This window comes from Balaenoptera borealis (genome assembly GCF_965194805.1).
Source record: "Balaenoptera borealis genome assembly, chromosome: 10".
Classification (NCBI taxonomy): Eukaryota; Metazoa; Chordata; class Mammalia; order Artiodactyla; family Balaenopteridae; genus Balaenoptera; species Balaenoptera borealis.
This window is the reverse complement of record NC_138874.1, coordinates 106007111-106151289: the sequence shown is the minus strand read 5'-3', so window position 1 is coordinate 106151289 and position 144179 is coordinate 106007111. Positions and strand designations below refer to the sequence as shown.

The 144179-nt window shown below is 38.4% G+C and overlaps 1 protein-coding gene and 1 long non-coding RNA gene across 6 annotated transcripts; one reads left to right on the top strand and one right to left on the bottom strand.

Moving 5' to 3' along the window:
• Window positions 1–83095: 83095 nt before the first annotated feature.
• Window positions 83096–91311, bottom strand: LOC309635705. Its single transcript, XR_014248976.1, has 2 exons — window positions 90456–91311; window positions 83096–83408 (listed from the first exon to the last, which is right to left on the bottom strand). It is a non-coding gene; the product is annotated as an uncharacterized lncRNA (long non-coding RNA).
• A 10878-nt stretch (window positions 91312–102189) lies between these two features.
• RAB11FIP2 (RAB11 family interacting protein 2) lies at window positions 102190–143852 on the top strand. Of its 5 annotated transcripts, XR_014248970.1 has the most exons (6): window positions 102190–103339; window positions 108725–109185; window positions 109896–110364; window positions 113722–113792; window positions 133673–133718; window positions 139497–139585. XR_014248970.1 is itself a non-coding variant. In XM_082407253.1 (5 exons), exons 1-5 carry the CDS (start codon window positions 102987–102989, stop codon window positions 139722–139724), a joined length of 1557 nt encoding a protein of 518 aa, XP_082263379.1. In that variant the 5' UTR covers window positions 102190–102986; the 3' UTR covers window positions 139725–143852. The 5 variants fall into 5 exon arrangements, 4 of the variants coding, with proteins under 4 accessions (XP_082263379.1, XP_082263382.1, XP_082263381.1 ...); XM_082407253.1 differs by lacking the exon at window positions 113722–113792 and having other exon boundaries at window positions 139497–143852; XM_082407256.1 differs by lacking the exons at window positions 133673–133718; window positions 139497–139585 and adding an exon at window positions 114778–117165.
• Window positions 143853–144179: the final 327 nt, after the last annotated feature.

Genomic DNA, 144179 nt, shown 5'->3' with positions numbered 1-144179 from the left:
AACACATACATACACAAATATGTATACACACATATGTTCACACTCATGTGTATACACACATATATACATGTATATGTTCACATCCACATATATACACACACATATACATATATATAGGAAGATGGATATATAGAGGTATAGATAGAAATACAGACAGATTTATTATTAAATATATATTTCTTTACATTGGTAAGTAGGAAAAATTATTTAAAGTCATAGAGACAAACTGTAGATGAATTTGTACTAATATGTTGATAGCCATATGCAATATTGAGATAGTCTCTTACTATGTCTTTGCCCCACAGATATTTATTACAAGTATAATTGAAGTTGTCCTCTGCTAGGACAAAAATGCATGTTGGGCTTCTTAGTAAACATAACAAAAATCAATCTTGCTGTCTAATCCCAACTTGGCAGCCACAAGACATAAATTTCTTTCCAATCAGCATAGAGCTCTTTTCAATCACCTCTCACCAGACAGCTCATTTTTGAATCGACTGCTCTGTATTGCCCATCAAGGCATGATTGAGACTGCAGATGCTTGATGGAGATGTCTAAGGTTTTTCTTTTCAGTCCCTATGCTCCAATCTGATGTCATGTCGAAGAACCAGACCATAATGTAATGTAGACACAACCTCTGCTAAAAATTACTCCAATTAAACATTGTGTCTACCTTTCTATCATAGGTTGGAATTAGAAGCATCAATAAAAATAATGTCTGCATCTTGTATAACCTACTTTTTAATGAGATTCATTACCCTATTAAATGTTATTTGATGAGGATATATATAGTAAACTCTAAGATTTAGTACCAAGAAGTTTGCCCCTCCTGAAGAAGTGGTAAACTACTTTTTACCAGACAACCAAAGATATGTTTCTTGCTGGATTTTCCTTTTCACCTTGGCTATCAGGAAGATCAGGACTAGATTTAGTGTCCAACTAAAATACGTATTTCATTTTGGTATAATTATTTCACTTTTTTATGTAATTTCTGATCTTGCTTGACTTTATTTTAGCTATCCTGATTACAGATTGTTGTCATTCAAAAACACTGAGATAAAGAAATGTAATAGGCGTGCTCAGGCAGAGACTTCCCAAGATAGCTCTGTGATAGAAACTCAAACCAAGCCTGGTCCTCAGCCTTGTTGCTCTAGAAACTGGATGCTTTCTAGAACAATAAACCAGAGATGATTATTCTCTTAAGGACTATGTTAAGCTAACCAAACTCATAAGAAACCAGTAGTACTAATAATCATGATATTAATGGCTAACATTTTTTGAATGCCTATTTTGTTAAATATACTTGCAAGCAACCAAATACAGCAAATAGTTTATTGTAGAACAATAAACTAGAGTTCATTTGTCTCTTGGAGACTGGCCCAAGTCAACCAGATTCACAAGAGACCAACGGTGATTGCTAATAATCATGGTGACAGTTGTTCCCATTGTGAAATATTCTTACAAGCAGCCAAGACAATCAGTACAAATTGAATAGTGGTTAAGAGCAAAGTATTTGGGGGCATATACGCAGAGAAAACCATAATTCAAAAAGACACATGCACCCCAATGTTCAGTGCAGCACTATTTACAATAGCCAGTTCATGGAAGCAACTTAAATGCCCACTGACAGACGAATGGATAAAGAAGATGTGGTACATATATACAATGGAATATTACTCAGCCATAAAAAGGAATGAAATTGGGTCATTAGTAGAGAGGTGGATGGATCTAGAGACTGCTATACAGAGTGAAGTAAGTCAGAAAGAGAAAAACATATATCGTATATTAACGCATATATGTGGAATCTAGAAAAATGGTACAGATGAACTGGTTTGCAAGGCAGAAATAGAGACACAGATGTAGAGCACAAACGTATGGACACCTAAGGGGGAGAAAGTGGTGGGGCGGTGGTGGTGGTGGTGGTGTGATGAATTGGGAGGTTGGGATTGACATGTATACACTGATGTGTACAAAATGGATAACTATTGAGAACCTGCTGTATAAAAAATAAATAAATAAAATAAAATAAAAATAAATTAAAAAACAAACAAACAAAAAGGCACTGAAAAGCCAGAACCTAAAAAAAAAAGACCAATGTATTTGGACTTGTGTCTGGGTTCAGGACCCAGCTCTGCTACTTAGTCAATGTGAGTTGGGGCAAATTACTTCACTTTTCTGTGCCAGTTTTCTCATCTATAAAATCGAGATGATTATAGTAGCTCTCTCTAAGGACTGTGGGGGGGATGATACACGTAGATACTCAGCACAGGGAATAGAAAATAAACAAATGGAAGTCTTGATGATGAAGGGTGTGGAGGTGATGATAAGGAGAATTCCCACGGGAAGCCAAGTCATAATCAAAAAGAGAATCCGGGAGTGAGGATGGATTCAGGAACCAAGGGAAGTAAAATATCTTAACGAAGTGTCTCCCAGCTCACCTGGCTTGACCAATCTCCCCATTCCTGGGCCTGAACCTTCAGGTCAGAGCATGAGGCCCATGGAGGCCCCCGCAGCACACAAATTACATCTGCGTTGGTTGTGTCTGCATCTCGTTTTGGCTGGAAGTTAAGCACAGCTGTAGACAACATAGCCTCCAGTGGAGGCTCACTCGTCCCACCCCTTGCATTCAGTTTCCTTTCACTGTACAGACTTCCTTTTTCTTGGGAAAGAGATTCAGGCACGTTGGCACCATAAGTTTTTCCTGGTCATGTTCATGGACAAGATTGTTGTCATGTCGCCTCAAGCAAGCATGCCATTTTTAAAAGGGATATCATTTTTAAAATTGTGTTGATTTTACCCATTTTGTGTTAATGGATAAACTTTTTTTGTCCACTTATTGTGATCATTTTAGCCCTTCATGCTGTCTGCCCAGGTGTCTATGTGATTTGGGGGTTTTTTTGTTTTGTGTTGTTTTTGTTTCACTGGAGTTTGCTTCATATTCTTTCTTTTCAGCTTTGAAAATAAGCAGGTAGAGTGTTAATATTTTTAAAATATAATGATATTTGTAATAACATACTTCAAAAACTTTTAAATAACTAATGCATTGGCCAAAGGAAAAATAATTTTATTAATTTTAAAACCTACACACCTGCTTGATGGTGGGAAAAAGCAGAGGAAACAGCAGCTGGTTTAAAAGCAATAACGATGGTGACACCATCATAGCAACACCATGTGGTTTTTCTTTGCAAATCCAAGAGGAAGAGCCAGACTCCAAGAAACCAGAGCTATTTGCCTTGGTACAGAAGTCATAGATTATTTTCTTCTTCCAGTGAAACACTATTCAATTATTTATATTCTTCCTTTCACTAAAGTGCAATTAAAAATGAATATGAATCTTGTGGGGATTTAAACACTGCATATTGTCTAGTTGACAGAGTCATTTATAAAAGTCGGGATATTTTATACCCCATCAGAGCTTAATTATGGTTTATAAAGATCGCTAGCGGTTGCAATAGAAATATTGTATTCTTCCTACCCCTGATGACTTTCCTTAGTTATTTTATGGGGGCCTTTAAAACTCATTTAAGTTTTGCTGAAGTTCTTCATAAAGATAGAGACCAAGCATTCTACAGGGGAATTTAATCCTCTGCACTTTCCCTCTTCCCCCCAGAATTTCTTGGAAAACGATAAGTAGGTCAGTTCCAAATTCTGTCCCTTCTCCTAATAGACTTTTGAAAGGAAATGCCCTCAAACAAGGAGGTGATTGAAAATACACATGAAACGCAAGGCATCTGCACTCACAGAATTTCAGCTGATTTAGGCCAAAGAATAAAAAATGAACTGCTTGGTAACTCCAAGCGATGGAAAATGCTGACAAAAGGTATCTTTGCACAGGAGATCTTAACACTCTGACTGTGAGGGTGAAAAACTGAACAGATGGCACCTCTAAATGCAAGGCTCATATAACCTATTTCCACTCGTGTTTTTCGTAAACTTTTATTTTAAATTTGGTGCTAAGAACAACAACAAAAAAAGTGTGTTAATGGCACCATCCAGGGACAAACTTGCACAAGCTTCTCTTTAAGAGCTTGATTAATGCAGTTCGAATTCAGCCTGTAGCTCTCATCTTTTTCCTGTTTTTAGTTTTTCTGGGAAGCAATTAAGGTGAGATTTCAGGGGAACCAGGCTATTCAGTCAGATAATGACTATACTAGGGTCTGTACTAGAGCGAGACCTCTGATGCACTTGACATCAAAATGGAAACCCCAAATGGTTCTCCCGCTGGCCTGTCTGCCTTGCCCCTTTGTAGATTTCATCAATGACAAGTTTATTGAGCTGCAAGTATGAAAAAGGGGCAAGACAAAAATCTTACTATATAATCGTTTATGTGTGAAAGACAATGGGTTGACGATGAACTATAACTTAATTGACAAAGCAAATTGTCAAAACATGTCCATCTTAAGTTTAGCTGTTAAGTTTTGAGCTGGAGTCTAATATAAGGATATTTTAGAATGTTGGGAATCTACAAATTCCGTCCCTCTGGTAATGTAATACAATGAGTTGGTTTTGTTGCGTTGCTCACAGGACAGGTATTCAGGGAACTGGGTTTTTATCTTGACACGTGTATATGTCTTATCTTCACAACCAAATCTTAAGGGTCCTCAGAGTAGGGACGTTTATTTACTTTTAGTAAAAGTATCTTTTACTTCTGTACTTGTATCCCCACTGCCCCAATTGTGTGGATCAGGTGAAGCACTCACTAAATGCGTGTCAACTGAACTCTAGTCAAGTTTCATGCGAGAGTGGAAAGATCACAGCAGATAATTTACAAATACAAAAATCTAGAGACCAGATGTTCAGGAAAGTGAGGGCTGAGCAAAATAACTTTATGCAAAAGTGAACAAGCCACGTTCTAAGTAAACTTCAGTTCTCTTCCTGTTGATATATGTTGGGTGTCAGCTACTAGAAACATCATTATTTCTACGGAATAACTAGGTAACCCCGTGGGAGTTCAAATGCATCCATCAAAATCACCGCTCTGCTCTGTGCTGGCCCCAGAAAATCACTGCATCGGTCAGGTGTTTAGGTGCAAGCAAGGCACAGAAACTGACACTGGATAATTTAAACTGCAAAAGGTACTGGGCAAATTATAGTATTTCTGAAGGGCTCAGAAAGCATGACTGGGGGCAGGAAGCCAAGAACAAGACCCAGGTGATGCTGCAGAACCAGGCTGGTGGATACCACTGTGGCAGTCACTGGGCACAGATGCCAAGGTTTGTCCCACCGTGCCCTCCACCACAAATGCTGGACGTTAGATGCTGCCCCTTGGACAGCTGCGATGGCCACCTGTGGAGATTCGATGCAACTTTTGCTGCTGATGCCAAATCCTAGCCCCTGGGTAGCACCTGCTTTGTTGCTGCACCAGCTTCTGATTCGAGATGGAGGGCTCCCCACCATGTGATGGGTAGAGATTAAGCTACGTGCTGTGCCCTAAAAGCAAGGGAAGGTGGCAAACAAGAACCAAGCACTTTGAGCTTCAATAGAAGGAAGAGGGCTGTGTGTCATATGAAATAGGCCTGTTCTAGGGGAGTAGTGTTTTCCAACCATAGGAGGGGTTTCAAATAGCAGGCAAACAAAACTAATGACAAATATCCACCATATTCACCATTTGATCAAATCTGGAGTTCTCTGCAGGACTGGCTCTCCCCTTGCTCTCCCCAGTCTGTCCTGCTACACCTCCATTTATCTCCTACTAAACTGATGTCTTGTAACACTCTGCTTACCTATTTTTCTCCTCATTAACCCATTGCTCCCTGAGGATAACAGTCCTGCCCCTTCTCTCTTTTATTCTCAATGCCCAGCCCAGTCCCAAGCACAGTCAATAAAGAGTTGACTGATGGATACACATTTGTCTCCTTCGAAGCTGGTCTCTAGGACAGCTACAAAGAAGCAGAGTTGGGGCAGCGAGAAAAACTCTTGTCTTTAAACTTCCTAACCACAGGTTTCAGAGCATCTGTGAGTCTGGAAAGTCTACGCAAATGTTTGTGTGCAGGTCTGTGTGTGTGCATTTCTCTGGGGAGAGAATCCATTGTTTACACCATTTTCTCAGAGACATTGAAGATGCCAGAAAGAACCCTTAATATGTCTGTTTATGTTTGATGCCTGCGTAAAGGTAGACAACGCTCGCTAAGAATACTTTGAAAACACATCAAAATCCCATGATAGGGTGTTTTTGTGGAACAGAGCATCATGTTCCTTTCTGTCTTTTAATATATATTTTTAGAAAGATAAAATGTCAGTACATGTGCATTTACTGAACTATTAAAAATGTGAAATCAGTAGCAGGAAACGAGGCTGAGACACAAGTTTGAAGTCAGGGTCTACCGTTAGTTGCCCATCTTGGATAATTAGCCAACTTATCTGAACCTTGCCTTCTTCATGGAGAAAGTACATGTAACTCCTACTTCAGAAGGTTACTGGAAAGATTAAATGAGACGGCTTGAGTAAGCATTTGGCAAGGACTTAGAGCTCAACCAACAGCATTTCCTTTCTGCCTGTTCAAAATATCTAACAATCATGCAGGCAAGAATTCTGAGTTAAATTTGCTCCAGTATTAGAAGGAAGTCCAGTCTTAGAAGATTGCATTGTTCTTAGCCTCTGATGTCAGTGTTTGGGTATCTGGTGTTGGGATTTGTCTCTCCACTTTCAATGAGCACTAAGGAACAGAGTGGCACGTCAGTTGAGAGAAGAAGGGGTTTGATTTTCCCTAAGAGGTCACTGAGATATTGGCAAGTGAAGGTCCTTAGAAAGTGAGTGGCCCTGGGGCCGTCTCTCATGAAAGGAATGACCTGGGTAGTTTTGAAACGCCAACTAGAAAGGCCAGCGGGCTAGGCAAGTTTCCTCCCCCTTCAGAGCAGATTCCTCCCATCTTTTCTTGGCCCCGACCCCCGACCCCCAGCTTTCTTTCCCTTGGGCCGAATGTCCAATGGGTCTGAGAACCAGTCAGGGATTCATGAGAAAAAAAAGATGAAGAATTATCTCTATATTGGGTGGGCCAAAAAGTGCGTTTGGGTTTTTCTGTAAGAGGTAACAGAAAAACCTGAATGAACTTTTTGCCCGACCCAATATTTTGCCACCTTTAAGTCCTGACATATTCGATACTTTTGAAAAGCATTTTCATCAGAAGAGAGAAATAGTAATCAAACCACTAAAGGAGGATTCAAGTGAATGGTTCTGGTGTCAGTGCGATGAGTCAGGCATCCTCTGGCAAACTGAGTTCCCTAAGCCAACATGAGGAGAAATAGAATTCACCCTGGCTTCCTCAGGCTTGTGAGACGGACACCCACTGCCTTAGAAAATAGAAGTAATTTATTCATGGGAACACAAGTAAGAAGTGATGGAACCAGGTGTCAACCCCAGGGTTTGGCTCCCATGTCCTGTTTTTAACCACTAAACCACGTGCCTTTGAAGCTCTGGAGTGAGTTTAGAATTCCCCGGAGGAAGCCTCCGTTTGCTGAATGGCACCTGTTGGAAGATCCAGTCCTATCTGTTGGTTCTCTCTTGATGGATTCTGATGATCGAGAAGAGGGGACTGACTACAACCAGGGAACCTGAGTCTTCCTCTTGGGTGGGTCAGATCTCCCAAGTATAGAAAGAGTCCAAGACTCTCATCTATGAGAAGGATACACCAGCATCCAGACTCTCTCTTGAAGACCAGTGTCTCCTCCCAGCCAAAAAGTTCTGGAAGCAAAGTAGAAATGAGAGTTTTGTGCTATGTGTAAGCCACCAGAAGAAAAACCTATGTTAAGAAATTTTGTCATTTGTTTAAAAAAATGAGGACAGAATGATTTGTATTAACTAAACAGGTTAAGTTTTGAGTTATTTGATTTGTGATCCAAAACACAGCACATATATTGTGATATAAATGGGATGGGTTTTAGATTATATTTTTCATCTTCAAAGAGTTACATTTCAAAACATCTTGGAAGAAGACTTCTTTTGTGGTTAAAAAAAAAATCTGAGACACTTTAGAGTCGGGTAGGCCTCTAATACTTATGAAGTGCCCCATCCCTCCCCAGCTGTACACGTGCTCTCCTCACCTCTCATGAGGCCCGAGTCTCTCCTACACACTAGTTTCTCAAACTGGCCCCTAAACCAGTAGCATTGCCATCATCACTTGGTAGATTTTTAAACCTGTGGCTCTCACACCTACTGATTGAGAGTCTGCATTCAGTCAGATCTCCAGGTAATTTGTACACATATTACAGTTTGAGAAACATCATCCTTAGCAAAAGTTCTCAGCCTTAATCGTATACTGCAATCACCTGAGGAGTTTTTAAAACAATTGACGTCTGAGCCTATCTCCAGTAATTCTGGTTTAATTGTTCCTGAGCAAGGGGAGTTTTAAATGCTTCCTGGATGATTCTAATGGGAGCACAATTTTTTAAAAAAATTAATTAATTAATTAATTTATTTTTGGCTGTGTTGGGTCTTCGTTTCTGTGCGAGGGCTTTCTCTAGCTGTGGCAAGCGGGGGCCACTCTTCATCGCGGTGCACAGGCCTCTCACTGTCGTGGCCTCTCTTGTTGCGGAGCACAGGCTCCAGACGCGCAGGCTCAGTAATTGTGGCTCACGGGCCCAGTTGCTCCGCGGCATGTGGGATCTTCCCAGACCAGGGCTCGAACCTGTGTCCCCTGCATGGGCAGCCACTGTGCCACCAGGGAAGCCCTGGGAGCACGATTTGAGAATCACTGCTCTCTTGCACATTGAACATGTGGTCGCCCTACCTTTTCTTGAATATATTCAGAGGCGGCAACCCGGTCCATTCCATGATAGTGCAATGTGCCACTTGATGTTAAATTGGAGAAATATGCCTTTTGGTAACTTTTATTCTCTTGGCCCAGCTCTGTCCTTGGAGGATTTACAGAAAGTGTCACATTCCCTCTAGGGTGACCAACTCATCCTGGTTTGCCCAGAACTTTCCAAACATTAGCACTGATAGTCCCTTTTCCTGGAAAACCCTCAGTCCCTGACAAACCAAGATGGTTGGGATAATGTCCTCCTTCAAGGTCTGTTCTTCCTCAGGCTAAAGATGAATGTTTTCTTTTTTTTTTTTTAATTTTTATTTATTTATTTGTGGCTGTGTTGGGTCTTCGTTTCTGTGCGAGGGCTTTCTCTAGTTGCGGCAAGCGGGGGCCACTCTTCATCGCGGCGCGCGGGCCTCTCACTATCGCGGCCTCTCTTGTTGCGGAGCACAGGCTCCAGACGCGCAGGCTCAGCAATTGTGGCTCACGGGCCCAGCCGCTCCGCGGCATGTGGGATCCTCCCAGACCAGGGCCTGAACCCGTGTCCCCTGCATTGGCAGGCAGACCCTCAACCACTGCGCCACCAGGGAAGCCCCATGAATGTTTTCTTAATTGCGTTTATCAGTCCTTACCTTGCTAGGGAAACATCTACATCTGTTGTCCTGTGGTACCGGATCCATCAACACAACTCAGAATGGCATGGAAAGCTTAGGCTGCAAGCTCCAAAAGGAATTGTGATCCATGCAAAATAAACTGGCTTTTGAGGAACTTCTGTTTTTTTAAAAAGAAGATTGAGTTTAAGAGATGCTGCTTTGAAAATAAACAATGATCAATTACCTCCTTCCAAAAGCATCTCTTGTGTTATTTTCACAAATTTTAGGTGCAGAATACAACACATAGCTATTATTTTGTTTCTCTATCATCTTCCAATGTAATCACTGGTCATAATTAAAGAACAATGAAAGCACTATAAATTGTAGAATCAAAATTTTAAACCAAAAATAATCAACCACAGGTAATTATTTTGTTTTAAATTATTGGGGTGGCCAAAAAGTTCGTTCTGGTTTGTTCATTCGGGTAACATCTTACAGAAAAAACTCGAACGAAATTTTTGGTCAACCCAATAATTAAAAAAATAATACTACTAAAAATAAAATGCCACATGAATAAATGTGTTTATTGCAGTGTAACTTATAACTGTGAAGAGAATTGGAAACATTGTTAATATATAATAATAAGGGTAAGTAAATTACAAATTAATCACTTGATAAAATGTTATTCCACAATTTTAAAATATGGTTGTGATGACTAGGTAGCAGTATAGAAATGCTTATGATATAATATTAATTGAAAAAATCAAAACACAAAATTAAATCCATGCTGTGATTACAACATGTACTCAAATTACAGTTTTAGATGAACAGAGATGGAAAGGAAATAGACATTTTAAGTCATGACAGAAAGGGTGGTACGAGTGCTCATGACCTTATCCTTTATTTTAATTAGGCTTCTGTTCCTGTTATTAGGGTAAAAAATTATAATAAAACATGTATTCTCTCAAACTGTAGTGATTATTTTAATTTATTTGCACTTATTTAGAACATTTCTATCCACAAGAGATGGCGGAGGAGAGTGGGTGAGTCCATGTGCTTACAGCTGACACGCAGCACCTCTGCACCTCTGCTTCCTCTTCCAGGAAATGGGCATAACAAAAGCTGCCTCACAGCGCTGTGGTGAGGGTTAAATCAATGAATCAAATAATACTTATAGAACAGTGCCTGGCACATAATAGTATTACAGTAGATACATATATAACAGTAAATTATTATATATAATTATTATATATTATATATATTACACATTATATATCTCTATATCTATCTATCTGTATTTTTTAGAAGACTAAGAAGAAAAACAATCCAAAATACAGCTTCCTGGGGTTGGCTCTCCTCAAGGGGTGTGTGTGTGCTTCACTTCCAGTGTGTCTATGGTCCACGCAGGTGGATGCGGACGTACACCTGTCTGTAAAGTTACCTACGTACCTGTGGGTGGGACTTTAGGATCATCTACTCAAATCCTTTCATTTTATCAAGGAGGATGCCGCAGCCCAGAGCTGGGGTGCGACCCTCAGCAGATCACAGAGTGAGAGCAGAGCAGGTGGGAATCTGGGCAGCCCCGCTGGTGTCCCTGAGCACCAAGCAGGGCCCTTGCTGGACAGCATCGCCTGGGGGCGAACAGGGTGGGCTCCGTGGTGAGAGGGCTCAGGCTTGAGTCTTGGCTTTTCTATTCCAGGCAAGTGGCTGAACCTCACTACACCTTGGTTTCTTCACTTGAAGACCAAGGATAATAATACCCATCTCATGCTTGTCGTGAATATCAAAAAAATAAGATGCACAGCGCCTCACACCTAGTGAGAACCAATAAATGTCTGTTATGATTTGATTAGGCAGAGTTTCCAAGGGGCTGCAATTCAACACTGTTTCATTAAATAGAGAAAAATTTAAAAATTGTAAGTTGTCCTTATGTTTAATCCCAAGGAAATAAAGAATAGTCACACTTCTTATGTGTGTAGAAATTTATATAAGCGAACTCAATTAATTCCTAAAACTACCCTCCTAGCGGGAGCAGTATTATTATACCCATTTTACAGATAAGGAAGATGAGTCTAAGAAAGATTCACTTATTCAATAAAAAATTTATATTAGAAGAAATAAAATTGTTCATGAACATGAAAACATAATCAAATTCACTAATAATCAAAGAGATGTATACAAAATACCAATGAGATATCACTTTTAATATGTCAATTTTTTTCCTTATTGTTTTTGAATAAGATTACTCAAAACTTAGGCAGTTGGAGTGAAATGAGAATTCTTATATACTATTTACTAGTAGGAATGTAATTTGGTACAACCCTTCTGGAGAGCAATTTGGTGATGTGATTCATGAGATTTAAATTCATGTTCATACCTTTTGGTACAATATTTTTATCTCTTAAAAATCTATGCCAAAGAAATAACCCAAAATGTCAGTAAAGATTGACACACAAAGATGTTTATCAAGTGTTATTTATAACAGCAAAAAAAGAGAAAGAAACCATATAAATGGTCAGCAGTAGGCCAATGATTAAGTACATTTCATGTAATATTATACAACTGTTAAATGTGATGTTTATTAAAGCATGGGGAAAGGCTGGTACGATGACACTGAGTGAAAAACAAGGTAAAAAATTATAGATACAGTATTATTACTGTATCTATATTAAGAAATCATAGAAAAATTAAGGATAATATACCTACATATTATAGTTATTAAACTAGATGATTCCTTTTATGCACTTTATACGCTTCTTTACCTTCAGTCACTCTAAAATGATCATGCATTGATTTAGAATTAGAAAAAGTAAAATGAATCTTGTCCAGCACATAATCCAGGGCAGAGCCAAGATTTAAATCAGGCCCATGAGACACCGAAGCTGCATTTTTTCTACCACATCAGGGATCTCAAAGTCAGAAGCTACAGGAATTATCAGGTATGCTCAATGAGCTAAGGGGGATAGTGTGTGAGCCCTAGGAAATGGTGGGGCTTTTGGGGCCCTGGAGGCCACGTGCTCCCCCTAAATGGGGTGGCCACTCCTCTCTTCCAGCCGATCTCTGCCATGAGGAGAAGCCAGGCCCAGTGATGACAGATCTTTGGATTTTTTAAGAAAAGCCAGAAACTCAACTTTGAATGTTAAATGTTGATAACTAATTCAAAATATTTGAAAGCACCATGCAGGCTACAAGAAGCTGATTTGGAATATCTGCTCTATATCACACTCCCCTCCCTACAGCCAGGTTTCTGTCACCTGAGTGAATCAATCACCTATCCTTGTCCTGTTCCCTTAGGTCCAAGCCATGCCAAGTAACCCCCATATCCAAATCTCTGGCAAGGTGCAATGAGCTTTGATCAGATCACTTACATGTGACACACCATAAAAGTGAAACTGACTTCAAACCGTTTTTCATAATAATATTTCCCTGAGACATGGTTTAATCTCAACTTTAAATTTAATCAGAAGTAAAAAGTGATGACACGGCCCAGGCAATCATTTAATCACAATGTAGAAGTGGACATTTTTCTGGGTAGAAAGTTCGGGTATCAATATCTTTTCCCTGAATGATACTTTACAGGTTATATCATGTCATAGATGAACAAAGACAGAATCAGGTGGAATCTTGTATATACAAAAAAGATGCCTGGTAAAATTCTGGGAGAAAAAAATAAGCATTCTTGCAAAAATGTTTACAAGGCTGCAATTCAAACGCCTAGCCAAGCATAAAAATGTTATGCTTCTGGGAAAATCTCACCCTCTATTTACGCACCTGCTTTCTCAATTTTTGTTTTGAGTTTTAATTAAGAAGTTAGAATCTGTCCCTTTCCCCCAACCTGTAACAACAAGGACCTGATGGAATCAGTAGAAGTTTCTATAATGTAGGAGAGGGTCTTTGCCTACTTTTACCCAGTAAATCTCAATTCACTGGCAGAGAACTTTGCAAATATTTTGTAGACTGAAATGTTTAGGCGTTTTCCAAGATTAATTATTTGCTAATATTCCAAATTACCCTCTGTAGGTACAGGCTGCTGTTTTTCTTCCTTTGGCATAGTGCTTTTATTTTGACAAGATTGTGACAAAGGATTAATTGGACCCATTTTATTCTGCAAATGTTGAACTCTCAGGAAATTCACTAGTTCCACTTCTAATCATAGAGCTAAACTGGCAAGTGGGCAGTTAGCAAAGTCGACCGCACATCTGCAAATATCAAATGTCTGCGAACAAGACGAAGAATGCTCTCTCTCCTTTCTGGTCAGATGGTTTCATTTAAGATCCAAAGGGTCAAGGGTCACAGCATGACCTCATCAAATTAGACCCAACTGAGAGAGGTGTTTAGCACAACAGAAAGGAAATAATCTGAAGGACATTAAATGCAAATGAAATTGCCATCTGCAAACTTCAAAAAACACCTGACCTAAAAAAATAAATCTCCCACTTAGAGCTGAAACCTTGCCTCCTTCCCTCGTCCAGAGTGGACACAGAAGTTTGTTCTTGTAGCCTCCTGACAATCCCTCAACCTGCCAAAGTCCATTTGCATTTAATATTCCCTTCTCATTTTTTTCTAGTTGAAAAATTTGACAGTGATCTCCGAGGAACAAGAAGAGGGAAGTTCAAGCATGAATAGTACTCCTTTGCCTCTTGTGTCTGGATGATCAAATTGGTCACAGGAACTTTTGATTTCTAAAACTAGAAGCCTGTCACTTTGGGGCAAATTTGTGTGACCATTAATGGGAGACTGTGTAAATTCATGGAATGAAGCTATGAGACAGAGGTTCTGAGGGAGATGGGAACTATAGTTTATTTAATTAATTAATTAATTTATTTATTTTTTTATTTATGACTGTGTTGGGTCTTCGTTGCTGCCCGCGGGCTTCCTCTAGTTGCGGCGAGCGGGGGCGGCTCTTCATTGCGGTGCGCGGGGTTCTCATTGCGGTGGCTTCTCTTGTTGCGGAGAACGGGCTCTAGAGCGCAGGCTCAGTAGTTGTGGGGCACAGGCTTAGTTGCCCCGCGGCATGTGGGATCTTCCCGGACCAGGGCTCGAACCCGTGTCCCCTGCATTGGCAGGCAGATTCTTAACCACTGTGCCACCAGGGAAGTCCCTATTTTTTATTTATTCAGAATATGCCAGGAACAGCGCAGGTCCTAGGGATGTACACTGCTAAGCCAGGCAGAAATGGTCCCTGTCTTCACAGAGCTCACAGACAAATAATGACTAGAAATTGTGCCAAATACTGGTTCATCACTGTGGTCACTCAGAAATACCCAAACACCACCCAGGCGGTCTTGTCCTGCCCAGATCCAATCCAGACAGGGAGGAGAACAAGGCACAGTATGTGAGCCCTTGCTCTTGCCTAGGGCACAGGAGTCAGAAAGGCCCTTGGGTGATACTGCTGCTGGCCCTGTCAGCCCTGCCAGGAGCATGACCCGTGCAGGACCCCTCGCCTGTGCCTGTCTGGCCCTGCTTTCTTCATCAGGCTGATAAGATCGGAGTAGGGCTGTTCTATTTGTACAGAACTTTCTAACAACATAGACTTCTGGCAAAATCCAGCCAACAGCTCCATGAGGTGAGCTTCTCCTTACTGGCTCTGTTCCAGAAAGGGATGGAAAACCAGTAGCTAGGAACGCTGGGGCACATGGGTGCGGGTAGATGACAGCTAAGGCCAGGTCCAGTTTCAGCATCACAGAAGACTGAGAGAGGGTTTGGTTTTGTTTTTCAGTTGTAAAACTATGATCCTATTCATTTTAATAAAAATCATTGTGAACATTTCACCCACATAATATTAGGGAAAGACTCTCATTTTCTCAAAGACATCAGGTGGATGGTGCTTCCTGGAGTCATTCATGGCTATGAACCTGAGTAACTTAAAACCAGCATCCCCTTTGACAAAATGTAAAGTTCCTTGAGAGACTATGCCTAATAAGTTCTTCAGACATCCTCCGATGCCTCTCGTGGGACCGACATGATCAATAAACACCTGTGATTTTGATCAAGGTCTGTGAGATTTCTCCTGGGGATGTGTAGGGCTTGTCCTTGTGGCACTGCTGTCACACACAACAGTGGGAACTGGGAGCCTGTAGGGTCAATGGCTCTGTCACTTGCAGGCTGTTTTATCTTAGGCAAATTCCCTAAGGTTTCTGAAACTCAGTTTTATTATTTATAAATGGGACTGTAAAAAAAATTGGCCTGCAAGGATTTTATAACTGTAAAGAACTGTAGAAATGAGAGGGTCTACCATTGTTCCTTATCAATGTTGGGCACCACATTTCCCTTGAATTACGAGGAAGAAATACTGGAAATGGGAGGAGCGATTTTCTGGCATCAAGACTCTTAGGTGTCTTTTTGTTGCCAAAGTGATCCGAGGGTTGAACAATGATCAAATGTGCTTCAGAGATAATAATAACCTCACAGTTCTGCCTCATTTTTTTTTTCAGAACTGTATAGAAGGCAAGTAGAGATCAAGGTTCATCAGAAAAAGTGAAAAAAAAAGAAAAAAAGATTACTGTCCTGAGCAGTGTCTTGTTTGTCCACTGACCAGGGTCCACATCCATTACATCACAGTAACTTATTCCTTAGAACTTGCTAATTTATCCTGCGAAAGAATCTGAGGGTCAGAAAGAGAGAAGTCTATAGATGTCATGGAGCTAAATGTGAGAGACAGGGGAGGTTCCCTCGACGATTTCACCGCCACAGCATTTGGGGTACGTAGGACCTTGGGCTTCGCATAGCAGTTTTTGCTAAGAGCCGTGCCAGGAGCACAGGCGGCCGTGCACACTGTGCGGGTACACAGAACAGGGAAGGGGACAGCAGGGCAGTGCCAGGAGCAGAGGGGAGGAGAAGAAGGTGTGGTCAGAGAGCAAGAAGGACCGCCCCCCCCAGCTCTACTTGGGGGCTCAGTTCACTCATCAAAACAAGAAAAGGACTGAACCAGATGCCCTCCAAAGACTTGGTAATGATACAGTGGAAAATTCACAGGCTTAGGCAGTGGAGGGTCTGGGTCTGGAGAAGCAGCCCTATCATGCATGAGTTATGTGATATTCTACAAGTCACTTTCACCTCTCAGAGCCTTGTTTTTCTCATCTGTAAAATATATCACTAATACCTATCTCACAGGGCTGTAGAGAGGGTTAAGTGAGAAAATCAAGATGGCAATCCTTCATTAAGTGCTATACAAATGTCAACTTGTTTGTGGCCCCAGAAGTGAAGGGAAAAGAATGAGGGAGCAGAAACTGTGCCCTGAAGTATATCAGTGGTTTCTCTCTAGTAAGATGGATATGAAATATTCGTAGCTAAAACTGGCTTTCCTGGAGCTAATGCGCTATATTCCAGTATTTTTCATCACTAAGCATTTTTAATGCATCAATAGATAAGAGAAGCCAGATGGAAAAATCTAGACCCGGCTGACGAATAAAGGGACTGAATATCCACGACGGTGTTTTGGCCCTTGTGGATGAGACACAAAAATACATCCCATGTTGCTGGGGATCAAATATTGCAATACATTTTTGGAGCCAGTGGTGATATAGGGTAACTTCTTCATCCTGGTGCTTGCTAGGAAAGGAGAAGGAGGATCTGGGCATGAGGCCTGACTGTCATCTTCTTGGATTTGGAGATGATGACACCTCATTCATCTTAAGTCATTTCAGAAAATGGCCAATCGCCTCCCTACCTTGGAACTGGGTCAGGGAGCCGTGGTCCAAAGAGGCATTTGTTAGTGGCAAGAAAGCAGTCAGTGCGTGGAGCAGGGGATTTATGAATTTGAGGCCAGGAACGCTGGGCGTGGGGCGCACATCTGGCCACAAGATGCTTTCTGGCCGCCTCGTGAATGAAGAGGTTTGGTCAAAGGAGGTCATGGCGGGTTCAGTGGGATTGCGAAGGGTGGTGGGTGCAGTGAAAGTAAACAAGTTGCCCTCATGGCTTCAGGCTTCTCCGGAGGCAAGCGGAGAAGAGGGCTGTGCTCATATTTATCTCCAACATCGCTGCACTATTTCTAAGCTCTTGGAAATCCAAAGCTGACAAATCACTCTCATCAATCGAGATACTGAAAGTTTCGTATGAGGACAACGACAGCTGAGACGCTGCCTAAATAAAAGAATACTGCTCTAAAGTAGTTACTAAAAGAGTTAAAGGAAAAATCTATCCCTATGCTATCAATCCTACAAAGTAAGTCGACAATCAATTCCACGTAATTTCTGCATAATAACTATCGCTGTTTTCCTAGATTAATTAAAAACATTATACTGGTAAAATTTTAAGTGAATTTCATAGGAGTTTTTTGGTGGTTTTTTTTGGGGGGGGGCAGCAGAAGACAGCTCTGTTATATACAGAAGATAGACCTACTGTCTATAGAAAACAGAAGACAGATCAACTCATTTTTGAGAACTATAAAAATAAGAGTCTTTCAATGAGATAGAAAGGACTTTTTATTAAGGCAGAAAAAAAGTCATATTCTCCTGGTATTTCTTGTACAGGAGCATTGAGTGTGGTTATCTATGCCTACCGTGGTCTGGCACAGTACGTGTCTCTTATACCGATTTCTGTGGATTGCATCACCAAATGGAAGCCTAGCTCTAGTTCCACCTGGACCGACATGCCTGACTACATATGCAACTTCAGCCTAATGCTGAGTTTTCCCATCAAGTATTCCCTCTTGAGCATCCTCTTTCATCAGGCTAGATAAATGTCTTTACTGGAGCATTGGCGCTCCCCATATGTAAGGGGAAAACATTTAGTATCAGAGTATAAAGTACATTTTTTAAAAAGACAAAGTGTAATTCATCAAAAATCTGGGGCCTGGAGTCACCCAGAAAGAGGCACTCTCATCCACTTCCCCACACATAGAAGAGGAAGTGGGAAACGTTTTCATACCATCACTGCGTTCTCTTTTCTTGGGTGACACCTAAGAGAAAATGCCTTGGTTATCATATATTTTGGTCCAGATGTAAAATGTCTTCAGATTCCTTCTTAGGAATTTTTCCATTTAGAAGAAGAGATGAGCATGAGAAGGATTATCTTTCTAAGAAATGACTACTGGTTGGGTCACTCCAGGCAGAACAATGGACCCAGGGAAAGAAGGGGTCAGGTTGCTCTAAATGCTTCATGCAAATGCATGCTCTTCAGAAAATACACTTAGGAGCAGCAAACAAGTAGGTAAAATTTCAAATACTCTCAAGGATTTCTGATTCAGATATAACTACCCAATACTAATCTCCCCAAATTAGAATAGTTATCCCTGAAGTTTCAGGCTGGTGGCATTCTTCAAGACCTTTCTCAATTCTCATCACATAATTTGTTTTCTCATTTTACACTCGTGAAAGAAAACCATCACTCCTTCAAAATGAAACTGGTCAAAGTTTTGAAAATCTACTTCATAGTTAACTATTAAGTTTAAAACAGCAATTGATATTTCCCAGAAGAGTAATACTAACACTCTATAGGACAGCTTAAAAACTTATGAAATATACACCCAGAAGAGTTGCTTGGCCCTTGTTTAGGATAACATGAATTTGGGACGTAGATGACATTTCAAGGAGAAAATTTTTTTAAAATGTTATCCTTGGACTTTTTAAGTTGATGTGAATTCTTTATAATAAGCATGTATCCCTTTTACAAAAAGTGGTAATTTTTCTTAACAAGTGAGGAGCAAATATATTAATAATGTTTAATTCTAGGTACTGGAAATATACAGGATTGTTATTTTCTCCTATACACTGTTCGATATCTTCTAAATTTCCCAAAGTTAAGCACGTTTTAAGAGTAACACTGAAGAGGAGATAATGTAATAACAACATAATCATCGTTGTCTATAATTTTAGGCAGCTTTTTAAAGAGACACTTTATTGAATGTCATCAATTAACTAAACGTACAAATATGTAAGCTTTCAAAATCTATCTTGTTAAGTCTTGAGTGATAGATTTTCATCACAAAGATATATGAAATTTTTAAGCTCAAATAATTTATGTGTTTTAATTTAAGACATCTGTTTTTCATCTGACTAGTTAAAATACCTTCTGTACAATATTTAGATTTTTTTTTTACTCAGCATCATTTAGTTAGACCATCTTTTGAGTTTGAGAAACTTTAAAAGTCCCAATACACTGAAAGTATAAATCATTAAAAAAATGCAAATTGACAACTCTGTCCTGTCACACCACATCATTCCCCGAGCTGCAGGGCTGAGTTCTCAAGAGAGATCATTCATTAGGTCCATAAAACTGTTCTCTTCCTCAACAACAGGAGAATAGAAAACTAGTTCAGATTTTCACAAAGTTATCTTTCTTTCCTTTGTGCCTCTTTGAGTGTTTGCTTTACCTCTTTAGATTCAAGCCCTTCTACAGAAGGCAATAACATGTAATCAACATGTACAAGCACCCCACAGGGTACCAGGCCTTATTCTTGGTACCGAAGCGGAGTATGAATAAGACACAATTAAGTCATCAAGGAGCTTATAATTTACTAAGGGAGACAGAGCTGTACATAATTCATCTAATAATGACCACATGTAGTAAGTGCTTTGATAAAGCCACAAGGAAAAATGGGAGTATGACTCAAGAAGAGATTAATTCAAGTGTGGAAGGGGGAGTAAAGGAGGAGAAGTCATCTGAGCCAGGGTTTGAAGGGTGGTCAGTAGGGGATGCACATTCCAAAATGAAAGACTGTAACGAGCACAAAGGACTAAAGTGATGGGGACAGGACAACTTACAGCGCGTACAAAGAATCACAAGAAGACGGTTGTGGTTGGTGCTTGGAAGTACATTTGGGAGAGTTGTAGTGAAAAATAAAGTTTGAAAGACACTTTGGGTCAGAATAAGGAAAGACATGAATAACATATTAAGGAGTTTCAAGTTTATTTTAGATAATAGGGGAGGATGGGTATTGAAGGTTTTTAGGCATAAAAATTACATGACCGTATCTGTACTTAGGAGGCTAACTCTGGCCAGCAGTGCAGCAGATGAGTTAGAAGAGAAATACACTGGAGACAGAGACCAGTTAAGAGCATATTGCGCTGTCCAAGTAAAATTTTAAAAAATGGCCTGAATTAAGATAACAGAAGAGGACATGGGAGGATATTTCAGATCTTGAAGAAGATGGATGGAAGGATGGAAGGACCTATTAGATGCTGGAAAAGGAGAGATCAAAGATGATCCCCAGCTTTCACATGGAAGGAACCAGAGCATGGTTTTACCATCAACTGAAATAATTGAGGCTGTTAAGGAAAAACTTCTAAAACTGTAAAGAAGTTAAAAAAATTATTTCATGCCTTTTCAATGTCCTATTGGAGCATTGTCTAACAATCTCTGATTCTTGAGGGAAATGTAATTTTGTTTGACTTACTCTTTTTTATTGATTAGGGCCCAGAATCAGGAAATTATGTTAACTTTTAGTCTTTTATAAGTTGCAAGTGATCTTTGTGTGGTAGAGATACAAAGGATTTCTGTCTAGTGGAAAGGAAAAACCTAAAGGTCATGGTAGTGTCGACCTATAGGACATTAAACAGTTTTGCATCTGACTTAGTAATCTTATTTCAGCATTTTTTTTTCATATCCTCTTTGAACCAGATTTGCCATCTTGTAGTTCCCTCATTAATTATTTATATAAATACTTGACACATGCTCACTATATAGTAGTACTATATACTTTTATGAAAAGTATGTTTTTAACTTCTTGATAATTATACATTGAGAGGGCCTAACTTATAACATGGAAATACCAAGGCTCTCCTTGTGTTAACAAAACAATATATTAAAATTACCCCAAATGAGGATGTTTAACAACAGACAAAGTATGACAGACAAGTATATTTTGGTTGGAAAGATAGCATATCTTAAGTACTTCGATTTTCCAAAACCCTACACGTGGCTCACTTAAAAATATTTCCCATTAGTGCAATTTATCACCCTCCAGTATTGCAGTGATGTTAGCCACATTCTAGCCCACATCTTTTATTATTTATTTAAGATAAATTTCCAGGCTAGAATTGCCTGTTTGAAGGGTATACACATTTTTCTAAGGCTTTTGATATGAATTATCAAATTGAACTACAGTTTATATTCCTATCAAACGGGATATGTGAATACTCATATTCTTGAAAAGTTGGCAATAATGAGAATTGTCTTTTCTTTCTTTAATCTATACCAATTTTATAATAAAAAAAATGGTTTAAGGTATGTCAGCTGACATAGAGAAAACCTCACCTACTCCAAGTGTATTATTTAAAAGCTGATAAAATAAAAATAATAAATGCGTAATTGAGCTAGACACTAACAAAGGAAAGCACCAGAACCGGTTCTCGCAAACACAGCAGTGAGTAAAAGCAGCAGCTGAGGAGCTCATGGGAATGGGAAGTGGGCATGGCTGGGGAGGGAGCTTCAGTGTTGTCCCTGGAAGGCAAGTGTAGAGTACAGGCCATCAGCACAACCAGAGTTTGAATGATGCTATGTGCATAAGGCAGGAGTTTCCCATATAATGTTATGTGGGAAACTTTCTTATCCCTCCCTTGAAAGAGGGATAAGAAAGTTTCCCACAAGCCCATGAGATAGTCAGTAAGCCCATCAGCATGTGGGACCACGGTGGGAAATATTGTCACCCTCAGGAATTAGAACAGGACTGTCTCACACACCACTGTGGTGTCAGACTTCATGCACCAATGTGGGAAAGGCATTCTTTTTTTAAAAAAAATATTTATTTATTTGTCCACATCAGGTCTTAGCTGCTGCACATGGGATCTTCCTTGCGGCGTGTGGGATCTTTTAGTTGCGTCATGCGGACTCTGAGTTGTGGCATGTGGGATCTAGTTCCCTGATCAGGGATTGAACCTGGGCCCCCTGCATTGGAGTGTGGACTCTTAGCCACTGGACCACCAGGGAAGTCCCCGGGAAAGGCATTCTTACTGAAAATTAATTTAAAAAGTGATCCTGGACCAGCAAAACCTGTAGGAACCTACAGAAATGAGAGCGAAACCACTATGTAGGAATGCTTTTACAAACTAGGTAATGAGACTTCAAGGAAAACAACCACTGCTAAAGATGAGCTCACAATGGAAAATTACAAACCACATGAGGAAACCAACCACCATGGAGGAGAGTCAGGACACATAATAATGGAAAACATGTACTCCACATACTGGATATAAGAGAATAATTTGAAATAGTCTTTAGAATATTTAAGATGTTAAGGAAGTAAAAAAAAAAAAAAAAAAAAAGCCATAATACAGGAGCATAACTCTATTAAAAAAGAGAGAGGGAAAGCTAGTTTGAAAACTGACCAAAATAGAATTTTCAAAAACATATGGAGTCTGGATCCCACCACCAGCATTGTGCCAGTGTATCATAAAAACAATAAATACTTGTTGAATGAGAAAAAAACCAATTTACAAGATAAATGGTATATTAGACACAGCTATACTAAAGCTTGTATCCAGAAAATTGATAGCATACAACTCAGTTATCTGATCTCAAAGCAATTAAGTTATAAGTCAAGTACAAAAAGGTGGTTTCAAAAATTGGAAATGAAAAACCAATCCCAATTGTAAATCAGATATAGATTACAGAAGAAATCACAATGGAGATTATGAAATATTTAGATCTAAATAATAGCAAAATTCTCCATATTAAAATATGTGGGATGCAGCTTAAAGAGGTACTTAGAGTATCTTTTTGTGACTGGCTTATTTCTCTTAGCATAATGTCCTCAAGTTTCATCCATGTGGAACAATGTGTCAGAATTTCCTTCCTTTTTAAGGTTGAATAATATTTAATTGTGTGCATATGTATATATATATACCCACACATATATAATTATACATACATATAGAGATATATTAAATATACACATATATAATTATACATATATAGTTAATATTTTATATATATATATATATACACACACACACATACACCCCATATTTTGCTTATCTATTCATCCATGAGGGACACTTGGGTTGCTTTCACGTTTTATTGTCTCATTTATGAATTGTAGACCTACTCAGCATCCCTAAGAAAGAGATTTGATTTTATTTATGTCTGAACTGTTAAAATAGCTGAAAAATAAAATTATGACTGAGTTAGAGGGCTGAATCCCAGATCTCATTCAGAAGTACCTAAGGACACCCCTTACTCCTTCCCATATACCACAAGAATAGCCTGAGTGTTGAATGTTCGTAGTCAGAATCCTGAGGTATGCGTGACCCTTTTTTTCTGAATGAACTTGAGATTAATTTCTATCAAAAGATTAACAACTCAAATTTAATTAAATTCTATATTTTGAGTCTGTGAATCATATTGTTTAAGAAACACTTAATCATTTTATTTTGTTGTTTTGGATTAGCTGTTTAAAGACAAAAGACTTGAGGTTCCAATTATTGCTGCCAAAAATTAATTTAAGTAAACTAATTGACTACATGCTGTAAGCTACACACAGTCTTGGTGTTTAAATCATTCAATTCCTTGCAAAAGTGGGTGTGAGCTTTGTACCCTCTTATAAAACAATGCTAGATCAATCCATTACTAAATACTCACCGAGCATCTATCCAGTTAAGCTCTGTGCTGGCATTGGGTGTGCCCATAGCCCGAACTATTATCTTTCACACATAACAGGTGCTCCAGAAATACTTGCTTTTGACTTGCGGAGGACACAAACCAAGCCAAGACTCAGCTTTACTATCAAGGAGTGAATATGGGGAAGACAAAGCTTATGAGAGATATAAAAGGCCAGATATGATTAATACTCAAATAAATGACTCAGGCCATGAGTTCAGAGGGGAGAGAGTAGGATCACTATGGATGCAAAGGTCTGGGAAATCTTCTTGGAAAAGAAACAAACTGATCAAGCTAAGTGTCCTTGGCTTTGAAGGAAGGATAAGAGAAAGGAATGGGAGGAAAGGAAAGAGAAAACATGGGGAGAGGAAATAACATGACATTTGGTACTTCGTACATACTCTTTATGCTGTTTGCTATATTTTATGTGCCTATGATTTGAATCTCCAACTGAGGGGAGGAATAGTACATAAAGATGATGATGATAATTATGCTGACAGTGATACCTACTGAGCTCTTACTATGACACAGGGACCCAAATGAGCACTTTACATGTATTATCTCGTCTAATCTTCACAAGAATTCTATCAGGAAGTACACATAAAAGAGGTCCAAACAGCTTAGGTAACCTGCTCTGATCATATAATTAGAAAAACACAAAGCATGGGCCTGAATACAAACCATCAGGGTTCCAGGACCCATGGTCTCTCGTTGAGTGGTTCTCCTTTGCATTTCCTACAGCTGTTAACACAGGGCTTAAACACAAGAGGTGCCTGGTGGATTTTCATCTGTTAAATTCTGAGCTACTGAAGCTAAGGGTGTTTGATGGAAAGCAATACAAAGGGAAAGAAAAGCCAGAGAAGAAGAGGGGTTCCAGAATCTGGAGGACGTTGAAGGCGGAGTTGAGGAATTTAGGGAATAAGGAACCTTCGATGATTTTGAATCTAAATTTGCATGAAAGTCTGCCTCTTTGTCCTCAGCTTTGCCATTCAATTTTCCACCTTAGAGACTACTCTTTGCCTCCATATAAAAGGAGGAGAAACAAGAAATCTACTTTGCACGAATAACAATAATATCAGCTGCTCTTAGTGGGGTGGCCCTTCCTGGTTTCCCAAGCATTTCACTGCAGTGTCCTGAGCAGGTATGTCAATTTCTAACAGCCTGTTTGTTTCCCCAGAGCCAATTTCTTCAAAGAGGAAGAAACACTTCCACTTTTCTATTTCTCTTCTAAAATCCTATCATCATTCCCTGTTTCCCTAAGTTGATTTTTTCCCCAAATAATTCATAGGTTCATGTCAATCATTTGAATCACTTATTTATTCAACAGATATTTCCTGAGGGCCTACTGTGTGTCAGATACTGTTCTCAATACTAGAGACACAAAATTAAACAAGAGAGGGAGAGTCTCTGCTCTTGTAGAGTTCCCAGGTTAGCTGGGAATACAAGCATTAACCAAGGAATTAAAATACACAGTGAAGAATGTTTGGGAGGTGAAATGCAAGGGCGCTGGGGAAGCTTATGTTGGGCAGAGGCCAAGGAAGTTAGGGAGAACTGATTTTCTGTGGGCCATGCCATTGAAACCAAAATATGGAGGAGAAGCAAGAGTTAGGCAGGCCAAAGAGGTGAGAGAGAGTGTGTGTGTGTGTGTGTGTGTGTGTGTGTGTGAGAGAGAGAGAGAGAGAGAGAGAGAAAGAGAGAGAGATGGAGAGATGGAGAGATGGAGAGATGGAGAGAGAGTTGTTCAGAGGTAGGAGCACCGGCAGATGTAGGGAGATAAAGCATGAGGGTGTTCCAAGCTAGGGGAAGAGTCTATGCAAAGGCCTGGGCATGAGGTAGAGCCTAGTGTTTTCAAGGAAAGTCAAGTGGGTGGCCTTGCAGAGAACAAAGATGAGAGTGGCTTGAAAGCGAATGATTGGGTCCATGGGTCTGGCACCTACAGACCTTATAAACCACATGAAAGGGTTTAGACTTGATTCCCATGTAATGGGAAGGCACCGAAGGGCTTCAGGCTGGGATGACATGATCCGATTTGCACTTTTGAGCATGGCTGGCTATTGAATGGAGAATGGCTGGAGAAAGGCGTGAATGGAGGTTTGGGGACCAGGCAGAAGGCGGTCTGTCATTCAGGGGAGAGATGTTGGGGGCAGAGGGGAAGGGAGGAATGGATGGAGCCCAGACAAGGCTAGAATCAATAGGAAGCGATGACAGATGACATGGGCGAGGGGGTCCTTGCTGTCTACCAGGCTTCTGGCTCCAGCAGTTGGATTTTCACTCTTCACACACCTCACTGTTTGCATGATTTCCCCACCTTTCTACTGCATACGGGAGAGATCTACCCAGAAACATGGAGCAGGAAGGTGGGCCATTTGCCGAAGAATTCATTCTTGCTGTAATATTAACTATCAATAGTTTCCTCTGGCAGTCCCTAAAAATTCTTATTCAAGAATTTATAGTCCAAGAAATGAGAATATTGTGTGCTTCCCTTTCAAAGGGCCCTCCACAGTGCAGAGATTTACTGAAAACAAACTTCAAACATTCCTGGTGTCCTTCCACCCATTGAGATCAAAGTCCTCAAGAGTCATTGGCTTGGGTTATAATGACCACTCAGAGTTTAGGTAAAAATTAATGAAACACATATTTTGGTTCAATGTAAGGAAGGACTTTTCAAAGAGGAAATGAGCTGCCTCAGGGGCACGCATTACTCACATCTAAGACTCAGCTCCAACACCACCTCTCGAGATGCCAGCCCTGAGTCCTCTGGGCAGAGGCCATTATTCCAGCCTCGATGCCCCAGTGCATTGTGTCCTTCTCCACTGTAACGTTCACCTCCTCTTACTGCATCTCATTACAAAAGACTGTCAACTCCTAGTCTTATCCATGATTGTGGTCTGACGTGTGGAAGGCACTCAAATATTGAATGGATGAGTGAATGAATGAACAATGTGAGAGGTTTTTAGAGGTTGGGTGATGACACGGCTGTGAGTTGAGGAGATTCAAGTGAACAGTTAAGGGGTTGGATTATAAGACTTTAAAGATACTTTCTATAAAAATCACACCCTTCTTAGCCATGAACAACCTCCACTTTTTACCTGAAGCTCTCAATCTCAATGATCATGGGCCAATGCCTCAGGAATTTCTTCTGAGCCTGAATCTTTCCACCTTGTGACCCCCACTTATACAGCTTTCACATCATAATTGGCTTTCATTTCTGATTCAGATTTGGCCATCAGGACAGACCTTTTCAGTTCTTACAAGGGGTGCCAGGGACACTGTTTTCGCTCTTCCTTGCTCTATACTCTCCAGCCAAGGACTCGTTTCCTCCAAGACATAAGCCTAGTCTCAGCATAGACAATCCAGGTGAGGGCCCCAGAGCTCTCCTAAGAGTGGGGTTTAAATACATTTCACATTATAGTCTCTGAGTGCTGCATCAGGATGGATGTTTTGTTGAGGATGCTTAATTAACCCTCAAGTCTTGTGCTTGTCCCTCTGTAAAAGTTTCCCTATGAATATTACAGGAAAATGCAGCAGAAGATGTATTTTGTGGTATAACCAGGTATATTAGTTTCCTGTAGCTATTGGAACAAATTATTAGAAACTGGGTGGCTTAAAATCAGAGGAATATATTCTCTTACAGTGCTGGAGGTCAGAAGTCTGAAATCAAGGTTTTGGCTGGGCCATGGTCCCTCTGAGAGTTCTAGAGGAAAATCTGTTCCTTGGCTCTTCTAGCTTCTGGTGGCTCTAGGCATTCCTTGGCTTGTGGCCTCATCACTCCAATCTCTGCCTCCATGATCAATGGTCTCTTCTTCTGTCTCAAAACTCCCTCTTCCTCTCTCTTACACGGATACATTTGATTATATTTAAGGCCCACCCAGATAATCTAGGGCACGTTCCTCCTCTCAAGATCCTTAACTTCATATTTTTCCCATACAAAGAATATTCACTCATTTACCATAAAGGATAATATTCACAGGTTCCAGGCAGGAATGAGGACATGGATATATCCTCTGGAAGACCTACTACACTAGGTAAAACTTACTTTGTCCTATCATTTTTGGAAGATGTTAATGTTATTGAGAAGGCCATTATATACTAGAGATGGCAAGCCACTGAGAAAGCAGGTAAAGGATCCTGAGCCCAGAGAGGTTAAGTGACTTGCCAAAGGTCACCCAGTTGTAGAGCCAGAACCAGGAGGTCCCCAGGCATCCAGCCCAGGGAGCTTGAGTTCCATATTATGCAATAATCCCAGTAGAAATGTTATATATGTGCTCATTTAGTTTAAAAAATTAATCTCTATATTGAGTTTGTGTGGGTGACAGGGTGACCTTTTGAAAGGGAAGCCACTTGATACAAAGCAAGGCTGAAGCCATTTCATTTATTACCATCCCTCTGTCACTGGTGGGGAATAAAATGCACATGGCTTAATATCTCACCCTGTGGTACTTAAGAGTGATGTGAGCAAATTCCGTAGAAAAAATTTGCAGAGAGAACAGAGCTTATCGTTTTCATAGAAAAGTGAATGGAGGAGGCTTTGGAAATAAACCAATACAGGCTTGAACTGCAGTTCTTCCAGTTCAATGGTGGATCTCCAGGAAGGTGATTAACATCATCAGCAAATGGAGAAAATACCCACCACAGTGGGTTCAAATCTAAAAATCCATAAAGCACCAAGCACAAGGACTGGCATGTGGCAGACTCTTTATCAGCAATCGTAGTATTATTATCACCCCTATACTGATACATTGGAGGGGAGAGCCATGTACTTTCTAAGCAAATTATGTATGTCTATCTGAAAACAACAAGAAAAACATAAGATGATCTGAAAAAGACAAGAAAAACATGTGGAAATACTTCGAAACTCATTTTAACACAGTTTGTTTATTTTTTTACCAAAGTTATAAAAATTTGGCTATTTTTGGAACTAAAATTATTTTCAAACTTCACAGGTCTTAAGTACTCTTGGGCCATATTTTATTCTCCCAAAACATGCAATATGTTTACTTACGTCAACAAAACTTCACTGAACGCTTAGCATGTGCAAAGAATTATACTGGGATTTACAAGTGCCAATTTTAAAATTATATTAAGAACAAAGAGCTATTTGGCCAAATAAATGAGTGTTCTAAACGTACCTAGACATTTAAGGATAGAACCACTTTAACAGCACTGCGGAGCACACGACTTCCGTAGAAGTCATTATTTCTGCTTTTGCCTGCAATGGAATAAGGCAAGAATCACTATATTTAATAACATAGTCACTGGATCAGATCAGAAGCTTAGGCTAAAGAACACTGTATAACTTAACATAGTAAAAAATACAGTATGATTTTCAAAATAAGGTATGAAAATCAAAACAGAACAAAATTGGAAATAATTGAATTCATTTCAAAAGAGGCCATATGAAATAGCAAAGAGCACAGCTTTGGAGTCAGACAGCTGGGTTTGAAACCTGGTTTTGTCCCTCACCTCATGACTGAGGACATGTTACTTCTCTTTGCTGAGCCTCAATTTCCTCATCTGTAAAATGGGGATAAGGATGACTGTTTCACAGGACTGCTATGAAAAGTAGTGCTGAGGATTAGGCTTAGGGAGTATCAGGTACACAGTACATGCTCAATAAATGCTGTCTATCTATGAAAAGAGTCGGTAGCAGAATTGACATCATTAAAAGAAGCATCAGACCACTGTTTGTGTCCAAATTTTTAAAAGGCATCCCTCCTTATCATTTGTGTTCTATTTATTTGTGTTAGTCAAGATATATTGTTGCCAACTAGAAAGGTTTGTTTCATTGTTAATCTCATTCATATATTCATTTCAGGTATTAACGGAAGTGTAAATATCCTTACACACTTACCTATGCACCTACCACAGTGGACTTTCCTCTGAGCTCTTTGCACTGAAAAGCACACTCATCTAAATGTTAGGTCTAAAACACTCTGACATAGCTCCCCTCCTCTGACATTCTTCCCCTTTACACACCAAAAAGGAATCAGCCTGCATTGTTCACTATAAACCCTGGCAGGGAGTTCAGAATTTTCTTGGAGGAAAACATGTTCTTTCCTTTTTATAGTTTGAACTTGATGGAAGACAGCCCAAATATTCAATACAATAGCTTGAGCTATTTTTTTCTGATAGATCCTACATTCCCAAGTGTGAGCTAATCCATATTTTCCCATGGTCCTTGGACAGAAATAAAATGGATAAATCAACAAATCTCATTTTGACCCATTCATTATAACAACCCTTTCATGAAAATGTATGCTAAAGTTATTCCAAAGGAAAAACCCAGTGGACCTGAGGTACAGCTCCATCCATTCCCTTTTCATAATTGGTACTAATAAGAATTAGTAGCTTGTTTGTGTTTGGGGGCAGACCTAACGGAGAAATGAGCACACTTGGGTAATAATGTAATGGAATTTTTAAAAAACTTATGGGAATTAAAAAAAAAATTACCCCAGGGCCTATGCTCTGAATAAGGGAAAAATAAATTTCTGACTGCCTTCATTCTGTCACAAAAGTTGATGTACTGGCCAAAAATTCTGCCTAAGAATACAAACTGGAGCAAATTATAGGAAAAAATCAAATCGCAAAGCTTCTGCTAATGTTTTGCCTTGTTAAGGGTGTAGAATCTTTTGCGTAACAAAATAACTTGATAGGCTTTCTTGAATGATGAGAAGTCTGAAAGGAGATGGTTGATACAAAAGGCACAAATTATATCAGATAACAAAGTTGTAAACAACAACCACCATGGCTAGGAGATGTTTCTCAGCAGTAGATGGGAAGGAAGCTTGGGGGGTAATTTCTCTGATCTGGGAAGAGTGGGAGCAAGCTTGGGCAACATGGCAGCCTGTTAAGCAGATCCTGAGGAGGAAGATGGTCAGTGAGACATCCCTAGTGACAAGGTTGGCAAAGGGTCTTTTAAGAAAAAGCAATGACTACTGTTTAATTTTAAGCAGTTTCTTGTTGTGCATGAGATTGTCAGCTTCTCTAATATTATCAACCTTCTGTAAACATCTGTGTCACACAGCAACCTTGAGTTTGTGGTATTTTGGAGAATAAACTTAAGGAGACAGTGACCACATAGGAGATAAAGTAGATGGAGAGAGGATGGCAACAGGAGGCAAGATGGGAAGTCAATGGGATCAGGAATCTGGAATGGAAATTTAGTAGAGTGTATGTTACATAGTATACGTGATAAATATGCTCTTTTTTTTCCACATCTTTATTGGAGTATAAATGCTTTACAATGTTGTGTTAGTTTCTGCTGTACAACGCGGTGAATCAGCTATATGTATACATATATCCCCATATCCCATCCCTCTTGAGCGTCCCTCCCACCGTCCCTATCCCATCCCTCTATGTCATCACAAAGCATCGAGTTGATCTCCCTGCACTATGCAGCAGCTTCCCACTAGTCATCCATTTTACATTTGGTAGTGTATATAAGTCAATGCTACTCTCTCACTTCATCCCAGCTTCGCCTTCCCCCCCGTGCCCTCAAGTCCGTTCTCCACATCTGCGTCTTTATTCCTGCCCTGCCACTAGGTTCAGCAGTACCGCTTGGAGGCAAAAGACCTGTACTCAGAAAACTATAAAACACTGATGAAAGAAATCAAAGATAACATAAACAGATGGAGAGATACACCATGCTCCTGGATTGGAAGAATCAACATTGTGAAAATGACTATACTACCCAAAGCAATCTACAAGTTCAATGCAATCCCTATCAAATTACCAATGGCATTTTTCACAGAACTAGAACAAGAAATTGTACAATGTGTATGGAAACACAAAAGACCCCGAATAGCCAAAGCAATCTTAAGAAAGAAAAACAGAGCTGGAGGAATCAGGCTCCCTGACTTCAGACTATACTACAAAGCTACAGTAATCAAGACAGTATGGTACTGGCACAAAAACAGAAATATAGATCAATGGAACAGGATAGAAAGCCCAGAGAGAAACCCACACACATATAGTCACCTTATCTTTGACAAAGGTGGCAAGAATATACAATGGAGAAACGATAAATACATTCTTAATGAATGAATGGAGCTCTGGAAATACTGGGATAGGAATGCTTGACTTCCAAGAGCCTGAAGTATTAGGGGTGTATCGAGTCATTGTATTTGGATATTAATTTAAAAATGCTCTCAGGAGCTTGTAGGAGTTGGGGACACCCAGGCTACATTTGTTAAGACCTAGATATTAGAAGATCAATGTGAAGATGCTTTAAGGTGGAGGATGAGAAAGATGAGAAGGTGAGGATGCCAGTTCTACAGAACTATGTATGTATTTCTCATCTTGCTTATGTGTTTCTGGGAGGGAGGTATGGGAAAATTTCCTTAGACATTTCTTTAAACTCTCCATTACATTTGAAGTGGAGAGGCCCAGTTCCATTAGTGAGAACAAACACTCAATGATATTTTGTTTCTCTCAAACAAAAGAAGACATTATGATAAAAAAAAAAAGGTATCATGTGACACCTAGGATGGGGTAGACATGGGTCATGAAATCTCATAGCCTGGGACTCTTGGGACTTGGGCTGTTTAAAATTATAAGGGCATTCCACTAAACCATCCAAGGGCAGAGAACATGGAAAAGACAGCTGATTTGCAAGTCCAACTTCTTGATGATGACAGAATATATGAAGCTGCCATTTTTGTTCTCTGTCTTGGAACTGTGGCATTTAGCCAAACTCAGATCAATGGCTCAAGAAAAGACTGGTATTGTGTTCCTTGATGAAATGAACATTATCTTCCCAAACTAGCAAACATTATGTTCTCCACTAAAAAGTCCTCAAAATAAAACATGTAAAGGGTAAAATGAATTAATAACTGACAGTATTTATTATTAAATTCCTAGATTTGAGCAATACATTTGCCTATTTTTACTTATCAAAACATTTCACCTTTTAGAACAGCCCCGTTTCAGGCTGAATCCACCCAAAAGAGAAATTCAGAGGAGAGAAAACAAGAATTCCTTTAGCTCTGTGGTTATCAGTGAGGGGTAATTTTGTCCACCAGGGGTCATTTGGTAATGTCTAGAGATATTTTTAGTTGTCACAACTTGGGGTGGGGGGGGGTACGACTGGCATCTAGTGGGTAGAGGCTAAGGATGCTGTTAAACATACACAATGCACAGGATGGTCCCCCACGGCAAAGACTCCCCCAGCCCCAAATGTGAATAATGCCAAGGCTGAGAAACCCTACCTTAGCACTAAAGGTTTGAGGCACTTCCAATCATTTTTAATTTAACAATAAGATCTTAATGAAGCTTAATGTATGCCCAGGGTGTTCTGAGTACTGTGAGTTCAGAGTTCTACTCTGGAAGGCCTCACAGCCCAGAAGGAGAAACAGGTAAAAAAAATGGAACCAAATACAACAAGGAAAGAGTGTTTGCAAAGGCGTATATGATGCATTTTGGCAGCGTAGGAGAGGCTGAGAGTAATTGACAATGAGAAGCAGTGAAGTGTTGCCAGGAATTGAGTTGTTACCTTTTGTTCATTTATTCATTCAGCAAAATTTACTAAAGCTTGGCCAAGATGTGCCCAGCTTTGCCCTAGCTGGAGATAATACTGTTCTGTGAGTCCTTGACCAGAGATTTTAAAGGTGGATGAAGCCAAGCCTATGAAAACCCATTGGACTGAAATCTCTTCCTCTATGCAGATAGATGTAAGGTGGTTTTCCTTGTGCACAAGTAATGATATTTGAGACTGATTTCCTGATGTGCTGGGTTTCTTGGATTTGCCTTAGAGACTGCCCAGGGTGGGGGCAGAAGATGGGGGGGGGTTGTTAATATGGTGGGTTTCAAGTTCTTCTATGCCCACCGCTGCCCAACTGCAGAGTAGTTGTTTCTTACCTGTGTACATATAATGAAGTACATTAGAGGATCCCTTTTTAAAAGGTTTAAAAATCATTGGTTTAAGGAATTCACTTTGCCATAGTGGAAACCAAGAAATGACACTGCTGTGAATTAAGGCAACATGGTATAAAGGGAGCAATATTACACAGGCAGACAGGAAGCCCAAGGTCTCATTTAACTCTGCTGTCGACAAGCTGAGTGACCTTGGGCAAGGTACTTCATCCCCTGGGCCTCAGTTTTTTCACCTACAAAAGGCAATGATTATTCTAAATGATCTCTGAGGTAACTCTCAGCTGTAAGAAGCTATTATGTAATTATATGATAATACTGATGAAATAAACAGGCAGAGAAATGGTTTGATTGCACAGACGACAAGAGTAAATAAAATTCTGGGAGTCCTTTTCTGAGAGAACGGACACATCAAATTTGAATCAATGTAGTAGGTGGGCATATAAAGAGTTAAAGCTTCCTAGCGTTCTGAGTTCAAGGTCTGAGAAGCATCCCTGGATCTTTCCTTAGTCTCACTAGATATGCAAATGAGAAAGAATTCACTGCTCTCAAGGTCCCATGTAAATATCAAGTAGCAATGGAAGATATTTATAAGAGAACTCTGCATTCAACCTACAAAGCATATAGCTCAGTGGGTTCATCAGGTATCTAGCAAAATACCAGATGCTCAACACAACCTTTTTTACTGGTGATCTGGTCGACGCAGGAGGAGAAATAACTGAACAGCAGGGAAGGGGAGACTTATTCCCCCTTCCCTTTCCCTTAACAGGTGGCATGGCCTTTTTAAGTCACAGGACTTCACTTGCAACTGCACTGACTTCAGTTCATCCGATGAGCAGGTTTCTGATAATAAGAAATATAACGTCTTTCATTCATCCGTTCAGTCAACAAAGATTTATTGAACACCTGCTCTGTGCCCTAGAGGTGCAGCGCTCTCTTGTTCCTAGTACCACCTCTAAGGATGAAGATGGTTTTAAAACGACACCACCTGTCCTTCCTGTAATCTCTGTTGTCCAGAAGCATTCCATTTTCTGAAACCACGAGTTACTGAACCTTAGCATTGCAATTTTCCCAGCATTTCCCCTCTTTGTGTTTTATAACTCCATGAAGTCACATCTCCCCCAGGCTATTGGAACAGTTCAGCTGAGCCTGAAACCTACCGAGAAAAAAGAAACGAGAAAAAAGGAGAGGGGGAAAGTTAATGGTGAAAGCTATTAGCATGGCGCCACACCCACGGGTCCAACAGGTTCTGTGATATCCTTACAAGCTTGGTTAGTCAGGCATGCCTCCCCAAGGACGTGCTGGGACGTCCAGTTTCTCTAAAGGACCCACCAGGCCAAACTTCCTGGAGAAAACCCCACTATCCATAAAACGCATTTTGAGTCACACCAAAGTGCACAGTGACCCTTAGCTTTCCTCTTCTGAACAAATTGTTTAAAGACCAAGATGTGTTGGGGAGATACCGGGCACTGGAGAATTAGCCGCAGGTGCTATTTATAGAGCCACTGGGCTCTGCAGAGTTCCCTCTGCCCAGGGAAAGCCATTAATCTTCTCCAGCAAAAGAAAAAAGAAGTAATAAACATAATAATGATTTAAAGTAAAGGAGGGAGAGAAAGCACTGAGTCTAATACTAAGGTGGATCTAAGCCAAGAGATTAGTTACTCCCTGTGGAAAACAACATGCTCACACACACGCGCGCAAGCATGCACACACGCATGCACACACACGCAGGAACATTAAAAAATGCAGGCCAGCCTGGTCCCTGCCACCTCCCTAAACCACCGCTGCGGTTTAGCCTCTCAAAAGAAGCCGTTAAATGGCTTTTCTTTTTCCGAGGCTGACAGACATATGTCTCCAAATCTCTCACTGCTACAGAGAATACTCTCTAGATACGCTGCTCTTGAAACAGAAAAGTGAAGCCATTCGAGGTTTATTAAACCCTACTGTGCCCAATAAATGGAATAGAAAAGAATTAATTCCTAGTTGATTACCTTTATCAATAAAAAAATGCCAAGACGTATTTTTAAACATTTCTATTTTAGCATCGTTTCACTCACGCTCCAGTGTGAACACCTGGTAGGTCTCAAGAAGCTTGAGAAAAACGTTTCTGTTTTCGTAGATAAAAGAAATTTTGACCAGTGTATATATGAACATGAAAAACTCCTAGTCAATAAAGGGTCTTTTGCATTCAGAAATTCTCCTTTTCGTAAAGTTCTCATGGATGGGAAAACATAAATTATGATGAGCAAGATACCCAAAGAGATCACTTTTTTCCAGAAAAGATGCGTAAAAATAAATATGCTTCCAAAGGAAGTGACTGTCCTCATTTGAGTCTTTAAAGTTCTCAGAGAGTGCCAGTTAGCGGGAAGTATTTTCATTACAAACAATTCTGCCTTTTTAAATGGTAAGTATCCTTTATTCCTGGACACCAACCAGAGACAATAGAAAGAAAGAGAGACCTAGGCCTCCAGGCAGAAAACGGGCGTTGTAACGCAGCCAAAATGAATTTAGAATTCTTGTGCAATACAATGTTAAGGCAGGAGTGTTGAGTCGAAATGTGTAATGAACTCCAAGTGGCTGCCTTTCAGATCTCAAGAGCTGAAACTGACTTGACGCCGGGACCTTGCTTCCCTTGCTCAAGTATTCAAGTGGCACAAGAATAACAATGAGGACGGCACAAAGACCACCACTTCAGCATGGTGTTCACGGATGGAGACGGGCCAAATGTGCGGGGGCAACAGACCCCCCCCCAAACACATTGTGGGTAACAATTGCTCAAATTTGGTATTGCCTAGGGAAAAAATATCAGGGACAGGCGGCCGTTGAGTAAGCTCATGTCACTTCGGGGAAGCTCTTTGAATGCAAAAACACTAGGTACTTTTCATTAATATCACATAGGAAGGGGAAAAGTATATTCCAGGACTTTGTTAAGTAAAACATCTCTTATTAGACATGAGATTGTCATTATGTTGACTAAATTGTTAGTGATGTGAAAAACATCATCTCCTAATTTATTTATGTTAATAATGCTTATTGTTGCAAAGACTGTTCATTATGGCAAACCCGTAAAGTAGATATTGCAGGTATTATCATCCTTGTTCTGCAACAGGAAACTGTAGCGTGGAGCATTGATCACTGCATGTGAATGGGATGGTAATCGAACTTGTGCTAGAACCTGGGTCTCCTAATCTCTATTTTACTCATCATTGCACCGTAGCAAAGGTAACACGGACCCAAAGTCTCTAAATGCAGGTATGGTATCATTAGGTCAACTTGTTGGAACGTGGTCCTAATAAATCAAAGGCAATAAAAACTGTAGGCCGAACTGTAAAAAGGAACAACTAGTATTGCTCCATTTCATGGCTACAAACCACATCCCTAACTTCGTTCAGCTCCTTTGCAAATATGTACCCGAGATCAAAAGTATTTGAAATAAGGTAAGAGGATAGATAGACCAGCAGAGATTTCTTATTATAAATGGGGGGAAGAAAAAAAAACCAAGAAAATTTCGAATTACTTGTAAGTCAATGATGAATTTTCACAATAAAAGACATTGCACTGTCATAAGGTTGGAAGAATATAGCTAACTTTGAATTTTTCTGCCCGTATGGGAGAACAGAAAACCACACCACTAGGGTAGCCCCCACCTTTACACTCCACCCAGCGACCACCCAGCCTTTACACTTCACAGATTCTCCAAATTACAATTACTCTGGTATTTTGTACCTATCACAACCCAAAGGATGGAATTCAGATAAGGCAGAATTGCCTTTGTTCCCATTTAAAGCAGTTTAGAACTTTCTCCTTATAAAAGTTTCAACAATTACAAGGACCCGTGACCCAGATCCACATTAAAGTGACATTATTATAGTGACCCAGGTGACATTATAGTGAGGCTCCACTGACGTCTAGTCCACAGTGCCACTGGCTTTCCATGAGATTTTTCTCTGACAGTTCCTTTATTTTCTGTGTAATACCCGATGCCTCTAATTTGCATTTCCCCCTTTTGAAAATGCCCTTTTAGAAACTTGCTGACTAAACAGAAACGTTCCAGAAACTTGTGAATGAAGGGTAAGAAACATTCCGTTTTTACGTCTTCTAATACAAGACGATCTGTTTCTGAACACGCTTTTTCAAGGCTATTTAACGAACCATATCCAACTTCCAGCATGTGAGGTTTATTTTGTTGGAGTTTGTTTTGTTGGCTCTTTTATCATAAACATATGAGCAATATGCATTTTTACCTCCTCAGGTTTGTACGATGCAGGATTCTACAGAGGGAGAGAGGAAAAGTGGGGAGAGTTGAAAGGGTGACATACTCTGGATACGAGAATTATATGAAATTGCAGAATATCCCTATTCTAGAAGAAAACCCCAATGATGGGTAAAATTGCAACATAATGTATGAAACCCTGAGAGCCCATTTTTCAAATGTCTTATCTCTTCCTGAATCACAGAACTAGTTAGAGACAGTGAGCAGATTAGCCTCCATAGTCTTTAGCCCTAATTTTTTTTTTAGGGCAGTGAAATGAGTCTGTATGATATTATGGTGGATACATGACTTTATACATTTGTCCAAACCTATAGAATGCCCAACACCAAGAGTGAGCCCTTATGAAGACTGTGGACTTTAGTTAATAATAAATCAATTTTGGCTCCTTCATTATAATAAATGTATCACGCTAATGCAAGATATTCATGATGGGGAAACTTTGTGTGTGCTGGGGGGCTACGGGAACTTGACTACCACTGGCTATTATATCAACAAGATTTTATGATAATATCTAATGAGCAATGTATTGCATCAAAGTTTCCTCATTTATCTTTCAGTGGTTCCACCACTGATTACAGAAAAAAAAGTAGCTTTGATGATTCGTTCTTCTGACAGTCACTTCTTAGATATCGGAGGATCACTAGGCTGTGTGTGAATATGTTACTATTCACACAATAAGGACTACACTAAGAGGAATTCTACCTGAAGGAAAAAAAGACAAGCTAAGGTTCTGAGTTTCTTGTTAAAAGAATAGCTGAAACCAATGACATTTAATTCTCTCTTTGTTTAACCTCACAGTTCTTGCCATTTCCACATATATATATCAACATTTGTTCTAGGTGAAAATAAGCAAAAACAGCAAAATTACACTTGGCCATCCAACATTGTAGTTAAGATTTGTTGCACAGAAAGACATTTTTTTATAAGACCAGTGAATAATATTATGAAACAAGTTCCTATGCTGAGGAGAGCCTGTTTTTCTTAAAATGGGGAAAGTGTTTGGTCTAGATGACTTGCAAATAATGGTCTCTGGGTTGTCATTGAGACTTTGACAGTATGGCGATGAGTGCCCCTCACAAAAGGGTGGTCACCTTCAATAGACCATAAGAGGCTACTGGTCCACCCACCCCAATGAAGGTTGAGATCACACTGAGGAAGCAAAGTCCTTGATGCAACAAAGCTACTGAGAAGATAATAAGTTGTTCATTTGGCAAGGAGGTGGCCCAGGTGTCCAGCTTTGCTTTCCCAGGCACAGTCCCAACCGGAAAAACAGGACTGGTGGCACCTAGCCTGACAACACCAGGGTTCTTTACTATTTGGCCCCAAGCAGGTGGGTGAGTGCCTGTTTGGAAGGCTGATTAATCAGTAATTCAAGGAGATCAAAATCACAAAATTAAAAGACAGAGTTCAATCATATCCCTTAACAGAAGGAATGTCCTAATTGCTACATGCCCAAGGCAGGATATGAAGAGAGTGTGGAAGGCAAAGAGAACCCCTCCTCCACTAACCCGGTGGAGGTGATTAGCAAGTCATTTTATACCAAAGCCTGAAAGACTCCCTACCCCAATCCTCCCCCAAATTGCAGTTCACCAAGTTTTCCCTCCTACTGCTAAGTAAGGCTGCCATGCCAGCGAACTGCTAGGATTTACTTTCGTAACAATTGTAGGACAGACGTATCAGAATTCACACACTGCCTCCCAGAGGACATGCTCATTTATAATTTGGCAGGGTCCCGCTTGACACTCACCAGTGGCAGATTTGTGAAGACAGGACTTCTCCTACAAGCGGTACCTAGTTCAGCAGAAGGGAAGAGTTGACAACACTCATCCAGTCTCCCATCAGGGCTGTCCAGAGTTTCATGACAGCCACCCTACAAGGCGTGATCACTGAGACAGCTCTGACGTCTGGTCCAGGAGGGAAGGGTGTCCTCCATCCTGGCTGAGGCTCTTAGCTGCACGGTGTCATCAGCACCCACATGGTGGCCACTGCTCTTCCTGCCTCACGTTCTGTAAGCTGCATCCTCAGGTCAGAATACAGTGAAGCAGTTTAGGCCAATGCTCTGCTCCCAGGCAGCTTTCAAAGGATCTGGATTCTAAACCTTCCTCGGGATGTATTTATTTCTGGCTTAAAGAAGATTCTTTCATGACTCTCTGAGTTAAGATGTTATCACAAAAATTGTGAACTTAACTTGGTGAATCATGTAGAATATTTACTTGGGCTTTCTACACACTGCTCTGAACAACATCAAGTCCCTCGTACACATAAACAGCTTTAGCTTTCTCAGTGATGTCACGTAAGATGTTTTTAAAAACCTTTGTGTCCCCAGATGTAGGGAACAAACATATGGACACCAAGGGGGGAAAGTGGCGGGGTGGGTGGTGGTGGTGTGATGAATTGGGAGGTTAGGGTTGACATATACACACTAATATGTATAAAATGGATAACTAATAAGAACCTGCTGTAAAGGGCTTCCCTGGTGGCACAGTGGTTAAGAATCTGCCTGCCAATGCAGGGGACACGGGTTCGAACCCTGGTCTGGGAAGATCCCACATGCCGCGGAGCAACTAAGCCCGTGTGCCACAACTACTGAGCATGTGCTCTAGAGCCTGCGAGCCACAACTACTAAGCCCTCATGCTGCAACTACTGAAGCCCGTGCATCTAGAGCACGTGCTCCACAACAAGCACAACAAGCCACTGCAATGAGAAGCCTGCGCACTGCAAAGAAGAGTAGCCCCCACTCGCCACAACTAGAGAAAGCCCGCGCGCAGCAACGAAGACCCAACACAGCCAAAAATAAATAAATAAAATAAATAAAATTTTTAAAAAAGGAAAAAAACCCACAAACCTGCTGTATTAAAAAAATAAATAAAATTCTAAAATTAAAAAAAAAAAACTTTGTGTCCCACAACTACCTTCTACTGGGACAAGCCAGATGCTCGATTGCTTCTGTCCCTCTGAAGGTGTTGTGAATGAGAAAGCAGAGTTATACTAAACCTTAGCTAAGTAAAGCCTACAAGGTATTACTGGATAACCCTACACCTGGTAAAGAACACCATATTTATTTTCCCTATTATAAAGAGGTCACTGACTCCAATTATTTTCTTAGGCAAGGTTATATGATCATTTTCTAATTTCCAGGGAATGTAGAAAACTCCAAGGGTATTCTGATAAATGTTATTATTACCGCTTCCAGATGAGGAAACCATGGACCTTGTTGTTGAGGAAAGCACAGTCCATCCCTGGCAGAGCTGGGTAAGGTCATGTGAAAATCCAGCAATCCGCTTGTTAAAACCCAGCTAAATGTGAGTCCGTCCTCACTGTGACAAGACCAGAGCCCAGCGCCCAATCAACCCGTCCCCAAAGGAAGGGCCTGATGGGCTGATAAGCATTTCAGTACAATCATCACAGAAAACCCCCAGTTGTACAAGGCAAACTCTGCCACAGGAATATTTTCCTCACTTGGATTTTTTTTTTAATCTGGTGTTTTTCATCTTTACCACTTTCTTAATTCAGTTACTTTCAGTGTCTTTTGGAGTTAAGTGACTCTTGTCGTTTGATAATGGGAGATGATAAAAAAAATCAGGAGTAGTAGATCTTCAAAGTTCTCATCACAAGAAAAAAAAATTCTATCTATGTTGTGCCGATGGATGTTAACTAAACTTATTGTGGTAATCATCTCACAATATATACATGTATCAAGTCATTATGTTGACACCTAAAATTAATGCAATGTTATATATAATAAAAATTCCCAAAATTAAAAAATCAGGAATAAACCAAGGAGGTTGAAAATTTGCAGTCCTATAAATTAAAAAAAAATTTATATATGTATATGAATGAACAAGTCAGTAATGGGAGCATTTCTTGTTTGTCTTAAAAAAAATCTTTATACCTTATTAGCAGTTGAAATATAAAGACAGATGAATACACTTAGCACAGTGTCTGGCACATTTAGGTGCTCAGGAAGTAGTTTTTTTTATGAATCTCAGTGTATTTGGGGTATGGGATCTTTGTGAGCCTGTATGATATTTGACAGCAGTGTTAAGAGCATAGCTCTTGTGCTCTGCATAGAACTGTAGCGGCTCTGGCCAATGTCCCCTTGCTTCCAATTTCATACTTCTCTCAACCCTGCCCAACAAGTCTGCTAGATGCAATTTGTAAATTTGCATAAACAAATGTAATATTTAAGAAAACTGAGCAATAACCTATATTAATATACTATATTATATAGAATACAGAATAATAATATAAAACTGAAAGCTATGTTGCAAAAGAGAAAAATACAAAAATTATATTGACCTTAGAGCTGGATTAAAAGCGGCTCTTAAAGCTACACTCTGGTGAGCCTACACTTCCCAAGCACTATGGGTTTCACGGACATTTCATGATCATTAGCCTTTAAGGGCACTTAGTTATTGCAGCCGTGGGAGCCTGGGAAGCCCACGACAATGATTCACCAGAAAAGAGGGGTAAGATTTTTCTTGTCAGAGGAGTTTTGCTCAAAATGGAAAATCTCTTGAGATCCGTTGATTGGATATTTTAAAATTATTTAACGATTTGCTTATACAGTGCTTAAATTGGAAGAAGGAAAGTCCTCAATGGCCAAATATATTATCACTGAATTTCACAGGAAAAAAAGGAAGAAAAAAATTCTTGTTTTTATTTGTCTCTTGTCAATCGACAGATCAGTAGCATATGCTGATGACAGATTTCACTTTGTGGTACTGTTGCTCAGGTATAACTGCTTATGTCTTTAAAACAGAATACATGTCAGAAAAAACCTAAGTAGGTCACCATCAGAGCTACTCAGAGAGGATGCTAGGGGCATCTTTTCAAATGACCTTACTTCAACACTCATCTTTTATTGACGTCTGAGCGTTCACTCAGCGCAGAGAATAGCTCCTTGAATCGAAAGGCTGTAACTGTTTTTGTGAAGGAACAATTGATTTTTGTTTCTGACTTCACATATCATACTGAGTTTCACAGCCCACGTACATCAATACAAAGTGATTTTTAAAGAGCTCAGATAGCAGTCATGTGTGGGCCACGTATGTACATAAATCGATCTTTTTTATTCCTAACAGGACAAAGAATAAGGAGCATAGCATAATAAAGTTAACTTATTTATTTGATGAAAAGGCTTTCTACTTTATACCATGCGATGTTCTTTCCATGCAGAAAGCACCAGTTACTACCAGCCCCATGGGAAAAGTGGACACTGGGACATGGATTTCCCATTTGGTTTTTTAAAAATTGCATGTTGATGGAAATTATGACTCCATCTTTCAATTAAAGAAGAACCTTGTTCTCCAAATGCTCTCCTGCACATCCTTCTGGGCTAGGCAGCCTGAACACAGTTTGAGATTGGAAAGAGGCCGCCCAGTGTGCTTATTAGGGAACTTTCCTGGCAGACCACTGAAAAATATCATAAAGTGTGACTCATCACATCTGCGTCAAGTTATGAAAAAAGTAAGGCTTGTTAACCTGCTGTTTGGAAACCAGAACACTTTTATCAGTTCATATAATTGCTAACCCCTTATTCACTGCTCAGCACTGGAGAGTTCTTTACCTCCTAAGATCCCACTAATTGCTGACAGATTTGATTTCTCCCTGACAGCAGGAGTCCTGTTTCTGGCCTTTACATCAAGTAATTGCTTTATTTTTCTCCCTCTGCTCTAAAAAACGGAATTCCCTTCTCCCCTGCTTGAACCCCTTTAATGGCTTCTTTCTCTGTTATTAAATCCTTGCCATTTAAATCACATTTAGCGATGTTTTGAATAACTGATTCCAATTACTAAAGCTCTTACCAAGAAGCAGCTGAAAACGCAAGTCATTACTTGCCCACAGACAAGCGGCTCTACCTTGCAGCCAAGTCTCTGGTGAACTGTATTGTGTTTCTTCTCAGTACGGGGCAATTTAGACGCTCAGCAAATAGACAGCTGCCGGAGCGCTCCTCCACTATCATCTGTGCATAGGAGATATTAGACTTTATATTTATTTTATAAATAGCCCAATTCCTTAAAGAAATCATTCCCTCCTTCCCATAGTGGCTGGGGTGGGCCACGTGGAAGAGCAGAGATGCACAGCTGACCGCTCTGTGACCCGCCGTGAGGCTGCTCTTCAAAGGTCTAGTGCAACCCGCGGTGGGGCTCACACTCAACAGCGACCCGGCCACCATGATGCCAGACCCAGGGCTCAGCTGCATCAGATTTGGCTTCGACAGTCCACAGTTTGTTTTCCCTTGACGTTGCGGAGTTTTTTTAAAAAAAATCTCTGCCGTCTTGTCTTCCCCCTCTTCCCACGCTGTTGGGTGCTGCCGTCCTGTTTGTGTTTTTATTTACTTGGCAAAGAGACGCATCTGATACATTCTATGACATGACCATATTTCTGTTATCATCACATCATTTCAGGCTTTGCGTAGATCCTGTTTCTCAATCACATTGGATGTAAGATGATCAGAAATTTTACTCTGTTCCTTTAGGTAAATCTAATCTGACACACTGTTTTGGCCTCACTCATATTGTATATTTTCTTGCCCTGTTTGTCCTAATGAAACGTGATTTTGTTGGGCACAGTATTGCATGCAGGAAAACCTCTGATAGGGAAGGAAATTCAGCAGGCGTGGCATTCTTTATATGTCTTTGGCATTCTTATTTGAAACACTGAATAACCAATTAATTGTGTAAACACTTGTATAATGCGTTGGGTTTAAGTGGTTCACCATGTAATCTTGACATGGCCTGGTCATCACAGCTCTCGGGCGTATCTAACTTAATGAACTGACAAATGTGAAGGCAGACTCATACCTCTAATTTTATTAACTAACTGGATGTCTCCGCTATGACTGGGGCTAAGGAAGGTTATCACTAATTTCAAACTTGGGATTGTTAGAGAAAGTAAAAGGTTTCTCAATTTTATATATTACATCTAGATGTGAAAAGAGTTTTGTGTGGGAGGCTGTATTCAAAAGGCTTAATCAACATCATCACTATAAAAATAAATGATTCATGGGAAAGTTAATTAATTCTGCTCTGTATTGTACTAGACTTTTCTCTACTTTGGTGGGGCTCCAACAGATCTATATAAGTCAATCCTATACCAGATAGAGTGATCACGTTTCTTCCTAAAATTAGGAACATTTTGGTTTCCATCTTTTTATTAAAGCAGGCAATTTAACTTGGAATCCATTATTCTATTATTTGACCCCCTTCAAAACAGTGACAAAAGCACAAGCGTCTAAAAGAATTTAAATGAGGTGTCAGAGTGTTTCAAAGTCCTCCCGCCCATGGAGATGCAAGAGGGCAGGGACACATAGGTAAGCAGCAAATTCACTTGGGATTTTGTCTTTCCCATTTTTAAACATTGCCTCTTAAATGATTTATGCTTGATATTTGTGAAAAGTGCTACCTTGGATGGCCCAGAGACCCCAGTCTTCTATTTTATGTGGAAAAGGAAACTGGGATACTGGCACTGCCCATCCTAGAGACTGTATTATTAATGTGCTTCAAATCTAAGGCCATTACTTCGTTTCCCTCATTCAGCCTCAGAACCAGGGTGGTGCTTATTCATCCACAGAGACCAAAACCTAGTTATGATTCTGGGACTGAGTACATATCAGTGGAAATTGTCCAGCCTCCCCCGGCATCTATTATGATAGGTAGCCCTCCGTTTCTGCGCAGCACCCCTCCTCGCTCTCACCTCCTATCAACTCTTTGTCCAGGAATTCATTTGCAGAGAGGCTGCCAAAGCCTCAGTGCTTCTCTTACGAAAGTTCCCAAAGGAGCTCTCTGGGGCAAACAGTGTACCGTAGGGATCGTCAAGACAGTGTAGCTTTGGGCTTTAAGTGCCAAACTCATCCGGTCAAGCAGATGGGGGGCAGGGGAGAGTCTTATTAGAGCCATTTCAGTGGTGATAAAAACAAGATGAATCAAAATTTAATGTAGATAAACAGTTAGTATAGTAGTTCAGGGCTCAGACTCTAGAGCCAGACTGCCTGGATTTGAAATCTGCTATTTATGAGCTGTGTAACTTTGGGTGAGTTGTCTAATCTCTCTGTCTCTGTGTCTCCATTGGGGATGATTCTAATAGTATCTATCCCATAAGATGGAGGATTATATGAATTAAGCTTGGAGAACACTGAGAATAGGTCCTAGCATGCTGTAAAGACTCCAGAAGTACAGCTTTCATTAGTCAGCCTCTGCACTGCCTCTCCCCAGTCATCTCCCCTCCCTGAATGATATTCCCTTTTCCTTAACTGCCAGAAGCATCCAGAATCCTCTGGTAGTGCACTCTTTTTCCTTCCCTATCAAAACTCATGCTCCAAGACTTTATGTAGTCTTGGCTGATAAAAAGGTTATTCTTACCAGGGATACTTGTGCTTAATAAGGATCTAAAATGAGCTTGAAGAAGATGTGAATGGTGTCCTTTTAGATTCTAGCCAAGAGGTTTGTGATGTAGGAGTGTAGGAGGGATCTTCCCAGGGCCCTAAATCATGCCATTCTGGGGGTTGCCTCCTCTGTCACCCTGACCATTGGACACTCCTTGTGGAAAGAGAAAGATGTCTGCTCATCACAATATTTTGCTGAACAGCCCTGACCAGCTCACGGTGATTTTTGATCTTCCTGTCTGCACGTAGAAAACCATCTGAGAATGAGGTGATGAATTGGCGAGCGGCTTCCTGGGCATGGAGTCAGCACCATCTTTCCCTTGGTTGAAAAGATGCAACTTGACATTCAGATCCTACTCATGGGCCTCCTGACAAGGGTAAAGGACAGTGTACCAAATGCTTTGCATTTCATCATGACAGTTTCACAAAAGTGTCAGCATTCCATCCAGCAAAGTTTCTTTTGACCCTAACTATCTCCATGGAGTCATATCTACAAGGATGGAGGAACTTGCACCTCTTCTCAAAACACGGGCTTTTCCCCAAAGGACTTTCATGTAAGTGGCATTTTGTTTTGTTTAGTCTAGTATAGGTGATGTGGACCAGGGAAGGGTGGCCATGAAGGAGCTGGTCCATGCTGTCTCTCCTCAGGACAGGGGAGCCATCCTGCCTGTCTTGGGGAAATGGGCCCTGAACTAGGATTCGGAAAATCTGGCTTCCCACTGATGAGCTGGCTGGCCTTGGGCAAGTCCTTTCCTTCTTGCCTGAGTCTCCTTAGTCACGGAGCATTGAATTGGATGATTTCCACAGTCCTTTCAATCTTCAAGGTTTAAACATCTTCTGTTTCCAGGAATCCAAGGTATGCTTGCTTATCATATTTATGACTAGGTAGTCTCCTAGAGAGAGAAACTCATATAGTATCATTAAAAGTTGTGTTAAATATTCCAAAGAATTGTATCTGGCTGTGTGTGTGTGTGTGTGTGTGTGTGTGTGTGCATGTGTGTGCATATACATATTCATCCCTAGTTGCTCACTCTAAGCTAGATCTACTAAAACCATCATTGTTGCTATAGAGCTGGTCTTTGTAAAATATTTTAAAAGAGTATACAGGGCTTCCCTGGTGGCACAGTGGTTGAGAATCTGCCTGCTCATGCAGGGGACACAGGTTCGCACCCTGGTCTGGGAAGATCCCACATGCCACGGAGCAACTAAGCCCGTGAGCCACAACTACTGAGCCTGCGCATCTGGAGCCTGTGCTCCGCAACAAGAGAGGCCACGATAGTGAGAGGCCCGCGCACCGTGATGAAGAGTGGCCCCCGCTTGCCGCAACTAGAGAAAGCCCTCGCACAGAAGCGAAGACCCAACAGAGCAATCAATCAACCAAGCAATCAATCAATAAAAAAAATCTTAAAAAAAAAAAAAAGAGTATACAAGAGGGACTCTAAGCTTATCAAAGTGCCTCAGAGTTACAATGTTTCCTTAAATATTTGATGCCATTCATGAGAAGGAAGGAGACTGATAAGACTATTGCATCGTTACCTCATGAGTTCTCCAACGAGATAGTACTGTGCAGCCTTCATGTGTGAAATCAACCTTGGAACTCATCAGGAAGATACATTTTTACCCAATGCTAAATATATTGTTTACTTGAATTTAAAAAGAAACCAGACAATAAAACACAACATTATTATTTATTAATGGTAATTATAAGTTATTAATACTATATATTAATATTATACTGGATATAATATACTGTTACGTATTATCATATATTATGTTATATATATTATTGTGTATTAAATGTTATATATATGTGACATTATATGTAATATGCAATATTACATGTAATATAATGTTGTTAATAATAATAATATTAATATAGCATCAACATTGACCCAAATAATTGGATTCCTGAGAGTATGTAAGTTCTTAATAACCTGGTAAAACTATCATGAAATTCATTTAGAGCATTTCATTTACCAGACCACATCTGTGCCCTTAATGAATAGTAATTAAAACTCACAGCAGCATTCCCATTAGGTGACAGAGGGTTATTATACACACTTTCTAAAATAGATAGACTTTAGACCATGTAATCTACCCTTCTATGTGGGTGTCAGCATTCAGGAGGAAATTGAGACTTAATTTTAAATTTTCCATTTCTAGAGGACTAGGTACTCTTTTAAAAACAACTGTTATCTCTGAGAGTCAAATTCTAACTTGACCACTTGTCACTCTAGCAGGGAGTGGTGGGAAAGTACCGTGGCAGATTCCAGTCCTGGTTCTTTAACCTATGGTGATTGCCCTAGCATAAGACATCCATCCTCTCTGATCCTCGGTTCCTCATCTTCAGAATGAGAGGTTGGACTATATCCTGCCCAAGATCATGTTTAGCTCAAAGAAGCACTGAATTTCTCTCTGCCCCAATATTCCCGGCATCAGCCACTGTGGCCAGCAACATACTCTGTAGACCCCAAGCCACCTCTTCTTGAGAACAGACTCTTGCTATTAAGGAAAGTACAAGCAGTCCCTGAGTACCCTACTCCTTCACCTCAGAGCTTCAGCTCCTTCTTGTTAGTGGGCTAATGCCTCTTCCTCCCCCTTACCATGCCTGGCCTGTGGCCCCTGACTTCCTGGATGATGGATGCTCAACTGCCTTCTGTAATAAATGTCTTTAGGGTCCAGTCTGCTGTCCATGAGCACACTCACCTACTGTTTCTGGTGAATTTCTTATCTATCATGAGACTTCATGAGTCTAAACTCTTTTTATCTTCCTGGTCCTTTTCTTCGCTTCCTTGGTCCCTGGTCCAACTTCTACAGGCTGTTGCTATTCCCTAAGGTGGCAACGATTGCCCTCAGCAAAACGGGTCTAATTTTAGTTCCTGCAGAAGCCAACTCTGAAACGAGGATTCATATGCAAGTAGTTTATTTGGGAGGTGAAGGAAACATGTAGGGGAGCGGGGAAAAGAGGCAGGGAGGTAATTCAACCCCAAAAGGAGCATTATCAAGCAAGTTACCAGAGTGAATAACTGGACCTTAATCCCCACAGGGAATTCTGGGAACCAATGTTGAATGTGTGCTCAGAGTTACACTTCTGAGGGGTGAGAGAGCTGGGATATTTATACACCAACTGCCACTGTCATTCAAATGAAAGGAGGGTTTTAATTCTCATGTACTTCCTGCCCACCCATGCTTAGCTGAGTGGGTTCTGCTCACCAGAAAAGGCCCTCAAGTAGAGAGGTGCCAGGGTTAGCAGTTGGGAGACAAGGAGTGTGCAGGCCAATAGTAAGACTGGAAGAAGTATGTGCAGGTGCTCAGAGCACACCTGGGTTCAAATATAGCCACCGGAATTGCATCACTTCAAGGATTCTAACCATCAGGTAAAGGGAACTCAGTGACGAAACCATGTCTGTCAGATTTTAGCAGCAGCCTGTACCCCAGCTTGGCCTCTTCTGTGCCCACCTTTTCCTTCTTCCCAGTCCCTCACTTCTTCAGCTACTTTCCCTTCCTGTGGACTTGTTCTTCTGACTGCTGACTCAACACTTCTTTTCTCAGCTAACGACCAGTTGTTGTCTTACAGCTGAGTTTTCTGCTCCCAAAATCTGGTATATTGCTACTGTTTCTCCTTGCTCTCTCTCCTGAACTATTCTATGAAAAGTCCAGTGGTTTAAATTTCCAATATTTCCCCTACTTTTCCTGGCTTTGGCCTCAGAAGGTCAAAAATAAGGTTTAAGGGGTGTGATAATGTGACACCTCACATTTGTAAGGCACTTTACAGTTTATAAAGAATTTCATGGCAACTTATTGGGAAAGCATGAAGGTTAGAGTGAAAAGCGTTGAATTTGCATCTTGGCTCTCATACATACTCTGTGATGATGGACAAGTCATTCCTTCTTATTAAGTGTCAGTTTCCTTATCTGGAAAATAGGCATAACAATGGTGATACCTGCCCTCCTCACATCGCAAGTGTTGTTGCATGGTTGAGCAGGGCACTGGGTTGCAGACAACTATCAAGGATTTGATCCACATGTTGGTTATCTGATTTTTCACGATTTTACTATCTGATTTTCACTATTTACTATTTTCACAGCAGCCTTGTGAGAAAGTGGGCAGGGTAATGTTTTCTTTGTTTTGAGAGTAAAGGAACTGAGACTCTCTTCTGACTCTAATGCCAGCATCTGTAGTTCCCAAATGCATGCAAAGAATTATTGTAGCTTCGAATCACATCGCATTTAAATACATTTGTAACGTTACATTCTTGAAGAGAAAAGCAAATACGTGACATTCTTTGAATAAGTACAGTCACAAATCTGAGATCTTGGAACAACTGAAAGAGTATGAGACTTGGATCCTTAGAAAAAGTTTTGCTTTCTCTCTTAAAATTCACCATGTAGTTAACTGGATTAGTCATTTGAGATTCTAAAATGTACAAATAGGATTGGGCTAAGAAACCAAGAACCATGTACTTATCTGTTATTGCTTCTTTAAAAAAATTCTCCCCAATGACTTTTAATTTCCTAGATAGGGGGCAGCCAGCCTTTTGAAGAAACTCATTTACTTTAGCGTCACTCCAAGTTTCTAATGTAAACGTCTTAAGGGCTGATTTGGAAGAACTAGGACAAGACATTTCCACTATTGCCTGAAGACAATTTGCATCTCTTAAAGATGAAGAGGCAGAGGGTAAACATAAGCTGAAACTCATCATGACTTACATAGCATGGAATTTTTTTATATATCATTTCACACAAATCCATTTTTAAAAGTTGAATTATGTGATTTTTAAAGTCAAATATCTGCAAGGGAAATTGGACTGACCCGACTCTGCCTCCAAGGTTTAAGGGTAAAATATGTTGTGAAATTTGAAGCAATTTTGTTTTCCATGCACATATTCCTTTTTTAGGAAGAAAATCTTTCTTTGCTCCACATTCCTCTTTGTGCCCACAGAAATGCTTGATTTGGTTTGGTATGAGTCAAACAAACTGTTCTCATCACAGTGGAGCAAAGGAAAAAAAGCTTTTCATTCAAGTTATGGGTTCTGGAAAAATGTGTATAAAAGCATTCTATGTAAGTGTAGTTGTTGGCCACTCTTTTGTGAGTTATCTGTAGAATAGTTATTGTCTCCTGCACCCAACAAGAAAATAATGGAGTGTGAGAAAATTCAGCCTATTAAAGTGTAGGGAGTATAGAAAAGTGCTTATAGCACCCTTTTTTTTCTCCATCATATGAATGTTCATGCACGTCTATGGAGAATTCTTTCCCTTCTATCTTTCCATGCTTCCCCCAAGATTGTGCCCTGTCAGCCCAGCAGGTTTAAGAGATGAACTACAAGATGGAAACCATATCTAATGCCAATTTCATCTGATGATGTGCCGTACATATTAACTCTCATCTACCACTCATGCTATGATTTGGGTAACATGGTTTATATAAATAATTATCATTCTTAAACCACAATATGTAAAGTGTGGATATTTAACAACAAAAAAAAGAAGTTAAAATGAGCCAAAGATAGAAATTAGACAATTAGCCATTTCTTCTAATACAGAAAGCTTCTCAGCAAATGAAAAAAATACCATCATGATCACAGGGGAATGAAAAAAAGACCTCAACAAACCCTCTTAGAGATCGTTAAAACCCAATCATCCAGTATAATAATTTGGAGATGATAGAATAACTTCTTTGATGCACTAGGACACAACTAATGTCAACTCTGAAGCTCTTTAAAATATCTAGTGTAACAGGCAAAGCTGAGATATTAAAACTAGAGCATGAACGGGCCTGATAAATCAAAGGAGACTGGAGCCCTGGTGAGGAGCCCTGAGGGTTTCAGTGGTAGTGGTGTTGGGGGGCTAATGGAGCCTCGTCATGAGTTCCAGGATATGACCTGGGAAGAAACTCTTAGGATCCTAGGTCCAGGAGGAAACTGGAGATCCCATCCAGTCTGCCCACCTGCCTCAAAGCTAGACCACAAGAAAACTTTTAAAAATCCCATGGAGTTTACACATTGCAAATTAGCAGCATTGTTGTATAAGAAACCTTAAAAAAGAGATAATCCGTTTGTTTTCCCTTCTGAAAAACCGACATCAACCTAAAGGAGTTGGTTCACGGCTCTAAAATTGTTGTTGATTCTCAGGTGGAATATTGTACAGAAGTGTCAGGCATCATCGCTCACAATGCCTCTGTTCCCTTTCAAAATCAGCTTTGGAAACACTTAAGTCTTGGATGGTTTGTCATTCTGGTTTGAGATCTAGCATGACTTAAAAACACTAACCAACAAGTAAATGTCAAAAGACGAAAAAAATCTACCACATTCTGTTTTTCATAAAAATATAGATTTAATAAATTTCTAAAGGAGAACAGAATGGTCACGTTAGAACACTGCCAAAGTTATAAACTTTGACAGTCCCACATACTGAGATGAACAGGAAAATGCATTTCACAAGAAATAAAATACATTTTTTATCCGCTGGGTTCTCTGAAGAAGAAGAGAAGCACATCTGTCCCAAATTTCTTCGAAGGAACTGAATACATTCAGTTTTCCTGAGAGAATGGGCTTACTCTTTCTACTGGGTTACCTTAGAAGGCTTTTAAAAAATAATTTCAAAGCTATAATCAAACAATCAAGGAGACAAATTGAACAATCTTTATCTCAATTAACATCTCAAAGCTGGAAATAAAAATTTCCTCAGATGTAGGAAGAATATCAATATGAGTAATTAAATATCTGTAGGGTTGTTTACCACAGGGTTGTATGAAATAATTATAGCATTTTGTGATGTTATTGTATCATTTTAAAAATGGGATAGTCATAGCCATTTCATAGCTCTTGTGTCTGACAGTATTAAACATGCTGGAAGATGTTTCTACTTCTATTGTTTCTGCTGTTGTGGTCAACATTGTTGTTGCTGTTATCATTTGTGTTATAATTCCGTTCTAACTGGCCTCTTTGGGGACAAGCTGTAGGAACCTCAGTGGCCAAGGTTACAGACAAGGATGTCTGAAAGCAAATTTCAGGTCTCACATTCTCTGGATTTCTAAGTAGAGGTGTAATGAATAGGACTAGGTTACCACATCCGAAAGGGACAGGACAAGAAGGGCCATGACTGAAACCAAGAAATGCAGGGCAGTGTACAGGAAAGCCCAGTCTGAAGACACTTCCTCTCCCACTGTCATGCACCAGTGCTGCTTTGAGTCTGGGTCCTGAGGCTGCAGTCAGGGGGTGTCCCCAAGTGCCTAAGGGCAAGACGCTGGGAGCAGACACATTCCATCACTTCACCACCTTCTGAAGGATTTTAAAGCATACTCTGGAAAAAATATTACAAAAGAGCAAATATTGAAAACATTTAAAAACAATTCTCCAAAATGGCAAGAAAGTTTGAATTTGATGTTCAGATAAATAATGCTCTTTGTAGGTGTAAATGACATATCAGGATCTCAAAGGACCAATTCAAGCAACCTCTTCAGATAAGGTACAGACTCTGGTCCACCTGGGTACCATATTCTTCAATCTAACAGTGCCCGATCCAGAAGAGAGTCTTCACAACAATCTGTGTTCACAATCTTCACAACCTGTGTCTATGTTGCTAATTCAGTAAATGTAGGAAAAAGTCAAATTATCAAAGACATCATGGAAACAAACTGGCGTTTTGGCTCTATGTAAACAAAAGGTCTGAAGAGTTGATTTTCAACTAGTTGTTTTGTTCCTGCATAAAGTTACTCTGTAGACACTTTCCTTGTGCTCCTTCTAGGAGAAAAATCCTTCAAAAGTCAGTGGCATTGCAAAGTTTTATTTTTATTTTACTTTTCTTTTGAGAAAAAGAGGGGAATATTTCTTTCAGAACGTGCCTCTCTAACCCCAGCCTGCTTCAGAAATGTTCAGGGTGCTGGTTTAAAAGCAGATTTCTGGAACTCATGAATGAGTCAGCATTTTTGACCTGTGGGAAAAAGTGGAAAGGTACATAAAAACATAGGGTAAGAAATGTCTTTCCGGAAAATGAATAATATGTGGAGTGCCTCTTAATTCACAAAATTAGAAAAGGAGTCTTATGCTTAAATGTATTATATTTAGATTTCCTGATATAACTATCTCCAAGTCTAGTTCCAAAACCTAACTCTATATCAGTCTTTCTTGTTTGTTATATATTTTTGTCTGATTATACAAGTTCTGTTTTTCATAAAATATAGATTTAATTATTTCTAAAGAAGAGCATAGTTTCATGGTAATCTGCCTTTTTTTGGGAATTAATTAGTATATAAACAAAGGAAAGTATGCCTAGAAAAAATACAAGAAGTATGAGTGGGAAAATGTTAGCTGGAGAAAGGATTTTTCTCCCTTTTTAATATCTATGTTTTACATAACAGGAAATCCTCTAGTTTATTTTTAGAAGGATGTTACATACATGCCTAAAGAAATAACCATAATCTGCTCTTTCATGAGAATACAGATAAGACCTACTGAAATTCCTAAATACTAGATTTTCTGGAAAGTTCCCAGCAATCACAAAGATAGCCTAGTATGAACACAACTGACACCATCAAAGGGCAGAGCTATTGAGATCTTTAGATTCATAATCACCATACATTCTATTACTTGAAGTTTCTAAAGAGTAGACTATTCCTTGAATTAAAATCTTCCTTCTCTTCTACTTTTGATAAGTAAATCTAACCTGATGACTACCCAAGAACAATAATATCTGTGCACCAGGTACCCTCCTCTAGCTTTTTGGCACCCATCCTAATAGTCTTTCTGTCTCTCTGTCTAGTTTACATCTGAGCTTTGAAGACAGCCTCTCTCCCTTTCCTTCCTCTGTTATCCCCCAGTCTTTAAACACTTACCAACTCTCCATCTGATAGAGGGAAATTGAGCTTGGTTACATTCAGAATTATTGATGTGCTTTTGATATGTCCAAAATGGATGTAAATGTGCCTTACATCTGCAAAGAAAATTAAATACTTGGATGATACAGTTAAGTAGAAATTATATCAGTATGTCATCATGTTTGATAACTGAGCCATGTTAACTGTTATTATAAGATATCAAAAATCATTATTCTTTTCTTACAAAAGGCTGTTATACATCTTTCCAGATTTCATGTATCTTAAGTTCCTAACCTTGCATATTATTATCACTATTACCTAAAAAATGAGAGCCAAAATTTGATGGATGTGGAAGACATTTACTTAGATACATCCAAAAGCAGAGATGAACAGACAGAGGCAATTTTGGGAACAAACGTCTGTATCTTTATTGATACAATAGTTTCTCGATATAAAAAGGCTGATCAAAGAATTAAGTCATTTGAGGTCATGATTTCCATTTCCCCTGCCCATAGATTGGAGATGATACAGCAAGGAGAAAAACAGTACTGGAACAGAGTTAGGAGGCCTGGGTCCTAAGTCTGACTTTATGACCAATTAGTTCTATAGCATTGGGAAAATAATTTATATTCTGTTGAATTCAGTTTCCTCATTTGCAAAATAAATGGGTTGGGTTGAATAATCCCTAAAGTCACCTCTGGTGTTAAGGCTTTAAAATGGACATGAATCACTCTATACATGTATAGTGATTATATATATGATTATATATATATATGATTAAGACTCTCATTTCCTTCTTTACAAAAATTCCAGATAAAGACTTTTCTGCAACAATAAAGCCAGCTAACAATGAGAAGGCAAGTAACCAATAACATTTTTCAATTTGTCCAAATGAACGATAAACAAAACTCTATGCAGATGTTTATTGTTTCAGAGAAATATCTCTTGTCTGTGAGGTACAGAAATGGAGCAGCAGAAAAAAGTTAGGTATCTGTCTCTTAGTCAAACTAAACGCACGAATAAAATTAGATTGACATAATTGATAGAAAGCTTCTTGGAGCTATCTGTTCAGAAAGCCCTGGCAGGAAGAAGCAGGAACTAAGTGTGCTTTCCCCAGAGGGTCCTTTGCAACAACAGTGGAGAGTTTGCCTTAAGAAATCACTTTTATGCTTCCAAAGTAGTTTAAATAACCAAGTGAAAAATATACAGAAGTGCTCTCGCTGCTGAGAGAAATTCTTATTCCACACTGAATGATCCACTGACTCAATTCCTCACTGTAAACGGAAAACCCTTTGTTCTTTAGAGCCTTAGAGAAAGTAAAGAGAATCACACCAGCCAATAAGCACATTAAAGTGACATGGATTTTCCTTTTGAAGTAAAATGTACATAAGAACTTGTGTGATATACCCAGATTTGCTACTGCTGCAGTAATTTCTATTCGATGTCCTAAAAATGATGAGATGTGCTCCTTCTTATCGGAGAAATGTTGAAAATTTACCCACCATTGTTGGTCTTTCCTCTTTTCTATAATCTTGGACTCAACTAGGCTGCTAAAAGCCTCACTAAGATTTTTCCATTGGAAGGTGCCAGAGTCGCATCAAGAATTAACCCTGGGATTAAAAAGCTCTAGTCACATTCATTTGCACTTCCTGCCTTGCAAGAATATGAGTGGAAGGGGACACGAGGTAAACCTTCCCAAGAGTCCCAAGGACTAACTGACTTAGTGAGTTGGTTAGTGAGTTGAATAGGAGTGTCATGCAGGGAGAGGGAACCAGACAGGAAGAAGGCAGTTTGGAAGCACCAGCTCTATCAGAGGCATCACCATGGTAGGTCAGCAATCACGTTCTCCTCCAAGATGACCAATAAGCTCTCAGACTCCAGGAATACCCCCCAACCTAACAGGGCATAGAGTTTGCATCTTACCAGATGATGGATCTTGAGCCAATGTTAAATTTTTGACAGAAATGTAGCTTTGCAAGGCACGCAGGCTGACTTTGTACTTCTGAACAATGCCAAAGATGAGGAAATAGTTCTGGAGTAAAAATACAAGATGGATTTGTTCCAAGGTGGTAGATCATTTGAAGACAGTGACATAAAAGAATCTGCCATGGCTTATCATATCTATCATCTACTAGTGGCTTCTGGAGAACAGTTAAGTTATAGGATCTCGGATTTTCTCTTCTATTTTTAATTTTTAGAACAAAATTTTTTGATTATCCTTATTAAAGTTCAATAATTAGTATATTAAGGAATTGTTAGCACAGGCAATAGGGAGAAATGAATAATTAGCCTGTTTAGAGAAGTGATATTAGACAATCTGGGTGATACAGGAAAAGAATATGTTTCCCTTAATAGTAGGAGACTTTGTCCAATTTAGTCATCTAATTACATCACATTTTAGTCAGAAAGTGGTAAGAGTTATTTTGGAAGCCTTGCCATCTTTGCTTTTTGCAATTGGAACTGTAGTCTTGGTATGTACAAAGATGTAATATCCACAGATTTTATTCTACCTTCTTTTCTTTGAAAACATTAATATTATAAGCTGCTATACAATAAAGTTTACAAAAAGCTCTGTATAAAAAGTAGTTCTACGTCATATGGTAGTTCTATTTTTAGTTTTTTAAGGAACCTCCATACTGTTCTCCATAGTGGCTATCCCAATTTACATTTCTATACCTGGAGAAAACCATAATTCAAAAAGTTACATGCACCCCAATGTTAACTGCAGCACTGTTTACAATGGTCAGGACATGGAAGCAACCTAATGTCCATCAACAGAGGATTGCATAAAGAAGATGTGGTACATATACACAATGGAATATTACTCAGCCATAAAAAAGAACAAAATAATGTCACTTGCAGCAACATGGATAGACCTAGAGATTGCCATACTGAGTGAAGTAAGTCAGACACAGAAAGACAAATATCATATGACATTGCTTATATGTGGAATCTAAAAAAATAAGGTGCGAATGAAATTACTTACAAAACAGAAGTAGAGTCACAGATGTAGAAAACAAACTTATGGTTACCAGGGGATGGGGTTGGGGAGGGATAAACTGGGAGATTGGGATGGACATATACACACTACTGTATACAAAATAGGTAACTAATAAGAACCTGCTGTATAGCACAGGGAACTCTTATCAATACTCTGTAATGGCCTATGTGGGAAAAGAATCTTAAAAAAAAGAGTGGATATATATATATAAAACTGATTCACTTTGCTGTACCCCTGAAACTAACACAACATTGTAAATCAACTATACTCCAATAAAAATTTTAAAAAATAAAAATAAAAAAGTAGTTCTGCAAGTCAAATTTTTCTAAATGAAACAACTAATCATTGCTCCTTAAACAAAACATAAAAATTCTTGCTCTCTGGCCCTTGCTTAGGCTGTTTCTTCCACCCATGCTGCCCTCTTGATATTGCTGGCTGCATAAACAAATCATAGTATTGTTTAATTCAACAATTATTTATTGAAACCATATTATGTACAAGACATAGTTCTAGGTGGTGGATGATGAACAAAAACAGACAAAAATAGCTACCCTCATGGAGTTTCCATGGTGGTGGAAAAGATGGATAATATCAAGTTGAAATGGAAATAGCTAGATGAGGCTTGGTGAGAGGAAGTTCATCTATTTGTCCCATGTTTAGGATCCATCTCGGCCACCATGTCCCCCACCCCATCCCCATTTCACTCACCCCTTGCACCAGCACTAGGTGGCCAAGGAAAGAAACTGCCTGGCAGGCACAGGTCCAGCTTTTTGTCAGCCCAGGCACTGGCTCTTTCCTCTGTAGTGAATTCTCTCTGGGGCTCATTACTGTGAGACGCAAGGGTGGTTTTTCCCCTTTTCCAAAGGTCCATCCACATGCCCCTTCCAGATTTTTTGGCCTCCAATATTTTAATCTTTAGTCATTCTAGGCTCCTGACCAAATAGTGAAACCATTTGCTTCTGCCCAGAAATTTGTGTCTATCCATTCTTTAGGCCAATTCTGCCTCCATACAAACTGAACGAGCAAGCATACTGCTCACAGCTGCGTCTACTAGAAGGCCTTTCCTTCTCCACTGACTTTAGGGCCACGCTTGACTGGGGCAGCAGTCCTTTTTAGGCTAACAGCAACATATCATGCCAAGCCATCTGTGAACTAAGCCTAAATTTTTTCCTGTAAGTAGGTTATACCTTTCTACTTCCACCCCATGATGTCATAGGTATGAGCTGAAGGAAAGGTGTTGGTGCAACAAAGGTAAATGCCATGGACATCTGGACTATTTATATAATCTACTTGTGCCTTCTTGACACAATTCCGAATGTACCCTTTCATCACAATGGATTGCCACTGTGCCTGCCCACCTCTGTGACACAGAGGATCGAGATTATGATGGACAGTTCCACCTGCACAGTCACTTTGATGTCCCACAGTCAAGTGCTCAGTATTACTAGGGCCAAGAAACAACATCAGGAGCTAATTTACAAATGACAAATGGTTCTCTGTCATAAGAGGCAGCCTCCTGCTCCAGAACTTTAGAGAGCTACGATGTGACCCTCCAAAGAGCTTTCCAGAGATGATGCAGAGCATCCTTACACACGACAGAAACCACCTTCAGAATATGTTTCATCATCTGGGCCAAGCTACAGATCAGTTGCACCATTGTTAGGACCTTAGTGAGGGGCAGTAAATTCCCAGTCCTCTCCAGCTCTCATCACCTACAGGTCAAGCAGTCTTCTGTAACCCAAGGACCATCCTCCAAAGAAGAACTTCAGATGCTGGATTTTCAAAGCAAAAGCACACTAAGATGCTAGAGGGATTGCACAAAAGAGGGACGAAGAGACTGAGGGGATCAGAGGGGAACACCAACATTACCCACCACGTCCACTGTATTCACCAAGGTCCGTCATATTTTGCCAGACAGGCGAAATGTACAGGGGTATAATGGAGACCACTAGCCCTGTGAACTGATGTCTTTGCAGGTGATCCTAGCAACTCCCCCTGAGATGTAGTATTACTTCTGATGTACTGTTTGCTATTTTAGCAGTTTGCCTAGCCTGTACCCACTAGAAGCCAGCGGCATCCTGTTCCATCCCTCCCCCAGTTATTACAACCAAAAATGTCTTTAGACATGGCCAAATATCCTTTGGGGTCCCCAGTTGAAAACAACTGTTCTAGAGGACCCAGCCTCCTTTTAATCAAAGGTCTCTGTGTCCGTGAACTGACTTAGATCTGGAATTCAGGTGAGGGACCATGATTTTCCAAAGCAGTGGCTGATATCAGCTTTCTGCTTGCCAGCTCATGTTTTTGAACTATTATTTTTATATCAGCCATGTAACTGACTAGTTGAGCTTTCACATATTGCCACAGGTTCCTGTAAGGTCAAGGCATCCTGATTGCCATTCCAGCCTTTCAGCTCATGTTAGTAATCACATCTATCTTGTCTCTATTGACCAAGGGCCTCTGCCAGTCCAGATTTCCATGGTTCTCCAGGAGCTCAGTTCCATGAAGCATCTCCCACCATCCTTCCAGCCTGAAATGGTTAAATGCTTTTCCTGAGTGAACAGGTTAGAGATGCACTTCATAAGGTTCTCATGAAGGTCCTGCAGGATTAAGATATCCAGAGCGTTTTTTCCCTCCTTCCCCTGTTTTACTGTCCTTGTCCCTTACTCCCGATTCCTGGGGATCACATTTCAATGTGAAAGTCATTTCACAAGTCAAGGTTATTTCAATGACCTTGGTTTTTAGGGTCATTTTTTGAGGAGTCCAGGCTGACTCTTGTTATCAAGAGTGACCCTAGGAAGCAGGCCCTCTGGGTAGGATATTAAAGCTGGATCACCCACCAAGCATATGATAATAAGAATCCCATTGCTAGTGGTAAGTGGGGTGGTGATAACCCCTGGCATGTAGACATAGGTGAAAAGTATCTGTGGCACTTGAGTGTTCTGGGGGCAATAGTAATTATGTGGATTATGGAGTGGACTGGCTTTTGTTAAAGTTTTTAGAAATCTGGGGAAGGGGGGAAACAATGAGCTCAGATCACCAACTATCAACTTAAGGCATGCAGTGAAATCCTGAAGGACACCTGGCACATTAAGAAGCTCTACATCGTCAACAGCCACAGAAGAGGCTGCAGAAAATTAGACCTAGGATCTGTTTGTGATGGGACAGAGCTATAAAGGAACCTGTTTTGGCTGTGCATTTAGGCTTGTTTATAGCTCTGCTTCATATCAAGAATCTTAACCTTGACTCCTTTAAAGAAGAGACTGAAACAAAGGCTCATCATTGGTGGTTTGCTTTGGAATATGGACCCCATAAAGCAGGAGTAAGGGATAAGTACAGGAAAACACAGGCGGAGGGAAAAAACACTCTGCATGGCTCTATCTGGTAGGACTTTCACAAAAGTCTTATGAAATGCATCTCCAAACTGTCTGCTCAGGGAAGAATGGAAAAAGTATTTACCCATTGGCTTCTATCCCTGATTGATCAAGGATTGCTCCAAGGAATGTGAACTCCCCCAAACTTCTGGATCATGCATGAGTTAGGTCCACCTGCATCTTATAAGATGTCCCATTCCATGGTGTCAGAGAAGCCCCAGGGCAGAAAGCAAGAGAGGCAAGACAGCTTGCACATCTGCAAAGCTGGTTGAAGGCTTCATGTAACTGTTCCCCAGAGCAATGGCTAGAGTAAGATGTGGGGCCCATATAGTTTAAAGTAATGCACAATATATATGTGATAAAGCTAGAAAAGGCAGCTTTTCAGGGAACAGGAAATGATCCATTGTGTCAGATGCCATTAGTAAGTAGGATGAGAACTGACCTTCAGCAACATTGAAGGTCATGACCACCTTGACAAGAGCAGTTCTAATGGAGTGGTGGCGGGCAAAGCCTGATTCGTCCACCTAGACTCAGCTCCTCTTTGATATTTCAGGCTACGAAAATGTAAGTCACAAAATAGATCTTCCTCAATTTCTGCCGTGTAACTTTCAAATCTACCTTGGCCACCAGCCTTGGCTTCTTCCCTTTAGATGCCAGGGAAGAGGCAGTCTCTTCCTGCCTAAGGGTTATCCTGTTCTCTCCCGGCCTTTTAGGTCTCTTCATTATTCACTTTTCCTTCTAGATATTCAATATCTCCTTCCCCGTTCAGTTTTTCCCACCCTGAAGCCACCACAGAGTCTGGCCTATTCACTAAACAATGCCCAGAGTCTAGGACAAGCCTTGGTATACAGTAGACCCTAAATATATATTTGTTGAATGATCAGATAAATGAATTTTAACCACTTCTTTACCTGTATTTTGCTCACAGTAATCCCTGACTAAGTACATGTGTAAATCAATCAGTGTATAAATGAGTGAATATTTTCTTGGTTACCCCAGCTGGAAGAAATCTCTCTTTCCTCTGAACTCATATGTAACATCTCTTTCAATGTCAACACATTATTCTATCTTTAATTCATTTCGATATGCATCTCTCTTACTGACTGTAAACTCCTAACATATATTACCAGACATTACGGAGAGCAGTACTTCAATAGATATTTGGTGATTGACTGCATGAATGAATGAATAAACAAATGACGAAAAAGGACAAAATCTGACAACTTGTAAACTTCTACAGGCTTAAGACTATTGAATCCTTTCATACTTGTCCCAGATCTGCTACAGCTCTCCACCAGATCCACCACTTGAGGTTTCAGAGACTCAGAAAACTTCATTTCTTCCCTCTGAGCAGTGGCTACAAGAAGCAGCAAGTAGCAAAGCACTCATGATACCCATGGGCCTATTGGACTCTTTTTCTTGGCCACTAACTCAATTTGGTATCGTTTAGCACATTACAAGATTGTTCAAGAGTACTATAAAAGATGTCAGACACCATCAGAAACCACTTCAGAAAATCATTGCCTTGTAGCTGGATCAAAAGGTGAACTCCTGGAAACTAGCAATGCTAGAAAAACAGAATAAATCATTTTTCTTCTCTACCTCTTAGAGATTTGCACCTTTTTGCCCCAAAGAATGGCCATATTTTCTGAAATTTGAAGCTTCCATAGTATATTTGTAAAGCATTTGTGCAATAATAAAACATCTACCTGATTGAAGAGGAATAATCCTGGCTTCTCACTCCTCTTTGCAATTATTTTGGCCTATTTTCAGGTCATTTTATTTATTCAGGTCAATTATTCAGGTTATTTTATTCTGACGCCATTTTCAAAACGTTAATGTAAAGACAATCATGTTTATCCAAAGTATCATCAACATCATCGCCATCCTCTTGAATTTTCAATAAACTTTATTGAATGAAAATATTTTAAGTTGACTTTAAAAAGCAAGGTGGTAAATGTTTAACTGCTTTAAGCATATTAATTCAGGCAAAATGCAAGTCTCAGAATGGTGATACTTTTATATTTTTATTTATTTTTCTTTCTCTCTCAGAGGAGAGTTGCAAGAACAGTTTGGTCAGAGTTCTTATGTGAAAGTTAGTGCACCCCAATCTTTTTTATTTTATTTTATTTTATTTATTTATTTATTTATGGCTGCATTGGGTGTTTGTTGCTGCGCACAGCCTTTCTCTAGTTGCGGCAAGCGGGGTCTACTCTTTGTTGTGGAGCGCCGGCTTCTCACTGAGGTGGCTTCTCTTGTTGTGGAGCATGGGCTCTAGGCACACGGGCTTCAGTAGTTGTGGCACTTGGGCTCAGTAGTTGTGGCTCGCGGGCTCTAGAGCGCAGGCTCAGTAGTTGGGGCGCACGGGCTCAGCTGTTCCGTGGCATGTGGGATCTTCCTGGACCAGGGCTCGAACCCGTGTCCCCTGCATTGGCAGGCAGATTCTTAACCAGTGCGCCACCAGGGAAGCCCTGTGCACCCCAATTTTAACCCATTTATTTCTTGGAGTCTCCAGTTGCTTCCTGCTGTCTACCCCTTGCCTCATGAACTGGTTGGTATTTGTGGTTGAGATGACCTCACCTCAGCCTGTCAGGTAACTCACACTAAATTGTGAATAGATTCAGCCAGCATACAACAGTATATGTGTCTGCAGCAACTCCTCTTACTAAAGACACACCAAAGCTGGGCTTTCTTAAAGGAGTGTGAGAAAGGGAAATGAGATGTGTGAAAAATTAGGACTTTTTTTTCCGGTCATTTTTATAGCTTGAACGTGGTTTATCTGAAATTTTGTGAACTTGATATGCTATTGGGTTAATGCATCAAGGCTGCAGAGTTCAAAAAGAGATGGTTTGTTTGAAATTATGGCACCAAAATGTGTTTCCACTTAGGATTTTACAAAACAAATGCTTTGGAGATTTGGAGAAGGGTACAGCAAGGAAAGAAAGAACTTTCAAATTTTATTTTAACATTCAGTTCTCTGTACTAGAGGAATTCGGTCCCAGTACACTATGACAATCGCATCTGTCAAGCCCCTTTCGGATTCATCTCAGTCTTGAATGCAACATTAAAAAATGCCCATGAGGGTTTTGTTCCTCTGAAAAATGAATGTGCTTTGCTCTGGAGATGCTTCTTAAAACATTGTTACTTTCTTGAAATGTTACTAGACCAAAATATATTATGAACTATACCTTGGACTCCCTTGTTCAAAAAATGTAAAACTACAGAATTAATCAACTAAACAAAAATGTATTTCCAAGTGGACACTTTTGTCTCAAGATCTTTTTTTCCTACTTTATATTGAATGACCTGCAATATATCAGATAAGGAACGTGTGTGGTTGTGCAGTGTGTATATGGGGGGTGCTTTGTTGTGGCTGATATTTTCTGCCTTCCCTGAACCTGTATGAAACAAGATTCATTCATTCATTACTCTACCTTCACACCATTCACAGAGGGACTAATGGAGGGTACAGAGACCTGGCAGAATGTTCGAGAGGGAGAGGTGACCAGGGGACTTGTGCAATTTGAAAAAGTCAGTTCTGCTAGGAATACACACCCATACTCTTCAGAATCACTCCCTTACACTGTTAAGCTTCAAAGGCTGAAACATAAACACACAAACAGAAACTCTTTATGGGAATAAATTTCCTAAACTTGTCATTCGTATACGACCTTCAGAATTTTGGCATATTCAAGTATCCTGTTCCTTGATCCTCGTTAGCAAATTTAATCTTTTTTTTAAAGAAAACTTAAATTTATTTTGCTAAGGGGAAATTTCTTTCACTACCATCCATAGATGTGCTGCTCACATATATATTTTTATATTTCTGTGTTTTTATATATTATGTTATAATCTATAAATATCTAATAATAACATTTATATATTATAGTTACATGCGATATATATTTTTCTGAAACATTACATATTAAGTATATAAATGCTCTAGAAAAAATTTTGTGATCTGAAAGCATCTCATTTTGGGAAGCACTGTTTTGAAGTATCCAAAAGTAGAAAGATTTTGAAAAGAAAATCGAAAGGTTTAGGTGAGGAAGCCAACAGGATCCCGCGTGCGGGGGAGCCTCTCGTGGATGCCGCCCTTTTTTTGCTTGATGGCTCCCTTCTCTTTCTTTTTGTTCCCTCTGTCATGACTTTTTCCAGCATTCCTTCCAACAACCGTGTTTTCCCCTCCTTCTATCCCTTACCTCACAGAGGTTACTCATAATCTGTGTTTCCCCCCACCAAAAAAAAAACAGGCATGAAACAGTCACATACCCAAAGGAGAGTAAGCAGACTGTTACACAGAGACCTTATTTCACTGTTGAGAAAAGGATCCCCAAATCCTATTCAACGTCCAGTCTTCCATGATATTGTGCGTGTTAGTTACATGTACTTTTCAACATATTGGAAACATGAAACCATATTGTAAAATTAGAGTTGACTCTTTTTTAATATATTCACTGCAATAATAAATTAAGGCAAACCTTTTGCTTTTTAGACAGTGATAAGAAGTCCATCTTGTTAACAACAAAAAAAATTAAAGCTATCTTTTATCTCTGGGAAATTAACCTTCCATTTCACTTCATTTGAGTACGTAGAAAGCTAGAGCTGGACTTAGAAATATGGCACTTCTCAGATACTAATACAGAAAAATTAAAAGTGAGTATCATTTATTCCCTTTAGTTTTCTTAATTTAGCTAGAAAATGGCTGCATGACAAAATGGGGATTTTTTTTGTTTCGATTTGATTTGTTTTTAAGATGAAGATTATACCTAAAAGATATGTCAAAAACAAGTAGTTTTAAAGTGTTTTAAACTTAGGACTTTTAAACGTAACATTTATTTTGTTTAGCAAGCTTGCTGACACTGATGATTTTATGCATAATAGAGGAGGTTTTAGTAGGATACAAGGATCCTGTTTTAAATAAACCCTAGATATAATAGTCTGCTCGTACAAAAATCCTGATTCAGGCAAAAGACAACTGACTCTACCCATGCCGGTCCTCAGTTTCCTCATTTGTAAAAGGGGTGGGTCCAGTGAAAGGGTCTCCAAGCCCCTTTTAGCTATAAAAGTTTATAATTCTGAGCTCCTATATTTTTCAAAGATATCAAATATTATATGTTAGTGTTGAGCAGATTACTAAAGAAGCAAACACAAATTAAAATACTAGAAAAATTATGTACCTATTAATTCATTAATGAATTGTGGACCCTACACTAAATATTTGTATAGTCACAATTTTCTGCCTTAAAATGATTTCAAGTCCAGTGACTAGCTCAGTTGTGTCATTTTAAAATTTGTAATAAAAAATAGTAACTATTCGATGTTGTCACTTACCAAAATTGCACTCTGTGAACAAAAAATTAATGAGTTAAATTGTAGCCACATCATATGTCTTATTTCAGGGCTTGATTCCAGTCTGAGACAGATACATATGGCTGCCTACCTTTAAACTCAAAAAAAAAAAAAAAAAATTGCAACTGTGTCTCTTTCTGATTTAAGGCTTTAATGTTAATACGCTGTTTTATATGCTCCTTAAACTAAAAAACTTAGTCTACATAAAATACAAATTATAAGTCTAAGCAGGTTATCCTGTACAAAGGCTGAGAGGGAAAGAAGAAGTGTCATTGTTTCGGCTGATAAAGGGCAGATGAGTTGATGGGTTTCTATTTAAGGCTGGGATTTTAACACAGGCTTGGATTGGGGTAAGGGTGAGGTTGGGGTTTGTAGGAGTCCCTTAAGGCCCAATCTGGGGCCTTGCATTTCGACTTTGGAGGTTATTTCTAAACGAGATTAAACATGCTGTTATTCTACTTATTTTATGCTGTAAGTATTAATTTGTTAAATATAATCATCTAAAGTTCACTAAAGTTTATAGAAACTGATTTGCCATTTCTTCATTTTTTTTTTTTTTTTTTAAATGTATTCAGAAGCCTGGAGAAACACAAGTGACTTGATTGTGACTCTGTTATTGGTTTCTGGATGTTTACACATCGGTGACCACCAGAACCCAAGTTCCACAAAAGCTTGGATGTTTGTCTATCTCACTCACTGGAGTATCTCCAGTGCCTAGAACAGTCCCTGACACATGTAGACACTCGAACAAAATTTAATGAATGAATAAAGGGAATGAATATATTTTGAATTTGTGTTCTCAAAATGTCCATATTCTTCCTCTCAATCTCTCTCTTTCTTTCTCTCTCTCTCTCAGGCTTTGGGAAAACATGCAGGGATTAATTGATAAACAATGTAATCTTTTCAGTCTTTCTACAGAATATCCCTCAAATTGTGCTCTAATCTTACCTTTAAAACCAGCAAAAAGTGAAATAGCAAATCCCAGGAAAGTTAGGCAGCAGCAATAAAAAGCCCAAATAAACGAGGAAGTATTTTTTTTTTCTCAACTTGACCAGTTAACTCTCAAACTCTCTCTCACTCAAGGCTGCTTATATTGGGCAGAAGAAAACGAATGACTGAATGACTGACTGAATGAATAAGGTTGGGGAAAACTATTTTATCTCCTCTTTGGAAACATAATAATTATAGTAATAATAGTTAATATATACAAGGTGTTTATGTCAGGGTCTGTTCCAAGGGCTTCATATATATCAACTCAAGTGGTTCTCAAAATTGCCCTGAGGGATAGACCCTACTTATAGTTCTATTTTGCAGATGAAGAAACTGAGGTGCAGAGAGATTGAGGGCCTTGAGTCTTAGTGGTGGAGTCAGGAGTCAAAGCCAGCAGGAGCTCCAGAGTTCAGACTATTGACTGCTTTGACCTACTGCCTCTGAGACTCGTTAAAGAAATGTCTTTAGCTTTCTTTAACCCAGTGTTTCCAAACTTGTGTGACCATGACATACCAATCAATATGTTTAGAATAAAACATGGCAAACACTGAAGCAGAATATTTCTTTGGTTCCTTACAAGTCAAAATGTTGTAATAGGAAAATGAGTTATAATCATAAATGTTCTCCTAATTTCAGGAGGAAGTGAACATGGATTGAGTTTCAATTCTCATTCTTCCCATGCCATGTAACTCACTTATCAAACAAGGGAAGGAGGCGAGATAGTCTTTGCCATCTCTTAAAAATAAAACTTAACTTCTTTGATTGCTATTCATGAGATACAAACCAAATAGAACTATTCAAAAAGTGCCTCGCTGGCAAAACAACGTGACAGATGAAACCATGAAGTTCATGATGAAGGAATGCTAAGAAATGTTTAGTTCTTCAAAGTAATTGAAACCTGGGCTTTACCATGTAACCATGAGCCATTCCAGCTGCCAGAATCCTTCTCAGAGCCACCAGAGGGATCTAAATGGGCCCCACTGCAAAAAGTCGAATGAACAACACTGCTTGTTTGCACACGCTTGCATATGACCCTAAGTGGGGGAAGTAGGTTTGGCTAGGTAAGAATGTATTTTTTTAGGAGACTACAGAAGATGAGCTTGTCCCTTGAGAGGCACGCAGGCCAGGCCTGCCACATGAAACAGGAGTTTGAGCATCTTTAGCTGTATTTTGAATCCCTATTCCCATCCACCGAGATTAAGTTTAAGGTGGGGAAGGGTGCAGGTGGGAATGATGGGAGAGTAAGTCCCACAGGTAGAAAAAGAAGCTGCCAAGTCACTCCCTCTTCACGCCCAGTCATCTGAGACAGCCATCAATGCCAGCTTTGTCCTAAATGAGAGAGCTTTAGGCCAAGCAAAGGCCTCTTGCAACACATGGACAGGTTTGGTTGACTTTCATCACTACTCACTGCTGGATGGGAGTCAACATGCTTTCAAAAGGAAAGGGTTTGGTGAGCTGAGGCTGTCTGAGTTTTCCTCGAAGGTTTTTTTATTTTTTTTTGATTCTGATTCTTGCTGATCTACAAATCAGATAGTATCAGAATCTAGAATATAGGCCCTGCTCTGTAATGCTCAGCATACAAACTATACTGTCAATCCTACTATTTTAAATAACGAGTAGAGGAAAACTGTTTCTTTAAATTATTTCACTACTAAGCTCTAAGGTTTATTTTACTAAATATCACGTTTAATGTTATAAGTTGACATAACTTTTGAACAAAGGAAATCTCTTATATTGATGGCTGTAAGGAATCACACGCACATCCATTCTCACAGTCTTCCAGAGTTAAAGGTACAGTATGAGATATATCATTGGAATCCATAATGGAATCTTTGAATGGTTCAATGCATGGCTTGAATTAATAAAAACATAGGGAAATTATTCTTTAAAACCATGAATTCACAACTACAAAGTCTATTTTTGCTTTGCTATTATTAATACAATAAGAGGTTTGACTTTGACCTTGGAATCATAAACGTGGAAAACATTAACAGTATTATATTGACATGTTCTGAGCCTCTCTTTTTCTGTATTAAACTGAGGCTTCTGATAAGTTTGGTGGAGTCACTGTGGCACCAAATAAAACTAAACAATTCATACAGACTAAGATCAAGGAGGTCTAGTGAACCAAAAGATTCCAGCTCCTCGATAAAAGGAGGTCTGTTTGGAAGCATTGGCAATTATTAATGTTTTAAAACTGTAATTTAAGAAATCATTCTTTGTAAGAATAAATATTAACCTTTTGGAAAATCTGTCCTTTATAATAAGCTATATAGCAGGGTTTTCAAAGATATTTCAGACTCATGTTGATAAAAATGTCTTCATATTATTAACTTAGCTTTTTCCTTTTAGCCATGATACTTTTAAACTGTCTAAGAACTAATTGGAAGGCTGCAGTTTTCTTTAATGTAATAGCACATTCCTTATAATAAAATAAGACACCTTTTAAGATGTTATGAGTTTTTCCTAGAAGTATTTAATACTTAAGGTTGGGTTTTGACAACATAAAATAAAACGAGATTTTTGTCCTCCAGGTTGTCAGTTAGTCTCCTCTGGGGTAATAGAGTGGCAGTTGGTTGCAGGCTGTGAGTTTTGCAAGGCTGCTCTGTACCTTTGCAACAGGAAAACTGCATGTGGTGTCACAGCTTGCAAAGGAAGACACAATGCTGTTTCTCTCTTGCTTTTCAACCTAAATAGGCCAATACCCATGAATCAGGCTTGGATGGAACATATTCCAGAGATAGGTATAGAACAAAGAGAAGGGGGTTTCCCTGGTGGCGCAGTGGTTAAGAATCCACCTGTCAATGCAGGGGACACGGGTTCGAGCCCTGGTCCGGGAAGATCCCACATGCCGTGGAGCAACTCAGCCCGTGCGCCACAACTACTGAGCCTGCGCTCTAGAGCCCACGTGCCACAACTACTGAAGCCCACACACCTAGAGTCCGTGCTCTGCAACAAGAGATGCCACCGCAGTGAGAAGCCCACGCACCGCAATGAAGAGTAGTCCCCGCTCACCACAACTAGAGAAAGCCCGCGCACAGCAACAAAGACCCAATGCAGCCAAAAATAAATAAATAAAATAAATAAAAATTTTAAAAAATGTTATAAAAAAACAAAGAGAAGTAGCGAGGAAGCCATTGTCACTGGTCATCTGGTCATGATATCTCAAGCAAGTATCCAGTACTAGCTTTCCCCAAATAGGATAACAGGCTGAAGGCTTGGTTTGAAGCCTATCGTAGCCTCAAAAGAGCTTGCATGAATCCAAGTGCTTATAAATATTGCCGACTACACCTCAGTGGTTCTTTAGACTTCATGTTTTCTTCGACTTCCTGCAGAAATTACCACTTTGGGAAAGTTGGCAGGATGAACCACATTTCTGTAGATAATTTTTGTCAGAGAAAAGGCAAAAAAAAAAAAAAAAATCATGAGCTTTAAGAGGATATTTTCTTTTTGCTTTTCCAGAATTTATTACATTTATTTCATAATTCCAAAATCAAAAGAGTCACTGATCCTTATGTGATTATTACATGCCATCAGAATGTTATCACATGTTAACATTTTGCCATCATTCACAGGATTCTATAAAAATTAAGTGTTTTTACAAGTGACAGTTAAAAATGAAAATATCTCTGTGGAAATGAATATAAATAATTTAGAAATACAGAAGCCACAAAACAGATGACAAAGGAAAAGATCAACAGACTTGACTACATATTTATTTAAAACATGAATATGACAAAAGCCACCAAGACAAGTACACAAGGAGAAAATATCTGCTACATAAAATCAACACAATAACATCTAGAATACAGAGAAACTACTATTCAGTAAGAAACTCTTATTATTGACTAGTTCACAAAGATATATGTTTCAAGGATGGAATTTTTTTTAATAATAGCAAAAAACTGGAAACAAGTATCCATCATTAGGAGGACCATTAAAAAATTAAGGCAATAAAAAATAATGAAGTCTATAAGAGGATATTTTCTTTTCAGCCTGGTCAAATATATGCAATTTTAAAATAAACTGTAGTGCTGTGTACAAAACTGTAGTGCTGTGTACAAATTATCAAAATGGGCTTTTGAGCCTGTTTGGTCTTTAATCACATTACAGAGGCAGCACTCCATCAAGAGAAGACGAGGGTGGAATCCACTTTTTAGCTGAAAATGTTAGTAAATGTTGGTTTCTTAACAGTTAAGCTAAGCTGTCTCAAAACAACAACAAAAAAAGCAATTTGGATTGATCTCCTCAGTCTCAAAAAGGATGTGCTTTCATCCCAAATGTGTGTATATTTATGGTAATTGATGTGTTCTATTGATTAACTTGACAACTGTTAATGGGCCCCATGTTACCAGGATAATCTGACTCCTTTTGAAACGCCACTAAATGGAGATATTCTCAAACATCTTGGGTTACAGTTGATGTCAGTTCTTGGTGTCCTTTAGAATAGCTTTAGTATATCCAAAAGACTGTTTCTCAATTTATTTTGGTTTAAACCACTGGCATTCAATTTACCTAAGGAAAACATTATGCTTAAGGTTGGGTTGTGGCAACACAAATGAAATGGGATTTTTGTCTTCCAGATCATCAGTTAGTCTCTTCTGCATCAATAGACTATAAGGGTAGCTCACAAATCTCTTTAGTCTATGTATAGGTATAGGAAATATTAAGTTTCTAAAGGGGTTTTGAATAACGTTTGGTTTCATTAGTTAAAAACCTTCAAACATTTTAAACTTTGTTTTTACATTTAATATATTATATTTTCATTTTAAGTACTTCAATTACCTGAACTATAGAAAGCCCAATATATACTTATATAGCTTTTATATATTTAGTACAATAAAGACACAGTGACACTAAAGTTCTCTTATATGATACAATATTGTATGAGTTTAGTAAGATTTCATTTGAAAAACTCTAGTCAAAATAAAATGACCAATTACACTAAACTGAAGGGTGTCGAGGATGCAGGACTTTCAGTTTTAAAACAAAGACAGTCTCGAGTAAAACCAGGACAAGCTGGTCACCCCGAGTAAAAATCACGATTACAATTTTCAATTGAAGTTATAAGACTGTCATTCCAAATAGGCCAAATACATAAAATAACAAATCTGAATGACCCCCTTCATAGCCCCCAAACATTAATACTTCAATTTTAATCATTGTAATCCTTTCTATACTTAATTCTAAATCTTCCCAGAGTTAAAAGACTCTTACCCACTGAAGGAAGCTTGTTGCCATACCAACTAATGTAGGTTACTTGTGAACAGAGATTTTGGCCTAAACGGGGACTGGAATTTTGTTAAAGACTCTGATGAGTCTCACTGAATCTTGTTTTATGGTTGAAATATCATGGGCTTCAAATCATAAAGGTGAGCTCAACATCACTAACCATTAGGGAAATGCAAATAAAAACCACAATAAGATATACTTTACATCCACTATGATGGCTAGTGTCAAAACCAAACAAACAGAAAATAACAAGTGCTGGCAAGAATGGGAAGAAATTGGAACACTTGCGCACTGTTGGTGGGAATGTGAAATGGTGCAGCCACTATGGAAAACAGTATGGCTCTTCCTCAAAAAATTTGAAATAGAATTATACTACATGATCCAACAATTTCACTTCTGGGTGCATACATAAAAGAACTGAAAGCAGGGTCTCTAAGAGATATTTGAACACCCATATTCATGGCAATATTATTCATAATAACCAAAAAGCAGAAGCAACATATGTGTCCATTGACGGATGAATGGATAAATAAAATGTGGTATATACATACAATGGAATATTATTCAGCCTTAAAAAGGAAGGAAAGTTTGATACATGCCTCAACATGGGTGGACCTTGAGAACATTATTCTAGGTGAAATAACCCAGTCACAAAAAGGACAAATATTATATGATTCTACTTATACGAGGTACTTAGAGTAGTCAAATTCATAGAGGCAAAAAGTATGAACTGTGGTTTCCAGGGAGACGGGAGGTTGACATTTAATGGGTATAGAGAGTTCTGGTTTTACAAGATAGAAAGAGTTCTGTAGACTAGCTTCTTTCAATGTTAATGTACTTAAGATTACTGAACTGTACACTTAAACATGGTTGCTATGGTAAATTTTATGTTGTGTATATTTTACCACAATTAAAAAGTGTTTTTAATTATGTTAAGAATCAAAAAGTTTGATAACGACCAGCAATGATGAAGATGTGTGGAAATAAGAACCCTCCTGCTCCGCTGATGAGAAAGTAAAACAGCCTAGCAGTTCCTCAGATGACTAAACGTAGAGTTACCGTATGCGGATACGTCAATAGAAACTTCCAAAACTGAAAAGCAAAGAGCAAAAACACTGAAGATGGAACAGAATATTCAAGGACCGTGAGCAACTACCAAAGGTGTAATATATGCACAATGGTAATTTCAGAAAGAGAAGAGAGAAAGGAACAGAAGACACTTTTGAAGCAATAATGACTATGAATTTCCCCAAATTAATGTCAGATATCCAGGAAGCTTAGAGAATACCAAGCAGGATAAATGCCCCAAATCTAGGCATATCCTATGCTAACTGTAGAAAATCAAAGATAAAAAACACTTGAAGCCAGAAGAAAAATGAAGTACTGATACATGCTAATAACATGGATGGACCTTGAAAACATCATGCTAAGTGAAAGAAGTCAGTCACAAAGAAAAATATGTCATATGATTCTATTCATATGAAAATCCAGAACAGGAAAAAATTTATAGAGATAGAAAGTAGATTAGTGATTGCTTGGGGCTGGGGGGGAGAATTATGCGGAGATAGGGGGCTGATAGCTAAAGGTTCAAGATTTCTTTTTGAGATGATGAAATTGTTCCAAAATTGACTGTGGTGATGATTGCATATATCTGCAAATAAACTAAAAGCCACTGAATTGTACATTTTAAATGAATGAATTGTATCATAAGGATATTATATGTCAATAAGGCTCTGAAAAATATTTTTTTTAATGTGAAGGTGATTGGTCTCAGTTCCTATTGCCTAGTTCTTTGTCTACTCACAGAACTCTGAAACGCTTGCCCAAGTTGAGCCCTTGACTAGATTTTTCATTTCTTTGGCTCTTATGGTTTATACACATGTTCCAAAATACTAAAGACCTTTGGATCCAATGAGAGCCTTAGCTATACAATGCCTTTTCTATCTAACCTGATAGGATCTTGCATTCTTTCCTGTTCTTAGGACCATACAACTCTTAGGGATATTTAAAATGAGATCCAAAAAATTCTGGAGGCCTCATGTAGCCACTGCCACACACAAGAGCATTGCGCTGCCAAATGTGCTATTGGTGAGACTACTACTATTCCTAATGTACTTCTCTGTGGCCAAAGGATAATTTACAAATAGTAATAATTCTCTGAATTACCAACTTGCCAAATCTATAAAATTTACCACCAAAACTTTTCAAAATTTGATATTATTGCCTATCACAAAGTTTATATAAATTGGTAATGGAGGGGATGATTTCTACAGTTTTAACAGGAATGTTAAATTTATCAAAAGCTAGAGATCATAGGGTGATTTAGTCCTGTGAATATACTTAATATTTGGAAAAGGAAACAAAATTTTTAGTAACTATTGGTTAAGCAATAAATGAATACAGGTGACTGTGGGACTTATGACTTTTAATACAGAAATGCTGTAGTTCATACTGTTATGGGCTGAATCGTATCTCCAACAAATTTATAGGGTGAAGCCCTAACCCCTAGTTGGACTGTATTTAGAGATGGGGCCTCTAAGGAGGTAATTAAGGTAAAATAAGGTCCTAAGGAAGGATTCCTAATCTAATAGGACTAGTGTCCTTACAAGAAGAGGAAGAGACCCCAGGAATGTTCACACACGGAGGAAAGGCTACGTGAGACCAGTGACAAGGTGCTACCTGCGAGCCAGGAAGAAAGATCTCATAAAAAACCAAGTCTGCCAGAACCTTGATTTTAGATTTCCAGTCACCAGAACTATGAGAAGATAAATTTCTGTATTTAAATTACCCAGTCTGTGATATTCTGTTATGGCAGCCCAAGCAGACTAACACAATACAAGTTTAAAAAGTATTTTTTAAAAATTTATTTATTTTATTTTTTTGGCTGCGTTGGATCTTCGTAGCTGCACCTGGGCTTTCTCTAGTTGCAGTGAGCAGGGGCTACTCTTTGTTGCAGAGCGCGGGCTCTAGGCACACGGGCTTCAGTAGTTGCAGCACGTGGGCTCAGTAGTTGTGGCTTGCGGACTCTAGAGCGCAGGCTCAGTAGTTGTGGCGCACGGGCTGGGTGGCTCCGCGGCATGTGGGATCTTCCCAGACCAGGGCTCGAACCCGTGTCCCCTGCATTGGCAGGCGGATTCTTAACCACTCTGCCACTTTAAGGAAGCCCTAAAAAGTTTTTTATAAATTCCTTTTTTCTATTCTGACTGACCCTTGAGCCTTTCTTAGATGATTTTACTAACTTCTGTCACACAGCAACTTCAACGTGTTATGTTTATCAACTAGAGGCCAAAATGTAATTTACAATGCGGTGGCCCCTGTATCTTCCTAGTTATTTGTTTGTTTGTTTTGGCCTTACTTTTTTCTTTAGTGTTCTTTAAGGATTTGTTACCAGGTTACTCTTTCTTGCAGAATTCTTTATTTATGGCTAATGTATTTTGAATTTGAGGTTCTTCCGCTCACAGTAAGTATAGTAAACCCCTCTTTGTATCTTCACTTCACTCCTGCATGTGGACACGCTGTCCAGAGGACATGACCCCATGGTTTCTATTAGGAAGCAAGATTTCAGCAAATCACATGGCTCAAGTGTTCAAGAGTTTGTCAAAGTTTTGGTTTTAGTTCAGTTTTAGTTCTGTTGTATTTTTTTTTCACCCTGGCCATTTGCAGTGGACTTGTCAGTGCAGTTCAGTTATAGGTCAAGTTTCAGGTGTTTAATATTTGAGACATTGAGCACTTCTCAAAAACTTAAAGCACATGCAAAATGTTCATGTTGACTGATTAACAGCGAATTAAGAGAAGTAGAGAAGGCTGGCTTGAAAATATGTTAAAATAAAAACCCATCCCATTGTTTATAAATCATAAGAAGTCAATACAATTATATTCGTAATTTGAAATACACAAGATATTTTTCTTTCTTAAAGTCAGACTATGGTAAAACCTATGATATTCTGGTTTGGCTAACCACTGCAGTTGCAGAAAAACTAAAGCCAAATGAAAGTTTTGAAAGAAAAAAAAATCCCTAAAGGTATTGCAACCATCTCATGCATCATGGTTACTGATAGTATTAGACAAAGTTAATGGATATGATTTGATTTTCAGCAAATTGCTCACTTGACAAACTGGTTTTCCAGCAAGTTGATTTTCTCCTCTCCCTTTCTGAATGTGTGCGCCATAAATATGCATCCATACAGAAGTTTAAGCAGTAAGGTAAATGCATTCGTTAACTGTGAGTTTTTTTTTTACTACATTATCATCTCCATAGCTAAAACAAAAGGAAACCACCTCTCTGTCAAATAACATGATACATTTGTCATCTGAAAGGACAGCCTTCAAGTTGGAAAAGTTTTTAAGCTTAATGGAGGTTACTAGTGACAAATTTAATCTCAATGGAAACATTTTTGTGTGTGTTATATAGTAACTAGAAAGATCGCTTTATTCATCTGGACATTTTAAAGCACTTAGTAAAACAGCTACTTGACATTTAACATTTTTCCCTCTTGAAAACGAATTTATCTTTATAACGGTTTGAAGTGATAAATATACTGAATGGAAATGAATACTTCACATGGCACCGTTAATGGGAAATAAATAGATGTTTTAAATATTTGCTCCTAGAGGTCTCTTCTTGAACTTAAGCATAAGTTATCTAAACAGTTGAAAAAAGATTTATAGTTATGAAGAGGCCTATATGTCAAGGAAAGTTTTATGATATGTTCCATAATAAATTAGCAATAAATGGATACAGGTGACTGTGGAATTTATGACCTTTAATGCTTTAATACTGCACTAAAGAAAAACTAATTATTAAGGTCCTAAAGGGTAATATAAGAATACCATCTACAAATTGTCAAATTAAACCGTTAGCGCTAGGTATTTGAGGTAGTTGCTTTTTATGTGGCTCATCCTGTGAGGCAGATATAGATAAATACAAAAAACTTCAGTGCCATCAAGTAGTAGAACAGCAGCTGTCAGGCTTTCTAGCTGAAACTAAAGAATTACTTCTAAAATTTGTTTCTTCTGCTTAAAAATAATCATTCTTTTAGCACTTTAGTGAAGGGCTATGTCATACTGGGAAAAAAAATGATTAATTTCACTAGATCCTCTCATAGCATTTCTTGTCCATTTCCCCCTCAAGCACCCCATGAAGATGTCTGAACACAAGAGGTCCCAGAAAAAGTTGTCTGACGAAAAACAAAAAAATCAAATTTAAGCGAGTTGCAGTTTTTAGAACTGTCCTTAACGTAAGAAATTTCAATTAAAGCACCCGTTGTGGTGAAGCATCTCCACTTTCATCCTTAGTTTTTCACAAGAAAAAAAAAGAACTCACCCTTTTCTTCCTAATTTGAGCCTCACCAGGAGGTAGATGAGTTTATTTCCTAGAGGGAAGAGGCTATTGTAAAAGTTGGCCTCTAAAGCGATCTTCCACAGTTTCCAATCTCTCACCCTTTTAATCCATTCTCCACACTAACACCAGAATGGTCTTTATTTTCAGGGGGAAAAATGTGATTATATCACATCTCTGCTTAAAATCCTTTGCCGGGCTTCAGCTGCTTAGCCCAACTCCTAAGCGAGGGAGAGGCCCTTTTGTGATTTGGTCCCCCCTGTCTCTCCGGGCTCCCTGCCTCCGGTCGGGAGCGCTCGGCTCCGCGTGATGGACCACTGGCGGCGCGTGCGTGGCTTGCACGTGATGCTCAGCGTTCTCACCCTTTGCTTCTGCTGCTTGAACAACTTTTCTCCTTATTCTTCCTTTTCTTTCAAGGACCAGCTCAAACGCCACTTCACGTGTCCTGTCATAAGAGTAACTATGGTCCTGTCGGCATCCATCGCTTTCGCAATGATTCCATTTCATCTGATCCTTCTCCTCGCATTACGGTTAATTGTCTAGGTGCCTGTCTTGTTACTCAAGTGAAAATCGTGGACGTCAAGGATCTCGTCTTGCTTCTTTTCATTCCCAGCATCTAAGTCTATAGGGATATAATAGTGTTCAATAAAGTTTTATTGAATAAAAAGGCTGGGGAAAGGGAATTGACGGGGGGGAGGTGACTGGAGATGGATTATGAGTCTGAGACAGGGGTCAGTAAACCTTTCTTGCTTGTTAGTCCAGAGTTAAGAGGAAGTCTTGGATAGAAACCAAGTTAGCCTTTGCCCAGGTTTCATCATTTCCTTAAGAGGGTACTAAATAATAGCATAGAAAAGAATATACATTATCTGAGATTGAAAGATGGGGGAAAGTTAATAAGGAAATTATAACTATAATAACAAGGAAAACAAGGAGGTAAGATCTCTCAATCTGGGAGACTACTGTATCACAGGGAAAAGGACTTAAAACTAAAACTAGAATCAGAAGACTGAAATGAAATCTCACCTCACTCTGTGATCTAATGGAAAGTGTTCATTTTTTCTTACCGTGTTTCCACTTCTGTGAAAATGGGGATAATAATGGATACTTCCCAATGTTTTCAGGTGGATTAAAGGAGATAATATAAATAAAATGATGATAATAATACCTACCATTTATTGAAGATCTGCTATATGAGAGGCTTTGTGCTTTATATACATTACATTTAATTTCATTTTGAAAAATGTACATTGTTTTTGTAACCACCCTGTTTATCACTTAGACATTGGTACTCTTTTCCAAACAGTCATGAGAAGTCTGACTTCTTTAGATTTTGTGATATCAGATTCTTAGTGGAGAGACGGGCTCGCCGAGTGTCTTTACCTTAGACAAAAACATTCCATAAATGTTTCTAGTGTGTGCAAGTGGTTGATGTTTAGCATTTTAACCATGTGCTTCCTTAAAAAGAAGGCCAGTTATAGTCAAACTGTGAAAGAGGCAAAGATATCTGTCATTTTCATATTTCTGTCTGTCTCTCCCTGTCCCCAATGACTGCAGTGTTTGTGCCCCAGGGTCCCCTGTGACCTGCCCAAGGACTCCATATCTGGTGCTCAAAAATGACCTCTTATCCTCCCCACAACCTAGTAAAAGATCCAGAGAAGCTGATGAAACTAATTCACCCCATGGCTAACTAAGTTTCTGCTTAAGTCTTTCTGGGTGGGTATTTATAATTGTAAAGAAGTATACAAATTAATGAATCTATTTAGTTAAGAATTCTTCATTTAAAGACTAGTCCAGAGGCAGATTCACTTAACTTTCAGGGCCCTTCATTTGCTTGATCCCCCTTCTAAATGAATATTTACCCAAGTCATTTATGTTTAAGCCCCACAGAACTTGTAATAACCCCTAACAAGTCCTATCTAAAAGGTTCCAGCACAATTCTTCTTGGCTTATGGCTTGCCTCTGGGATTGGCTCATTTTCTTCTCAACCATTTTCCATGATCTCTCATTCACTGACTCTCCCATGATCTTTGATTCACCATCCATACCTTGGGTAAATCTAAGGCTGGGCAAGGCAGTAAGGGTATCACCAGAAACTCCAATGTTACTCCAGCTCTCTATGGCTCAAAGTGTACCCTCCAATTCCAGCTCTCAGAAGATTCCACCCTTCACCTCTTGAGTTTAAATGAATATGGTTATGATCACCCTATGCTAATAAAACATATTATTAAAAATTTGCAATGTAAAGGGGTACCCAAGAGTGTTTCATTGTGGTGATGGAATGCTTCTGTACTGGATAGTGTTGGTGGTTACATGAACCTATACATGCGATATAATACTACACATCAAAAAAAGGGGGGGTACATGTAAAAACTGATAAAATCTGAACAGGGCCTATAGTTTAGTTAATAGCATTGTACCAATGTCAGTTCCCTAAGGTACTATGGTTATATAAGGTATTATCATTGGGGCAAGGTAGGTGAAGGATATATGGGAACTCCACTATTTTTGCAAATTCCTGTGATTCTGAAATTATTTCCAAATAAAAAGTTAAAATATAAAATGGGTTATTTCTAAATTCATCTGAATAATCTTTTCAAGTTTGGGGTTTAGTTGGAAATACTGGGAAAAACCACCTTTGACATACACCCACTCTTACCCTCTGCCCAAAATGGAAGAATGAAACAACAAAGAGTGTAAAAAAGTCTCAGTTTTCACTAGCACCTTGTTTTAATATATATTCCACTGCAGAATAAAAAGCCTTGCTTTCTTTTACACATCTGCCTTTCTCTAAGTGCCAGAAGGGTAGACGGCAGATTTTGGGGGACCTCCCACTGCGATCCTTTTCCCCACCTATCACTAATCTCAAGCAAGAGTCAGGAAACTGTCTGAAGGCTGATGTGAAACAAGCATATCTTATCCAAGGTGGTTTAAAGAGGATGCTTTCATTGAGTGGAAGGTCAGACTACCTCAGTGATTTCTAAAATACACAGACTGTGCCAGTACAATATGAAGATTTCAGCTGTCTGCTGCTAAATGAGAAAAGCAAGGAGAATAAAATACACAAATTATTTTAAAGTTGACATATCTGCTTGGGGGAAGGACCAATCTTTTATCCTGACATTATGTCCTTTGAATTTTGTTTGTGCATGTTGATCTTTATTTATAAACCCCATTTTGTTTTTATACTGTGTTTTATGAAATGATGATAGAAGATAATTGTTCATTTATACTTCTTGGCAAAATAAAAACTGGCAATTCTAAGTCACCCACCTTCTAATTTCCCCAGTCTGTGAAATCTGACATCCAAGAACCACTGGATTAAATGTCTTTAAAGCATCTTTAACGTTTAATAGGTACTCATATACTTAGTCACTTATTTTGCTTATTATTTGCAAAGTGTAGTTCCAGGAATTATGGGATTCAGCTCTCCAAAAACTAAAGATAAGACAGGTGCAGAAATAATAATAATAATGCAAGGCAGAAAGTGAAAAGTGTGTGCAATTTTGGAAAATAAGCTGGAAATTTATTCTGACATCTATAAATACAGGCAAAGTTGGAAAAGGTGAGAACCGAGATGTCAAGTGGCATGGAATTCGTTGTCTAGACCTTTTGGGCAGAAAGGGAGTCTCATATCAAGATTGACAAGAGTGAAGGCTGGAGAAAGGCAAAGACTGTTAAACTTGAAATAAACATGCACTACACTAGAGCAAGTTTAAAGGGGCTCAGACATGAACCAGAACACATGTCTCAGGGGAATCCTCATAGCACAAAGGGAATGAAGTCATTTATCTCTGTTCCTTAAGCAGTTTAACAATGACACTTTTTTTAACATGCTGAATCTGAAAAAATATCGTCTGACCACAGAATTATTTGATATTAGATTTTTTAAAGCTGAATCCTTAAAGCTAGTAAATTTTTTTAAAAAACAGTATCTCAATATTTGGATTTATATACATGATGAGCAAAAGGGAGGGAAAAAGCAAGAAAGAAAAGGAAAATGTGAAATGAAAGACAAATCAGGAAAGTTATCACTGAGAGAAATAGGGGGTTGGGGAGGGGGGAGCAGAGGAAGGCTGGTGATGGAAGAGAGTTAGAAATTCCTCTGTTGAAAAGAAGATTTTGTTTTCTCACTTCTTATTGTCAGTTACAGCTTTGTTCATGAAACATATAAATAGCTGTGAGTCTGAAAGCTCCAGTGTGGTGGCTGTATTTGTTTTAATATCTACATAGGTGAAATACCACTAGTTAGACTCATCATTAATTATGCTAGGCATTTTATCCAACATATTTCCAGGAATTTTAAAACTTAGTCTATCAGTTTCCCCTAGTTTCTAGGCTTCCTCTAATACATTAACAGTATAATACAATCTTGAAACTACATTATAAGGGCTAGAAAAACATAACAATTTCCTTTTTCATAAAGCATTATACTTTATGGCACAGCTTTCTAATATGATTATGCATAGTGCCAAAGAACTGATAATTCAATTCTCCAGTCCTTACCACTTTTTTTTCCCTAAAGGTATCTGGGTATATTTCAAACGTGGGTGCTATTTTAGCTACCTATTGCTGTGTAACAAACTACTACAAACATAGCAGTTTAAAGCAATACATGTTTATTATTTTAAAGTTTCTGTGGTTCAGGAGTCTGGCATAGCATAGCTGCTCTGCTAAGAGTCTAACAAGGCTACAGTCAAAGTACTAGCTAGGTTGTGATCTCATCTGGAGACTCGACTGGGGAAGAATCTGTTTCCATTCTCATTCTGGTGGTTGACAGAATTCATTTCTTGGTGCTGTATGACTGACACCCTTAGTTCCTAGAGGCTGTCCATGCTACTTGCCACATGAACTTCTCCATAGGCAGTTCACAACATGACAGCTTAATTCTTCAAGAGCAGCATGAGACTGAGATCTAGAAAGAAATTCATATAATGTGATGTAATGGGAGTCATATCCCATCATCCTTGCCATATTCTAAGAGTTAAAAGCAAGTCACAGGTCCTGCCCACACTCAAAGGGAGGAGATTATATAAGGATGCGAACATCAGAAGGCAGGGTTCATTGGGGGTCACCTTAGGGTCTGTCTGCCACAGGTGTTAAAATAAACCTTTCATATTTTGATATCCTTTTACACACACAAAATTTAAAAGGTGAAAGTGATAATATGGAACAGTGTTTTTAATAAGGAAGGAGTTAAGGTCTAGAGAAAAAACTTTAAAAGGTACTTTGAACAAACTCAGAGTATAATAAATAAAATTCAAGTTTAGGTTTTAAAAATTATTTAACTAATGTGGAACTGAATATATATATATATATATATATATATATATATATATATATATATATATGTTAGCTAACTGATTTCTTGAAATGTTTAAGTGCTAGCAATAGTTTTACATGCTCCAACAGTATTCAAAGATAAACAAAGCAAAAAAAAAGAAAAAATGACTAGTAGAAAATACTTGCAACAAACTTAACAGAGAGAATATTAAATCCAAAATACATAAAAGCTTCAACAAATTACTGAAGATAAATTAAAAAAAAGAAAAATGGACAAAATATGAATAGGCAATTCACAAAAAAACTGTATATTAAATAAAGAAATAAATGCTCAATTAAGTTTACTTATAATTAAGTAAATAAATTATTGAAACAATAATAAAATATAAATGTTCACTCACACAATTGAAAAGATAAAACAAACCAAAAAAGATGTGTAATCTCAAGGGCTTTTAAGGAGGTGAGAAAACAGGCACTCATACATTTAGTGAAAAGATAAGCTTCTTGGAAGGCAGTTCAGCAAAACCTATAAAATTTTAAAAAGGCTTACTATTTGACCCAGCAATTTCATTTCTGGGAAACTATCGTAAAGAAATACTCCCACTTTTTAAAAAGCAATTCACAGGGATATTCACCATAGAATTTTATAACAGTAAAACACTGGAAATAACTACAATGTACTATAATAGAGAACTGAATAATGATAGATTCATGCTATGAAATTCTATGAGGTCAATAAAAAGAAAGAAGTTGACTTATGTGTACTTGCCTAAAAAGAGCTCCATGACATATGCAGTTTGAGAAACTGAAGAATTTATATACATATATATATATATGTGTTGATCTTATGTATATAAACAAGATACGTATAGATAGGTACATATATGTGTGAAACACATAGAAGAGGACTGAAAGAATGTACATCCAACTCTGACCACGCCCACCTTTGAGTGGGACACAAGAGTAGGAGGGTGATCAGAGACTCTCACGCTTTGTTTTGTGTCACTTGATTTGTTTGTCTCATGTGCACTAAGAATGCACAAGAGTAGAAATTAATGAAGTGCTACCACATTTTTGCCATTCTAAATCGAAAAAAACACTTCAATAATTAAAAATAATAAATATTTTTAAGCCAACCATCTAAATTTATTTATGTCCTTCCTTGAAAACTTCTTGCTAAGTCAGCTAATTTTCCAGCATATGATAAATACAAACAAGAGATTCGAAATTAAGGGTCACCATCTATTTATCATCTATCTATCGATCTATCTATCTATCTATCTATCTGTCATCTAACATCTACCTATCTACCTACTTATCTAACAATTTTCTATCCCTGTTATTTATACTCTCTGCCTTCCCTAAATAGTTTGTACTGCCCTTCATGCTGGTCCTAAAATGTATAGCTTTTGCCCCACAGAACATTTAGTTTTCAGGAGCCAAGAAATGACAAGAATAGAATGGAAAAATAACAAGAATGCATAACAAAAATAACAATATTAAAGTAGTCCTGTGTCAACATACAGCTCTAGAATTTTGGCATCATCTGTAAAACCTTTCTTGCCTATGTTCAGGTTTTCCATCTAAAAGTTTCAGTAGCTCTGTTTTCTTAGCAAAATGATAACAAGCTGTAAGGCGTTCTGATTTATTTTGTCACAGTGAGGAACTTTTTAATATGACCTCATGTCACTTTTTGCTGATATGAATGTTTGTTGCCGTAGTCAGTGCATTCTATTATGCGTTCTATACCAGCTTGCAAGCAACATTTTTTATAAAGGTTAATCCAACTTCTTTTACATCGAAAAAGCAACGAAAGAGCTTAAAAATTAAAGCAAAAATGAAAAACATCTGGTTTGGGGTCTTTGCATTTGATTGGGTAAATATGTATATAAATTATACTTAGACCTGAAGGTAGTTACTGCCCATTTTTACTTTATGATTACCTCAAGTCAATGTCGTGTCTTGTAAAAACATACCTATGCTGCAGTTATTCCATAAACTCTATGAAATAAAACACATCTTTCTGGCTCAGTGAAGTTCAGAAAATCTGGGTCTTCGCTCCTATAAATGTATCATATTGCATTTACTGGCTAATAAAGTCTCAAAGAACAAGATTGCCCTTCTTCTCACAACTTGATCCTTTACAAATTTACAAATGTAATGCTTTAACCTACTTGAACTCAACTCTGGCTCCCTGAGGGAAGATCCTAACCAAGTGGGAGTGTCTGTTCTCGGTTAGCTGGGCCTGGGCTCCCAGCAGCGGCCGCATCGGGAGGGGGCAGCCGTGTGCCTGAAGGGTACAGTTGGCCTCCGCTAGAGGTTTGTGTAGCCTGAGTTAATGAGGTTAAAAAACCAAGGTCAAAACAAGCAGACAAAAGGAGAGAGTGGGCACTGAGGAGGCAGAACACAGGGACCAGGTACCAGAAGGTTTGGCCACAAGACAAGGGCGAGACCTGTTATCAAACTGGAGGCCAACTCCCCGAAAACCAAACAGAGATAAAAGCTGAGGAATAGGTGACATTCTTCAGAATCAAAGTATTCGTTCCCTCCTAGCCATCAAATGCTTGGAGAAATATTTCTCTGCAGAGCTTCTGTATCTAGACAATCACAGCCCCCTTACCTGAAAAGCCTTTGTGACATTCATGTGGCATTATGGAGGGTCTCATGATAAAAGGCCCTTATTCAAAGCCCACCCAGAACAAGTCATTTTAGTTTGTTTTTTGGTTAAAAGGGTATAGTTTGAAAAGGGACGCTCCAAAGGAGGTAAATATATAAGAAACTGTAATGACACTGTAGGCAGTAACTTGAACGTGACCTTGTATAAAAATGGCAATTTCTTTATCAAACAAAGAAATGTTTTGTCTATACAACTCCAAGCATTCTGAACTAGGAACAATAAAACAATGAGTTTGCACTGGAAGTAGAGGGAAAGTGGAGAAAAGTAAAAACCAAAGAAGAGAGAAGAAATGAGAGGTAGGGAGAGGGAGGGTTAATGTGTTTTCTCTCCAAAGCAGGGGAGCATGCTTCACCTGTCAGATAAAAAGAGCCCATTTCTGCTGCAAATTATCCTCATGGAAGACCGGATTTTTTTCTGAATTCCCTGCATGTTTGTCGTTGAGTCTGATCACTTAATAAAATGGATAATTAAACCTGTTTGCTAAATAACTCCAAAAATTGCTTCAGTTTCGACACCACCACAAAAATGCAACCCATACATTTTCTAGGTAATTTGAAATCAAAGCTTTGGGATCTAAAAGAATTACCTGGTTTTCCATTCTGCTCTGCTAGTTGATCTTCATTGGAAAAAGAACAAACGGTTTCTTAGAGTCTGCAATGCACACGCTCCATTTGTTTTGAAGTTTTCAACTGGGCAGATGCACTCTCCATTACCCGTGGTTAAGAACCACTCCTAACTACCTCGCCGCCTCCTCAAAGAAGAAGCAGTGAGCGATCATCATCGAAATGCTGACAGTAAAATGTCTGTTTCACTAAATTTCAAAATAAACCACTAAAAGCACCGTGACCACTGGTCACCTTGTGCTCGTTTCCTTCATCTTTTAACAGTTCAAAATTTTATGGAAAACAAGTACTCTTCATGAAAATGGTTGGCGCTCTGGCTGTCCCTAGATGAATGTGGGACCCTCCGGAAATAACATTGCATAAGGTCCCCAATTGCCAGCATTTTAATCCAGGTAAAAAAATCAAGAGATGTGAGTCTTTGTGGCAACCCTAAAGAGCAAAAGGTCAGCCAGAAGGTCTGCAGGTGGTCCGTGGAGGTGAGGAGGGGCAGCTAAGGAGCATTGAAAGGCTACAGCTTCTGAAGAATGTTCTCAGGAAAACAAGTACCCGCCCCCCCCAACACACACACGCATTTTTCCGTCCTTACTCCACTCCCTATAAGAGGTTTTGTTTGTTTGTTTTGTTTTATTTAGCATATTTGGGGACCAACCGCCACCATCTCATGAGTTGGCTGAAACGACCATCTTTGATTAACATATGGAGAAAATCCACCCTCTGTTTTGGAGCTGAAATGCCAGTTGGTCTTTGTTTTACAAATGTGTCTGTAGTTTTATCTTTACTTCTGATACAGATGAGGCACTGTGACTTTTTTTTTTTTTTTTAAGATTTTTGAATGTAAGAGAAAAACTTCCCAGTGAAATATCTGTTTGCAGTGGTAATGTGCTTGCCTGAACATTTTGGGAAATATTTGCTTATTCTTTACAACAAATATTTGGCAGAGCAACTGTGTTTTAAATAGTAGCTAAAACTCTGTAGTGGAGATGTGATTACCCAAGGAGTGGTAAACATTTCAATTCAATTCAATGTAGTATTGCTTTCCTAGTCTATGCTTAGCACCCTCTAAGTGCTGGAAGATATCAAAGAAGTGTAAGAAGCAGCTCCAGCTTTTTGCAATGTTATTGAAGAGAAAAGACAGAAATAACAGACGGTGCAAGAGAGCATGAAACGAAGTACCAACATGCGTCCTGCCAAGGACATATTCTTGTTTTAAGCACTAAAGGAAAAAATAAATTGTACTGAAGCTCTGCTAAGAAAAATGGCTTAGCTCTACTTTCATTGGAGGTAGTACGGTACAGTGGGGAAAAAAAAAACAAAAACAGATTTTTAAGGTCAGAGCATAGCAACCCAAGTCAGTGGGGTGGCAAATATCTAAGCCAGAGGGTTCTTACGCAGACCTGGGTTTGAATCCGAACTCTTCCTCTGATTCGTTTTGTGATCTTGGACAAGGTTAGTTTCCAATTGCAATTGAGGATAATGATATAGTACAACTGATTTATTTCAAAGTCTCAATGAAGTGGAGTATAAACATGAACTGGATTTGTGTTTATCCAATCACTGCTTTTAACATTGTTTTGGGAAAGCCTATCTTTCTCATTGGAAGGCTTGTAATTTCTTATCCGTGGGATAAGAAGTACTGACGCCAGGAAAAATGTCCGGTCCCCGTGTTAAACGTTACTGAGATCAAGCAAAATCACTAGGCAGTTTGGTCCGGAAAACACTTGTTTTGGAAGATAACATCATAAACCCATTCTGGAAGACAAGAGTCAACTAAATAGCTTACTGATCAAGACTAGCTACTTGCTCAACAAGGTTCATTCCAAGACTGGAGTCTTGATTTGCACTTAGCCAAAGCTGTTAGGTCACAGACTGCCCCGTCTCACCCAGTGACCCCTACTCCTGCCTCGCAAAACCTGCCCCAGCATCACCAGCCCAGACCCTTAGGCCCTTTCCCAACTCCCCACTTTGAGGCACCCCTGAGACTTTGTCAAGGTGGTGTTCTCTTTTATTGCAGTAGGTCTAATAAACTTCTCCTGGCTTGATCAATAGGTTTTCTGGTGGTTTTTTAAGAAGTTAATGATCAACACATCCCTTCAGAATATCTTCAGCAGCTCTCATAATATTCTGGCCACTCTGGAATTTAAACGCAAACCTATCTGGTCTGGCTTATAAAGTTCAATTTACATCTTCTTCAAAGCACTCACCCAACCTTACCTTACCCCAGATGTGTGGCTCAAGGGACCTGGGAGGGCAAGGCGGGTTGGCCTTCCTTTTAAGTGGGAGTGAGGCAAGAGGGGGAGGGGACATGGCTTGAGATGACCCTTCCCCCTTTGAAGAACTCACACCCCTGGGAAGAGGAAGGTAACTGGTCACTAGCTGGTTGTATGGAGAGGTTTTTCTCATATTGCTGCTCTAGCTGGTTCCCTGGGTCCCTATGTCCACCAGTACGGTGGCCCCTGTGTGGATGGTGCCCATGGCTTTCTCTGGGCACAGTCAGCATCACGCTGCCCCCTCCATCACTGATGTCCTTTTCAAAGAAGAGAATCCTATCCATCACACCTGCCTCACAAGACCTTTCTTGGTACAGTGTTACCCTGCTCTGCCCCCTCTTATAAACTTTCTGCTCCTTCATATGGAGCCACCAAGAAAATGAGAATAAAACAGAACATTGTAGTGAGAATTAAACACACTTCTAAAATATATGGCCTACAGACAATAACTAGAAATCTTCTTTCTTCCCTGTTAATACAGGATACATTGTGATGGTGAGACTACCTTTGTAATTAAGAATGAAATATGAGAATATTATCTAAATTTACCATTTTCAAGTATATAAGAAAAGGTTCACAAACATTTAGACTTCAAAACCAAACTACAAACTAATGCAAATTTACCAGCAAGTATTTAAAAATTCTTGTCCAGACCAATAAGGAAAAAAATTTTGGTGCCAGAGTGATGCTCTATTTTGACTTTTTGTTGTTGTTGCCTCTTAATAAATAAACTTTAATTCCATGTCTTAAAAATGGATACGTCGTTGTTGATGTGGTTAGACTCTATTCAAGGTGTGAAATTAGTATGTGCCAACATGAAAGCGGGATAGTTTTCTTAATAACGCTTTCCATGACATGTCTTAAAGACTATTGCTATTTGGGGGAGAGCCAAAAGAGCAGAGTGAGAAATATTTACAGCATATGACTGTAATAAAAAAATGTAATCATGAACAAACAATACGTTAAACTGGTAGGACATAGTTTACATTAGATCACAGGAATGAATATCAAAAATACAGGCAATATTTTTGAAAAAACAACCAGCAGTGAAAAATTTATTTATAATGCAAACCAGACACTCCAAAATAATTTGTGGTTTACTTAATTCTTACCGTTCATCCTATGTTCTTTTGAATAAGCTGAAGGAAGGCACCCGAGTAACTACCTCAGCTGTTTCTGATTTTGATTCTGAATTTTCAGTGAGATGAAAACTCTAGTCTATACAACAAAAAGAGATGGCATGTCATTTTTAGAAATTTAGATTTTTTTCCCCCTCATTGTAGATACATATTAAAAAGAAATGTATTACAATAAATTACTGTATTTCCAAATTATCTCATTATTTCTGGGCAAACAATAATTACATATAAATTCTGAATAAAGGAATATCACATTGCATCTTATGCGTTCTGCAATAGGCACTCACAGAAAATCATTACAGTAATAAAACCAGCTGTATATAATAGAAAGCAAATGATTTACAATGTTACTATGAGAAACTACTTTATTTCATATTATCATAAAAAGAGTAGAGCTGAATATTTGCATGACAAACAGAAGAATCCAGGAAATTCCAAATGCAACTCAGTTTTTTTTTAAATAGGTATTAATGCTGGGAGGTGATTTGAAAGCTTTCTACTCTAGAGAATATTAGCAATTATAATTTGCAGTCATTATTAGTCCAACAATTGAAAGAAAACAATCTACAAACACTAATAGAATATAGAAATAAATGCTTGGAGTAATATGGGCTTCAATCATACAACATCGACGTTACAAGAGCTTACATTTAGTGATTGTGAACACTTTATTTCATTAAGCTGAGAAGTAGAATGCATTTTTGTTCCTAAATGAAGCTTGACCCTGGAATTTGACCCACACCAAAAGTCTTCAATGTCTGTGTTTTAATGTTTTATATGTCATTCATCGTAGCTGCCTACCAACAGCCTACTCCAAGAGAATTGGCTTTGTCCACTTCCCTAATAAAGGCGAAATCCTCTACAGACTGTGGGGTCCCAGATCTCTCCCTCCATCCAGCCACAGCCATGGGGACAGAGTCAGAGCTACTCTGATATGCCCTGCCTCAAGAAAAGTTGAATTGGGCCTGTGAGACTCTTAACATCACCAAACCAGAGAAAGGTCCCAGGATGCAGATATTTACACCTGAAGTCCAAGCTCCAAGTCCCTTGTTAGAGCTACCAAATAAGAGTTGTCTTTAGTGATCATGCTTTTTAGAGAAGCACCTAGTATAGGCTGTTTGATAACTTTTATGGTGGAAGCAGTGGGTGGATATAAAACATATTTTAAACATAATTGAAAAAATACACTAAATGAGTACAGGAAACTAGCTCTTGGTTTATATTTTCATTACTAAGCATCATATATCACAATGACATTAAACTATAATACATCCAATACTACAACAGAGTAGGCCATCACTTTGAACCTTGGTGTTGTTCTAAGACGTCTTTGCTCCCTAAATTCTAACATCAGTTTTACCTCATGGATGAAAGAAAGCTCTGAGTGATTAACTGTATCAAATGTTGCTAATCTGTCCAATAAGATGAGGACTGAACATTGACTCTGGCAACATGTAGGTGTAGAGTAGGGAAGATAAAATCTGATTGGAACACTTTCAGTAGAAAATGGGAGAAAGAGAGAGCAAATCTTGACAAGACTTTCAGGAAGTTTTCCTCCAAAAAGAAATAGAAAAGTGGGGTGGTAGCTGGAGGGGATGTAAGGTCAAATGAGCGATTGTTGTTTTAATATGAGAAGTATTAGAGAATACGTATATTGATGAGATTTGATACAGTAGAGAAGAAAACAGCTGAGATGCAGGAGGGAGAAGGGAGAATAGAAGACGCAAAACCTTGAGACGACAAGGGATGAGACGCATTACCTGCGCAGAGGAAATGTCCTCAGGCCGGGGCACAGATCAGTGATCTGCTGCAACAGGAGAGGAGAGTGAAGGAGAATACTGGAGCACCTTCATGAACTATATTTCCATTAATGCATGCAAAATTTGCATTAACTTTGCAAAAAGCCACACCACAATATCAATTTCAACTGCCATTGGAATCAATCAAGGCTCTACATCTTTTCCCTGTTTGCTGTTGAGAGGTCAGGTGTCCAATCCACCGCAGGTGATTTTTAGGACCAAGTTCACTAGAGACATCACTTCAGGTTAATACATTTGTTGTGTTTGTTATATATGCTAATACATTTTAACATTTAGTCCTAATGTACCACCATAAGCTGATAGAAAAGGGGATCCAACACCATCTTATAACATCATGGAGGGACCCCTCAAATCCATGGGCTCTGGCAATCACTTCACTTTGCTTATAATGTATTACTCCTTGTAGTAAGTATAGTATTTTAGGCCACAGCCTCGGGTGATATGTAAGAAATGTAACTATTTTCCCTATTATTCAACTTAATCTCTGTTTTGATTCTCCCATTTCTATCCCTGTCAAAATTCATCCAGAAAACATAACTGGATAAATTTAATAATTTCAGGTTTTAAACTCAGGTAATAACTTCTGCCTCCCTACCCTTCTCCCTGGGACAGAACTGAAGTTCTAAGGGCTGAACTGAATTTGAGGCCCAGGGGACCAGCCAGGGTGCGTCCATGGCTGTTGGAATCCATTCCCAATAGCACCTCCTTATGTATAGAAATATTTGTAGGTGCCATCATGGGCGGTTCCTGGTCTTGGATCCATGTACTCCAAACCTTTCCAGTCCTGATTTGGACGATCATTTAAGTCTACCAGTGGTTTCTTAGTCATTTTCACACCTCTCTGGGGAAGATGAAATTCTCAGAAGTTTTCTGGTGCCTCTCTGATGACAGGAGGCTCAGGGGGTTACCTTGGATCTTCTCTACCTAGGGTTCCCCTGCCCTGATGTTCTACTGCTACAGTTGCTGCTCCAAGGCAGCGTGGTGCAAGGGATTGGGGAGCTCTAGTACCTTGTTCACTTTCAAGGACCCTCCCAGGAGACAAGATACAGGTGATAACCTCTTTTGGTCTGGAGGCTCTGTCAACAATATGCCCAATTCTTATGCTCAACAAGAGCAGGAAGAGAAATGTCATGGAGACATTAAAAAATATCAAAAAAGCTTGACCTTCTGTGCCAGTATTCTTATTTTTTTCCCTTCTCCCTGACTGGTAAAATCTTTGTCCAGTCTAATTCTTCCATCAATTGTATTCTTCCAAAATTCTTTGTTTACTGCATAAACCTTGGCTTTTGTTACCTCTTCCCTTACTGGTTACTTTGACATGGCAAAGCTGATACTGGACCCTGGTGCAGTAAGTCTGGTTTTCCTAGCTGCTGCCTGAAACTAGGAGGAAAGTCACAAGGGGACCAGGTATAACTAAGAATGAGAAGCACATAAGGTGTTATCAACATATTATCAACCTTACAACCACATGAGCTTGCTAAGGTCTGTTTTTCCAAGAGGGCACTGGGATTCTCATTCCAAAATAAATTTAAATTTAGTCTGTCTAAGTACGGTATATTTGACCCAGCACATATATTTATCTATGTAGCTTTCAAGTTGTTATTTATTCATTACCTTATAAATCTGATTGAGTTGAACTTAGCTTGAACGATGGTAAACGAGAATTTTCTTTCTTTTAAATCTGTCCAACACTTATCCTTCTAAGCAACTATTGATGCTAGAAGAAAAAGTGTGAATGCTAGTAGGTACGCATGTAAGAGATACAGGACTAAAAATTATGATAAAATTTCATATTTGTAAAATTCTTTATAGTTTACAGCATGTTTTTCCATATATTATTGTGTTTTACTCTCCAGCAAATGTCTAATAAACATAATTAGTAGGCTGAGGTGGTATGTGAGCCTTGGTCTCCTGAATGAAAACCCAACAATGTCCCAACATTGGGTTATGAAAGCAGAAGAATGAAGTGATATCAAAAGTGACTTTTTTTTTCAAAAGATAGAGTTCACTAATGCATTACAATCCCTCTGCAGTTTATGGATGCCAAACACCACAGAACAGACTGCTGCCCCAGGGAGTATGCCATGAGCTGCAAAATAGACCAATTGTCTTTTGTTTGTCTCTGCGCTTTCACTAAAGCAGTGTTAGGCTCTGGGATTGTGTCAAGGATGCTACGATAATGCTTAAAGCCAATTGAGGTACAAGAGTTGTTCAAAGGATATGAAGGATTTGGTTTCCAAGTTTCCTGCCTCATCCTGATGTGAGCGATGCGTAAGAGGACAGTCTACCGTACAACCTTCCTCCTTCTTTGTGATGGGATAGGAAAAGGCAATGGTGATGTCTGTGTTGGCTGTAGCTTTATCTCTTTCCAATTAAATGAGAATGCAATGTTAAAGAATTTAGCGTAAGGTGAGCAATCAGCAAATATTAGCTATTATTATTAGTACAGAGATAACATGCTTAAAATTAGAGTGGTACATGGGAGTTCGAAAACACTGATTAGTCGCTGAATGTTTATGTTACTAGGTGTACCAAAGGATGTCATACTTTTGTTTTTAAATTCATCACAATTCTAAGTAAAAATCTAGTATATTACAATATTATCTGGTATATTATCTATTACTTAAGTTTCTAATTCAGCTACTTGTAGAGATAGAAGGTACATAATTTAGGGAGTCTTCGTTATTTTTCTGCAACTCAAAATCTGTCTAATTAAGTTGTTAAAATGATACTTTAAAAAGTCAGTATTAAATATTAAATGAAGGTCTGAAATATTAAGGAGTTATTTTATTTTTATTTGGAAAAAAGTGTCTAACAACATTGGGTTTGGCTTGAAACTAAAGTAACTCAGGGTCTCCACTGGCTGGCTCTCTCAGCTTCTCCGCTGAGCTAGAGAAGCACCTGCTGCAGCTCCAGATCCTTAACCCCCTGGTGAAGAATAGCCCAGAACAACCGCGCTGCTAGCCGTTGTCTTCAGATATGAGGAAAGCCGTTGCAAAGAGAAGTGGAATTGTACCACCAACCCAATAGCAATGAACATCTTTTGAGAACTTCCTATGTGCCAGGCCCTCTCTGAACTTTACATGACCCCTCATTTCATCCTCCCAACAACCCATTTGGCAGACGAGCAAACCTAAATTTAGAGAGTTTACATCATTTTCCAAAGGTCACACTGGTAGTGCCTAAGGGACAAAACCTTTCCTGGGATGGGCACTCAATGAAAGTTGAGTGAACGTTTCTATCTGAGTGAGTGCCTGTATCCCAGGAGCTTTGGAGAAAGTCTTGTTTTAGAGAATGTTGCAAGCCCTTGATTCCTGAGGTGCCTAATGCACCGGACTTCATTTTTACAAAGCTAGTTTGCTCCATTCCTTTCCAATGTGCAAGTGTATGTAGAAAAGGAAAACAAAACCCCTTGAAATTACAAAGATGATTTAGTCAAAACTTGAGCTTAGAAATTCATACAATGCACTTTGTAGTTTGGACAGGAGTTTTTTAAAAAAAACTTCCTTAATTTTTCTTAAGACCTCAGGTTACAAGAGCACAGTTACAGGCACAAATTACACAATCTAAACACCTTATCCTCCTGGGTAAGCCTGATAAACAACCACGGTAAAACACAGTTGTTTGTTGATGTGAGTCCATTGGGAAGTAGTTCTGGATAACCTGAGATCCAAGTTTGGAAGTAGAAGAAATGTACAAGTTGCTATTTTACTAAAGAAGAATTTAAGTTGCTCAAGGTCATACATGCTGTTGGTTGGTTGACCCAGATGGCCTCTCTCAGTCCAATGTTCTTTCCATTATTCCCTTACTTTTTGGAAGCAAGTACTGCTTTTAGGTCTACTTTGCCAAACTAAGTCTGATGCTTAATTTTGGCTATGTAGATCATCAATGATCATTTCAATAACTAGAAAATGATTATAATATGGTTTCGAAATCATCATTCCCTATATCATAACCTATAAGTGCTCAGAAGGTGACCTAATCCAGACCATGTAAAAGATAAGCACCCGGTTGTAAGCCAAAACTATTTTTATTATCAGACATTCAGATGGACTAAAACATTGTTCAGGCTGATTGAAAACTGCTTAGCAGAAATCTGACCTTAGGACAAGAAGAATTGGGTATAGCCCTCAAAATGAAATGCTTTTCCCCAGGCTTTATATCAAACACACAAAATATAACAAATACTTTTAAAGTCCTCTACTTTGTTTTGGATAGATTAAATAAGTAGAAAGGGAGAGAGAGCTCTAGATCTTATGTAGGGGGAGAAAAACGTCCCATCAAATGGTTTTGCCAGCTGCTCACCAGCTTAATGCTCTCCAAAAGAACGTATATATTAGTTCCTGAAATATTGTAATTCTAATCCCTTATTATTTGTTTTGAAAAATCCTCCATCTTGGATTTTAACTGGTCATGAAAAAATATTAACAGATGTTTACAAAGTACAAGGATGATAAGTTTATGTAACTCTGATAAACATTTCTTTCAATAATAATCAAAGTTATCCCGTCCTTGTTAACTTCCACATATATCCATAAAAGTAGCAATGTTCTGGAAGATTTCAGTAAGACTCATGATGGTGAGACAATCACAACTTGAAAACAGATACCTGTGTTTTTGTAAAATCTTTCTCCAATAGCAATAATCTCTGCTTTTCAGTAATTGTATACATATATAAACTTAGTTTATTTTATCAATATATACAATATATGTATACATAGAAACAAATCATATATATTAACATATAACATTATTATACATTATATTATATTATAAATTATACATATTATGTATGCATATATGATATGTTATTAGATATTATATACTATATACAACATGTAAAATTTATAATATGTTATATGCTTATTATATATGTAATATATAATATATTATGTAAAGTATTTTATCTATTTATTTTTATATATAACTTTGAGAATTCTGGAGGTGGAAGGGGCCTCAGAGGCACAGAAAGATTATGACTTGTCACGTCTACAACTCCTTAGTTGCAGAGCCAGGATTAGAACTCATGTCTTCTGATGCTCAGGCCCATGGGTTTTTCACACTATCATTCACAAACTCCTAATAATTTCATTGTCAGTTGTCAAAAAGAGGCATGATTACCAAAAAAAAAAAAATGCCCTGCACATGTGCATAGGAGACATATATGGATACCTCTGCAGCATTGTCTATGATACTGAAAAATTAGAAACAATTTAAACATCCTTTGGAAGGAGAAAAGATCAAATTGGGCTTATTCATTTGACCCAATACCATAAAGTATTAAAGTAAATCAGTTCACGTTCTGTTCATTAACATGTATTGACTTTGTTGAGGAAACAAAAATTGCACAACATAATAGTAAGATACCATGAAGAGGAAATTAAAAAACATCCATACAAAACATTTTTATGTACAAATATGTATTCTGGTCCACAAATTCTTACCCTTCTCAGCATGTCTTCATAGATTGAAAAAGCTACAAGTAATATGAATAGAAGTTAGGTTTATTACTACAAATGAAAAGTTTAATACTTTTCAAAACCGCTTTACGTAATTTCTTCCAAATCTTGAGTTGTTAGTGTCAATTTCCTCATTCAGGGTCTATAAATAAAAGTTATATTTACTTCCTTTCTGTGATGATCATTTTCATCTGGGAGAGGGAGCTCTCATTTTGAAGATCTTTTTCTCCTGAATTAGAAAATCCTTCATTAATAAATTACATAAAAAGGGGATCTGCTTTAGTATATTGACCAAATTCAATTAGATAATGATAATGCAATTTGCTTCTTTGTGTTATGGATGTACTACTTAAAATTATTAAATGATAGAAAATGCTTTAAGTGCTTCCTATTATAGACTCTTACTTTACAAATGAATAAACAGAGGTCCAAAGAAGGAAAATTACTTCCCTAAAGATATGTAGCTAGGAATCCGTAGCCCTGGGATTAAGACACAGGCTGTTGACTAGAGCACTTTAAACTACACACCACACTGCTTCTCCTGCAACACAAACTGTGTCCATACACTGCCCAATCCCAGAGACAAATTAATCAGTGATAAAAACAAAACAATCACCAAAAAACCCCAATACTAGTTAATAGCTATTATAATTTCTAATCGGCTTGCCAAGTTTACTTTTCGACTGATTATGTGGAGTTTATCTATGTACGGTATCTCCAACATAACCCTGAGTTTTGCCATATTGTATATGTATATAAATTTTATATACATTGAGTTGTATGTATATTTGCAGCATGTGTGTGTGTGTATCTGCAGTCTGAAGATTGTAATGGTACATTGGGAAAGCTTCTTGTTGCCCTATGTTTCTGAACCTCCATCTGGAAAACAATATCTGGTACATAATGTATATGTTACGCAATGTATATGTGGGCTATTTAAAAACTAAGAGCACTATAATTGTCCTACAATAGATTTGCAAGTCTTAATTTTGAAGATGCTGATGCCCAAAGGGGGAAAAAAATGGAAAGATTCATGATGATGCTTAGAATAAGTCTCCTTATGGGATTTTATTAAAGGTGCAGCACTTAGTAAATATTTTCATCTGTGGAATCCTCCACGATGGAAGAATAAGTATTGATTATTTTTACTTTCTGGCCAACATCATTTTTATTCATTGCAGCAGTATTGTTAACAGTTAGAAATTTCAGCATTTTCCTCCTTGAAGATATGTTATTTTCCCAAGCCCTTGATTTTTGGAATTACACCAAACATATCTGGACATATCATTAGTCATAGGATAATTTTTAAAAAGTGACTCCTTTAATTCTGGTATGTTGTCCTTATGAATGCAATCCTTTTTCCCTGTTTAAATTATGGTCCTTGTATATTTTAAAATTAGTAAAAAGAATCTTTAAACTGTAAGACAATAAACATTTTTGTAGAACCACTTTGATCTCAGATCTTACATAATTACCATTATATTTCACAATGAGCCAACCATATATTTGACTCGACTGACATGTTTTTACTCTTAATACAAATAATCAAAAAAGAAAAAAAACCACTTTCTTATAGAAAAACACTTTTATAATGCAATTCAAGATTCTATTTAGTTCATTTTGATTTGTTTGTTTATTTGCTTTCTCCGGGGCAAGAATATGCTATTTTCTTATTTTGGCTTAGAACATTAAGTCATGACTTCTGATCTTGCCAGATAGTAAAACTAAACAATTTTGGATCTAGCCAAGTTTTGGGAAAACTCAAAAGAAATTTAGGTGCAACAGGGAGAGATGTTAGTAATTCCATTTGTTCAGCTCTTGCTTTTAGAGTATTCCCTGAATTTTGTTGGAGTCTGTTACTGCATTGCTGTGAACCATTGCTGCCAACTTCTACCCTAGAGATGGCTATATTTCAGATGGGTGAAATGATACTTGTAAACAAGTTTATAATCATTAATAAAGCTTACCAAACAATTTTAAACTCTTTAGAAACACACATTCACTATTATAGTTGCCTATTTCTTATTTAATTACAACTTTTAATAGAGACATGAGGACTTTTAAAGTGCAATTTATAACAATTCTACACTTAAGTTGTTTTCATGATGTTTATCTTGTTTTTGTAAGTTTCAGGTGTCAATTTATTTCTCCCTGGACATCCTGGTTGAAATTTCACTGTTGACTATTCCAATGCACCCTTTAAAAATCCCTGAGAATATTTTTCTTTCAGGTTGACAGCTGCCCACTCTGGGATCCAGGTGCAATATTAACAGTATGATGATTTTGTTCTGTTTTCTACACATGGCTTTTTCATATACTGTCTCTCAGAGATGGAAAATTCTGCCTCTTTTTTACATTTTATAGTAAACTTTCATCAGAATGACCTAAAACCAGGTCTTTTCATTCTAGATGGCTCAAGATTATTCAAGATTCATCTGTAGTTTGGTTCCCTGAATGTCTTGGTGGTAAATTAATCTAATGTCTCTTTTTAGAGTGCCTACTTCATGCAGAGCATACACCAGCCACTGTGTGTAAGCAGCACTAAAAAACTGTGGTTTCCAATAAATGAAATCTATAGATGCGAGCAAGTGTCAGTGGGTCCTTGAAAGAATGTGCTGGAATCTGAGTAGTTTTGAGGTTTGTGGTGCTGTCCTTTAGAGTCAGGAGAGTATCTTCTTTCCACAAGATTAAAATAAAATATAACGTTATCCCCTCTCCCCCTAAGGTTTTCCAACTGTATGGTTGCTCTTCTGACACAAATGCATTGGTCCCTCCCATACCTCCATTCAAAAAATAATGAAAAGACCCTTGTTTCTTAAGAGTTTTAAGTGCTGCAGCTAGTATCCATGAGGATAGCGAGAAAACATGGAGAACACAATGTTCTCCCCAAATTGAAAAGTTTTAAACATTGCCTGAAAATAATAAACACAATACACTTTTATAGTCATTTTAAGTTGGAAAAGTGTATGCACACCTATCATATTGTTTTACTCTCAAAATTAGTCTTGTAAAGGGAGAAGGGCATTCAATAATTGAGCGTCTCCTGCCTGCTAAACACTGTGAAGGGATGATCCATGATACACAAGGCAAATCCAAAGAGGTTAGACTTTCCTTGGGAAGATAAGACATGAACAGAAATAAATACAATAAAGATAGAATGTCTCTTGTAATAAATAGAGGGAGGAAGGGAGACTTAGAATTATGTTCCATACTATGCCAGGAAATGAATATGTATAATCTCTTAATACCCCTCCCAACTGTATAGTAGCAATTTTATCAACAATTTATGGACTAGGAAATCCAGGCTCCCAGAATCTAAGTTCCTTGTCTCAGGAAGCTAAGTGCCCATCACAAGCTTTGTACTGAATTTCTGGCAGTCGGGACATCAAGCAAGCCTCCTGACTCATCAGCCATTACCCAAACTTTTCCCATTAGATCAGGCTGGTTTCAGAAAAAATGCAGTATTAACACATCCACATTTTCTTAACACCGTCCCTTGCATTCCAACAGCGCTGGTGTCCCTCAGGACTTGACCTCAGGGCAGGTAAGGAACTTGTCGGTTGCCCTTGGTGAGGGAGGCTGTTTGCTTTTCTTAGTTGACTTAGCTGAATACGACCAGAATCACCTCTGCATTTGGCTTCTGAAGTTAGATAGACTAACAGACTGTGAGTGTCCAAGGGGGTCCTTTGGACGCGTAAGCCCACAGAGTGGCGATGGCGTCTCAGACTTTCCGGAGACCTGTTTTACCTGTGAAGAAAACGAGGCTCAGGGAAGGGAAATGACTTGACCAAGGTCATACATTCGATGGTGGCAGATGTGGGATCAGAACCAGGTCTTCTGATTCCAGCCCAGTGCCTCCCGGGATCTAATTTATTAAGCCCTGTGTTAGCTTTGGAATCTTTTATCCGCTTCCCTTTCTCCTGTCGTCTGAGTGGGGGATGTCATTCCAGGCAATTAGCAGCCTTCTCTCGTTTCAAAAAGAGAAGAGTGGATAAGGGGTTGGGGAAAAGTATGTTTTCGGCCAGTTAAAGGGACTGATTTATTTCACCACCATTCATCCAACGCCCGCTCGGTGCCAGGCACTGGGCATCCACGGTACAGCAAAGACAGCTTCCAAAGATTTAAACTGGGTCTCTCCCAAGACCGGGCGTGCCCCGGGCCTTGACTGCCTCCCCTCGGAGCAGTCTCCTCTCTCTGTCCCCAGAGCCCCCCTGCCAGCCCGTGCAGACCCCCACGTTCCCAGCGCCCAGCACGGTGCCAGGCTCAAAGCGGGTACGAAACTGCTCGAGGAACATCCAGCACTGGACTCCCAGCTCATGGCCTCAGCGCCCGCGCGACACGCCCCCGGTCACCACGGCAACCGGGGAGGTGCTGACCCTTGACCCCGGGGTCCCGCCCGGCCCTGCCCCGCCCCGTCGCATTCCCGAGATCAAGATGGAGAAGGACAACCCGGAAGTGCCGCCGCCCGCCCGGTGCTAGGAGCCGCCGGCGCGGCGAGGCCGAACCCCGCGCCCGCCGTCCTTCCGCCAGCGGCCCACCCCGCGGTCCTCCCGCGCCGGAGCGGCAGCGTACCCCGCCCCCCGTCCCACTCCACCCCACAGCGACCCGCCCCCGCCCCCAGGCCCGCCCGAGAGGAGGAGCCGAGGCGAGGGGGAGGAGGAGGGAGAGGTTTGCGAGAGGGAGCGAGGCCGCACGAGCCGCCGGCGGTTCGTATTACCGGGGTCGGGAGGAGGAGCCCAGCCGGGCCCGCGGATCAGCGCCGGCCGGGCGGGAGGCGCGGAGGAGGCGGGCGGGAAGCCCGGGGCTGCGAATTGGGGCGGGGGCGCCCTCCCACCTCCGCCGCCCTCCGTTCGGGCCTTGGCGGCCTGGCCTCACCTGCAGGGAGGCCTGGGAGCCACCAGTCACCGCCGAGGGCCAGTCCCGGGGGCCGGCGGAACGTGGAGGTGCGGACGCGAGGCGCGGGCCTCCGCGCGGAGGCCTGGACTGCGCGGCCAGGTGATGGTGGGCCCCTGTGCTTCTCCAGAGGAAAGGGGACCCCCAGAGCAGCTGTGCCCCCAGGCTGCCCTAGCAAGGCGTTTGGACATCAGCCCTTGGGAAGTCGGGCAGCTGTGAGTTTGCCTGTCTCCGTTAAGTGTCCTTAGGATGCAGTGATTAAGGAGTCAGGCTCTCCCTGCGGGAGGGGCCCTGCCTGCGCTGGTGAACTCGGTGCAGAGAAAAAGGACAGAATGATGCTTTCCGAGCAAGCCCAAAAGTGGTTTCCGACCCACGTGCAGGTCACAGTGCTCCAAGCCAAAGCTCTTAAGCCAAAAGGCAAAAGTGGCACCAATGACACGTACACTATAATTCAGCTGGGCAAGGAGAAGTACTCCACCTCGGTAGCTGAGAAAACCCTTGAGCCAGTCTGGAAGGAAGAGGCCTCTTTTGAGCTGCCTGGTTTGCTAATGCAGGGGAATCCAGAGAAATACATCCTTTTCCTCGTAGTTATGCACAGGTCCCTGGTGGGTCTGGATAAGTTTTTAGGGCAGGTGGCCATCAATCTCAATGACATCTTTGAGGACAAACAAAGAAGGAAAACAGAGTAAGTTATGTAATTTATTTTGAATTGGGGGGAGTTTAAGTATTATCTCATTTATGGATTTCCTGTTCTTGGAAATTATTTGTCTATCTGGGGCATTGGTTTTTGGACTGAAATATGACCCAGTTTTAAACACCATATTTGCATGAGTCTGAAGTAAAAATAGCCCTTGTGAAGAAACATTTTTTAAGTGGAGTCTTTAATGATCCATTACTCTCTCATTTGTTTGAGGTAAACATCTTCAATAATTGAATATTTTGCGCAGGATTTTAAGTAAACATTGTTTCATTACTTAATAAGAGGACTGGACCATAGTGTTGACCAGTTAAAACAACATGTATGTCAATTATTACAATCTTTAAACATTAATAGTTTTTCAGAAAATGGAACATCAGAAAATTAAGTCTGCCAATATGACGTCTTTTTTATATATATATATATATATTTTTTTTTAAATTGAATTCTGAAGCTGTCAAGTGGTAAATTACCAAATTTAGAACTCAGTATTTTATTTCATCATTATAAACACAGTTGGCTTTTATTTTAGCTCAAATTTAAGGGTCAGTACATCTTGATGGAGTCTAAAGCTATTAAAAGAAAAAAGCTTTAAGAGTATGTACAGATATCCTCAACCTTGAATGCAATTACTTCAAAGTTAGTTCTGTAAAGCCAGTGTGTTTAGACCATATTAAATGCTGGTCAGATCGGAGACAGTGATTAAATTCTTGTGATGAAATGATTTAATGACATCTTCAATAAAAACATGGGCTTTTTAATATGACTTCCAAACTTAGGTTAGATATATTCTAATTTAAAAAACCATAATATAAGTTAAAAGTAGGATATATGTCTTAAATTGAAAATAGTATGTTTTCTGAGATAGAGATAGTCACCCCTTGCTTAAACTTATAATTTCTCTAGTCTGAGAGAACATTAAAGTTGATGGAATTAGTGAGAAAAATATAGGTTGAATTTATAAGAGGACTTCAGATTTCAAAATAGCTTTGCTGTTTTAGTTGTAACTGAAATTTATTTATGCTTTTAAGAAGAACTTCTGTAATAACTTTCTAGAAGTTCATGTTCTTATATTTTAAAACAGCCATCTCATGTTCTTTCTGTACATATCTTCCTGCAAGCTTCTGTTGATTGGAGTTTTTATTGAAAAAAATTTTTTTTAATCAGGTCTTTACCTAAGGTTTAATATATGTAGGGTAAAAGGGTAGAGAGATAAGTAATACTAGGAATGCTGGAGGAAAATGGTAAATATTTAACTGAAGAGATGAAAATATTTTAAAAGGAGAGAAAAAGGTTTAAAGAAAGTGTAAAGTTGAATATATATCAATGATTTTAATAACACTGTTTGGTACCTACAAAGTAGCATTCAGTTACTTCTGAGGAGTTCTTCATCAAATTTAAACTGAAAAATGGATAATCACCAAATAATTTATTTCAAATTGCCAATTTTAGATGACCTTACTAAATAATATTTAGAAGTGTTTTGAATGTAAACTTTTAAGTATATTGCATCTTCAAATTTCATACTGCATTTACAGTACTTTTAGTGTGAATGGATGATATACTACAGGCCTTCTCTGAAATATAAGTTTTCCAAGTGAAAGTAGGCCTAACTGTGTGAACCCAGAGATTCTGAGGATGAAATAAGCTTTTAAAGTTTCTTCTTGTTTTACTCCTTATCTTTGGCAGGATCACAATTACAATAAAGTTGGCTGTAAGCGATACTCCAATATCATAGTCTCCCTACAGAAATTCTCTATTGGCTACTATATGGAATGGATTAGAACTTTCGGGGAGGAAAATGCTTCTAAATGTTATCAAGAGCGCTTGTGATGTTATTGCATTCAAAGTGATTTTCATATGTTATTAAATCCCTAAGATTTTCTTTCTTTGTGGATAAATGGGGACCACATATTTGATGAGATCTCTTTATTGGTAATATTTCTAGTTTTTTAATATAGTTAATAGCTTCCTTTTCCAGCACAGCTGTACATATGGCCCAGTAAGAGACAGACTTAAGTCACCGGTGTATTGCAGGAAAGATATTTAATATTCTGCACATTGCTGAGCCTTGTCAGCATATTCCCAAGTGCTTTTTAGAAAACCGGTATGAGTGATGAAGGCTACCAGCTGATTTAGAAGTCCCATGGAACTGCTGGGTGTGACACTTTCTACTCTTGACACTGAAGACAAGTATTTACAGCTTGTCTTCCAGTTGTGTTATGATAGGCCAAGAAGTGTGGTGGCTAAAACTATCATTTTACTTATTTTTATACCTTGAAATTAAAAGCCTTTTTTTTTCTTTCAAGGAGAGGGGAAGAGGGGCCTGAGCCAGAACACTTTGAGTGGGGCATGGAAAGAGAACTTCTGTATCTCCCACTTTAATGGGTGTCTGGGTCGGTTCTGGCACGAGATTTAAGGAAACAATACAGTATTTAATAATAGAATGGTAAAATAGTTCATGCTGTTATGTAATACTGATTGATTTTTTTTTTAACAGCAGAAGTGGGTGATGTTGATTTTTTTAAAAAATGCTCATGAAAAGTAGTAACCATCAGAGTCCCTAGAGTTAGGTATGACTCAAACACATGCAGATTTTAGGACTTTTGTGTGCAGCTCTGCAGTGCACCTGCGTCCTGGCCTCTGGCACCCTTACTGCCAATCTTGTCCCATTTCTGACCACACAGTACCAATTGCTTGGGAATAGTTCCCACATGTGTGGTGGTTTTTGAACATGGACCTGTGCCCACTAAAAATTGAACAGAGGCCATATACAGTTTAAATCCAGCACTCCAGAGGTGAAAAAAAAATCAGCATTAATCCACTAAGCCTCAAATGCTATGTCTTCATTTTATCTTTTTGAAGCCTGGGAAAACAAGTGCTATCTCTGGAATGATTCTTGAAGGTCTCATTAAGACTTCCCTATTATATCACTTTCAAAACAAAGCAGCTAGAGTTATTTGTCATGCCTATATTTTCAGTTGGTATATTTGTTAAAGTTCTTCGCAGTTGGGTTTTTGGAGGGTTTTTTTTTTTGACTAGGAGGAAGGAAAATACTGTTTTTACAGTTTATATTCAAACACTGACTTGCTTTATCCATTAAAGCTTACCTAAGTCTTTACCTTTCCTTACCAAAGAACAAAACAGTGCAACACATACACACACACACACACACACACACACACACACACACACACACACACACAGAGAGAGAGTTGTAGCATGGCTGTTTTAAGAATATAGTTCTAGAAATGAAAATTCAGTAAACATTTATTTAGTGCAAGGCAAACTGCCTTCAAGGAGCTTACACTCTAGCAGGACAAAACCTACATTGCCTTCTTTGTTGGCTCTCCTGTCTCCTGATTAAATACAGTGTCCTGTAAGGTACAACCTGGTATGCGTTTAACCTTATTAACATATGTGATTCATTAGATACAAAAGAACTACTATTTTCATGCAGCCGTTATTCATCAATTTTGGCTATTTTCCTTGTTGACTCCAATCTGACATTGAGAAGTTACTTCTTCTCTGTGCCTCAGTTTCCTCATCTGTGAAATAAGGATGTTAGACTGGATGATTTATTTGGTCTCATTTCTAAAATTCTATGAATTTCGATTACCCTTACTCCTTTACATTTATTGGGTTATTGCTTCATTTTTTCCTCAGATTTGCTTTGACTTGTTATACACATGCAAACCCTATATGCTTGGAGTTTTTGTTTGGTTCGTTTTGTTTGGGGATTCGTGGGGTTGGGGGGTGCATTTCTTGCAAAGTGGATTCACCTATTTTCTATATAACCTGAGTTGTTAATAGAGCATTTCTCATGGGCCATCCATCGGAAGGATTTCTCCCCCATGGAAAATGCTCTGTTTCCCCAAACTGTGAGTTAATAATCGGGTATATAACCTTACTTCATTTCCAGGCTTTTCGAGTGCTCAGCTTTGTTTTGTTGAAGGTTCTCTATTCCACAGAATTTATTGCTGTAATTTTTTATTTCTAGTCTCTGAGTTTTCAGATTTCACCATTTGCCTCAGATAAGGGATTTTCTCTAGGGTCTCAGGTTAATGCTTTCTATTATAAGATATTATCTTTTAAAAAAGTTGCTTGTTTTGATGCAACTAGATCTTAATTGATTGAATTGCTTCAAATTAAATAGAAAGTATTTCTCTTGCATGTTACTTGCTAAGATGTAGCTGGTATATATATTATGTGCCAGTTTTCTTTTGCCTGGAAAGGCCTTTGAACCAGTCTTCCAATTGATAGTAAATGTAGCTTCTTCTGGTATATCTTGTAAAATTAGATCAGAGTTCCTTTTGTAGCTAAGAAAATTTAACACTTGCAGAGCTGTATTTAAATGATGACCTGTCTCAGGGACGGATAATATACTTCATTGTTAAGTAATGTGAAAACGTTGTGGAAACTCTCTTCTAGGCTGGAGTTTGTAGTTTTTTTGGCTGTTTGCCCTGTAGACTGACCAGTTGTGACACCAACAGCTGGAGAAGTTCTCATGGATAAAAATACTGTAAACAAAACCAAAATAAACTTTGCTTCTTACACATCATTTAAAAATGGGCAGTATAATTCACTGAAGTGACTAAAAGCATAAGATATGGCTCCAGTTAAAATAAGTTTTATTTGGTATTGTCACAGTAGCAATAGTTAATGAAACAAACAAATAGATTCTAAAAGGAAGCATGTAAGCTTTCTGTTTTCATCAAAAATGCTTTACAAGATTTACTACTATTTGTCACTTCTTGCATTTTATTTAATTTGCATATTTTATTCAGGAAGAGGCTTTGACCCATTTTATATGAATGTAAAGTATATCATATGCGATTTTCATGATTAGCAAACTATATGGAGTAGTCTCCCATATTAACAAAATTCTTTTAATAGCTTTTGCAGAGGAACTATTTTGAGATAGAGGCTAAATATTTATTATTTTATTAAAAAATTAGTCATTATCATTTTATGGTGCTCAAGAATAGTTTGTATTGATGAACTATTTCAGGGTCTCTATCTTAGTGTCTTTTAATGCTAAAAAATGTTCTTCAGCCATTAGCAACACTTACCCCAGATGGAAACATAATAGGCTATGGTTGGTAAGAATTTTCGATGATGAGTGATTTTCAAATCATGAAAGAAAAAGTTGTCTAAGTAGCTTTTCAAAAAAGACTGATTCCTTCTGTATATGCCACATGACAGAGACTTACCTGTTTTTTAAATGAAGCATTGAATAAAACCAGAAGCACTCTGGCTGACAATTTCTCCTTTAGTGCTTAGATTGCCTTGATGTAGAGTAACTTTACCTAAAAAGCTATATGTATACAACAGAGCTGAATAATCCTCTCTTCATTACATGTTACAACCCAGTTTTTCCTTCTCTTTAAGGTGGTTTAGTTTAGAATCCAAACAAGGAAAAAGAGCCAAAAACAGGGGTGAGATAAAGGTCAATATTCAATTTATGAGGAACAATATGACAGCAAGTATGTTTGACTTATCAATGAAGGACAAAACAAGATCTCCTTTTGCAAAATTAAAAGATAAGATGAAAGGTAGAAAAAATGATGGGACATTTTCTGATACATCTTCTGCAATCATTCCAAGTTCTCACATGCCTGATGCCAATACTGAATTTTCAAGTAGTGAAATACAGATGAAATCTAAACCAAAAAAGCCTTTCCTTTTGGGTCCTCAGCGACTCTCTTCAGCGCATTCAATGTCTGATTTAACTGGGGCCCATGTATCCTCGGAGAAGCTGAAGTCTGGCACCATTGCTCAAACGCATCTTCTCGGACACCAGATAGATTCCTTTGGAGCAGTTCCGGAAAGTGGTAAGTGACTCATACATTCTTTCTTGTTGATTCTCCGTGGTTTGAACTACCCTCTTAATTTTTAAAGTTTGACTTCAAAGTTAGAGAATAAAAATTGGAGTTTCTTGCTAGTATTTTCTAAATTTAGTCATCAAATATTTATTGAGTACCTACTGTACTCAAAATTGGTAAGTTTATTAAAGGCAGAGCTTGTCTGCATTCAGTACTGTATTTATATTATTAGAGAATAAAAATGAGTCTTGGTTTCTTTTCATGGCCAGGCTTCTTTTTCTTAACTGCCGTTTCTCCTGTATCAAAAGCCTGAAGCATAAATGAATATTCCGTTTCATCAGAAAGTTCCTAGAAAAGAAACCTTTAATGTTCAGAAGTAAGAAAGTAAATTTAATGCTAATGATGAAAAAAGTCTGAGAATTTATAGCACTATGATGCCAAGCAGAACCTTTAGTTTTGACATTATAATTTGTTTATGTGATTGTTTCTTTCTGAGCTGAGTAAATTACTAATTGTCTAGCAAGATACTAATTGTTATTGGCCTACATACCGCTGTACCTTAGCATTTTAAGGTTGTTTTCCTTGATTATTTTAAAAGGTTAATATCTTTAAATAGCTAATTGCTCTCATTCTAAAAACAGCAGTATGCACACAGAACGTGTCAAATAGTGTGATGTAATGTGTCACTGATTATGTACTAACTACAAAATTGTTTGCAGGAAGTCTCAGATCTCCACACAGAAGAACATTAAGCTTTGATACTTCTAAAATGAACCAACCTGACAGCACTGTGGGTGAAGGTGAATCGTCTTTCGGAAGACAAAATGACCCATTTACAAATGTGACTGCTTCATTACCCCAAAAATTTGCAACACTGCCAAGGAAGAAAAATCCATTTGAAGAAAACAGCGAATCATGGGACAGCAGCATGAATTTATTTTCAAAATCAACTGAAGTAAGAAAAGAAAATAAAAGAGAAAAAAGGGAGAAAGTTAGCCTGTTTGAAAGAGTGACTGGAAAAAAAGACAGCAGAAGATCTGATAGACTTAACAATGGGGGATCTGATAGCCCTTGTGACTTGAAATCACCTAATGCATTTAGTGAAAATCGTCAGGACTATTTTGATTATGAGTCAACTAATCCGTTTACAACAAAATTCAGGGCTTCAAATATAATGCCATCTTCAAGGTAAGCTTAACGGGGGGAAATTGTGCTATTTTGGAAAATATTGTACTTGAAAGTATCAAATATCCTTTTTAAATTCCTTTTATTTTACTTGAAAAAAAATTCTTATCTTATTTTTATAATTAATTTTGTAGCCGGGCAGTGTTGCATACATCTTTGGAATTGAACTTTTTATCTTAGAAGGATAAAAGATTCTTAATCCCCACTGTAGTTTATTTCTACTTATGTTAGCCAGAAGCTCACCGAAACTTACAGAGAAAACAGCATAGCTTTTGATGAGACGTAGTGGGAGTGAATCACCAGTAGGTGTTAATTCAAGCCAGAAATTTAGGTGATAAGTTGTGTTTCTAGATGTTATTTTCTGGAGATTAGTTATGGACCAGTAGCAGCCTATGCACTATTCTTTAAGAAATGCTGGCTTAAGTATTAATGGGTTTCATAATAGGTGTTAACTATCCTTATTAAATGGCTAGTTAGAGTAGTTTTTATTTGTGAATGTTTATTGGAATTCAGTGAACCTTGTGGGTACTATAAATACATCAAAGAGTATCTGTAATGATGACTTATAGAAATAATCTATCATGATAAGGTTTAGATTTTCAAAATCTGTTCTCAGTTATGTAATAGTACTTTTCTAATTTCTTAGTACAGGTTGGAACTGTATGGTTTAAATAAAGTGATAGATTTTGCAGAAGTGAATGGTGGAATAGCTGGTTAAGGAAACCTCAAGCAAAGAGTAAGATGAATTTATTGGAATCTTAAGCAGTCATCATGGAAGAGCATGGTAGACTGTTTGCCATGTAACATAGACGTTCTTTCCCAAGGCAAGGACGTATGATGTTCGGACCCCAGTGGGATACCTGGCTTAGTAGCTCTGCGACCTCTCTCAACCTCAGCATCTCCATCTTTGAAATAAGAAAATGATACCTACTTGATAGGATTGGGAGACGATAAATGATAAAGTACATGGTACAAAGCCAGGCCCCAAATAGGGAACCCATAAATGGTGGTTGCTGTTTACATTGCCATGTCATACTTTGTTCAAGAACAGTGCTTTGTTTTGTCCCACTATAAACAGAAAATAGTACTAACAATTGCCCTTTTAGGCTTGTGATCTCCTGCCTGTCTTCTGATCTTCTAAAACATGCATTTAGAGTTTTCCAGGGAAAGTTTGTGTTTCTTTTATCAATAAATGGGTATTTGCTGTGGCTTTAGAAAGTATTGTTCAGTTTTCTTTATAGACCGTCCTCCAAAGAAATATGTTTTTATCATATGGTATTAATATTTTATTGAAGAGTCCATGGTTTTGTTATGCAATTCTCAGACATTTCATTTTGGTATTTTACATAGTGTACTTCACATATTGCGTTAAGTCTTAAACTACAGAGGTAAATAGAAATGTATTTGCTTTTTTCCCTTCTTTAACTGAACTTTTTTTGAAGAGGATTACTGTAAAGAACTGAGATAACTTAGAGACTGGATAATTTACATAATGTTAGAGTCAAAGAAAAGCAAGAAAAATGGGAAATGATAGGAAAATAATTTTTAAATTATGGCAGCATATGGAAAAATAGGTATCCTCAAATTTTTAATTGTCTTATACTTGGGCTTATTTACGTGGACTTAAAAATTAATGTTTTAAAAGTGAGTGTGGCATTTTGTGAAATTCAGGCTTTGTTTTGGGTTACTTCAATATTAATACTGTATCAAAATTAGAGCTGTTTCATGATGTTTGTATAAAATGATTGCAAATATGTGAAAAACAATAGGTTTTTTTAACTTTAAGAATTTCTCTTCTTCATATTCATGAGATGCCAGCTATGAGGACAAAAACATTTGTAGATTCCTGCGAAGTTACTCTTCCTTTTTGTGTCACAAACCATCTTTGTGATAAATGTAAAACATTTGCAATAAAGGGGTAGGTCTAATTAATAGCATAAAAAAAGAAGGATTGAATATAAATAGATCTAGGAAGAAAGTGCAGTTCAAATTTTTGGAAAGCAACTTTGTCTCGAGTGGAATTAGAAAGGATATAGTCTGAGGTAGTTTGGTCTATTCATATTTATCCTCCCAGTATCATTCCTCAGTTATATGGGACATTTTATATTTCTCACCTTAACATCTAAACCAAATGCACTTTTGAAGCTATAGACTCACATCACTAGGACACATGCTGTGAATTATTTTTTTCTGTAGTGCTAAATAGATCCATTTACAGAGTCTCCTGGACTCTTTTTTTTTTTTTAATTTATTTTCATTAATTTATTTTTTTGGCTGTGTTGGGTCTTCGTTGCTGCACGTGGGCTTTCTCTAGTTGTGGCGAGCGGGGGCTATTCTTTGTTGCAGTGCGTGGGCTTCTCATTGCAGTGGCTTCTCTTGTTGTGGAGCACGGGCTCTAGGCGCACGGGCTTCAGTAGTTGTGGCACGTGGGCTCAGTAGTTGTGGCTCGGGGGCTCTAGAGTGCAGGCTCAGTAGTTGTGGCGCACGGGCTTAGTTGCTCCACGGAATGTGGGAATCTTCCCGGACGAGGGCTTGAACTCGTGTCCCCTGCATTGGCAGGCGGATTCTTAACCACTTGGCGCCACCAGGGAAGTCCTCTTCTGAACACTTGTGACTGATGTTTTTGAGAATGCTGAACAAAGTGAAGGGTAAAATATGTAGCTGTGGAACTGGATTTTTTTCTTTAGTGAACTATCTCCGCTGTGATTGCAGGTACACAGGAACCATATTTATTACCCTCTGGGTGAATAATGTGTATGATTACAACCAGAGAATTTTCCTTATGCCAAAAAAATTTTAAATACTAAGGAACACTTTCTTGAAAGTTAGAGTTTTTATTTCTTTGTAAGTAAAGTCCACCTGAAGAAATCACGTAGTAATCACAAAAATTACTGCATTTTGGTTCTGTTCTTGGAATAGATCCCATAGTCTTAGACAAAACTGAGAGAGGAAATGAGTTAGGCTTTTTGTTGGGTTACTTCAACAAAGAGCAGGGCTCTTTGAAACACTTTTCCCTGCAGTTACTAATTCTCAGTCTCTTTCCTCTTACCTACCCCCACTTCTTTGAAGCCTCTCTTACTCTTGTAGGAAGAGGTAGCTGTTCCTTGTGCTGCAGCATGTTCCTACCTAGATCTTCCTTTCTGTGGGCATCTCATTGTTCACTAATGTGACCAGCCACTTTTTTTCCCTCTCACCTCCATGAACAACATGAGGGCAGGGCCTGCATTTCATTCATCTTTCAACCCTTCATCTCCAGCATGATGGGAGGTAGCTGGTATTGGAAAGCATTTTTTGAATAAATGAACACGGTATAGCAGATGGATTTCCTAAAATGCTACTTTCATTGTCTCATTCCCTTAGTCTCCTGCTTCCAGCTCAGTGTGGGCTATGAAGGTCTTTCTGATAGACCAACAACAGATCCATAAAGACAGGTGTGTGCATTTTTTATATACAACTAAACATGATTAGAAATCTAAGTGAGTTTTAAGGGACTACCAAAATTTAATATTCATATCCTAATTAACATATTTCTGGAGTTTGTTAAGAACGCTGTATTAATTAGAACAGGTTATCAGCTGCAATAAACAACCTAAGATCTTACTGGTTTGTTCCAGTAAAAGCTTATTTTTCCTTGTTGTCACAATCGAGTTCTCTGAGACGGGGCTGGAAGAAGTGGCTGCTTTGTTCCGTGCTATTGCTCAGCTCCATGCAGTTGCTCAGGAACCAGGCGCCTTCCTTCTTGTGATGCCACCCTTCAACACCCATCCTCCAAGGCCGTGCAGCAGGGAGAGAGGGTGGAGGGTCACATGTGGGACGTCTTTATGTGCCAGGCCTGGCAGTGGTACCCGTTACTTCCACGTGTGTCCCATTGGGCAGCGCTCAGTCATGTCCCAACCTGAGTGCAGCCAGTTAAGAAACATGGTTTAGCTGTGGACCCAGAGAACACTGAATTGGGTGTGGTGAGTGTACCGTATTGTGTGTGTCCTGGAGGCCAGTCCTAAGAAGTCTGGACACTGTCTAACACTTGGCATGCTGTAAAAGTCCTACTACACATGTATGTGAAAGGGTAGCTGGGATTCTTATAATTTTCAGGAAAATGTTTTCTTAATTTACTATTGGTATTGAGTTATTTGTATTTTAAAATTGCTGTTCCTCTTGCTTTTTAATTACAAATCACAGGTAGTTTAGCAGAATCAGTATCAACTAATTTGTTACGTGGTTAACCCTATAATTTGTAAAATAATGATTTTTTGCATCAGCAGTAATTAACTTTCCAAAAACAAATATTCCTGAATGTTTGTTATACCATTTTCAGTAATTTGTTCACAACCAGTTCTTTAATACTGGGTTATTTTCACTCTGGAAAGTGGAAATAGGTGGATATGTTCACCAAACCAGATTTCCCTTTTTTTACAGAGACGCAGCTAGACCGTTCACTTAGGTGGGGACATGTGACCAAGTTCTGGCTTATTGAAGACTTAGTGGAAGAGATGTACGGTGGGCCCTCCATATCCCCAGGTTCCGCATTCGTGGAATCAATCTCGGGTCGAAAATACTTGGGGGAAAAAATTCTAGAACGTTCCAAAAAGTAAAACTTGAATTTGCTGCATGCTGCCAGCTACTTACATAGCCTTTACATTGTATTTACAGTATTCACATAGCACTTACATTGTATTGGGTGTTATTAGTAATCTAGAGGTGACTAACAAAGTATATGGGAAGGATGTGTGTAGGTTACTTGCAAATACTACGCCATTTTATAAAAGGGACTTGAGCATCCAGAGAGTTGAGTAATTTCCTGGGGTCCTAGAACCAGTATCCCACAGATACTGAGGGATGACTGTATACCAGTTTCAGGTCTAGTCCCATGAAAACCTCCTATACAGTCCTCCATATTGCCTGTCTTCCTCCATATCCTAGGCTGAAGGTTGCCAAATCTGGCTTGCTGCCTGTTTTCGCAAATAAGGTTTTCTTGTAGTGCAGTTCGCCCATTTGTTTATGGCTGCTTTTGTGCTATAATGGTAGAGTTGACTAGTTATGACAGAGACTGTATGACCTACAAAGCCAAAAATATTTATTATTTGACCTTTTACAGAGATAGTTTGCTGAACCCTGTACTCGCTGGATGGAGGTCTTTAAGAAGGGCAGAGCCATAAGATAGGGACAACCTGGGTCCCCGAATGCATGTGGAAGGCCACCTGATAAACAAGAATAACTGTTGAACCTTGTCTTGAATGACAAATTTTCAGAATATTAAGTTACTGTGATTTTTGCATTTATTTATTATAGCACTTAGCATCATTATTATTTATCATTTACGGCACAGAGGCCATAGTGCCTCTTGTTCTTTTTAAGAAAGCCTAATTCAAAAACCTTTCAGAACCACTGGTGTGCAACACCAAATCCAAACTCCTGTTCCTAATTTTCAAGGATTATTGTATTTTAGGCTTTTCTTAACTACCCAACTTTTCTTTTACAATTCCTCACCTTTCTGTGCCAGGTGAGTTCATTTCCTTACTGCACCTCTCTACCCTGAGGTCCCTATAAGCCTGGCCAACTCTATTCCTTGGCTCAGCTGTGGAATGCACTCTTCACTCATCTCTGAGTGTCCTAAGCCTAGCTGTCCTTGATGTTGAAAACTCTTTAATCCTATTTTGATTGATAACATAGTGTTCCCTTCTGTGGAATTCTGCTGATATAGAACATAATTGCTGTACGATATTCACTGTGTCTCAGTTTTAGTTGTCCCAACTAACCTGTATCAACTGCTGAACAGTTGTGCTGAATCTTCTTTTGTGGGTGCCTGCAGCACCTAGATCACTGCATGTCATCAGTGCTGATCATTGAGGGCACCTGGGGATTTTGTTTTTTAAACTACGGTTTGTTGGGTCCTACCTCAGACTGAATTAGAATCTTCAGTGAGTAGGCCCTGAAATAAAAGTCAACATTTAAAGAAAAAAAACTTCCTGCTGATTCTCAGGCTTAAAAATTGTTGATCTAAATTATGTCATCTATTTCATAAAAGTTCAGTAAGTACTTATTTATGAATAGGAATCAGGAGTTGTGCTGGTAAAGTCATAGTTGAATGGACAGTTTAGTCATATTAGCTTTGTCTACAGGGCCCTAACTAAGTAAAGGGATTAGTGAGGAGATCGGCTTGACTAAAACAGGGGTGTGGAGAAGAGTATGGATTTGGTTGAATGGCTAAGAAACATCTAAATTCACTTAGGCGTTGAAGACCAGGCAGAAATGTCTGACTGTTAAATATTTATGGCATCTGTGGATGGATTGTTTTTCAGGATTCAGGTAACACCAAGGCATCAGTAGTGATGAACAACATTTTAAAAATATGCTTGTGTTTGTATGCTACCTATAATAAATTGAAGAGAGACTACATTTGTGAGGTATATTCTTCTGAGGTTCCAGTTTAGGACGGAAGACTACCTCCTGGTTAATTAAGAGAGTTCATTGGTATAAGGAGAAACTTTGTGGTGTACGTCTTATTCTGAAATATAAAAAAACATAGTCAATAATATAAGCATCCTCTGTAGGAGGAGCTAATGTTTGATGGTACAGGTAGCTCATCAGAGAGCAGGACCTTACGGGAGATATTTTTACCAGAGAATTTTGTTTTGGGAACATCCTTCTGTTTATGACCCGCACAAAGAACACACTTTCCCTTCATTATTTTCTGCCTTGTTGTAGTTGTGAATACCATATAGCAAACTCCTAGCTGTGCTACGAGAACTTAATGGTATGTTGTATAATAACATGCCTAGTATCATTGATCTTATTAGAGCATGTATGCATATATTTCCTTTTGCAGTATTTGCTGTGGAAGAACCTGTCTACTTCTTTGCTCTGAACTTAGGCCAAACAGGTATTTTTTAGGGCAGTACATAAATAGTGTCTGAGGGCTTCCCTGGTGGCGCAGTGGTTGAGAATCTGCCTGCCAATGCAGGCGACACGGGTTCGAGCCCTGATCTGGGAAGATCCCACATGCCGCGGAGCGGCTGGGCCCGTGAGCCACAACTACTGAGCCTGCGCGTCTGGAGCTTGTGCTCCGCAACAAGAGAGGCTGCGACAGTGAGAGGCCCGCGCACCGCGATGAAGAGTGGACCCCGCTCGCCGCAACTAGAGAAAGCCCTCGCACAGAAACGAAGACCCAACACAGCCAAAAATAAATAAATAAACAAAGAAGCTTTCATTAAAAAAAAAAAAAAATAGTGTCTGAGGTGACGCTCTCATATTTATCACTAATATTTTATAGTTTTGCGTGACAGTATGCCTTTTCCTTTCCGGATCAGGTTAACCTGCTTCTCTTTTCCCTTCCTCCGTCCCTGCTTTCTTTAATCAATTCCAGTGATGATTGTACCATACCTTTCTTAAAAGCTGCAAAAAAATTAGTTATCTAGAATGTATATTTAAATGTGTCTCTAATTTTCTCAAATCAAAAGTCACCATAGGCTTTTAAGCATGTAACCATTATTATGAAGTTGTATAATATGTCCATAAAAAAGACTTTACTGTAGACTTATATTTTAAAAAGTTATAGTAAACAGATGATCCTAAAGAAAAGACCTATTCATAGTTTTAAAACCTTCATTTTTATAATGCTCCTTACGGACATTTTTTTTTTTTTTTCCTGTATAAGTTTAAAGCTCAGTCTTTGGCTTAATAAACCTTATCCTGCATAAGGTTTACTTTAATAGCAATATTTATTTTTTATCCTTATTTGTCTAATATTAAAGATAATCTCCCTGTTACTCATAGCAGCCTATAACTCTTACACAGCTGAAAATTTGTAGCTTCATTTATGAGACAGAAAACAAAAACTTGACATGATTTTTGGAGCCATTAATCCATTAGTGCCCAGGGATTTACAGAATGTATCTAATGAAACAATGGCTAGGAGCATGAAATATGTGATGTGATTAGTTCCCTTAACACTAACTAGAACTTTTATGCTTAACTCCCCAGACACTACTGGAAACTTTTTTACCCTTTGTCATCCTAATGCTCATTCTAATAGCTCTCGTTAATTGGTGCATATCCCCGTGGGTTAATTTGCAGACACCAGCCATGCCACCCTTTTGCTAACTTACTAATGCAAATTGATATTTATAGACTTCAAAATTGAAAACAATAAAAGCTCTAACAAAAAGACAGACTTTGCTAAGTTATTATCATTATTATTATTTTGAGCTGAGAGATTGAGATACACAGAGAATCTGTGAGAGAAGAAAACAAGCCAAAAAAATCCACAGAAACTACTGTAGGCTAATAAACTGATGTGAAAATTTCTCAATTTACAGCACTTGACAGGTGCTAAAAGAAAAGCATCTTTAATTTTAATGTGTTGTTAGGACCTCTTTAGAGAGACTGTACAAGTTATTAACAAGGTCCTCTGAGACAGGAGACGGGTAATTAACAAGACCTATGGAGATATAGTTTAGGTAATTAACAAGCTCTTAGGCACTGGACACAGGATAGCACATAGCGAGTCCAGTAGTTAAAGAGAACAGGTTGTTATGATCAAATACAAGATGTAGTATGTAAGTCTTCTTGAAGTTTCTGATAGAGTATTAAGATTATATTCCAGTGACCTTAGTGAACTAATTTTTGTAAATCATATATAATTTTTTAGGTTTAAGGTATAATTTGAGAGGATTATTTCTTTGTAAAATCAACAAGCAGAGAAGCTTGTTACATGTAGATTAATAATCTTCGTTAATTGCCATTAATGAACATGTATATTTTAAGAGCAATACATTGGAGAGACATAAATTACGTGATTCTAAATTTAGACTTTTATTCCGTTTACTTTTCACCTGTGGCCTCTTGGCTAAAATTGTCTATTCCAAATTGGCAGTCTACTTTCCTTGTCCAGTTTAAGACTGTCAGGATCTAGGGCAGAGAGAAGACTGTCCTTCCTCAGTTTGGTTTTTACATAATATGCAAAGGTCCCTCCGGTCATGCTCTTATGGTACCTTTAAGTCTGAGACTCGAGAGTCCCAATTTCAGATACTTGGTCTAATTATTTCCAGTGTAAATTTGAAATTGTTGGGGTATGAATCGAGTTCTGGTTCAGAAAACTCCCAGTCAGCGAACCTTTACTATAAACATGTTATACTCCGAAGATTAAGAATATGAAGAAAGCCCTGCAGGTCTGAGTCATTCCATTGCTTCCGGTGTGTGGCTGCTCCAGGCCATCAGTATGACTTTTTCCGAATTTCAGATCTGATAATCAAATGATATTTTCATTTTCATTATTTTTGGATGAACAGCAGTACTTGAATAAGATAGAGCAATACTTGCTATAGACAAGGACAGCAGAGGTTATTAAGATATAAATCCTGCTCTTAGAGCTCATAAAAGCAGGCATGTAAATATTAGGTCTGAATTCCATGCTCAGGACTGGACATTGTATAGGCATTGGGGTACTATGAAAGACTTTTCAGTTGGGTTGTGATATGATCAGAGTAATATCTTAGATAACTCTGTAGCATGGGGGGGGGGCGGCGTCTGCTGGGGCCAGGAGTAGGGACAGGGAGGAGGCTTTGGGGCAAGAGAACAAGGTAGGAAGTTACTATGATTGTTGAGGTGAGAGTTGATGGAGGTCACTTGACAGTGAGAGGATGGAGAAGAAGGGAACATCTCTGAGATACATCTCTGGGCTAATATAGATGGGATTTAACCATTCTGCTTGTGTGTGTGTGTGTGTGTGTGTGTGTGTGTGTGTGTGTGTGGAGGGGAGGGATGGTGGGGGACTAGTAAAGGAGAAAAAACAAGGGGGATTTTTCCAATGATGTGTCTTCAATCGGTGTCTTCCATTTGATGAATCACAGTACTGTAAAAACTGTATTACAGCAATGTCAGATCTACATATGTAGTCTTGAATCAAACTTGGCATTTCAGTCTTGATGGAGATGGTTACTTTTTTTGTGTTTTTAATGAGGTGCTGTCTTGTTTATTTTAGAATTTTGTTTTTAGAGAATAGGAATTATGTGTTTTGAGTTATTCGAGACAAGCAAGTTAGTATCAACATAATAAGAGTTCTTGAGAATTTGTTTTTGAAAGCTGGAAAATATTTTGTCTTCTTTGAACCCAAGAATGCAAATTTCTGTAACTGCTTGTGGACTTAATGCATTTAAAATGTGTTCACCTTAACACTGTAATTACTCCATGTATTTCTCTCCAGTGGTTTTTGGCTTTACCAAACCTTGCCCCCTTTTGTTAGCTCCTCACTAAGAGAATAACTTCTTTCTTTTATACTTTTCCCTTACTTCTGTATACCACTTTTCCAGGCCTCCTGCTTCTATGTTTAGAACATTTCCTTTTGGACTCCTGTGACCATATCACCTATGGTTACCTTTTTTCATAGCAATAAAGCTTTAATTTTTAAAATACGGGTGCTGTTTCTATATATTTAATATATGGTGGTAGTGTTACCTGATTATTTGATGCGTTAAATATAATTCAGTATTATTATATGACATAATAATTATAATGTAAATGTGTAAGAATTAATATAAATATTAAACTACAGTATTATGTAACTTTTTGAATATATTATACATCAAGTAAAAATGTTTTATGTATTTTATATATTTATTTTAAGCTTAGATATCTTTCTGACAAAAGTGCTAATACCACTTAAATAGCAATTACATGGATCAACTTGTCCAGGATAAAACTTAATTCAAATTGCCAATTTTTTAAATTATTTTCACAAACATGTTTGTAAAACTCTACTAGGGCTAGGGGTGGATGGGTTGAAGATAAGATTCATAGGTTACTAGTAGCCTCATAAACTAGGGAGAGGGATGTGTAAGCAGTGACCTGTAATCCAGGCAGAGTGAACTGGGTTGAACACAGCATTTGCTGCGGGAAGCGAGAGGAACAGCTTGCTAGAAATTGGGAAATGCTTCTTCACGGAAGAGGCCTTTGAACTTTTGTTCCTGACCATTGAACATGATTTTTTACGTTGGGGAATGAGTAGATAGACAATTGTTTTAGTAAATAGCAAGAAAGCTTATTTTAAAAATTGTGAGATGCGTTTTGAAGGAATGTTTTATAAATTGTGACTGTGTACTATTATATCATTAGTTGTCTGCTAACTACTTAGTAATTTTACCATTGCTTTTCTAGTTGGAGCTATAGTCTTTGTCTGTCATTCCCTGCCTGGTAGGTTCCTGAGGAAGTATGTTTGCTATACTTTAGGCTACCAGGAGCCAATTAGTGAGTGCCCTGCAGCAGCTCTGCATTAAATATAACAACCTCTTTGTTATGGAGCCTGGTGTGGGAATGGGGGTATTCAGGTTAATCACATATTTTGTTTACTTGAGGTGTACAATATATTGTTTCATGTAGATTTTTTTCACTTTAAAAGAAATTAAATGCCCCAAATAAATTTAAAATGGAAATCATACCAAACGTAATTTAATATTTGATTCAGAAGGTATATTTGATTAACTACTTCTACCTGAGGATTTTTCAGTGTTACATGAAAGTATAAATATAGTAATAGAATATCTAAATACAGTAATAGTAGAATATCCTAAAGCGAGTGTAGGATAGGTTTAAGAATTCAGGTTTAGGACTCAGCTCTGGATTTGAGTCTTTGGAATAGCTATATGACCTTACTTAGCCTTTCTAAGCCTCATTGTAAAATGGAATAACAGCCTTGGTGTTGTGGAAGAGATTAAATGATGTAAGGCACATAAAGTGCTGAAGGTAGGTTTGCCACATCGTGAACCTGGAAATGGTAGCTCTTGCTATGATCTTATTACAAAGCATCTACAGAATCTGTAACAATTGCTTTAAATAAGTTAAATGAAATTATTTACAAGTAACAATATATTCTCAACTTAAAAAACCGTAAATAAAAGAACTCAGGAGCTCATGTTTTTCACTGACTGATAAAGGACATACATTTGGTAGAAAACAATAAACTGGATAAAAGTTTTTTTCAAGGTGTATGTTCAGTAATAATCTTTGATGAAATAAACTAAACCACATTGAAATTAAGTAAAAGTATTCCCTGTATTAAGTAGAAAATTTATTTTATGACTTTCAAGGCAAAGGTATTCTAATCAGTATTGCTATAAAATCCTGTGTTCAGAACTTATCGCATAGCACTAATAAGGACAGTGCAGGGTAAATATCTAAGCTGTGGCTTTACCTTAAAGCATGGTGACGTTTTCATAAACTCACATGACTTGAGTTCAAATTAAATTGTTCAAAACTATCATAGTAAGAAGGATAAATGCCGCTTACTAAAAACTCCTCAGAGTCCCCTTTGGGAAAAGGGTCCCTGCCCTTTAGTAGGCAGTAGTATATCCCTTCTAACCAAGGTTTAGAAGTTGGCGCTTTCATTTCTTTGTCAGTGAAAGTACACTCTTTTGTCTTTGTTTGTTTGTTTTTTTTTAAAAATTATTTATTTATTTATTTATTTTTGGCTGTGTTGGGTCTTCATTTCTGTGCGAGGGCTTTCTCTAGTTGTGGCAAGTGGGGGCCACTCTTCATCGCAGTGCGCGGGCCTTTCACTGTCGCAGCCTCTCCTGTTATGGAGCACAGGCTCCAGACACACAGGCTCAGTAGTTGTGGCTCACGGGCGTAGTTGCTCCGCGGCATGTGGGATCTTCCCAGACCAGGGCTCGAACCCGTGTCCCCTGCATTGGCAGGCGGATTCTCAACCACTGCACCACCAGGGAAGCCCTTGTCTTTGTTTTTTAACCAAGAGTATAAGATTCTACTTGAGTAGTCTCCGAGCTCAACGTTCTGAGAGATAGTATAATGCACAATTTCCAGTAAAATCATTGTACTTATCTGTTTTGGGGAGGGGGCTGGAGAGTGTATCTTTACACAAAACACTAAATTCTTTTCTAGGAAAGTTTTATTAATTTTGTAGCCCTGCGAAACCAGCTCTTACTTGCCAAGAATGTTTTAAGGCTGGGCTTTTCAGCCTAGGATGTAGCATGGCCAGAAATCCCCCAGTCACCCCAGCAGCTCTGCTTCCAAGGAGGATACACAGGAGTTTGGGGTTTGTGTCACCCAATGGAGTGGCCCCAGGAAGTCTGGTTGCCTTGAGTGCCTCTCCTTGAAGAGTCTGCAGAGATGACAGGTTAAGGAAGCAGTTGCTTTCTGGCCAGGGGCCTCATTGCAGGGTGTCCTTGAACATTGGAAACCTTCCTGGTGACCAGAGGGCACCAAGGCTTCTTTTCCAGAACTTGGCTTTGTCCTGGGTACAGAGCCAGCTTGTGGTACTTTTGGCCAAGGGTGTTGTGGGCCAACTTGCTTCACCCCCCACCTTCCTGGAAGAGTTACCTCTGCCCAGGTTGTCCTCAACCTCTCCTCACGGGAAAAGGCTGATCAAGGATGCTGGGTTGGCCTTGATCGCAGACAGAACCTGTGCTCCGTCAGGCCCTGTCAAGGGCCCTGGTGCCTTGTTCTCATCGCTTCTGTCCAGTTTCACTGTTTGGCTTCCAAAGTAAACAGAACTTGCTTTCTACTCTCCTGTACCCTCAAATAGACTCTAGTGGATATATGGCAGACAGTGGACCAGGGTCTACTCAGAGCAACAGGATAATCACAACACAATTTCCCAGAGTGACAAGGTTCCTAAAGATTAAAGGAGAAAAGATTCTTTTTCTATTAAGAGAAGCACAATTATGATAGGGAGTAAAACGTAAAAATCTACCTGAATTTTTAAGTCAAATTTGAGATGTCAAGGCAATTTTATGCTTGTTGTCCGATTTATTCTCATGGATCAGGGGTACTAAAGAGAACAAAGTTTGAGAAGCTTAGTTTTAAAGAAATGGAGAATTCTTGGAATTCATAGAGATTATGTTTGGAAATTTGGGAATTGTTTGATTGACTGTATTTTAAATAATCATTTATTTTCTTCACCAGGGGAAAATAGTAAGTTAAACTTGATTGAACGTGATATTCTTGATGAAACATGCCTTAATTTCATGGATATCTTTCAGTCTTCAAGTTTTAGGACTTCGTCAACAGTATCGTCATTACCATTTCATGATGGAAAAGCAGCTAGGTCTGAATTTGCTGTCCATGATCTTTGGTGTCACTGACCACAATTTCCGAATTGTCTTGCCTACAAGATCTCATAAAAGATATCCTGTGAGAATAATAATAAGTAAATTACTGTTAATCCCCATAGACATTTATGAGTTAGGTTCTGTTTTGCCATCGCGGTATTAGTGTGCATGCCCAGTCCCAGGAGAGATAATGGAGTATTTTAATCTATAATAGCATTAATTTGATTTGGTACTCACTCACCTCCCCTCCCCCCCAAAAAAAAACAGAAAGGAAAAAAGCAGTATTGAGTTGCACTGTGGCTCTTAAGCCCTATTTGCATGTGTAATAGACATAATTGAAATGTGCTAAAGGTTGAGTTTACTAGTGGAATCTCTCTTTGGACACTTCATTTTTTAGGGCTTTTATAAAAGGAATCATTAAGAACATTTCTTTAAACTCCTTTAACATTGAACCTCTATGGAATAAATGTTTTCAGGATTTACCAGAAAATTTTCAATTGAATCTGTATTGTGGTCAAATACCTAAACTGGTAGATCTGGTTGGTAAACTGGATAAACTGGCTAGTTGAATGGATTATATTAGAAGTCACCAATTTGAAACTTATTTCAATTCATATGGGCAGTTTTAAGTATCAGAGTAATTCTTTCTGTCTTAAAAAGAATGGAAAAATATTCCATTAATATGCTGTCAGGTCTAGATAAAAGTGATCTTTGTTATTCAGAAAAACGATATCCTCTGCTCTTTGGGGACTTGATACCTTGTTGTTGAAACCTGTATTGACCTACTATTGATTTACTCAGTCAGCTATTAGCCCAATTTTTATTAAGCACTGGCTGTTAATTTGTTCAGCATACATTTGCTAAACATCTGCCATACCCTAGGTACTATGTCAGATGCTAGGACTGAAAAGATTGAGATATTCCTTCCTTTAAGCAGTTTGTAGTAGAAAGAGGTGGGGAGGCCAGGGATTAGGATAGAGACCCAAAATGCAAACTTTAAAAAAAATTCATTTTTAGAGCAGTTTGAAATCACAGCAGAATTGAGCAAAGGTATGGGATTTCCCATATACATCTTACCTGCACACACATAGCCTCTCCCATTAGCAACATTCCCCACGAGAGTGGTACATTTGCTAAAATTGATGGACCTATGTTGACACGTCATATAGTCCATAGTTTACATTAGGGTTCACTCTTGGTGTGGTATATTCTGTGGCTTTTGACAAATGTATTAATATAATGGTGTGTGTTCATCTTTATAGTATCATACAGAGTATTTCTACTGCCCTAAAAATCTTTAGTGCTCTGCCTATTGACTGGTCCCTCCCCCCAAACCCTTGGAAACCACTGATGTTTTTACTGTCTCCGTAGTTTTTGCCTTTTCCAGAATGTCATATAGTTGGAATCATACAGTCTGTAGCCTTTTCAGATTGGCTTCTTTCACTAAGTAATATGCATTTAAAGTTCCTCCATGTCTTTTCATGGTTTGAGAGTTCATTCTTTTTTTAAGCACTGGATAATATTCCAATGTCTGGATGTACTAGTTTATCCATTTACCTACTGAAGGACATCTTGGGTGCTTGAAAGTTTTGGCAGTTATGAATAAAGCTTCTATAAACATTTGTGTGTAGGTTTTTGTGTGGACATAAATTTCAACTCCTTTAAGTAAATACCATGGAGTGCAATGGCTGGATCCTATGGTACAAGTTCCTGTTGCTCCATATCTTTGTCAGCATTAGGTGGTGTCAGTGTTGCGGATTTTGGCCATGGCAGTAGGTGTGTGGTGGTATCTCATTGTTTTAATTTGCTTTTCCTTGATAGCATATGATGTGGAACACCTTTTTATGCCTATTGCCATCTGTATATCTTTATATCTGTTGGGATCTTTGGCCCATTTTTAAATTGGATTTTTTTTTCTTATTGTTTACTTTTAAGAGTTCTTTGTATATTTTGGGTAACAGTCCTTTATCAGATATGTCTTTTTCATATATCTTCTCCCAGTCTGTGGCTTGTCTTTTCATTCTATTTAATAGTGTTTTTCGCACAGCAGAAATTTTTCATTTTAATGAAGTCCAGCTTATAAATTCTTTGTTTCGTGGATCCTGCCTTTGGTGTTGTATCTAAAAAATTATTACGATACCCAAGATCATCTACATTTTCTCTGTGTTATCTTCGAGGAGTTTTATAGTTTTGTGCTTTTTACATTTGGGTCTGTGATCAATTTTGAGTTGATTTTTATGTAAGGTCTGTATCTAGGTTCATATATCTGACATTGGAATAGCACTTTGTCATACAAAACATTCCATTTTAACTCTCTTTTAATCCTAATTCTTTGAAACAGGTGGTGAAATTTCTATTTCTTGATTAAAAATAAAATATGAAATTTAGAGCAATTTAATAGGTTGTACCTGGGTACTGGATGGTGGGCAGTAAGTTTGGAAAGATAAATATAGTCAAGCCCAATAGGCTTTGAAAGCCAGGAGAAGAAATTTTGTTACTGCTCCAGAGGAAGGTGGAGGCCAGAAGTTTTTTGACAGAAGAATAATGAGGTTAGACTTCAGCTTTAGAATGTCCTACCCAGCCATGTTGCATAGGCTGGATGGGGCAAAGGAGGAGTGACAGAGACTGCGAGGAGGCTGTCACAGTGGTCCGGGCTGTCAGTCCAGGTGGTCGTGTGGTCTCGTGAGCAGAAAGGTAGCTGTGAGAATGAGTAGTGAGGAAACGGTGAGAGACCCACGTCCAGAAGCTGAATGGCGAGAATCTGGCAGCTTGTTGATGAGGCTACACGCTGGAGGCTGGAGTCAAGGGTGCCTCTGAGACTTCACCGTTGGTGACTAGGAGACTGGTTGTACCTGAAGGAAGAAAATCAGACAGAACTGATAGAAACGTCAAGATGATGACTGGTTTGGGAGAACTTCGAGGTAAGTTAAGTGCAGGTAAGATATCCAGTCTGAGACTTTAAACAGACATGTGTAAAGGCGGTATTGCAAAGGATAAAGTGATTGTGGTTGAAGATTAAAGATTTAGCAGTCATCCGTCCATATAGTGGTGGCAGTTGAAGTAGTGATTTCCAAGATAGAGTGGAAAAAGAGGTTTGAAAACAGAACGTTAAGAAATAGCTAGTGTTTCCCACCTAGGGTGAAACGGGGAAGAAGACAGGTAATCAGAAACATAGGAGAAAATTTAGGCCACCACATATCACAGAGGGGGAGAGTCTCAGAAAGAACAGTCATCAAAGGGAGCTGAGAGATTAAAGAGAATGAGGCTGTTACCTTAAGTAAAAGTCATTTGTTGGCAGTGAGTATCGGTGGCGGGGGACGTGTTTCAGGTTATAGCAGGTGAGGCAGTGAAGTAACGAAGACAGCGGGAGTTACTTGGGAGGGACCTGGGAGGGATTAGAGATGGGCAAAATAAAAGTGGTGGAACATCTGAGGGGTAATGGCTATAAGTATGCTCTGGTGAGCCGGGTGAAGAAATGCAAACAGGTTAGGAAACAACTGGGATGACAGCGGGGGTCCACAGAGCAGGTCTGATGGGGCGAGGGAGTGGGAGAATCGGAAGGTGAGGTGGATCAGGTGGAATTTCAGTTGTATGAGGTCTTACTGTGAGTGATCGCATCCCACCTTACTGATTGCTGTTCCTCAGTTGAGAGAAACTCCGTTTGTGAAGACGTGTTATAAATTGTAAGGCAGTGTATAAACGTGCAGTGGTACTATTCAAATCCCAGCCACTTCGGTTATACCATTTCAAAACTGCAGTTTTTCTTTGGCTTCCTTTGTTTCTCGCCTATTTTAAATTATTAAGTGAATAGTTTTTGGCATTTATTATATATTCTTGTATCAGTTAAAGTCCTAGCAGGAGACAGATGACACACTCAAAACGAGTAATTGAAGAAAGTTGAGTGAAGATATCATTTATAGAGGGGTGGCCAGGGTTAGGACACCAAGGAAGGGATAGTAGAGCACTAGGGACCGGCAGTGTCTGGAAGGGGCTGCCATGCTTCGGTGTGAAGGAGCCGCTGTGGCTGTCTGTACAGAAGCTACTGGTAAAGCTGCCGTGCAGCAGGGGGACTGAAGAGGTTGGTAGGATGGGGCTGGAATAAATACCCTGTCTCCCCTTCTTTCTGTCCTCCAGTCTCTTGCAGGTGCCTCCCAGTGGCAGAGCACAACTGGAAGCCAATGGGCAAGGGGACCCAGGCGATGCCCTTTCCAGAGATCAGCCTTCTGGGGTGCAGGGAGGGGCAGAATGGAGCAGGAGGGGCAAACAGAAAAAAAATTCAATACCTGTTGCTTTTCAGCCTTTGTTCTATCTCTTTAAGATTGTCTAAGTCTTGCACTTTTCTTAGTCATTCTGATTGGAAGAATCCTCAGGAAATTGTGTTGGCCTCCTTGAATCCAGCTGTCTCTGAGCTCCCAGTAGGACTGAGGATGTTGGAACCCCCGTGTGGGAGAGGTGCAGTTTATGGCTAAAGGGCTTGGATGGTGGTCTTTGGCTGCTTGTCTGTGAATCCTGACTCTGCCCCTTAGTAATTGTGTTACCTTGAGCAAGCTTCTTGACTTTGCTGTGCCTGTTTCCTCTTCTGTAATTCACATTGTAAGACTGTTCAAGGATTAAGTGGGTTAACATGCAAAGTCCTCCCAAAGGTGCTTGGTACCATGGTTAAAGTCCAGTAATACCAGTCGTTGCTAGGTCAGTGTCATTACTCTCTGCCCTTGCTTTGCTGTAAATGGTGTATTTTTCTTTTCCTCTTTTCAGACTCATTAAAGGTTTTGTATTATGTTATAGTTCTCAGTTGACACCCCTCCCCCTCAACTACATGTGTCACCAAAGTGAAGCTCCAGGTCTCCAGAGCCCACTCTGTCAGCTAAACAAGAAGATCAGTAGGATACTCTCCTTTGAAAAGAATTAATGTCCAAAGTTCTTCTGTGATAAAGTTATACTTATTTCCTATACACCATAAGAAATTGAATGGTGTTTAAGAAAGTTACTCCTCCACTCCGCTTTCCTCTCTTTGCCCCCCCTCCCAGACAAGCAGGACACCTCCTGAATTTTGCAAATAACTTGAATTGACTTATTAAATACAAAATGAGTCAAGTTGTAGGCCAAAGTGGACTTAGCTTTGTAATTCCAGCGGTAACAGGGCTTGGAAAGAGGTAACATGGAAGATGTAATAATAGTTGTTTTTAAATGCCTTGGAAAGAACTTCAGGTGGTGGTACGTGACTTCTCCTTGAAAGATTTAAAATCCTAGAGCCAGGAATTTACACAGTTTGCATTGTTTTATACTGACAAGGCAGCTAGTTTTAAAGATCTTTCTTCTTCTGTGGGCTTTTTTTTTTTTTTTTTTTTGTCATGACGGACTTTTTCACTGTTAATAGTCTCTTCCCTTTCTTAGGTATTCTTGCTTCAAAAGAGAGCAAAAAGAGTTTTAAAAAGAGAAAAGGAAGGACATAGAAGAAAACTCTGATCACTGACAAATGCTTTAGTGATTTCTCTAGTGGTCAGTTTTATCACTTTATAAATGTTGGTTTGCTTTTCTGGCTTATCTGTGGAAGACCAGTCCATAGCAGAAATTGAAGGACAGTTTCAAGTTTCACCAATTTACTTACTCAGTATTTATCCTAACTTCAGAGTAAATTAATGTGACGTTATTGAAGAGGTACTAATGATTCCTTGAAATACATTTGAGTACTGTTAATTTTAAAATTTAGAGTTTACCAGGAAAAATTCTTTAAAATTTGGAAATAGCACAAGGTAAAAAATAAGCTTTTATTAAACCTAAAAACTTCAGAATGTTAAGGTAAAAGCATTTTATTAGTTTAAACTATTTTTAAAAATATGAATTTAAAAATATTTTTATCAGTCTCAAAGTTACTTTAAAATCCTCTGCTGCCACCAAACTCTTTCAGTTCTGATTTCAAAAATTAATTTTTTTGAATTCTGAAGTTTAAATCTGTGTAGACTTTTTCAGTGTGAGCATGTCTAAATTTATTTTTATACCTGATTAAAAACACCGTTTTCCTTAACCTGTCAGCAACTCAGTTGAGCAGACTACGTTATTCAGTATCTTGTCTGACATGAGGAAGCAGTCCAAAAAGAAAGATAGCACAAATTGGTGCCACACTTCGATAGAGACATTTTTCCCCAAGCTAATTCATCCAGTTCAGCTAACTCTTTTTTCCCACTTAAGGACAGATCAAAAAAAGCAGCTGTGAATGACTGAGTTGGTCATGTATTTGACACGTCAGTTTGTGAGTATAAAGCCGAACACAGGGGAGGGGTTCTGCCTTTCGATTCCAGACAATGGCCAGTACCAGAGCCCTGGCCTCAGATCGCTGCACTGGGCTGCTGGAGAGTGTGGGTGAGCTTAGGTTACACCCAGGTACGATGGCAAAGAGCTGGGGCTCGCTGTGCTCCATACCTCTTTCCCTTACAGTTGTGACCATTCTTGAGAATTCTCAGACACTTTGCAGGTTGTCACTGAGTTTCACTTTAGTCCCACAGGCTGAAGCCGTTGGATAGTACATACGGTTAGGTTTGTGATTTTGATAAAATTTTTGTCCTAAATGTCTGTTCCTTCAAAACTCTTATTATAATAAATATAATACCAGCATTTCTATTTCTCAGTTCAATAATTTCTTCCTGAGACATATATTGAAATTTATACAGTCATAATACTGTTTACTCTTCAAGGATGTGATAGGATAGATACGAAACATCTAAATAACATTTATGAAAGATTAAATTTGTCAAAAATGGCCTATTGCTCTATGGACCCGCTCTAAGAGCCTCGTCTTCTGCATGACAGCCCTTCAAGGGCTCCTTCCCATCCTGCTGCCTGCGTGCCAGGCTCCTCCGTGTCCTGCAGTGGCACCGCTGTCCGGCAGCCCCAGACAGCATGTGTCTTCAGAGGCCTCTTTCTCTGGCCTGCCGAACCTAACCGTCATGTCATTTTAAGTTCTACTTTTTCCTTGACTTAGTAGACCTTCCTTGACTAATGCTGCGATAGAACGTTTCCTTCCTCTGGGTGGTCTAAGAATTTAACTCTCAGGAGTGCTCTCGCCCTACAAGGGCACCTCTCCTGTGTGCTTACTCAAAACATCGGATTAATCCGCGTGTCCTGTGTGTGCAGGGCTTCAGCAGTGCGGCCTGTGCTCACTAGGTAGATCTGTGAGCAGAACACAGGGCTAGGACTGTGTCACCTCCAACACTCACCCACTGGACGACCTCACACAAGCTACCTAACCTCTCTGTGATTCATTTCCTTCTTTTGAAAATGAAGATCATACCTACCTTAAGGGTTGTGAAGATTAAATGAGTTAATTTTGGTAAAGTGCTTAGCACAGTATCTGGCACTTTCTAAGTGCTATGCAGATGTTTATTAAATAAAATAATTTACTGAACATGTTCTGTCCGTTAACCACTGTGCTGAGTGCTTTACATGTGGTCAACTCATTTAATCTTCCCAGTAGTCCTACATGGTAGATCCTGTTACCATCCCCATTTTACAGAGGAAGGAACCCAGACACACTCAAAGGCAAGTAAGTAGAGGGCAGAACCAGGATTTGAGTTCACACCACCTGGTTCCAGGGCCCTCAAGCACTTCTCTGCCTGTAACCAGTACAGTGTGCCGTTACACTGAATGTAAATCAGTTTGTCCTCGAGAATGTCACAGTCGGATGGAGAGAGATGCAGCAGAATGCGTTTCTTGACCTATTAGAGAGCAACGTGCTGTGAGATCACGGGGCAAGGAGAGATTAGTCCCACTGGTACCTGATGTTGACCTCCTTGGACTGAAAATCAGGGAGGCTGGGAACCGTGCGTGTTATCAGCTGCTCCCCCGGCACTCTAGGCCTAGGGGTACCACAGGATAATGTATTTTGGGTTTGTATTTGTTTTCTTTTAAGCCACTTTTCTGTCAGGCTTTTGAGACTTTGCCGGTACAGTGACTCTAGTCTGGGACCATACAGAACACCATGAAGACGGTGAGGTACAGGGAATGAGAAAATGTGTCAGCCGAGTCGGCCTGTAAATGGTGCATCGTAGGTATTTAAAACATGTTTCAATCTTCCCTACCGTGTCACCCAGCTCTACTGAAGTACCAAATTTATCCACAGGAGTTCTAGGTAGAGAAGGTCAGCAACCGGTTCTGGAAGCTAGTACTACAAATCTTAGTCATAACAAATGAAACCTTGGATATGTGAGAAATTCTCTTGAGGTGGTTGTACATGCCTGCATGCCCTGTAGGTTTACAGCTGGGATATGTACTTGTAATAATAGGTACTTCTCAGTGTCCAGACTTTTTGTGCATACAGTCAAAAGTTTTAAAAGTGAATTTCTTCAAAGGATTCCAGTTATTTGGCTGATAAAGCACAGATAATGAAAAAATATATTTTACAGTTAAGTCTTTTTTTTTGGAATAAAAAGGTTCCTAGGACAGTAATGCTTTGTAGAGGTTCTAATGGCTAATACTCTTAAGTGCCGGGTAAAAATTAAACTTGAATAGCAACGATGAAATATTTACTCACCAGATGGCTTTGAAGTTTAGCTTCTTTTTGGTTCCAGTCGCCTTCCTAATGGACATGTTTCAAAGAAGAAAACGATTATAGCATTCAGCTGTGATGTTTTCGTCCTGTGTGCATGCAAGAAATCCATTTTGTTTTGGTCCATTTGGGTATTTAAATTTTGAAGACCAGCTACTTACAAATTCATTAATGACAGAAATGGTTCACACAGCTCCGAATTCATTCTCCTTGATAGGATAACATTTAAAGGTTAATTTTTCTAATACCTATAGAAATAATTGTTTTAAAAGATTGCTTCAACTCTTTTAGTCTACAGTCTTCCTAACCTAAATTTATTTAAGTCTCTATAGTTTTATATCAGAAGGCCTAAGGTAAGTGGGTGTGTGTATATAAAATGAATAATAACATTATAGAATTTAATTTTATAAAATATCTCACTAGGTAAAATCGCTTATATTTAAAGATGTTTAGAAACTACATGTTAGAGGTACAGTTCTTCAGTTCTAATAATACTGAAGGGTTTTCCTTCAAAGTTGAAAATTGTAGCTGCTTTAGATTGTTTAGTAAATATTGTTTTTCTTTTACATCCTGGATTAAATTTCACTCAGGTAATATAGGAGTTTAGAAATTGTTATTGCAATGTTGGTTAAAATGTTCTGTTTTTATGTTTCCTCCCACGTGTACTATGATACGCTTTTAACATTTATGTTTGTCTTTTATTGCTCAGTTTTCATATGAATCCGACGAGTAATGAAGACCTCAGGAAAATCCCGGTAAGTTGCAGAGGGGGTTAGAGAATTACCAAAAACCAAGCCATAAGCTGTCTTTCTGTCTGGGGCACATTTCTAAAATGGCCTCTGTCTCCTTGAATCCTTCAGTTACCCACAGATTATAGCTTAGTGTGATGATTTAGGGAGAAAGAAAAAAAGCAAAATTCAAACTTTATCTTTAATATACCATAGGGTGTGACTTATGTATGATCTATGGAAGTGTACGCAAACATTATAGTTATAATTGAAGCCAATTCAGAATATACAGATTTTGTTTGCAGACTGTTTAAAAATCGATATGAAAGCTGTATGTCAGGTCAACATTATAGTTGTGAAATAAGAGCATGTGGAGAAAGCTAGCATTTTGTTACTGTTGTTGTAAATCATGTTGAGGGGAGAATAAACCTGCTTGTGAACATTTAACAGTAGGAAGAGCTTCCTGGCCAGAGACCCATCTAACCAGGAGTGTGTGTGAAAGATCCTTTAGGACACTTACCTTCCAAGTCAGAACAAAACCAAATATATTAACAGGCTTTGTAGCGACCAGCTAAATTAACTCACATATTTTGCAAGGATTATTCAGATATCTTAACTTCATTTCATTGTTATTTGAAGTCCGGTTTTCGACCTCTGTTCCGAGTTTCAGTACATCTTCAGTCTATTCTAAATACTATACTAAGCCTAGAGAGAATAAGTTGCTTTACAAAAATATGGTCACATGTCTTGGTAGGAAACTAAATTCTCACTGAATAACAGAAATAGAGCCTTTATTCCAAGAGGCTGGTGGTTGCTGTTTGAACCATCTGTCCTTAATGTGTGTGATCCAGATGTATAATAAGAATTTTTCAAAGCAATAACATATCACAGTCTTCTGTGGTGTGATAGGCTGAGAAGAAACCATGGTGTTGTGTAAACCGTTCTAAATGCAGTCGTTTGTCTTCAAAATGGTAGAAAACATTAAGAGGCAGAGGACTTTGTACTGTGTTTTTGCTGTTTTAATGTACGTGGTGTGTACGTTTTGATGTTTCATAAATACTCAAGTCTTTATATTATGGCAGACTGGCGAGAAACGTCAGAATATATGAAGTCAGCCTTTGATCAGATAGTAAAATGAATTCTATCAGGCGGTTACTTAATCTCAAACAAAATGCGACATCAAAAAATCGATTTAATGTGCAGCTATTGTTTATTAAGTAACCTTAATTACAATTTCTATGTGCTTGTAAATGTACTTTTCCAAATCTTGTAATTTATTGCTGTAAAAGCATCCTTAGAATTCTTTAAAGAAATAAAATGTGAAAATTGTTTTAGTTAAGGGATTTAAAGGTGATAAAAGAATCCTTGATGTGTGATTATTTTTCTCTGGAATACTAACTATTCTAAATGACAGTTAAAGGATTACTAGGTGTTGTTAATTTACTGCAAGATACAATTAAGAGGAGAAAGCTCATCCTCATACTGATCGCTATTGAAAAACAGTATTTGAACAAGTTTTATGTTGAAGATTATAAGATGTTTGAAGTAATTTACGTTAAGTTCTTCAATAATAGCTGTCCACCAAGTTATATTTTTTTCCCCTTCTGAACATAGTATTTTGTAATTAAGTTTGTATGTCTTATATGCTAGTGCCAACACCTGTCTGTGAAAGCAGTGTTTAAACAGGAGCAGTAGCCAGTTGAAAGGGCAGCGTGAGCTCTTTAAGGCCTAATTAAGAACTGAAAGGGAGATGAAGGGAGTAGCACAAAAGATGTGAAAGTAGCTGAGATGATATTCCCAGAGCAAAGTTCCTCATTAGAACAATAATGAGATGATCAGAGAATGCCAAGCCTTCATCTTATCTCTCTCTCTCTCCTCTAGTTGCCTTGGATGTCAGTTAGTACCCCACCAATATTTGGTTACCAGGACAACCTTTCTTTAAATCTTCAGTTATTTTGAGTCTTGATAATTTGCTTTTGTTGAAATTTAAATATTGTAAAAAATACACATTTCCTAGTTTAAAAGGCTAGACTGTGAGTAAAGTAAAAATAGATCACTAGTAATTCTCAAAGTATTTTGCACAACTGTTATTTAAAATTCCAGTTAGACAACTTAATGTAATAATTCTGTTCACTCACCCAACTCTTATTTTCTTATATCTGCATATGGAAATTTTTAACAGAGTTTGGGTAGGAATGAAAAAGGATTGGTTATGAAAGGGGAAGAGAGAAGAAAAATTTACATTAAATTTCAATATAAGAAGACATCTTAAAAACATATGTGCCATCTATATCAAGTGCTAGAGGAAAAACTATTGAGTACTTAGGAGTCCCATGTTAGGTTATTTGAGTCTTTACCAGTTTGGAGATTTCTCAATTTTAGTTTTTCCAAGAATAGTATTAAAAGGATCTTTTGAAAAAATAATTCATTTTTATATTTGCCTGAGAGTTTTCCTCTTTAAGCAAAATAATTTTTGTAACTAGAAAATATTTTAATTTCCTACTGTATTAGTTAATATTAATCTTTATTTTATTTGGAATTATATCAACAAACAGAAGGATAGATGTATTTATTGAGTATATTAGTCAATTTAAGAATCTTATGCCTAAAATTAGAAGGTTTACATGATTTTCAAATATGGGATAAAATCTGGAACTAAGCATAAAACTGTTTTTAATTATTTTATATTCTTTTCCAGAATATAGTTTATAGTACATGTGTTTCTAAGATGTTTTTTTGCATAAAAACTCGATGCAGAAATTTGGGGTAAATTTTTCACATAAAAGGACAAATGGAAAATTTATTGAAAAGCTCAGAACTGTATTTCCAAGAAATCTGTTTATCCATAAGTATTAGACGGTTGTGAGGGGGAAAAATAAGCCAAATAATGGATTTGTATATTCTAGATTATGGCTTATATCTTAAGTGTTGAACAATATTGTGGGATAATAATTGATTATTTTGAGAGATTAAATTTTAGATTGATTTGTATCATGGCATTAATTTAAACCCCTTATGTCAAAATAAGAATTTTTTGACATGTCTTCCATCCTCATTGTCTGTAGAGAAATGTTAAAAAATTATTTTAACTGCATTCTGTGGTAGCACTGGTATAGTGTTAAATGTAACAATATAAATGATTTTCTAACTGCATATTATCACTTAATTAGTTTGGAGAAATCAGTTCATATATGTATAATTTGATTAAGAGAGGCCCAGTCTGATGCTATTATTATGTTAAATTAAGAAAAAAAGTAAAACAATCAATTGGTAATGAATCCCATTTAGTTTAATTTCATTAATCCCTGCAGTTCTCACAAGAACTGCTATTTTTCAGTAAATATTGTATTAGAAAAATGAAATCACGTTAGTTGGACATAATCACTTTTTTAGAATGCAGTTCTGAAAAACCTCTTTGCAGACCAGGAAATGTTAGAGTTGAAAGGGACCTTAGAGAACATCTCATTTATCAGAGAAGGAAAGTGAGACTTAGGTGGGTTTCTGTCTCAAATTTGTGCAGAGTTACTTAGGTTAAAGTAAGAAACTTTAGCTTATTTTTAATTGATGTTTAAAATGTACTTAGCTCTATGGTATGTCTTATCTTTTCTACAGAAATCTGCTGAGTATAATAAATGTCAATAGGAATGTGTTTAGGAAAATCTAAGTTTTGTATCTCTAGACTACTTATGACCAATTAAACTAGTAAATAGGTGTGTATATTTATTCTAACAAAAAGTTAATTGATCTGAAAGAGAAGAGAATAAAAAGTAAACCAACACATATCTCCAGAATTGTCCTTTAGTTGTCGTAAAGCAATATTCTGAAATGTTTTGGGGGACAAGGTAATCTAATTCATAAAGTTGTTTGTATCTATACCCAGTTTCTAATGGTAAAATAAGTCATTTTTAAACTTCCTTTTAGCATCCTCTCTATTCTGTTAATCTAGTAGAGGTCCTAACTTTTGTCTTTACTATTTAAATAGCTTTGTAACTAATCGCGGTCCCTCTAAATGATCTTACCCACTGCTGCCATTTTCCTAAAGCTTAGCTTTAATCATCTTTCCTCTGTTTAGAAACCTTCAGTGGGCTTTCTGTTTCCCATAACACTAAGTGTGATAGCATCAGACATCCTTGATGGTCTGTTTGGAACCCACTGTTTCAGCCTCTCTCTCTGTGCCCTGCCCTGAACCTTATTTCCCAGCCGTACTCCACTGATCACCTTTATTGGCCACTGTGCCTTGAGCCTTGCTTCCTCCTTTGAACAAGCAGAGCCACTGCTTGAGATGCCCATTACGCATTTCTGCCTGGCAAAATCTTTGAAGGCCTAGTGCAAGCTATATCTTCTGTGCAAAACCTGAGAGATTCTATGGATTGGAGAAGTTTTCAGCCAGGAATATTGTTTTGCCTTTATCCTAGAGAAGGGAGTGTGCTTGGGTAACACAAACATCAAATTGGTATCTGTGCTCTAGCTTGTTTCTCTGGTGCAGCAGAGTCATGGGGCCTGGGGAGGAGGGGATAAAAAGTTACACTTTGGCTTTACTGATGAAAACTCCTGGATGCATAGCAAATTAAAATAGATCCTGAAAATGAATACAGACAAATTTAATTCTTATGACAAAAAAGGAAAAAAAAGACCTTTCTACGTTCACCAGTCCTCGTTCTCCGTCCTCCTCTGAATAGATTAGATACTGTTAGTCCTTAAGAGCAAGGCCAATTTCCTCAGTATTTTAGTATATTTTCTTTAAAGCCAAATGGAAATGTTTGGAAAGAAAGTGATGAAAACCATTTTAAGTTGTTGAATGTAGTGATAGAACTATATATAAGAAGGCATAAAGATTGCTACTTTATATTTTGGCATTATATTTTATATAATGAAACATCTAAATATGCACTTTAAATAGATGATGTTACAGTGCCTTTTTGATTAAATTTCTGAGAAATATTTTTCTTTTAATATTAGAATGCTTTGTAATGAAAATGAATTGAGTCAATGCCTTTTTTTTGGTTTATGTTTGTACCTTTGTGTTAAGAGAATTTTCACCAATAGAATAAGGTTAAACAAAATAAAGTAAGTGAAATGGGAGAGAATGCAGATATACTAATCTTAAGTGTTAGCATGACTGTAGTTGAACTCTTGAGTTTCCTGACAACCAAGGCAAAAAGGGAAATAAAATAAATTGTATAGGTATTAGTACTAGGAGGAGAAAATAGACTAGTTACTCAGAGGAGAAAAGGTTCTATTTGCCTATAAGTTAAAAGAGTAGTTACTCCCATGGAGCTTCTTATAAGGGATGCTCATGGATTTAATTCTGAATGCCATCAACATTTCATAGCAAACTGGAGAGGCAGAGTTGATATTGCTGTTTCTTGTTACCATCTTCAATAAAAAGGCAAAGGCATAACATTAAACTATAGTTCAGAGGGAGCAATTCCACGAGGACTAGACTAATATCCAAATGTATAGTTTTCAGTAGCTTCTAATATTTCCTAAAGTTAATTCTTGCAGATCTTTTGATTTTGTCTATTTTAATTATGTTTATTATTGAACATTTTATCTCTTAACTTAATCTTAAATTACATGGTCAATTTCTTATATTTAAGAATTTAGAGTTGTGATCAAGGCTTTGGTGCATCTGCTTTAGTCCCTTCCTCAGAACTGGCTAGCCATTCTGTGAACTGTCACATTGGTTCTAGCCAAGGATAGAGAAAAGTTTGATGAGGGTTTGAAACAGTTGAACTTCAGAATAACTCATAATTTGCCCCTGATGTGCTATCTATTAAAGTGACCGTCTTTATCCTATTCTAGGACAGCAACCCTTTTGATGCCACTGCAGGCTATCGTAGTCTGACCTACGAGGAGGTACTACAGGAGCTGGTAAAACACAAAGAGCTCCTTAGGAGGAAAGACTCCCACATCCGGGAGCTGGAGGACTACATCGACAACCTCCTTGTAAGGGTAATGGAGGAAACGCCCAGTATTCTCAGAGTGCCATACGAACCATCCAGGAAAGCTGGCAAATTCTCCAATAGTTAATAAGCCAATGGTACTGCATTTATAATTGGGGAAAAAAGAAAGGAAGAAAGAGAGAGAAAAAATAGAAGAAAAGCTTGTTACTGAGAGAGACCACACTATCAGGTTTTGTTACATACTCTCCTTCATTGTGAAGAATTGTTTCACCTGTAAATATTATCAGGGACTATCAAGAGTGACCTTTGAAGTGAGCTAAATAATTTAAACCTTTCAAGTGAAAATGGGCCAGATTCTCGTGAACAAGCAGTTCCTTAGGATTCACTTAGGTGCTGGTGCCGGCCCACTAATCTGCCATAGGCCTAGAAGTATCTTCAGAAGTACATGACTTATTCCTCAGGAACAAGTTTCTCATCAAGCAGAATTGATACTGTGGTTGGTTTCTCAGAAGTCAATTTGTACAGATTAAGCTGCAGGAATACTGCTCATTATAAACACTACTAAAAAAAAAGTTCATATTTTATATACATATATGTACATGAATAATCTGTTCATGTATCTTTGTATATAAAATACATGCATATACCTCATATATACATGTGTTTTTAGAACATTTAAAGAGAACTGGTTGCCTCTAAAATTAGGATACCAATTAGGATTTCTTAATTTGAAAATATATATGTGCTCTATCAATGCAAAACAAATCATCATTGCTACTATGATGGTTTGTTACACAGAAGCTGCTTCAAATCACTCTTAACTATGTGAACTTTGGTTTCAAAATAAGCTGCTACTATATATTATTCCAGCATCAAATCTTTTCTCTTTTTCCAAAAGTAATGATCTAAAGCCCCTTTTTAAAGAACGATGTATTTTAGGAAACTTCATTAACTTTGCAACAGCATGAATTTCTTGAATTAATTTTTTATCTTAATATTTGAGTTTTGTTTGAGCTATAAGCAGAAGATAAGCAAACGTGATTTGTTGAGATTCTGAATGTCTTTAAAATATTCAGTACTAGCAAAGAAAATATTAGGGAGTTATATCTGAAGATAATTTGGAGGGGGGCGGAAAGTAGGTGATCATTCTGATGCCTGATAATCCAAAGCAATGAACAAATTCTAGGAATGAAGAATTAGGCTTGGTTTCAAGTTGCATAAATAATGGAACAGATGGTTGCATTTGGTTTCTGAACCAAAATAAGAGTTACTAAAGGAGGGGTGAGTTTTTAGAATAGATCTTTACTAGCACGACATTTTACACTATTCTACAGCCACCCTGGAAGAATAAATCAATATCACAAAATTGTGTCAGCTTTGTTTTTAAGTCTGCTCCCCAAAAATGTTGACTACTCTCATGAATTTTCTTTATATATTTGTACAAAATTAGTCTTTAAAGTGAAAATGATATAAAAATATTACTAATCATCTGCTGATTTTTTAACTTTAAAAGTCTGAAATACATACTATGAAATACTGAATCTGTGTTTTCTAAAGGAAATTTAAGATGAAAAATTCACCTGTATATGGAGACATATATTCCCCAATCTTTTACCAAATGCATTTCTGTCTAATGTTTATCTCTACTAAGACTTCATTGAGAGTTAAATACAAAGCACATATAATAGTTTTGCTCAGTTTAATATTTTGAATCAGATAATACTTGGCCAGGCTTATATTCACAAGCTAAAATCCCGTATTATTTGTATTTTTCTGAGTTTCTTCAGTTTTTCTATGAGAGCATAAATTTTGAAATTCTGAAAATTCTTCTGAAATACAAAAAATTAAATAATTTTTAATAGGAGACAAGGAAAAATAGCTTTCACCAACTTTTTCCTCCACTTCTAAATTTCTGTAATAAACCTCACAATCTGGTATAGAATTTTATTTTCCCATTTGAGGTCTTGGTAGTTCTTTTTAATATGGTGCCATTTTTAGTTAACATTTATTAAATGTTGCACAGTTCTTAGTATTTGTTTTTTTCTGTTGTTAGTATAACTGAGGCTCTTCTTATACTTTTAAAAGTACTAAAGTCCATGTGTTTGCAGTATTATGACATTATCTGCAGATATTTTAATATGCTTTGGCCAAATTTACTCGTTATAGAATGAACCACGATGCCAGTGTTGTACTGGGGATATGTTTTATGTAAATAGAGCTCATGAAAAAGTATGGTTAAGGGACTGCCGTTCTTTTTATGAGGAAATTCATTTTTAAGGAGGATTCTTTGCCTGTATAAAAACTATTAAGGATTAGGCTTATCCATACGTTAATGATTTGGTTATAACTGCATCAGTATTTTTATCTTTAATTCTGAGACAAGAATTGTATTGAAAACTGAATCTGCATTTATCACTGCCCGAAATGTTCTGTTCCGATGTTTATGAACTTTCTTTCACTCGTGACCTGGAATCAAACTGACTATATATATATTTTCATAATCAATCGGTCAATATAAGGAACTAAAAACAAAAAGTAAAAATGAGTTCCTAAGTAAACATAACAGTGTTTCCTGTGTTCGTGGGCAGAAGTGCAAATAGAGTAGTTTTAATTTTTAGCGTTGTAGAAAAAAAGGCCAAAAGATCACATTAGTTTATTTTTGCAAACTATAACTTTTAAGTATTCTAATGGTATATTTCGTTAGTAACTTAGACAAGGAAATAAAACATATGTACTCATTAAATAAAGTGCAGCACAATAGACTTATAGACAGAGTTTACTTTTGCTTTTACGCTTAAAAAAGGCATGCTCAAAAATATTTCCACCAATAAGAGGATTTTTTTAAATTGCAGAGTTTATAATAGTCTCAAACCTGTCTTAAGCTAACATACTTCTGTTACATAATTAAAAATATTTCTGCCAATATTTTTAAAACAGTATAGTTTTACAACCAGCTCCCCTCCCAGTTCTAAAATTCAGCTTCAAAGTATTGAACATGACTGTCCTACCACTTAGGCTTCAAGTTCATTTATTAAATACCAGGGAATAAATCTTAGAATTGTATATAAAATGATGTGTCACCCATTCACGAAAAATATTTAAGTATTGCTTTTTGCTACTGTATTCTGCATTGAGCCTAGTTTTGCCATCCTCCCATGAACGTAGTAGTATCCATAGATTATACATAACTACATCTATTGCTTTTAGCAGTAAGTGAAGATTTCGTTGTAATTTTCCGGCTGTGAAAATGTTGCCTGTATTTAAAGGGTTTCATGAATGGAAACCTAAGTAAGACTCAGCTCGCTAGTGACAGACTTGCTTTCCTCACATCCTTCACCAACTCCTCCACCCTCACACCCCACTGCCTACCACCCCCATAAGGGTGCTTATTCTTTAGCAAGGAGAATCTCAAAAAAAAAAAAAAGAATTGCTGTCTTTAATATATCTAGAAATTGTTACACTAGAACTTTTTTTTCCTCTTAGGTTTTTAGGAAAAGCAGCCTACCTTGGATTTGTAAAACAAGGTGAAACTTTCTGATGTCTGTGTGCCCATATGTCTTATAGATATGGTTGGTGTCACTTGTGTGTGTGTAAATGAAATATGAAGCATGCTCATTCCCTCGATCTCTTTGAAGTAAAAGGGAAAGGATCGCAGTGCTGCTGGTTCATGATTGTACCTGGAAGGGTCTGTCAGCACACACTGAAAGCCCCCATTCTCACAGATTTGTAAGTTTAATAATCCAGATGCAATCATTAGAGGTATTTAATATGCAATAGGTAGCATCTTAACTAATTAATCTGCATAAGAAGGGTTTTCTGGTGTATTTAATAAGAAGTATAGAAGCTCTTCAAGCATTAAACTGGAGTTGACATTTTATTTCATTTATTTTCCATGTCAAAAAATACACTCTTACAATGGAATTGAAGTCTGTAACAAATGATACATTTGGGCCTGTCAATCTTCGATCTTAGGGGTGGTTTGATTTTGAGGTACAAAAAAAAATGCTGCAGATCTAGAAATGTATATATTTAGCAGGTATTTGAAAGATACAAGCATTATTTATAACTGAAGAGTATTACACTTAGTAAAATGCTCTAGTAACTTGTATACATTTTTGCAGGTACAAACTCCAAAGTATGTAAGCATTATGTAACATGACAGTTGTATAATTTATGTAATCTGATGGATGCATGAATCAGAATTTTTATATATGATTATTGGTTTATTATAGTTGATTAAAATGTTTAATCTTAATTTGGTTGTCATAATTTCTTATCACAGATAAAACAGCATGAATATTCATTTGTACATGAGCCCTCCTTGTCTTTTAAAAATACAGTAGGATGCCTCTTATTATTTGATATATGGCAGCAAGTATTCTGTAAGACCTACAGACTCACTTTACTATGAAAATAGTTTTGGGAAGTAAGGTTTAGCGTGGACACTGTTTAGCAGCCCTTTGTGTATAAGATGTCCCCTCACAGGGACAGAACTTACTGTTTGGTAGCAAATTACATCTGCGTATTTATGCAGAGGCTAAGACCTATGCTGAGTGCTTTCTCTTTATGTGTTATTTCATTT

What these genes read in the sequence shown, in the direction of transcription:
- RAB11FIP2 (XM_082407253.1), top strand. Translation starts at nt 102,987, where the DNA reads ATGATGCTTTCCGAGCAAGCCCAAAAGTGGTTTCCGACCCACGTGCAG. An exon ending in AATATAATGCCATCTTCAAG is followed by an intron (nt 110,365 to 133,672) that starts GTAAGCTTAACG and finishes TTTATTGCTCAG; the next exon opens with TTTTCATATGAATCCGACGA. An exon ending in AAGACCTCAGGAAAATCCCG is followed by an intron (nt 133,719 to 139,496) that starts GTAAGTTGCAGA and finishes ATCCTATTCTAG; the next exon opens with GACAGCAACCCTTTTGATGC.